Here is a 143656-nt window from a genome sequence, read left to right as displayed (position 1 = left end):
AGGTTTTTCATGTTTATAAATTATTTTGATTGAAAATATTTTTTTTATGTTTATAAATTATTTTAATATATCAATGTTAAAAATAAATTTTAAAAAATAAAAAAACATTATTTTTTTAAAAATATTTTAAAAACTAATCACCGTACTAAACTCTCACATACTACTACTAGAATGAATAGATATATTCAATTATTCATCAATTTTTTTTTTTTATTTAGGTTATCTATAAATTGCGCCACTGGGAGCTGCGTAATCTCTAAAATTGTTTCATTTTCCAAATTGTTTTTAAACATAATATTTACTTTTTGTTTTCTTTTTTACAAATGTGCTGCTTTGAAAAAATTCATTTTCATGCATCGCAATCAAATCACCGCGTCATGATACATTCATAGCCTTTTTGACCGAAATAGATGCCAAAATGATTATTATGTATGGTTTCTCTCTTCCTCAAATTTTCAGTATTAATTATTTTTTAAAATAATATATATTTTTTATTTTTTAAAATTTATTTTTAATATCAATACATCAAAATAAACAAAAATAAAAAAAAATTTTAATTTTTATAAAACATCATTTAAACTATTCCTAAACAATACCTTAATCTAGATAAAAAAAAAACTCAACACCAGATAAACTATGAGCTAATATATTGAAATGGAAAAGAAAATAAAAGCAATTAAAAACTATGAAGAATGTCTAAAACGCTCTTAAGTTGCAAAAACTTCGAATTTTTTTTTTAATATTATTGTGGTAATTGTTATAGCTTTTATATTAATATATATTATCTCGATTATTATTTAAAAAAAAATGTACTTGAAAGAATGACCCTTAATTAAAGCCGACAACATTTCCTAAATTTAAAGATTGATTGATGGAGGGCTACTTTTGTGCAACTCAAGATTGAAATTATATAGAAGAAGAAGAGGATAGCTTCGTTATAAGTATTTTTGGTATTGCGGTAGCTTTTGTGATTGTAATTTAAAAAAAATAATTTTATAAAAAATATTTTTCATTGAGGTTGGTTTGGTATTTATATATATTTGGTTAATACTATGATTAAAATTGAGGTCAAATAAAAAGTAGTTTAATGTGTTTGGTAAAAAATACTTTTCAAATTGAGGTTATAAAATAACTAAAAAAAGATATATATTAATATTGATGATTTTTTAATTTAAATATTGTAGAGTTAACTGCTATTATTACATCATTAAATAAATAATATTTTCATATCAAATATTTTTTATTGTTCCATTAACCTATCTAAAATTTCATCACGTACGAAATTCATCAGATATGGACTACAGTTTCCATGGTTTTTTGAGCGTGCAATAAAATCAGATAAAATATCATCAGGAACAAAATTAAAATTACGATCAAATTTTATAAATACTACGTCATCATGCGATCTCCTTCTAATTTATATAGTGTTATTGAATAATATTAAACATCAATTTTTCAATTAAAATATAATTAAAAAAAATTAGATTTTTTTATCAAATCTGATCTGACCGAAATAGTATAAAACAAAATTTAAACCGGATTCGGTCCGGTTGGTCTCCACTGTCTCCACACAGTGGAGAGTGAATTAAATTCACTCTCCACTGTTTATATTTACGAAAGTAAACAGCTACACATGGAAGCAGAGAGAAGCAGCATAAATCTGCTCTTTGCTGACGTGCGTTCAAAACGCAAAACATGGTGGGACCCTCATGAAATAAATTACATTTTTTCGGTTACCAAACACTTATTTTATGTGATTTGCTTCAAAAGCAGAAGCAACCACAGAAACAAATACCTTAAGAAAAAGCATAAAATTAACTTTTTGTTTGTATTTGTATTTTCAAAATATTTTTTAAAAAAATTAAGTTTTTTATTTATTTTTTATTTTAAATTAATAATTTCTTAGTATTTTTAAATATTTTGTTATATTGATGTAAAAATAATTTATAAAAAATAAAAAATATTATTTTAATATATTTTTTAAAAAATACATTTAAAAATAATAATTGCTATAATATTTCCAAACACCGCTAAAACAAAGCTCGACATTGGAAAATTAAAGAAGAAGAAGAAGAATAAGTACTAAAAGTAGAGTGCTAGTGTGTATAGTATAAAAGTTCAAATACTGTAATACTTTATATATTACCATGGTATATATCTTGCACAGAACACGAAAATACTCAGGCGAAGTAGCCTGAAAAAGGTATATAATGAAAGACAAGATTGATTTTAAACTCTCTTAACTAAGAAGTTTTAAGCAGCAGTTGGTGCAGGGACGTAGGATATGGCAGGCTCAGGCATGGAAGACAAGATGGATGACCTCGAGAATATTGTTTCTTCTTCTGGAACTGAGTTTTCGCCATTGAAATCGAGGGACTCATCATTATATATATCCCACCATTTTGCCACTAACATCTTGATGTCCTCTCTATCCATGTTAGCTTCCTCGCCAGTATATCTCCAAGGTTTTGAACCCTATTTTTATTTTTTCAAGAATGGAAGAGAAAATTGAACCCAAATTAAGTATATATGTGCATAATACATTAAAAATCTAAGATAGTATTTGATGTTATTCAAAGAAGAAGACTACTTACAGCAGCACAGTAGTGAACCACTTTAACCTTCTCGACCTCCACGTTCTCAGGATGTCGCCATAACATGGCTAAAACCAGGTTGTAAAGCAGAGGGATTGGCTTGTATGTTTTTTGGAAAAACATATTCAAGAAATCCTGCCATATGATCCCCAAGCAAATCGGAAAAACATTAGAAATTAACAATTGTTTCCTGCTTCTCCCGAGTGTCAATCGATTAATCCATTTTTACTTTATTTTCATACGTGTGTGGTTAAATGCAGGTATGACTTACTTGCTCGGCAAAGGGGGTTGGTGGGGTGATCTGCAGCCTCTCAAGAAGGCTCTCATAAGTCAAACGACTAGGCTCAAATACAAACATCCCAGCATTGAAGTACAGGGGAGGAGGAGAGCCCATCTCAGCAGGCCATGTTATCTTTTCCGGGCACTGCTGGCAGTAGCCGACGGAGTATTGAGGGGAGTGGCTCCATGTTTTCTCACAGAAGCAGTCCATCACGGCGTAGAAGTAGCCATCTTGGGTGTCAAATAGATGGTCTATATTCTCGAACACTTGGATATCAGCATCCAAATATATCATCTTGCTGTACTCCTCAAACTGTGCATACAAGAAAATCGAGCGAGCATGTAATTTTATACGACGATTGGCTACATAAACAACCATCTTTTGGCAACCGAACTTGTGTCGCAATAAAATAAAATAAAAAATAAAAAATTCATGCTTAGGTGACAAGATATTTGTCGCCTGAAATCATCTTAATGGATACAACCAATCAATATAATGCACTTTCTTAAAACTTTATTAGCAGGTAATTAAGTCACGAATTAGTTTTAAATCTAGCTAGTCCATGTATGATTAAGCATAGATACTTGTGGGGTACGTGCATACAACCTGTATTGCTTCGTTATATGAAGAGACATTGATTATAAAAGCTTATAGAATTATGTTGATGCATGTTTAACTTACATTCCAAATTCGGAGCTTGGAGTAGTTGATCACGTAGTAGGCCATGGCAAACTGAATCTGGTTCTCAGGTGGATAAATAGGCTCGATCTCACGAACAATGCAACCTTGAGACCTCAAAATGTCACGGTGTTCCTCGGGCACATCCGGCAAGATTGCTACGACAAGAGGGTATGCACTCTTCACCTTGCGCAAACCCTTAGCCAACCCAACTACCCCTTTAACATAATCCCCGTTGCCGGCTAAAAATGTCACGTAGGCCCTCTTAGAATAGCCAGTGTTAACTGTGGAAACCTTCCCGGTACCCAAAATATTCCCATCTATAGGCACTCCTGGGGCCATGTTAATGAGGATTTATTTAAGCTTGACGTAGACTATATATCTATACAGTACAAATTTGGTTATTTGGAATGTATAGAGAGTCTAAGAAGAATGGTTTTGAGGATTGTTAGGAAAGTAAACCAGCAACGCTAAGGATGCTACTCTACCATCCTTTTTAGTCCTGAGTTCTTCAAGAGTGCTCGTGCCTCCTTAAATAGATCTAAAATGTGGTCTAAATTCATGCCAAATGAACTCCAAATGCAACTCCATAAGTCATTTTCATGTTTACGAACTAGTATTGTTTTGTGCAATAGTATATATATGGTGGTATACAATTTTTCATGAATTGAAAAATGAATGAACACCGTTTTTTGTAAAGTTCACGATCATAGCCTTATCATCACTAGCCTTATCATCAAAATGAACGGTTGAGTTCACACAATATATACTTGGTTGGGGTCGTCATCATGATCAATTGGGTGATCGATGCCATTAAAGTATATCTTCCGATGTTGTAAAGACACCAATTTATACAAGTGGGAGTCATTTCCCACATGAAAAATTAATTAATGGAGATCAATGGAAATGGAGTAGGTTAATTACGTGGGCCTTTTAGAGGGGAAGTTCAGCATGCAATGCCAAATTTTGGATGGTTCTACTATATATATGTCAAATGGCGATCGAATTCCCTTGTTGAGTCCCAGATAAGATACCTGGAATTAATTGGCTCAAATTGAGTCATTTTGTATTTCCATCATAGTTATTAAATTTAGCTTGGGGTTTACTCAGGTTAACTAGAAAAAATATATAAAAAAATATTTAAAATTTTAATATTCTACATGAAATAGTTAAGAAACATTTTATGGGTATATAGTTTATATATATAATTATTTCATACAAAAAAATTAATAATTAAATAATTCATGTGAATAGAGGAGGCTATATATATATATTTCACATAGAAAAATTAAGAAACTTTACATATGAATAGAGGCTATATATCTAGTTGTCTCATATGAAAAAGTTAAGAAACATTTTATAAGAATATAAGTTATAAAAAATATATATGAGATCAGATATTCACAAATTAAGTTTATATGTTTTTGGTTTTTTTTTTATATATATATATAAAGTTGAGTCTCATTCAAATAAATATTAGGTCACCCGGGTTTTGAGTTGACCTAATAGGTTATTTGGGTTTTAACCATTTGAAACTTAACTAGAAGCTTTGGATCTCAAGTTAACCGGTTAAACAAGATCGAGTTTTATATCTATGTTTTTCATCGTTGCATGCAAATGACTTAAATTAAGTATAGTTACGCGTAAATAAAAATAAAAATAAAAATAGAACTCAATTTTCACCCGAGCCCCAAAGATAGGAAAAGAGATTTCCATTGGACTAATCCACACCTGTTTGCGTCATGCTATTAAGATTTAGGGCTCATGTATACCTTCACAATGAATGTAGCAAATTTTTCAGTAAGATCATGTAATTTTACTAAGGAATTAATTAGTGTGATTGGGTCATATCCTTTTTTTGGTAGAATAAAAATAATTCCATTTCCTTTTCTTTTTCTTTGATAAAGAGAAAGAGAAATATATTCCTTTCATCATGCTTATATGTTAGTAAAGAAAGAAAAGACTAAAGTGATGGAAGTCTTGCTTGAACAAGACAGACCAGAAAAGTTCGAAGAACCGTCGGGAGCAAGTTTGCCGGAGACATTTTTCCGTTGGCTAATTTGGAGCATTAGCAACGACGACAACAATGTCGATGAGATTCTGAACATGTCTTTTTATCTCTCTAGAAAGAGATTCCCAACATCTTCGAAAGCTGATCATATGAGCAAAAGTGGTAGTTTTTATAATATTTGTCATTTCTTTTTCATATTTTCATAAAAATGTACTTGTCTGCTGGTGTGTGCTTTATAGATATATTATCCAACTATTTTATTTTATTTTCCTAATTTTTAACATATTTTATGAAACTGTTTATTAAAAAAACAAATTTTAATGTTTATTAATTTAGTTTTTTAAGGTTTTTTTTTTTAATCTCAATTTAAACTTAAAAAAATCTTTTCATATCTAATAATATTTTGAGCTACCCACGATAAACAATTTACACTTTAAAGGTATAATGTGAATAGTACTATGGGATTGTCATCTTCTTTCGAAGGTTTGGATCGTTAAAACATAAAGATTTGTAAGTTTAGATGTAAGGGTTGTTTGAGAGTGTAGTAGTAGTTATTGTTTTAAATTTTTTTTTTAAATGTATTAAAATAATATTTTTTTATACTAATACATCAAAATGATCTAAAAACATAAAAAAATATTAATTTTAAGTAAAAAATATTTAATTTTTTTAAAAAATACAATTTCAACCAAGTTACTAAAAACTATCCAAATCTTTTCAAGTTTTGACACGTTAAATTAGATGTTTGAATTTGAATTTCATCTATAAATCTAAACTTTGTGATGGATGATTTATATATTAATCTTTTATTATTTATTTATTCCACCTAAGATTTTGATAGTACAAACAAACATGATCGGAAATGAATTTTTTTTTTTTTTTTACAAAGAAGAGATTTGAACTTTAGACCTTTTAAAAAGAGGGGTTATTAATGCTTAGATTTCAAAGAATGATTATTTCTCTCTAATATTATAGCATAAAAAATTAATTAATTGGACTATTATATAGGCTCTGGTCAAGAAGGCATAAGAGGGAAATGGATCAATGTTGAAATTGAACATTGATAACTTGCTCAAGCAAAGTACAGATTTGATTTAAAACGAATCTCTTATATTTTCTAACATGTTTAAGATTTGTTTTTTAAAATATTTTTTATTTAAAAATATATTAAAATAGTATTTTTATTTTTAAAAATTTATTTTTAATATTAACACATAAAAATAATTTATAAATTTAAAAAATTAAAAAACTTTTAAAAATATACTCAGATCATAATGCCAAGGAAGGCGGAAAAGGAAGCATCAATCACGTTGCTGTTCTTCTTTGATTTTTCTTTTCTCTTTGTGCTTCTGACAACATTATCTTCCATTGTACTCCTTGGGATGGATTTTAATTGTGGGGGCTCCACACTTACGAGTTTTTTTTTAAAATTATTTTAATATGTTCATATTAAAAAATAAATATTTTTAAAAAATATTATTTTAATATATTTTTAAATAAAAAATATTTTAAAAAAAATTACTATTATAATCTCTAAATGCATGGATTAGATTAGGAATATTTCGTGCCTGTTTGTTCTTTGATCAGCGTTTAGAATAATAATACGAAAAATAGTGGCCAAATTAAACGAGTACATATGGTTTGTAAGGAAAAAAAATGACTAACACTTCCCACGGTCTATGCTGGAAAAATTAAATTTTTTTTAATTTTTACTAAATTGACTGGAATAAAAAATTTTAATAGCCTCGCCAATATAAAAAATTATCTAAATTATATATATATATATATATATATGTCACAAATCAATTGATTTTATTCAATTTCTTCTAACAACTTAGCATAATTTAATTGCGCAGAATATTTTTATTTTTTAAGTGATAATATTTTTAATTTTAATTTTACAAAAAATAAAATTAATCTGACATATTTAATTGAAACTAAACAACAAAATTGAAAAAAAAAACACACAACTAAAATTATACAAAATAATGCAAGAATTATTACAATAACAACTAAAATTCAACACAATTATTTCTAAGTGATGATATTTGTAATCCTAAATTTACAAACAATTATTCTAAATGGAAAAAATACAAAATAATAATTAAAATTAAGCATACACATTTAATTGAAATTCAACAACAAATTTGAAAAAAAATAACTAAAGTTCAACAAAATAATGCAAATATTATTTCAATAACTAAAATTCAACACAATTATTAATTCCTAAAATTACTAAGATCACAAAAATGAAAAAAATAATGCAGAAAAAAAAAACATAAAAAAAGAAGAAAATGGAATGAAAAATTCTTACCTTAATGATGCACTTAATTTTGGTTCAAAATTAAAAAAAAAACAAAAGAAAAGAAAAGAGATTGTTAATAAACCAAAAAAATATATGAAGAAAAATGAAAAAAAAAAAAAACAACATACTTGGGGATGAGAAGAGAAGGGAATGATTGATTTTGACCCAGAAGGAAAAAGAGAAGAGAAGAGAAAGAGAAAAGAAAAGAAAAGAAAGAAAGAGAAACGTGACTATAAGAGAAGAAGAAAGAAGAAGATGAATCCCTATCTATTCTGATTCTGATATTTTAATTTAGTTTTACCAATGAAATTACCGACGGAATATTAAATATTAATATTTTTAATATTTTTGTTGGTGACTTTGTTTGTAAAGTCAAATTGAATTTTTAACTTGCACGAAAATTTTCAGAAAGCCCTCCAAATATTACTGACTACTTTTTATTCCGTCGGTGATTACATTGAGAAAAAAGTAAATAATCAAAAGATCATTAATTATCAGCGCATTGAGAAGTTAACAATTCTCATAGTCACTGAAATATATTAACGGACACATTTTGTTAGTATTGTTGTATGTAATCAACACCATGAACAATGTTAGGAAGAATGAGAACAGTTTCCATAGTCACTGGAATATACCGACTGACACATTCCATCGGTATACCTATATTTAATGTACAGTCTATTGGTATTTCAATCGGTATAAAATGGTTTATCATTACAATCTCTAGATCAATGAACTTTTAATTTTTACATCTTTTGTATGGACATCTAATATAACATTTCGTAATATGTCTCGAATTAAATAGTGCAGAATTAATAAAATTTTGAATTTCTTTATAATAATTCATCATTTGCAACCCTTGGGGTGAATTTCGATACATCCATAAATGATAATCTATTACTTATATCAAACCTATATAAAATAATGATGACAACATGTATTAATTAACCACGTTAATTAAATAAATTTGTAAAAATATTGGTTTAGCTCAAACTTATTCAATTTATTTTAATAGTACTCTTAATTCATTATTAATTATCTATATAAATTTAATTTTCTACGTATTTACCAAAAATTTCAACTCAACAATAAAATTGACAAAATATAAAATATACTCGTTAAATAAGCCATTATTTATTTCATTCTAGAACTAACATCATCCAAATTCCTAGTAGTTTTTAATCCAACTCAAACCCAATCCTAGTTCGTCCTTGATGTTCAGAGTCAATCCCCACCAATCATCAGGTTAATCTTGGTTTGACCCTTTTAGCTCTCAAAACTTGGTTTTGACCCAAGCCTTGTTTTGGCTTGATTCTCAGGATGCTCTGAACCCAGTCATTGCCCATCCTCAACATTCTAGATACTATCCTAAAAGAGAGTGTTTGTTTTTGCTGTAGTTGTTATGGTTGGGGTTGGAAAAAAATGATTTTTAAAAAAGTACTTTTTCTGTGGTTTGTGTATATATTTTGTGTGTTTGGTTAAAAGTGTGGTTTGCCTTTATTGTGGTAAAAACATTTTTGGTTAAAACTGTGGTTGCGGTTGATATCGTACCTAAAATGACTAAAAAGGACATAAATGAAATAATTCTTTGTGTTAAGAGGAAATAAAACATTTTGTCCAAATACATACCGGCAAAAAAATAAAATCGTTATTTGTTATTACAAAATAAAATGACTAAAAAGGACATAAATGAAATAATTCTTTGTGTTAAGAGGAAATAAAACATTTTGTCCAAATACATATCGGCAAAAAAATAAAATCGTTATTTGTTATTACAAAATAAACATTATTGCCCCATCAAACTATTTGCAATGCCATCACGAATATAATCCATACGCGACGCCCTCTGGTGCCCTCGTGGTTGTGATTGTGTAACGACATCGGGAAAAGTATCAGGAGGAACAAAATCAGGATGACTATCAAACTCGTTGAATGCAACATCTTGGCCCGACTTCCGCCGAATGTAGTTATGCAATGCCATTGATGCGACAACAATTTTAACCTGTGATTCGTAAGGAAACTCAGGCATGTTTTGCAAGATTCGCCATCTTTTCTTCCAAACTCCAAATGTACGTTCGATTACACATCGTAAGGATGAATGAACTCGGTTGAATAGTTCCTCCCGACTTCGTAGATGTCCTCGTCGATGAAATTCTGAAAGATGATATCTCTCCCCTCTATATGGACCCAAGTAACCGTACTCATTCGGATATCCCAAATCAACGAGATAATACTTCCCTGCATAAAATTAATTATTGTTTAACGCTTACTTCCTATTTCATAGAAAAAAAATTAGACTAGCTGAACAACAACCCTATTTTTTGTGGGTGAATACCTTCTGGTGGCCTCGAAAATTGTATGTTTGTATTTCCAATCGCCTCATAAAATATTCTTGTATCGTGTGCACTACCTTCCCACCCAGCCCAAACATATGTAAATTGCATGTCAAAGCTACATGTTGTTATTATATTTTGCGTCAGTACACCTTTTCTACCAATAAATAGGATTTGATTTTCTTGTGAAACACATGCACGTACATGTGTTCCATCAATCGCTCCAATACAATTCTACAAAAACAAAAAAATTGTTGTCGAATCAATTTAATTGTACTTAAATATTTGATTGTAACCTTTTGAAATGTTTAACAACTTCTAAAAAGTATTTTTTACCTTGAAATGGGGCATATATCTCCGATTCATTGCAATTTCCAGTAGTGTTGTTGTGAATTCTAGATTTACTGGTCTGATTAAATCAGCAGCTAGCACGCACACAGAACGAAGAACTTCGTTGAAATTTCTGGACACGGTTTCACCTGAATGTTGAAATCTCTCTTGAACTTCCCTGTTTGAAGCGCCTAGAGCTAAAGTGTAGAGAAACATGCATACCTTCTCAATAACACTCATCCGTTTAGACGGTTTCAACCCGTACATCGTTTCCAACTCAAAAGACAAACTCTTCAATGTGTCTGTATCCATCCGAAACATGTTCATATAACACACCCAATGCCCATTTAAAATTTCAATCAACCATCGCATTCTAGTGTTGTATGAAACCATACATGGTTCTTTATAAATATACGTATTGTGATACAAAGCCAGTGCTCCAGTAGTGCATATGACTAATTTAGTGTGATCACACTCTCTATGCCAAAATTAATCGCCACTGTCATCGTCATCCTGTTGATTTTGGTCATCGTCCTGCACCTCATTGTTATTGTTCCCATAACCAGCACCGAAACTACCTCCAAAACCACTTCCAGAACTTGTACCAGCAAACCCATCAGACACATACCGACCAACATTATTCATAATATTTTCATAATGGTCATCAAAAAGCGCATTAAACCAATTCGCATCCATATCTACAAACACAACTTAATATCAATTTTGAACCTGCAGAGTACCGATAAAAATACATGTTCATGGAATAATATGTTTTGAATATTTTTGACGTTAATGGCGGCCTTAACACAAAACATTTACGTTTGAGCAAACGCTAATTATCGAACACATTTTACTTATACGTAACTCATTCAATATTTTAAACACAACGATAATAGCAATTTTCAACTTGCAATGTAACGGTAACAAAACATTGTTCATTGCGGAATTTGTTTAGAATATTTTCAACGTTAATGGCGACAGTAACTTAACCCAAAACATCTACATTGCAGCAATCCCTAATAATCGAACATATTAATGGCGACATTAACTTAAGCCAAAACATTTAAATTGGAGCAATCCCTAATAATCGAACATATTTTACTTATAAATAACTCATTCAATATTTTACAGCACAACCATAATTTCAATTCTCAAAACATTATTCATACACGTGGAAATGCTTGAAATATTTGTTGGCAGCCAATTAAGGTTTCATGAGAATAAAAACTAAGGAAAAGGGACTGTTGTGTACACACTTTTGTCTAGTTGCGTGTTTGTTGTCCATCTCAGAAAAGTATAAAAACTTTAGCAAACTTATCATTCAACTTATAAATTGAAAAACACATAAATGCACTTGCTTTATTGACTATAAACAGCAGCCCTATCAGATTTACCCTCTTAATTTGTTTACAAAACATAAAGATCAAGCTTTATTAACTAAACAACAGCCCTCAAATCAACAACTAACCTTCTAAATTCAATGAACTTGACGTGGCAGTGTAAAACAGCAACAAAACCTTCTCAAAACAGCTTGCAATACACGTGGGAATGCTTGCAATATTTGTGGGCAGCCAATGAAAATGTTTTGGAATGATAATGCAGCTTAAATAAAAACACACACACAACACAAACCACTACTCTTGACTGCCATACCCATCAGCAACTCGAACTTGTACCATGAACAACCATTCAACCTAGCAACTCCCATTCAAACCATTATCAGCCATTCAAGTCAGCAACAATAATTCACAGCAGTATCAGCCATTCAAGTAAGCAACAAGCATGCACAACAGTTTCAGCCATTCAAGTCAACAACAATCATGCACAACAGTAACTAACATTCAATAAATTAGCAGCCATTCAACTAAAAAACAACCATCAAAGTCGTTAAATTACAATATCCAATTCAAGGCTGAAAAAGTAAACTCAACACAAAGTTTTTCAGCCATTCAAACAAGTCTATAGAAGTTAACATGAAACCTAAAATTACAGCTTGTAACAGGTACAATAACAGCTGTTACAGACATCTCAAACATAACCAATTAGCCTACAGCTACAAATACAAAGGAAGTGCTCAACATATCATACGTTACAAATTAGAAACCTGGGAAAAATTAGCAACGGCAGAACCATTTGCATCAACCATTTGGCAACAACACAGCCGCAACAACACCTCATGCAGTGCACCTCACTATAAGGATTGGTATTGTAATCTTTTAAGTGCGAAAAACACATAACCATACAATATGTTAACGGCTCATTGACATAAAAACCGAACATGATAGGTGTGCTAAACATTGAAACAACATTTCAAATATGAAATGCATGCAATACTTACCAAAACATATAACACACAACAAAATTTACTTGCTGCTACATATAACACACAATAATATACATAACTGTAAGTGTTCCCTATATCAAATGTAAACTTACATCAAGGTCTGTAGCTTGCCCTTCGATCGAACATTAATTTCAACCACTGAAATTTTCGGTCCATATCACCAATTGCTGCCCACATTTCCCTCCTACTTCTAACCATAAAAAACTCAGTTGCAAAATAATACAGCTCACTGCCGAACACCACTTCCTCAATGGAGTGAAACTCCTTCATCACCTTTTCTATGCTACATCATTTTTTATCCAAACCACTTGACGTGCATTCATTCTTGGTAGACACATTATCAACCAACTTATCTAAACGCGAAAACAATTACGATCCCTTTCCGACACCCCTTTTTTTTCTTATTTTTTTGGGAGCTTTGTTGCACACCTTTTCTCTTCCCACTACTACCAGTGAGATTGCTTGTGTTGTTGGCAAAAGTGACATCAATAACCATATTACTGACATCGACAATAAAATTTGGTAGACTATCCTCCTCAGAATCTCCACTACCTTCCTCAATATAAGGGTCCTCATTAACTGCGTTAGTTTGCCTTTCACCGACACCATCTTCATCAGAATTCAGACCCTGTGATGGAGCCCAAGCATACTGACCGGTAGCAACAGTGTTTGTAAACATGATATCATATTTACAACACAATGTGGGATCGATTCCAGCATGCCTAAACTTTCTTGCTCTGTGTATCTCCTATAACAAGGGACAACCAAGATAAAAATGCTTCAAAAAATAATGTACCAGCACTCAATTAAACAGTTTATTACAGCTTTAAACATACTGAAAAAAATAGACCTGGTTTTTAGCTTTCCACCATTCATCAGGTGCCGAAATTGTTCCAAGTTCAGCACTCCAGCCTACTCCTGTTTCAGAAATCAACCTTTTCCATATTCTCCAATCTTTTTTAATTCTGTCCCACTTATTCTTTAATTGTGCTTTCGTTAATGCATGGCCAGTTTGATCCTTAAAGCCATTCATAACATATTTCCACCCAGCTTTGTCGAAATGTGTGTTGGGTCGCATACCTTGCTCAATTGCTTTAATACATATGTCACAAAAAGCGTGCAACATCTCTCTAGTCCAACCATAGTTATTAAACCCGGCCCGGGAGTTGACCCGGCAAGGGGTCGGGTCCCGGGTTTTAGGGGTCAACCTGGGTCAACTCGAGTCAACCCGGAAAAATTAAAAAAAAAATAAAGTTTTAATATTTCATATGAAAAAATCCATGTAAATATAGATTATACATATTATGAAGTTTAAAAGAATATTTTAAAAAGTTTTTTATCCCACATTAAAAAGATATTATGTTAAGTTTTTAAGTTAAAGTATTTAAACTAAAAACGTTTTTTATCCCACATTGAAAAAACATAACTTTTTTCTTGGAAACATAGAGTATATATACTAATGGGTTTCGAATCCCACATTGAAAAAACATAACTTTTTTCATGGGAACATGGAGTATATATATGAAAGGGCTTCAAATCCCACATTGAAAAGATACTATGTTATCCTTTTAAGTTGAAGTATTTAAACCAAAAGGTTTTTTATCCCACATTGAAAAAACATGGTTTTTTTCATGGGAACATAGTGTATATATGAAAGGGCTTCAAACCCCACATTGAAAAGATACTATGTTATCCTTTTAAGTTGAAGTATTTAAACCAAAAGGTTTTTTATCCCACATTGAAAAAACATGGTTTTTTTCATGGGAACATAGTGTATATATATGAAAGGGCTTCAAACCCCACATTGAAAAGATACTATGTTATCCTTTTAAGTTGAAGTATTTAAACCAAAAGGTTTTTTATCCCACATTGAAAAAACATGACTTTTTTCTTGGGAACATAGAGTATATATACTAATGTGTTTCAAATCCCACATTTGAAGAAAAAAAAAAAAAACCGGGTCTCGCCCGGGTTCGCCCGGGTCCCGGGTCAACCCACCGAGTCGCCCGGGTTTGGCCAGGCTGTTGCCACAGCCGGTCTTTTGTTAAACCCGGACCGGTCCAGCCACCGGGTCGACCCACCGGGCCGGGCCGGGTTTAATAACAGTGAGTCCAACAAGCCTTATCTTGTGATTGAGAATCGTCCATGTTCTCGGTTAAAATGTTTTGTCTAATATACAATTAACATGTTAATTTCCTAGAGGCATTGTAAAGGACATAGAATGCACAATCTATCTTAATTAAATTGCCAACTTAAATAAAACATGCAATTTAAGAACATAGACTTAACATAATCAGCTTAACACTTTAATTGCTAGGTTAATTTACATTTATGTTTCTACAAGCCAATGTTTTCATTTCCTAAGCATAATCTGTCAATTATGTAATATTACATTAGATGCTGAGATTTCTTAGATATAATTTTCTCATGTGTTTAATTACATAATCAGACGTTGTATAGAGCAGATAACTGGCTTCAGTTCCATTTTCAGCAACTTGACATTCACACGGGTTTTATGTTTATACCCATTCAACTGAGATAATAAAACTAACAATTAAACACATGTAAAGCACAACAATTGACATTGATGGTAATTGTTGAACCGAAACAGAGATTAAAAATCTAACAATAACACAAATGTAAAACCTGGAAATTCTCAGAAAATGTTCAATTAAGCACAAAAATGTTCAACCGAAACAGACATAATAAAATGTAACAATTACAGATATGTTAATTATCAGAAAACACACAGCAATTGAAAATTAAAGATTAAGTACTTATGCAACCGAAACAGAGCAACTGACCTTGAATTTACTTGTGCAACCGCCACAGAGATTGGTAAGATGCTCGTGCTTGAGCTTTTCCAGGAGACTGATTTCGATGCCCTCTTTGGTTCTAGCAAAGAAAACAGTGTGAAGAGGAAATTATAGTTAGAGAAAGCTATTTTGTATGTTTGTGGCAGCAGATTTGGCATGATATATACAGTTGTTTGGGTACAATGACAAGATAATTACCTTGATGAGTGCGTGTCTTCTTCAACCGCGAAAGGAGTTCATCAGGGCAGCAGATCGGTGGCAGATGGGCTTGATCTACACTCGGCTACAAACACTGGTGACTGGGTTCAGTCTTTGTGAGAGCATGGAAGAGTGTGTGTAGGTGTGTTTGACACAGCGAAGCTGCGAAGAGGAGGATGAATTTTAGGAGGCGGGGGAAGTTGTGGTGGAGGAGAGCTCAACTGCTTGGGAGACGAATGTGGAGGAGGAGAGACAACAGTTGAGGAGGATAGATAGGGCTAATTAATTTTTTTTGGTAAAGGAAAGTTATTTGCAGCATTTTCTGAACAACAGCCACGGTAAAAGCAAGGCAGAGTTGCTTTTACTAATCCTGTGTTTGGAACGCAACTTTGTGTGGACCCTAGGTGCTTGAAACCGTGGGCAGCTATTAATCAAACAACTTGCAAAATGAAACCGCAGGAAACGTGGACGCTCCCACGTAACCAAACGGGTTCTAAATATCTAGGTGCTCTAAACTTGGTTTCGATATGATTAAGATCTAAGTCCAAAATCATAGATTATTGGTGTAGAATAAGTTTTGAAAACTATTTAATTTTTTTTTAAGCTTTTGAAAACTTATTGTAAGTTTTTATTTATTAAAAAAAAAATAAAAACAAACAAGTTTTCTTATATTGTCTTATATCTAAAAAACAAAAACAAAAAACGAAACGATATTAAACGGTGCCTAGCATTTTCAGCTTTTCCTCCCAGATGGTCCCAAATCACACGGATTGAAGATTGGAAGGAAATCAAGAGAGTGACTCGCACATAGATGCTTGATAATGAAGTTGCTGCCCTTCTATTCCATGTAATTCGAATGCGGTTCCCAGTTGATTGGCTCTGTTCGAAGAAAACAAGAAATCAAGATGATTCCGAAACCAAAAAGAAAAGTCGACGCTCAGCCTCTCATCAAAAGTGGTGAAATATCATCCATGCAGTGCTGTTGAGCCTCTACACCATAAGATATCCGGCAACTTCGTGTTCCAGACATTTTTCAATAATTATTATACAAATTGTTGAAAAGGGCACTTTCCTGTGTTTTTGAATGCCATTTCCATTTTTTTTTTTAATAATATAGGTGTTTGAACCAACTTGCACGTATCGCGACTAATCCACAGGCCCTGAAATTAACAATCATGCAAGTCTCAAGTGGCTCTGAGGTTTGTGGGACTCGAACTGGTGACCTTTAGAGAGCAAACTCAGGACCTGACCAGTTGACCTACACTCTACAGGGTTAAACGCTAATATGATTTTGATGATTTTTTTTTTCTGAAATTCTGTTCTCTTTTAAAATATAATTCAAGAGAGTTCCATTACGGGTCATTTTCAACATCAACAAACTTTTGAATCCAAATAATATATTGTAACCATAACGGAGAAGGGTTTTCGTGAACAATTATACATATAAATAGATCATTTAATCAATAAAAGACAAGCAGGGAATCTTAAATCAAAATCCTTGAAGTAAAAAAGGATTTTGACAGAGAGTTCAAGTGTTATAATTCATGAGATGAAGGGGGGGAAGGAGCAAGAAAGGGAAATTATAATATGTTAATAACTCATTCCTTTTATCAATTTCATGCTTGTTTTTAATTTATATTGCTTTTTTTAAATAAAAAGAAATAGAGAAGAGAAGTGGGTCAAATAGAAAACTTTGGTTAGAAAAGGATGTATTTTGGGAATAAAAACTATTAAAATAAAGATTTTCAACGTTGATCAAGGAGTTTTTTCTTTTTAAGTAAGGATTGTTGATTTACTTTTTGATTTTAGAATAATTATTTAAAATAAAATACAAGGACTAAGTAAATAACTAAGACTTGATTGGCAAATATTTGTTGCGACTGGTCCAATAAAGGGGAAATCGTGGGGGATTTTTTCTCCAAGGAAGAAGAAAACAAAAAGGCCCAACAACCAAAGGCCTGAATCATTCTAGGCCCAAACGCAAATCGCGTGCTTACCCAAAAATCAAGTACGCTAAAAGCCCTAAAACCAAAGGCCTGAATCCCTTTATGCCCAACACAATGGCCCGAAGCCCTTCTTCTTCTTCTCTCATCTTTGTAGCATTCAGTACGCTGTGTCTACTCTCTTTCTTCTGAGTTCTGCCACAAGAAGAAAAGTCTTTTGCAAACCATGCTAGACGAGACCACCCCGGGATCCCACGCCAAAATTATAACCCACGCCACTCCCTTCCAATCCTGCCTGACACAATAGTGTGTCAGCGTGCCCTCTTTTCTTGATCCAACGGGCTGCATTGAGAAGAGAAATGAAGGGCAAGGATGTTGCGATAGGTAAGGTCTTTAGGGTTTCTGTCCACTGCCCACTTGTTATCAGCGTCGAAAGATAGAGAAGGAAGGGTTTTTGAGTAAAAGAAAATTGGTGGCTTAGAGAGAGGGGGGGTTTCAAGGATTATTCGCAAGGGTTTAAGAGAAATGGATGCTGGAGTGAGGTTTCAAAGGAGGAAATCAGAAGTTATGGCAGAACAAAGACAAGCCTTGGGTTTAGCAAGCAGATGCTGCCAGTTGCAAAGCAGGAGGATTTTAGCAGATCTTGTTTAGGTATAATTTCTAAAACCATGAGATTGATTCGGGTTCAAAGCTAGATTACATTTTAGTTTCTGGCTTTGTTTTGGATTAATGGGAACTGTTAGTACGAATTATTTAAAAGCCGGACTCACTAGCTGCCTGTACTGTAGCTAGTTGTGCCTTGATTTCTTGTGCTTTGCATGTAACTTCTGTATGCTTGTGTAATCATCTAAATTGCTTCATCACTTTACCCTTATACGTGACTTCACTTGTTAAGTTTTTTATATGTTTCAAGTTAAATGCAGAAACCTGTTGACACCTCCTTTTTGAATTTTGTGACTTGTTCGTAATTTTAGTGTTAAGTTTTGACCGAAGTCAACTTAAATGAATTACAAACACTTTATGATTGATATACAATGGATATTCTGATGACTCTTGAGTGGTATCAGTATGCATCGAATGAATTCGCTGTCCTGTTGTTTTCTGTGTACTGATTTCTCGAGCTGAGCCTGTTAGTAATAAAATGCTTGTGTAGTTAGCCCTGAAGCATAGGAACCAAGAATGACAACCTTTCTTGGAAAGGATGTTTAAGGGTGACATTAGATCTTTTCTTCACATAATCAAAATCCATGGACCATAGAAATTCTTAGTTGACCACTTAATTAGGTTTTACCTACGCTACCTTAAATTAGGGCGACCAACTCTACTTTATTTTGTTGAGTGAGTCCCAGGTTGCCATATTGAAATGCGTCAACCTTCCCTTTCCATGTGGATTTAGTTATCATCACAATTGCTACTCGGAAGGATTAAATCCCATCTGTCTTTCCTTCTTCCATGGTTTTTTGAAATTATTAAGATTTATGTTCCAGGCCAGTAATTATTTACTCTTACAGTACCCCATTCAGGCTTTCCATCATCGCACAGAAAGTTGATCTTAGGTGCCCCCACTTTATTATTTTCTTTGGTTAATATTAAGAATAGAAGGAATGCTTTTTTTAGTAGCAGCAACCTTCTTATCAGATTGAAGTAAATCTTTTAAGAAATTAATAGTAGGAACTGTGCTGTAGGTGTTTCAAGTTTCTCTGCAAGAAAGAGTTTTTTTTTTCCTGGACTGTGCAGAATTAATTTTGGGCTTGTTTAGTGAGGTTTGAGATTCGAATTCCAGAGAAGCTGTAATTCTTTAATAAGGAAATAACAGATTCAGGTTTGCCTGGGGTTTCAAAAATGGACAGGCCTGGAAACTGATATTACAGTAAATGAGACTATTTGTACTTTTATTATTTGATGAGGTGTCTGGGAGATGGCTATATTGATTCCTTTATTGAGAGGGATTGTTTTAGTAATTTATATAGCAATTTTAGGACTTTAGTGCAAGCTGAACCCACAGAAGTAAAACCTTTAGTTTGTGTTGTGGGGTTTTAACCTTCAAGAGAACTAATAAGCCTGAAATTGAGTAAGTACTTACTGATTTAGGAAGTTAGGGTTTCTCCAATTGAGAAGGAGAGCGTTTAGGAAGGGAAGAAGAGCTACAAGCTTTGTTTGTGAAGGATCCTTGTCAAGCTATTCCAATGATCGAAGTCCTTTGTATACGGTCACCTTGAAAATTTGAATATCCATTGAATATTTTATTATTAAACATATATTAATCAAGCACTAAATTTTACAGTTTAAAACAATCCATTATATATAGTAGCAAACCAGACATCCTCACACTCTAATATCTTACTATAGTAAATGCTTGTATACACTCTCACATAAAATAATTCTGCTAATTGCTAAAGGAGGATTCCTTAAAAACTCAGTTGCCTAAATATAACTTTACCTAATAAGCTAATGGCGTGACAGGGGTTGGGAAATCATACCAACCACACAATTCAATACACCAATGGTTGACTGGTTGAGATCAACATGCATCATAATCTCTCTGAGGGCGGTTGCCTGATGGCTTGCCAATCTGTAGGCAGCTAATTGGAGGCATGGTAGGAGTTTTCAACTCTCCAAAAGTCTGCCAGCAGAACGGATCGTAGAGGTGATACTGTTCTTGTAGTGGCTTTAGCTCTATGGTAGTTAGACTGACATCCATGCATGGTAGGGCATCACTGCAGGCAAAGTGTACAGGCTTTACCGTGTATGTCCCTCTTATGTTTTCATAGGTGATTCCTGATAGAGCTACTGCTGACGTTTGGTTTTTGCATTTGCGTTTGTCGCAATAGAATTGATCAATCACAATTGGAAGTTGAACCTCAGAGACTTGAATGTTTGAGAACAGTACTCCCTGTACAGAGCCTGATCCACCCTGCAGATATTATAGTTGAAATTGTATGTGAGTCACACCTTGAGCAACTTGGTTGAATTGGAAATACTGCAATCTAGTTTATGGAAACCTTGTAAGCTAAATACAAAATGGCTCCAGCAGTTGCTTGAACCATTGAACTTGGTAATATCATGTATACGAAAAGACAGAACATTATGTTTAGATGTTGAAGAAACTCTTTCCGAGTTTTAAGTTTCAGTTAGAATGTTCATTCTAGTTTCAAAAGAGAGAAGGTGTCTCAGAATGTTCTCATTCTGAAGCTTTTAATAGACAAGGGTGTGTGCAAGAATATTTAAAATATCGTGGACCTTTCGAAGCTGAAAGCTTCATTTTGATTGAAATCTTTGTTAATTATATAATGTACTATCAGTCTGTGTGGCTTAAAATGTGTTTTGGTTTGTAAAACCCCTACAAATCAAACTAGATTTCTGGTTGCAGTTAGCAAATTTTGAATAATATGGCATTGCAGATATTAAGAATACCTGCCATGTCTTAACTCTGACACCTGTCATTGTGCCATGCATAACAACATCTCGTACAGTGATATTTGAGACACAGGCTTTTGTATTATCTTTTCCCAGACCTCCGATGCTGATTCCATGTCCTGGTCCACAATTAACATTGTGTATGTATACATTCGTGCATCCAGTTTGTATAGAAACACAGTCATCTCCTGCATGACATTTAAACATTTCATTTTGTAATGATTATGACATAGGGACCTCTTAGGTCGGCTATCTAGTTCAAATTAATTGTCTTTGAGTGCGAAACTCCATTGCCTACTTGGATTCCAAATCGTTTACCTATATTTGAGGTGTTGTCATCTTGTACTAATGCTGTCATTTCTGGTACATTATGCTATATATTGTGAGGCTTTTCTAGAAAGCAGAGTAGTAGAAAAAGGATGGAAGCAGAAGTTCTGATCACTGATAAAGACAAGAAAAATTGGAGGCGTGCAACAAAAGGTGTGTTCTTGTGCCTTTGGGGGCAAACCTAATCCTATATTGGACTGATAATGATTTAGGGTATGATATGTGTCAAATGAATTGCAGCCAAAATACTCAAAAGTGTGGAGGCTGTTGGTTGCCATGTGTCAAATAAACTGTGGCCGTTGAATGTCTGTATGAGAAGTTCACGAAAAGGATAAGGTGGTACCAATTTTTATCCCAGTTATCTAAATTATGTGGCGTTCTTTTGTCTTTGATTTCAACAGTAGCATCAAGTGTTAAAAAATTCCTTTTGTAGTGGCTGTGCCTCTAACCTTCTATTTGACTCTTCAGCTCCTATGTTTGTTTGTCAAGTTCACCCTACAGCCCCACACTGTCTAGTTAAATATATGATATGACTATTATTTATCTTCAATCAATGTAATTACCGCAAGCAAGATCTGTGCTACGAATTAACACGTCTTTGGAGTTCTGCAGGTGGATTCCATCTGTATTTGGGCTGTTTCCGGGAGATGAGACTCTCATATCATGCACAACAACTCCTACGCAGTTGTCAAACTTGAGGTGGCATTGTGGGCTGTTTTGAATTGTTATGCCTGTGACTGTCACATTGAAACTTCCATAAAATCTTAGTGCCTGCAAAAAGAAAGGATGTCAATCATGTTATAAAGTGCGTGCGTGCTCATGAATTGCGATAGAAATCTTCATGAAGTCCATACTGTGGGCTTGATGCTTGGCATTTTCCCGTTGAGCTCGTTTCTTATCTGCAACACAATTCAGAAAAGAGGCATGATCAGATTCAGATAGATACTGCAGATAATAATTGCAGTGGAAGGTACAAATTGAAGCCAATTACCGGCATTGGTGGGTGTTGTTGTACTGTGTTGTTCAGTGGAATAATGAGTTCCGATTCACTGTCTATAGGATCTTCAAATGGGTAGTCTTGCCACCATACTGAGCCACTCCCATCTATGGTGCCTTTTCCCTGAATTGTGATTCCGACAAGCTTGGTGAATTCAAGCCACTGCAAGAGACCTCTACCCCAAGCATTGGCGTTTGATGGGGCAATAATTGTGCCATCCAACTGAGAAAAAAAATTCATCGTATCATCATTCGTTAACATGAATTGCTGTCGTTTTCTCTGCTAACAAATTCTGTATTTGACACTTACTTGAAATACAATGTTTGCTTGGCAGTACGGACCAGAGAAAGAAATAGGTCCCACGAGGAATACATATTCTGCTGGAACAATCAACGTTGATGCTTCCACCTTACAAGCTGCTGCCCATGCAGCTTGGAATGCCTGCGTAGCACCGTAACACCATGTCAACCAACTGTATACTAACTGTATACAATTATTGTTCATTTTTAAGGAATGGACCCCACCTTGGGGTGGTTCTGCTGTCTTTTCCTTTGTATTATTTGTCGGTGTTTTGGAGCTGTTTCAATGTGTAATTCTGTAATTTTGGTGAAATCAATTTGGTGCACAGCATTGCTGCAAGAACCGTGGAGTGCGGAGCAAATAACTCACGAGTCATGGCTGGTGGGGACGGATGGGGATTTAAGGTAAGGAGAGAATTAGTCCTGTTATGTAATTTTGAAAATTTAATTGACCTTTGGACTTGTATGAACCAAAGAAAAAAAAAATACTCTATTGAATGCAGCTGTAATGTACTCTTGGAATCATGGAGAAATTTTTTTTTTTTGATATATTTATCCATTTTCGATCAAAAAATACTTTGAAAATCAATCATTACTACAATACCAAACACTCTTAAAATGTGTTAGAAATTGTTGTTAATACTCTCCCTGGAATGCATGAACATTTTTACAGTGCCAAATCATGTTTCGTGGACTATATATACATGTGAAATTTCGTGGACTAAAAAGAGATTCCATATTGTTGCCCCTTAATTTTCTATGATCTTGTTAGCCAACGAAATCTCTTGTTCTTATATATATATATATATAAAATAAGATAAAATTGAAACCTGTTTTGTACCAACTTAATATTATGTAACAAGCAACTTAATACCTTTGTATCGTCGCTCTTGCCATTACCCTTGGCCCCAAAATCAAGCACATTAAAGGTTGTGGAACCTTTCTGTGGTGGACTTGGTTTTGGTGCCTTTTCTTTTGGTGCAGGAGGAGGTAATGCTGGAGCTTTATGTGGAGGAGCTTTTGGTTTTGATACTCCAGAATGGTGTTGGTGATGGCTGTTGCCATGGCTTTTCCCTTTCTTCTTGGCTAGAGAAGCTGGGTTTGATCTGCTCTGCCTCCAATGCTTGCCTCTCCTAGCAATGCAGGTATCAAAACTTGCAGACCAAACTAGAAAAACAATGAAGAGCATGAACGCGAGGCTTCTAAAGCTAAACCCTCTCATGTTTACCATAGAAGTGGCTCAGTGTAGGACAGAGAGAGAGAGAGAGAGAGTGTATTTGAGAACAACAGAGCTCTTGAGAATGCCAAATAATAAATGATGGTAGGGTTTATATAGGGGGAGCAGTCCAAAGCTCATGAAACTGTATGTTGCACTCATAAGCAAAGATTATTCCGAATCTTCTGAAAATTATAGGTTTCAAAATTATGCATCCTTTTTCTCTCCTTTTCCCCTTTAATTAATAATCTTCTTTTCCTCTCTGTGAATTTTGGTTGGGCAACAGAGTTTTCCTCTGCCAAGCGTCAAAGTTTGTTGCATGTGACTCGTCGGCCACTTGTGTTTGTGTGCTTACACATTCTTCATAGATTGTCTTTCCAAGTTATAAGAAAGAAATGACAGCAAATACAAATTAAAGCGAGCTATTTTAAATCTTGTTGTCCTGATTTGAAGATTTTTTTTTTCTCCCGATTTGACTACCACTTGATATTTCCAAGCCTTTATCAAATTATAAGAAAGAAATGCCAGCAAAGATAAATTTTATATATATTTTTTTTAATTAAACATTCTTTTATCTTTTTTATATCTATCATTTCTATCCTATCTTCAAAAAAATTAATAAGAAAATTAATGTTTTTTGCCAATTCAAAAGCACTTCCAACAACACTCACTGATAAGACATTTTTTTTCATGTAAAAGCCAAAAAGAGACATGTCAGTGGGTCTACAAGGGCACTGATTATAACAAGTCTTTTATGGCCACATGCACGTTCACGGGCTAGAGTTTTGCTCTGTCCTCAGCATCACCACTCAGCCATGGCTACAATCTTCAAGCTAGCTTCCATTTTATTCTCTTAAAATTCTGTTTCTTTTCCCTTTAAGCTAGGGCAGAGAGAGAGAGAGAGAGAGAGGGAGAGAGAGAGAGCTAGAAGCATTTTTTTTTAACGTAAGGAAATAGAACTACCTTATGTCTTAAAAGACAACAGATGACCTCACTTGACGGCCACATCTTTTTTTTATTCTCCTCCTGCCTTAATTCTCCGTCTTGAAAAGAAAAGGAAAGCAGGGATTCCACAACCCATATAGCTCAAATGCATCACGTACCTGGCAGAAACTGTAAGAAGGAAACATCCAATACGCCCATGGTTTTGCCTTCTCCCTTGGATGATTAGATATAAGTTTGAATTGGGGCTGGGTGCATGGAATAACAGTGTCCAACTACCAATAATGCAGCACAGCAGCAACCCAGAAGATGAAAAAAATGTTTTTCTTGAGGTCATGTTTAATCTCACCTTGGAAAGTAAGCAGGATTTAATGAAATTAATTCAGATTTGTGATCAATATGCCATCCATAATTTTAATTATCAATATGCTTTTGTAACATATGCTCTCATAATCACACCATTGTATAAAAAATCCATCAATCACAACCTTAGCTAGGTTTAAAATCATGGATTTTGTTGATTTCAGGTAGCATATTAATTAGTATTAGTCTAATGCATGTATTGGTTAATTAATCTTTTCTGTGTTCGACCATTCATTGATCGACTTAGTTTTAAAAAGGGGGTTAGAATCTTATGATCATATGTAGAATTCAACCTTCAATTAGCTGTAAAGAGAAATTAATCTCTTAAGTAATTCAACCTCAAATTATTAGCATTTGAATATCACAAATAGGACGAAATGTCCCTTTTTTCATATACCCTGTGATCTGGCTTCTCCTATGCCGATGGATACATAAAAGCTACAAATTCTAAGAGAGAAAATTACACTACCGAAACTAGAAAAAGAGGCCGAAATTAAATTAATATATATGGGTATAGTAAAGTATAAACACCTGTAATTGGCACCTGTTAATTCGGTCTTTATGACTTGGGAACCATTGAATTATTTATGATTTAGACTCGTCGAGAGAAAGGATTGCTGTGGGGGAAATTATTGGCCGTCTTTTTGTGCATATGTATATATAGGCTCGTGAACTTTGAGTTATCATCTCGTGAACTTGGAGTTCCTTCACCATCTCCATTATCAATTTGGGAAGTTGCTTCGGCCACTAACCGAGGCATGAAACTTCGTACGTTATTCTTAGCCAACATGCATACATATGCTTTTATCCATATATTTCAACACTTCACTTTTGGAAGCTTAGCTAATTTGCCCATTCTTGGTCCAATCATTGTTCGTATTCAGATTTTATTCACATGCAATTGGAAGCTTAATTAGCTTTGTTTATAAATATTAATTAATGTGGTTAATTAAATCACGTATACGTACGATCTTGAACTATATTCGTACGTTTTATATTACATGATTTTTATAAAATAACATTGATAAGTACTATATGTGTACAATTCTATTTTAAAATTATAATTAATCTCTATAGTTATTTTAGATAAACTCAATTATGATGAATAGATAATGATAGGTTTTGTATATATATATATATATATATATATAAACAAATCCCAAATCCTAATCATGCCCTCCTCCTTGTCTAAAGCTATTTCTCGGTTTTAGAACTCCGAGACGGAAAACCATCAAATTAAAGCTAAGTAACTCACCAACTCACCATGATAATACATGAGTACCCTAGGCCTACTATATTAAAAAACTTGAAAAACTAAATAGAGTTTCATTGTTGATATAAAATCGAGGTAGATAAGAAATTAGATTTATAGATTTTTTATATTAATTTTATTATTTTTTAAAAAATTTGCACTCTTTACGTGCATTTTTGTAAAAAACTTCATTGGGCTTGACTCACGTCCAAGAACTATAATACAAGATAAAAATATTGTCAGTTAAATATATTTATAAAAAACAACAAATAAAAAAATAGATGTAATTAAAAAAAATTATCATCTATTTTGCATGCAAAACGAACGAAACGAAGCCGTCAATGTGCGTGGAAACGAAACCGTGAACATGCTAGCTCCGGTTCCTCGCACCACCGTCAGGTGAAATTCTAAATAAGAATAAGAATGAGAAAATCATTTTCACATGATTGAGTATCTAATTTATCATATCAAACTATATTCATTTTATCATTAAAATTTAACAATTAAAAAACAATATTTGATTAATGTGTAAGCTTTGAAAAAGTTTAAAAATACTTGTTTGTTATTGCAGTAGTTTTTATTTTTTTTAATTATTTTTTTATCTGAAAATTATTGAATTAATATTTTTTAAAAATATTTTTCAAAAATTTTTATATATTAAAATTAAAATTAAAAAAATATTATCTTAAAAACATTTTAAACTACAATATTAAACATTGAAAAGAAAATTATATAGCTATCGTGTTCCACAATGACGCAAGAATGTTCTCACTCTTTCGTGTATAATGGATTTCGTTTGGAAAACAAAATGTTTCGTCCTATTAGAAGGTTCAGATCCGGGTTTCAAAAGTCAAGGCACCATATCTTGAGCTCATGTCTATTTTCTATTTTCTTTTTTCTTTTTTTATCAAGATTTATCAAGGCACCATATCCGGGTTTCGTCCTATTAGATTGTTCAAGATTTATCAAGAAACAATGGTTGCATGAACTATGTTTTTTCTTAGTAACTGTTCTACATATAAATATAATTTATGATGTATCAGTCAGGATATTAAATATTGAAAAAAAATATATTAAATATATTCAAAGGTACTAGAAAAATAGGAATTGCAATAATCCTTCATTTTAAGGAAATGGAAGGAATTACCATTTTCAAGTTGGGACAAACTGCATACTGATTCCAAAGTTATTAAGCCCGAATTATCACATTACACAACTGGATTGGCTTAAATCAATAAATAAAAAATACTAATTTTTTTAAAATAAAAAATTAAAATTATGTTGTCTTGAAAAAAATAAAATAAAAGTCAAATCAAGTTTTAACAGAGCTGATTGGATCATGGGTTCACCCATTAGATCATTCAAATCAATTCTGGATTGGACCATTATATTTAGATAATATTTGGTATTTTGATAGCAATTACTTTTCAAATTTTTTTCAAGTTTAATAACTTTGTTGGATTATAGATTGGACCATTATATTTAGATAGTGTTTGATATTATGGTAGCGGTTACTTTTCAAAATAATTTTTGTTTGGAAATACATCAAAATAAATTTTTATTTTTTAAATTAATTTTTAATATCAGCACATTTTCATCAAAATAAAAGCCTTCTGCATAAAGTCTTCATTACTTAATAAATAAAAGAGTTTAGATATCTATACTTTATTTATCATATTTATTTGGATATCTATTACATGACATGAGTATGTATTATTTACTATTAAACATGAAATAAAAAAGTATATATATATGATTTTAAAGAGTATATCTTAATCTACTTTTGAGTCGGGATTAACAATATTTATATATTTTCATTATCTATTCGATAAAATAACTATAAATAAAGATTCACTCATTTATATTAATCGAATTGGAATTAAATTATAATGCCTTGCTATTTGTTATTTGTTGAAGCAATTGAGTATTCAATTAATCTAACCTATCTAAGTCATATATATCATGCAAAGCTCCATTAATCTAACCTATCTAAAGGAACAAATCAATAACTTATTAGGATGGCAATTAGGATCCTATTCATGACAAAGATCAAATTTGCCTGACATTGGAACTCTTTGGCTAGCAATCACCTATTTTTGTTGCGATTTTCCAACTTATCTTCAATAATGAATGCTTGATATTTTGTTTCCTCGTCCTATAGTCATGTTATCTATAAACTATATAATTTATGAGAATTTTATTTCTAATGGTTTTATATATGTAAAATATTAAAATACTTATATTCCTTATTTTTCAACATTGAAAATCTAGTCTAAAAATCTCCCCAAATGAATCCAATTGAAAAAAAAAAAATACACACAATAGCAATTAAAGAAAACAATTTTTTTTTTGCCCTCCATTTGTTTATTTTAGCTCATTCTAAATGTTCAAAAATTGTAAAATAACTATTTAAGGCTCAGCAACCATTGGAAATCCATGAGACTCAAACTTGGTTAGTGGGATTTATTTTTTTTACATAATTAATGAAGAATTTGAGTTTGTTCCGTGAAAGAAACTCACTCATCAACCACCACCAACATCACATTAATTTGCTTGACACCAAAGACGTTATTATTGGGTATTTGTAGTGATGGTGAAGTTTGTATTATATTTATAATTCATCAATTATTTGTCAAGGAAAAAATCTAGATATCTATATTTTATTCATTGAGTTTCAGATATTTATTTAGTGTCTATTATGCAAGTATAATTTATTATTAAACATGAAATAAGAAAATAATATACATAGTTTATACATGTATTATATAACAAAATTATAAATGTTATATATGCATGAGCGAATGCGTGTGTGTATTATATTAATATTGAAGTATATATGTTACATTGAAACTCTAGTTTAATAACTTTACTGGATTCTTGATTGGACCATCATATTTATGTTTAGATAGTATTTGATATTATAATTGCTTTTTAATTATTTTTTATTTAAGTTTAATAACTTTGTTGGATTCTATATTAGACCATTTTATATATATATATATATATATATATATATATATATATATATATATATATATATATATATATATAATATTTGATATTGTGATAGCGGTCGCTTTTTGTTTGAAAACGTATCAAAATAAAAAATATTTTTTAAATTTTTTTTATTTTGACATCAATAAATTCAATACATTAAAATGATAAAAAAAACATAAAAATTTATTTGGACCATCATATATATAATATTTGGTATTGTGATAGTGGTTGTTTTTTGCTTGAAGGCATCAAAATAAAAAATATTTATTTTTTAAAATTTATTTTCACATCAATACATTAAAATGATAAAAAATAAAAATAAAAATATTAATATAATATATATATATATATATTTTAAATACAAGCAGAAACAAACATTCTCGTAATAGCCTCACTGCGGCAGCTCTACCAGTCCCGGGATCAGCGGACATTATCTGGTGGTCAAGAACTTTGGTCTAACAGGCTACCACACTACTAGTTCCTTTTCTAGACAAAATCATTTGATTGTTCCTTCAATTAATATTGAAGTAATTAATAAAACATTATTTTAGATGGGGTCGGGTCACGGATTATTACAGAATTTGAAGACATGACACAATAATTTTTTGTTGCGGTTGCTATAGTTGTTTTATAAACATGACATCAAATATGAATAGTAAAGAAGATGGCATTTTTTTCAAAAAATAATTATTTTAATTTTCCTTATCTTGATTAGTTACTTTATTTGTTTTTCCTTTCATTTTCATCTTTATATTTTATTAATTTTTAATTAGTAGTTATAACTTGTTTTGGTTTGCTTTTTAATATGTTATCAAAATACCAACTAAACATATTAACATTTAATTGGTACTTACGTTTACTAATGTTATCATATTATTAAATAATTTTTTTTAAAAACAAAGTTTAACTCAACGGAGTTCATGATTCGGGATGCGAGTTTGACGAGTTAAGTCATGAAACCGAAGTCGATCAAATATGTCATCGTCTTAATATTAAAAAAATATCATGTTATTTTTTTTAAAAGTCAAACCACGCTTCTACCATCTAGATTACCTTTGAACTCACTGTTAGTTTAATATACTCCGTAGTCAATTGATTGGTTACGTGTGACAATTATTATGTTAATGTAAATATATATTTATAATTAATAAAGACTTAATTTATCTTTAATATTCATATAATATTTGATTAATGAATCTAGAATAAAGATAAAGTCTAGGATAAAAATACTTTGCACGGAAAATTATAAAATTGTTATAATTATGAAATTCATATTGCATCAAAACATCATTTCTAAAATGTTCTTGATCGATGCTCTCTTAAATACTAAACATTCATTAGTGTCGTAGAGACTGTTACATATTATGTTTTTTATTTTTATGAAAGGAAGCATATGTTCTTATAAGCTGAGGTATAAGAGATACTTATAACTAATATGTAGGTGCTTGTCATAAGACATGTACATTGAATTAACCCGTATGAGAATTTTATATGAAGAGATCACTTTTGTTTATGGAAAGACTCATGTGACAGTTGTGTAAGTGATTTTTAGACTTGAAATCACTAAGTTATCTTATATAGAGAATGTTATGCTTTGATCATGTTACATGTTATCTTAATTGATGTAATGAAAAGGCACGCATTGAGTATAATATACGAAATAAAATTTTATGTTATCCATATTAGGAATTAATTCTAGTGTGAAATAATTTTTTTTCCCATAAAACAATTTTGCTCTCACAATTTTTTAAATCAAACAAAAAAAAATTGTTTCAAGCCTTGATTATTGTTCCGGCCATGATTGGCTGGAGCTTGGAAGATCCGACCAAAATCTGGAATTCCAGCTGGATTTCGGTCAATGTATAAAAAAATATGGTTGCGCCTCCATCAGAGGTAGCACTTGCACCTCTAGCGTGACTAGCCTGTGTAGCGTGTATAGGCCAAATCGCTTGAGGTTGGAGAGGCAGCAGCCAAGAGCTGCTTCCACTTGCAATGCAACATCAGTTTGACTAGCGCTGCTCGAGATGTAGCACGAGGCAGTAGCCTCGCGCTGCTACGTGCAACGATAACCTTTGTTGTCGTTGCTCATAGCTGTTGTCGACTTGGGCAGCCCATGCCGATTGCAACAATTGCAAGAAGAAGAAGAGGAGGCAAAATTTACGATTCTATCCTTGCAATTTTTCTAGGGATAGAATTACAATTCTACCCCTGAAACTTATATCTAATCACTTTTAGTATATTTGGGGTTGAAATTATGGTTTTAGCCCTTCAAATATAAAATAATGATTTTATATTAAAATTAAATTAAAATCCTAAATTAAATTAATTATAGAATTAATTATTCTAATTAGATTAGGATTTAATTAAAATGTGCAATTAAATATTGCTTAGAAAAATGGTTTTTCTAAAGTAAAGAGAGTTTTTAAATCAAAATTTTATTTAATTAATCCTAAAATAGTTTAGGATATTAATAAGAATTTTAATGTGATGAATTTTCTTATTAAATTTTGAAAAATGTTTTTCATGGAATTTTTGTTAAATAAAATTTGTTTTGTTTGGGAAATTATCAAATTAGGTTTGATTGAATATTTATAAGTGTTAGAAATAGGATTTTATAGTACCACATAAAGCCAATAATTAAAATTGAAGCATACAATGTAATTTATCATGATATTAAAATATTTTTATGCATGATGGATGATTATGAACATTAAAGACCAATGTGATTGTGTTTTTATTTGATGGTTGAATTGTTGTAATTTTTATTAAATATGGCCTACGTGTCTTGTCTTATTTCTATTTTTCTTCTAGGTTGTAATTTCTTTTCTCATATAATTCTCATAGAATATAACTCGAGATTTCTTAATTAATTATGTAAATGTTATGTAATTTAGAAATGTATGAATTTAGATCGGAAATTATTTTGTAATCCAAGACGAAGAAAGAAATGGCGATGAAGGCTATTACCAAGGTGCTTGCAAAGGACTTGTGGAGATTTACAATAGCTACCTAGAATTTGACCATCTAAGCTCAAGGAGATTAACTTAGATATATATCCTAGCATTGTTGATCCAGTTATCCTGTACTATGATGACAATGGAATACTTAAAAAATTCATTTGATTTGATAATCAATGAAATAAAGTTGTAAAGATAGAGTAAGTACCTACCTAAGAGCATCTAGAAGATCCTCTTACTAAGTCATCATCCATGCAGAAATATTAATGCTACATGGAGCAATATAGTATTAGATATATGAGCGATTGATTTTAGTGCAAGTAGGAGATTGCTAGTTTAATATGCTTTGTACCCAATCAGTTGATTACACATGGTATTATTATATTCATACAAATATATATTATAATTAATAAATATTTAATTTATCTTTAATATTCTATAATATTAGATTAATGAATCTAACATTTGATTAATGAATCTAGAGTAAAAATAAAGTTTATGGAACAAAAATGTATGCAAAGAAAATTATAAAGTTATTATAATTATAGAATTTCTATTGCATTAAAGCATTGTTCCTGTTACTTGTGATCGATCTTGTTTTGAATCCTTTTTTTGTCTATGCAAATAGTAGAAATCTGTTAGGGTTTCTTAACCATCATGTATGTGCTTGCGTGCATGCACTTTTGTATAGTTAAAATAAACCCAGCTCATAATTCATGTTTACAGTGAGTTTAGTAATACTCTAATGGATTGAGATATGACATAACCTCTTAATTATGATAAATATTATTTTGAATTGGAGGGAAGTAATGTTATGATATTGTACCTACTACAAATATAAAAATTATAGTTTTAGTTTTTTTATAAAAAATAGTTATAGTTTTAATATATAGTAAGAAGATATTTTTATTTTTAACAAATAAATAAATACTTAATCTCAATTGAAAAAGAAAACAAATACAAATGAAGATTGAAAATGATGTTTTAGTATTTCTCATTTATTTCGTTATTTATTCCTTAAAAATCATCAGTTCGAGTCCCACAAATTTCAGTGCCACTAGAGACTTATATGGTCGATAGCTTCAGGATCCGTTAGACTAATTGAGATATACGCAAACTGATCCAGACATCCATGTTCATAATAATAATAATAATAAAAATAAAAACTTGAGCCTATAGCACAAGGCACGTATGTCACGGAATAACTGCACTGTTCATGCACATGTAGAAGTAACTTTGCTAGTTGGAATGTTGCTGTTGTCAATGTCATATGAGGCCCCAGTCATCATATTTGCATACGTGCGATACCATATTATTAAAATCAAGCTATATATTATACTTTACAAACTAAAAAACTTGTCGTAATACAAACCTACGGCCAAGTCAGCCGGATAGTTGGCGTAAATCTCGTAAACTTGTACTAGGCTGGGACAAAAATATTCTCTTTAAATTTTGTCTTTAAATTTTTATTTTATTAATTATTTGGGTTATTTTTACATAGATAAGTCGACCAGATAATATTAAAGATAAATTTCACATATTTAATTTTAATTTTAAATTATACAAGGAGTCAAGTCAAGAGATATTATTTATTTTTTTATTCAATTTCATCTCCAGATTTTTTTTAATGATCATCCATATTATTTTTTAATTAACCAAGTTGATCTGATTATGTCGGAACAACTCACTCACGATTTGATTTTAAATTTAAAATGGATCTGCTAGGGTGGATTAAATGATAATGTTAAATAATTCTTTATGGTATGAGCATTTTTTTTCTATATGTAATTTTTTTTTATCTAATTTACAGCATAGTATGAGCTTCTAAACTAGTATTTCAACTAAATTGATGATGAAAGTAAATATAAGACAGAATACTTGACTAAAAATTTGAGTGCATATTTCTTTCTTATTGTTTCTTAACAAAATGAAATAAAAGTTGATGTTATAAACTTTTTTTTAATTTAAGATATGTATTGAAATTTAAATTATTATTTCAAATGAAAACTTGGCTGATTTGTTTAAGCTTTAAAATTTAAATTATTATTTTGAATGAGACTGAATCATTGAACATTAAAAACAAAGCTTCAGATGGTAAAAAAAACCTTTTTATTTATAAACAATAAAATAACTCAAAGAGGAATATCTCGCAATGTAAGTACACACTAATTCCCTCCTCATGCCAAGCAGCTAGGGACAGGGCATAACCACAAGAAGTTGCAAATGAGAGTCTACACTCTACAGAACCTCTTGCCTGCATGCCCTGCTTGGAGTTTTCATTGATCTCTCTCTCAGTCCTTCCAATTATTAATATAATCAGAATTATATTCCAATTAATTACATTGGATCGATTCAGACAGGATCTAGATGACTAGATCCTTGCGATCAGAATAATTTATGAAGCACTCTGTCATCTTTGACATACCCTATACATGTCTATGATTCCACTTCAAGGGACTCCATTTTTCATATAAATATAGAAATTAAAATTTCAAAAGGCAAGCATGGGGATTCTAGGCATAGTTCGTACCTGTTTCTTTTGCCTATTCTAAGGTAGGTTTAGGAGGAAAAAAAGAGAGGTACAAACGCTTTTTGACATAATATCAAACAAAATGAATCTTGTTTGATCCTCATGTGCAATTGTCCCTTCACAGGGCCAAGCTGAATAAACCCTATAATATTATAAGCAATAAGTTAGAGCTAGCTAGGAGAATAAGTTCCGATTCAAACAATTTTACTTTGATTTTGGTTCTCAATAAAGTAATGGACGAGTACAAGTAAACGCTAGCGTATTAGATATGCTTACGGTTGGATTTATTCAGTACTTGAATAATTCGTTAGAGTTGAGTCTAAAATACAAACAACATAGAGTTGATATGATTGACTTGCCATTGATTTTTTTTAAAAAAAAATATTTAAGATGAACTCGTCTAATTTGGGATTCGAGTATATTTTTATTTTTATGAATAATTTATTGATTATTACGTAACACCAAGTTATAGATCATGTTCCTTTATAATTAAAGCAAAGGAGATTTATATGGGAATCCTCAATATTCTGTAAGCATACAGATATGCAGAAAAGAAGAAATGCTTGAGAAATACCAAAATATCAGGTGGGAAGTGGAGATGGGCTTGAATCTTCACACGACACAAGCTGAACCACTGGATCAACTTCTGCTTATAAGACCTTGACTCACAGGTTCAATGATGATAAATGCTGATTTACGGATCAACTAGTCAATTGTGTGGAAGGAAGCATAAGTTCGGCCAGTTTAAAAGGCTTGGATTGGCCCATTTAGATATTGCAAGCACCGTTAAGTTAGTTGTAATGGAGTAAAATATACAACCTTAAAATAATTTTATTAAACCTGGACAACCAGGCAGTTCAGCCCAGTGTGGTGATTTCATGTTTATATCGGATTGAGTTTTAAATTAGATCAAATCAATTTATAATCTGATTGAGATGGTCAAAACCTGATTTGAATTAAAAAAATAAAAAAATCTTGAAACACCTTTCCAGATTATTCAAAATTAACTTGCCCGAGCCTTGCGCCAAGTCAGATCTAAGTTCAAAAACTTTTCTTAAAATAACCAGGAATAAATATATGCAACTTCTGTTTATTACTGAAAGTTTGATTAATCGGATCCTTTATATTAGAAATTCGTTTTTTTTTTATTTTCTCCTTGATGGCCATACAAATTAATCGATAATTTGGAACAACAAAAGGCTGAAAATGAGAGAACATGATAGAGGATAAGAGGAATATGGCTTTGATATGTTATTCACAACAATCAAACTTTCATCGAGATATAATAAAGGGCTCTATGCGAACACAAAGATGCAAAATAGCTATTTTGAAACTGTTTCAAGCAAATTTACATTTTCCATTTTTTCCAGACAAAATATACATTTATTTTTTTTGCTTTTGATACCTCTGAGCTGATGAAAATAATGTTTATAAATTGGATGTTTGATATTTTAATTTTTTTTTTGGAAAACCCCATATTCCCTCTCTCATGTATTTTAGATCTTTCCTCTACCGGACAAAATTTTCCTTGCAAAATGTTTGAATTTCCTCCTAACCTCAAAAACTCTCTCTCTCTGTTACTTTTCCTCCCCCTCTCATCATTAAGAACCCATTATTAGTGAGAACTCATATAAAGGAAAAGTAACAAAGAGGTATTTTTTAGATAGTGACAAACGTAATCACCGCCAAGTATGGAAAGTTTTGCAGCAATCAAACCAAGGAGTTAACAGTGTAAAAAAGATACTTCTACAAAAGCTATGTGGTGACTTTGAAAAGTTACATATATTTGAATCGAGGAATATTTCAAAATACTTTGCAAGAGTATTGGTCATATATAATAAAATGAAGAGATATGGAGAGTAGATGAAAGAGACACGTGTGATAGAAAAGATCATACGCTCGCTGTAAAAGAAGTTACATTATATGGTGGTCGCAATAAAAGAATCGTAAAATATGGATGTTCTTTCAATATAAGATCTCATAGGAAAATCACAAGCTCATGAGGAAAGAGTAATTAAAATTCAAGAAGATGGAAGAAAGCCAAATGCTACTCATTTGAAAGTATTTGGAAGTATTGGCTATGTGCATATAGATGATCAAGTAAGGACCGAACTAGATAACAAGAGAAAAAAATAATCTTTGTGGGCTATGATAAAAAAAATCCAAGGATATAAGCTTTATAACCCCAATGAAGGGAAGATAGTGATTAATAGAGATGTTGAGTTAGATGAAGAATGAACATGATATTAGAAGGCAGATGATGGTGAGAAATATAATTTTCTATAGGCTCTTAATAAAAAGGTGGAGAGCTATAAAGATCATCAAGAACAAGCTACACCTCCATAATCACTAATGGTGTCATCTTCACCTTTATCTTTTTCTTCTAATGGAAGTTTAAGTAGTGGCAGCCCATCAAGTTCACCAAGAAAAATGAGAAGCATTAATGAATTATATGAGGTAACTACTCCTATTGATAATGATGTAACACTATATTATCATCTTGCTGTATATGATCCTATAGTGTTTAAAGAAGCAATAAAGAATGCAAAATAGAGAATTTCTATGGATGAAGAGATTACATCAATTGAGAAGAATGACACATGAAAATTAATTCCCAGACCAAGTGGAAAAAAGCTGGTAGGTGTCAAGTGGACCTACAAATAAAAGAAAAATATCAAAGAAGAGATGGAGAGATACAAGGCAAAGTTAATGGTAAAAGGCTATAGTCAAAAGTATGAGATTGACTATGATGAGATTTTTGCTCTCATTGTTAGATTAGAGACCATTCAATTAATCATTGTCACAACTACTCAATATAGATGGAGAATTTATCAAATGGATGTTAAATCAACCTTTCTTAATGGTTTTCTTGAGTAGGTCTACATTGAGCAACCTATGAGTTATGAAGTGAAGGGACATGAAGACAATGTATTAAAATTGAACAAAATCTTGTATAAATTGAAGCAAGCCCCAAGGGCTTGGTATAGTTGTATTGATGGCTACTTCTTAAATTTGTAAAATGCCCCCATGAATATACTATCTATGTAAAGATAAAAGAGAGTAATGATACTCTTATTGTATATTTATATGTTGATGACTTGATCTTTATAGGAAATAATCCAAAGATGTTTGGAGACTTCAAACAAGTAATAATCAAGAAGTTTGAGATGACAGACATTGGTCTTATGACATACTTATTACATAGGGATTCAGATCAAATAAGAAGAGGATGGAATCTTTGTAAGCCAAGAGAAGTTTGTAAAAGAAATTCTCCAAAAGTTGAAGATGGAGGATTGTGAAAAAGTTAATACTCAAGTTAAGTGTAGAGTGAAAATGTCAAAGAATAATAAAGGGAAGAAGATAAACTCATCAACATTCAAAAGCCTAGTTGGGAGTTTGAGATATTTGACATGCATTCATCTTGATATTTTTTTTGGAGTAAGGCTTTTGAATAGGTTTTTATAAAGACACCAATTATAACACATTTTAAAACTTTGAAGTGAATTTTTTGATATATCAAAGGTACTGTTAATTTTGGCTTGTTCTATAGATATTCTAATCATTTTGACCTTGTAGGTTATAGTGATAGTAATTGGGCTGGAGATATGAATAATAGAAAAAACACTACTAGTTTTGTTTTTTACATAGGAGCCACAACATTCACATGAAGTTCATAAAAGAAATATATAGTAATTTATCAACATATGAAGCTGAATATGTAGCTACTACGACATGTGTTTATCATTTCATATGGCTAAAAAGATTATTGAAAGAATTGTGAATGTCATAAGAGAAGCCTAAAGAGATTTATGTAGACAACTTATCAGTCATTGCCTTAACTAAAAAACTAGTTTTTCATGATAGAATTAAGCATATTGACATAAAATTTCATTACCTAAAAGATTGCATTACAAATAAAAAAGTTGAAGTCAAGTATATAAAGATACAAGATTAACTTGTGAGTATTTTCACAAAGCCACTCAAATATGATGTTTTTACCAAGATAAGAGATTTGTTGGCAGTTATGAAGAAATCAAGTTTAAGAGGGGGTGTTGAAAATTAAACTTAAAGTCTGGTTTTTCTAAAGAACAAAAGAATAGATCCATTGGTTGGGAACCGGTTGACTAGTTGGATTAAATGAATCGGTCGACCGGTTCAGTCAGTAGAATACAATTTCTATTAATTCTTATTAGAATTTCCTTGTATTAGTTTAATTCATTGATTGTCTTGGATTTTATACCTATAAAAAATATTGTAATTCAGCACTATTAAAAAGCACAAAAAAAAAAAAAAATAACTAAGAGAGCTTAGAAAGAAACACTTAATAAAAATATACATTCCTCTTAATCTTCTTCTTATTTTTTAGTTTTAACTTTGCATTCTATTTTTAATTTTATACCACACCTATTTTTCTTTCAATAATCAATAAATTGGTAATGTATTAGTGTATGCTATATGAATTGTATATAACATTTTTTAAATCTCTTAAAATATTACAATTTTCTGGTGTGGCCTTGGATCGGTGAAGGTAGCGTCATAACTTCACATCAACAAACTTTTCACCTAAATCCAAACATGGTGATGGAATGACAAAATGGGTGGACTGGTGTGGCCTTGGATCGGTGAAGGTAGTGGTAGCTCTGCATGTGGTGGGTGGGTGGGTTTGTTTACCGGCTAGTTTGACTCGGTCCTTTGTTAATGGAAGTGGATTGCTTGGTTAAGCTTTTGTTGAAATGGGTTCTACGGAACTAATATATCAGAGCTTGGATCTAATGGAAAATGGTTAGGGTTTTGCTTAATATTTATAGTTTTGAAATGGCTATTGGCCTGTTGGAACAGCAAACGATCAGGATGAGAATTCGGTTAATGGAGAGGTTGGATGCTGTAAATGGATTATTTTGACAAAGATGGACAGATTAACAGGGTGGCAATGATCCATTGATGTGAAATTCATTTCAAAACTACATATCAAAATTAGTATATTGGTTAGTTTTGATCGAACGCGAAGCCTTTAAACGACAAAAGCCCACTCCCAGCATGATAACAGGCGCAATAATTAATGCACCTGTTATTGTGTGTAATAAAGCCTTGCCCTTTTACTAGCCTGCCACGTTTGTCACTTGAAGAATGTAGGACAAAGAATAGGCAGCCAGGGAATGGTATTGGTGCAAAGAGGTGCTTGAATTCTCTAACATCAAGTGGCTACGAGCTAGGCCACGAAACTTGCATCATCAAAACACGTTTCAAGTCTTCAAAAACAATCAATTCTCTCGTCTTCTGAATATGAGGTTAGCAGAGGGACAGCTGAGGATGAGGTGAATCTATCGTTTGGATTTCTTGTGCTTTTTTGGCCCTTCATTTAGATATCTATGGATAACAGTCACTCTCTTTATTTGGTACAAGTACTTTATGTGATATAGAAACCTCTAAATATCATCCTTTCTTTCCCTTGCACTTTTTGCATATTGTTTGTTGTCCTATATTTCTTTATCTTCCTAGTCTTTGTTTTCTTCTTTTGTTTCCTTTCTGTCAAGTCTAGCTAGGAGAACATGTATCATGAAGGCCACCAGCATCTGCTTCCCTGTTTGCGTTGCCACCCACATAGCTACATTAGGATGGTAAGTCGGCCATGCGATCGATCCCCTCACCCCGGCTAGCTCCCATGTATATATATATATTATGCTGGCATGGTGAAAGCTTCCAAGTTCTAGTTTTTATATGTACATTCTCACACGCTTTTTTTTCCCTCAAGAATATTCTTACGAGCTATATTTTGTACTATTTAGAGCTAGTATCTTAATTCTTGATTACAAGGACTCAGATTTATTGTGCTTTTGCTTTCGACTGACATGTATATAACAGGTTCAACATCTTATAGAGAGATGTTTGCTCCTTCAAATGAGTAGAGATCAATGCATAAAGGCACTATATAAGCATGCTAACATTCGGCCAATTGTTACACTTACAGGTCACTTGATCTCACTGATTTTTACGAGTAAGGGACGATAGTGTGGACTTCTTTAGCTCCTAATATAGTGGACTTGTTGCTTGCAGTGTGGAGAGAACTACAGAAGGAGAATAGGGACTTCTTTCAAGCATATTTCCATTCAGTTTATCCGAGGCCTTTCACAAGTAAGAGCAAACCCCAAGATTTACAAGTCACTTTAAGAAATGCACTGATTCCACAAAATGATAAATATGGACGAGAATTAAGGACTCATGTATTCTAGCTAGCTAGATGTCATGGGTTTATATAAATATACGGAGCTAGTATGAAATGCACGAAACCATAAACCCCATTTTTTGATAAACAAGCTAGCTATAGAAACCATAAAACTTCCATCTGCAAGTGTATGGTGCTAATAAGATTGCTGATTATTATCAACTCGTATTTATGATTTTCAGGCAGGCATATATAATGGTGCTGAGAATGACAAGGAAAATATAAAATTAAAGAAGAAGGTGGTAGTGGACTAGTGGTGGTGGGACGACTTGCAAAAATACTTCATGATCAGGAGGTACACGGGTAGAAAAGCAATATTTATGATGAATTATAACTAGGTTTTGGACAGTACATGCCCTCAGACATAAATGTGATCAAATAGGTACAAGAAAGTCTTGGATATATACTTACAAGGGCAGCTAGCTATTAATGTTTTATCTTCTCTGTTCTTTTTCAAGAAGCCATTAATGTTTCTAATCCCACATTAAACTAGTTGTGCACCCGCGCTTGTGTGGGTATAGTTTCTGTTGAAAACGATATAAGAATTTATTTGAGTTTTTATACATGTAGTATTTGGTATTTAAGTCCTTTTAATCTATTTTATAGAAACTTATTTTTTTCTCTTAACCTTTTACAGGTTCTCATATTATACCAGTTACGTTCTAGTGATAAATTCTCACAATTTGCTCGTCACATATACTTGTTTCTTTATCTTATTACTTAAATGATTTCTCAATACAAAAGATGTCTTAATGATTCTCATGTATGTTATTTATTAATCGCTAATTAATATTGACAATTAGTGAATTAGTTTGATTACATCATTATAATTCTATAATCTTAAATCTTATTTAATATTAAAATTTTAAACATGACTTCTCATGCCAAATCTTTTACCCACTTTTCTAAGATGGAATCCTGTGATGTGCTAAAAGGGATATAATTTTTGGATTCGATACCAAGGGGGTATTATTATTGGAAAAAGCTTTTCACCAGTCCCAACGTGACAAGAGGTAGGTGATGACTGATGAGCATATAGGAGTTATATATACTATATAGAGAGCGAGCTACGTCAAAATTCAACAGAGTTTTTGTCTTTGCGACAGGACATGCATCCATCGTTAAACACCTTGAAAACTTTAAGTTTCCTTGTAGTTAGTCAGTCTTTCACAACTTGCAGTGAATCTCATTCCCGAGAGCATCTACCCTAAATGGACATAAGATTTGAACCCAACCCAAACCCTAAAACAGAAACAATTTTCTTCTTTTGCTAGTTTGTACAAGTCTTGATCACTCAAAGGGAGTCTTTGCCCACATGAAATGCCTTGGAACCTTTCTTTCATGTAAGCCTTTGCTTTCTACGTTGACCTGAAACTTTTCAAAACAGAAAGTCATGCATCCACTTCAGGAGCTCAAATTACTACAAACATCAAGTGTTACAGAAGCCTTTACAGTGCGTTCAAGATTACCCCATAAGGCTATTTCATAAATTTTAGATGTAGTAGTAAGTTGGAGAAATTAACTAGCTAGAAAGTGACTAGATTTGGAATATCAATTGAAGAATTAAAATGTTTTTCTCCACCTGTATTATTTGCTTAACAATCATTCGCAGCCTAATAAAATTTCCCTGAGCCATCCGTATACTGCACAATTTCATTATTAGAATTTAGAAAGAGAAAATATTCCAGGTAGAGTGCTACTCTATAAGCATATATGATGTGCTCACTAGATAGCTCATGACTTACGTACCTGATCAGCTGCATCACAGGACCATGAGCCGTTCTCCTCTTCCAAGCCACTGCTCTCTCCATCAATATCTTTGCAGTACTGAACAAGGGGTGAATGGGCCCACTGAAAAGAGTTAAACATGATCGATTTGAATTAAACTACAATATGTTACATTGAATCGGTTGAGTTGTTTCATTTCCCTCGATATGCTTCTGCGCATGATTGAGTGTCAAAAATCTACCTGTACTCCAGAAAATCAACTTACATTTTTTGCAGCTGTGCTGAAGGCTTCTTTGTGAGCTATTCTTGGATTTTCAGTTTTGATCCTTCTGATCTCTTCTCTGATAAATATATTTCTGTAAGAAAATAGTAATACCAAGGCTAAATCATGTACTAATTAATATTATAAATCTTAACTAGATCTCTTACTTGATGAAGCGGTTATAAGCCGACGGTCCTCTTTGTCTTTTCTCTGGGGCTACAGAGATAAATTGCTAGTTCAGTTAGCTAATAAGTAGATTAGATCTCCAAAAAGAGTTAATTTACATGATTTTGCCCTATCATTGACTATAATCTGGCTAGATAAATTTGATAAACTTACGTTTATTAATGACACGATTCACTTGATTAATTCTGTCATCTTCATCATTGTTAGAAGAGATCGCCATGAACGAATTTTGCATTTCTAAGCCTTTTTGAGCATTGAATTCTGGACGAAGCTGTTCTTTTTGCTGAAGGAAGGGAAGAAAAATTAAGTTCAATGATTTATCTCTACTGAACACCAACAACTTCAAATTAAGCTAGTCAATAATTATGATTTTTCAGGAAAAAGAAAAGAAAAAACAACTGATGTGTGTGTGTGTGTGTGTTAATTGAAACCTCATCCTCATAGCTGAGAGAAGTTGAACGATTGAAAGGGAGAAAAGAGAATTTCTTCATGTTGACAGAGAAGAGGCTGGTGCAGTGTCCACATATCACAGTCACCACCGTGGATAAGCTGCTGCATGGAACGCTTACCTACAACATTCGAGAGAAAAGAAAAAACACAAAATAATTAAAGTTGAACTGCACATTAATCTTGTGAAACTCTACGAAGCTGTAGTGTATTACGAGTAAAATGGTGGTGCAAAAACCACATTGTACGTAGCAAATCTGATCCGGAAGATCAAAGAGATGGTTCAATGTTGACATTTTAATTTATAGGTAACTCGAGAGGTAGCTATAGGTGCTTGTGTTGCGGATGATCTTGTGTGTCTGCTAGCTGCGTCTGTGTCTCTGTGAGAACTGCATGGAGTCTTCTGATAGATGGGAAGAATTTATAGGCTTTAGACAGGTTTATATATAATGTACGTATGACAATGTAAGGAAGTACGTGTATACTCTCAGTATGCGTAAATAATGTATTCTCCCAAGGCAGGCATTTAACACATACTAATAAAACTCGAACTGGTCTGGTTGATTGACTCGAAATCCGTCCCCGACATGGTTATAACCCGAGTTAATTATATATATATATATATAAAACCCGTGATAACTATGTAACCGATACACACACACACACACTGACCACCCAATTAATTATTTAATTTAAAAAATTCCCATCTCATACTTTTATTGACTTCAAACAAGCCTTGAAAACTTCAACGTGATATCTGAATTTCGGACAGTGCCTATTTGTTTCATGTGTTGTTTTCTTTGTTATTTACTCCACCTGCATGCCTGCCTGTCTGAACAACCCTGTCATTCATGAGAGAGAGCGAAAGAGCATCACATCAAGTTTTACCATTAAGGAAGAAGGGTAAATCTCTAGAAGAGCATACGGAGATGGAAAGGAGGCATCTTAGTATTTGTCTTTGCTAAGAGAAGGAAAGGATAATTGACAATGAGAAGGGTTCGCTTCCACTTTCTGCTCTCCCTGTGTTCATGTTACTTCCCACCCCCTTTATTTACCCTTCACCCCTCCCTTAATGCCTCACATCTACTTTGTCAGTTCCCTTTCCTTGTATCTCATTGTATAACTTAAATTCTCCCTTTGTTGTTGACTTCTTCTTTTGTTGACTTGTTCATGTTCTTGCACTTGATCAGTTCTAGCAGATGGAGTCTGAAGTTTTTGAAGCAAAGAAAAGTTTGATTTTTTTAATCGCAGGAACAAAGAAGCTCTTATTATTGTACAACTTGTCATTATTATTAAAAAAAAATAGCAAACACAGTTTATAACATAAAATTATACTGAATAGAGCTACCGCATAAAAATTTTATTTTAGATTTTATTGCTAAATATTTGTGTTTTTTTTTAAGTAGCTTGTCTCTACATTTATAATTCTTTAAATAAATCTAAAAATTAACCTTAAAACCTAGAATACTCGAAAATAAAAAGAAAAACAATAAAATTCTTAACAAACTAGAAAATTAAAGAATAACAAAATTAGTCTAAACATTTTTTAAACTTAATTTGAAAGTCTTCCAGATTATAGCTAGATGTATAGAATTATATCTTGATCAAATTTAAGCACAGTACAAGTACAAGATAATTACAAAATTATGGGTTAATTTAATTTTCCATCATGTTGATCATCATGCGCGACTATATATATATTTTATTAGGCTTGACCCTGTCTTACCTGCCCTTTAACATCCTTGCAAGGCCAACTATGACAAATCCATGAGTGTCTGGCATTCCTAGGCTATGCATATCAAATGTCAATGTTGTCATTGGTAATTCACCCTTACGTTATTTTTATTCATGTTAAATTAGTTCATTTAAAATTATTGCGTGGTTACGCCCATAAGAAAATAGAAATATTATGTGTATAAAACATCATGAACGAACTTAATCAAATGTATAAATCCGATGATGATTGTGATAATTCTATGCCAAAACAGTGAGCTCAAGCCCAGAAATGATGTCTCAGTGGAAGCATACACTTGAGTAAAACAAGGCAATTTTGCTAGATGAGATTGATCTTGGCCCTGATGCTCTTTCGAGAAAAGTAGAGGAGTTCAAGAGCATTTCGCATGCCACAGAACACTCCTACCCTGCTTTAGTTATGTCTGGTGAAGATAGTATAGCAGTAACTCAATCTCAGCATTCTAAGATGATTCTCTTGGTGGAAACTTTGTGAAGATGCGTGTACAGTGATGATGAATATATATTATGATAGCGAATCTATTGAAGAGACAGAAACCTCAGCCCCTCCGGAGTCATCACCCGTTGACCTGATAGCAGAGAAGCTCAATGAGAAATGAAAATGCTTGAGGGATCTGTGTATTGTACTTAATTTACAGTGTTCGTCAACCTTTCTTCCTCGCAGTGCTATCCTATTGCATTGCAAGCGCGGTGCTCGTTACCAGCTGCTGCTGAATGACTCTCTCGTGTTTAGACGCCGTTTGTTTTTAGAAATTTAAATTTTTGTTTTTATTTTATTAAAATTTAATATGTTTTATATGTTTTGAATCGTTTTAATATGCTAATAAAAAATTTAATTTTGGTACGAAAAGTTATTTGAAAAACAACCGCAACCACACTATCAAACAAGCTCGTTACATAGAAGGATTGTTTTACGCTTTATTTTTTGTGGTTTTTGTTGGAAGATTAGGAAGTATTGACTGTTTTTTAAAATATTTTTTTATTTTAAAAGATATTAAAATAATGTTTTTTATTTTTAAAAAATTATTTTTTATATTAATACATTAAAACAATCTGAATAAAAAAATTGAAGTGAAAAAATTAAAAAAAAATTAATTTTTTTTAAAACAAATAATATCTTACTTCTTAATAAATGTTGGTTTAGTCTATAAATTTCATAGAAATTAAATGTGGGATTTTTCAACTTAAGGGACTTATTCGGTAGTTTCTTAAGAATATAGGGATTAAGTTAGAGACTACTGTTTTTATTGATTTTTTAGTGTATTTATCGCTTGCTCATGTGTTCTTGGAAAGAAAATAAATTGATAAGATATAGTCCTCTTAATATTTTATTAAACGCTAGACTCAGTCCGTGTATTTCTTTGAAATGTAATTTTCTACGCATCTTGCAAACTTGTAGTCCAAATTTTATTAATTTTGAATAAATGGGTAATTAATTCATGGTTGTTCAAGGTCCTGCTTAATAATAATAGCTTGAATATATATATATATATATATATATATAACATCAAGAGTTTGGTCTAGTGAAATTTGGTGAACTCCTTGCTTGTTCAACCGCTTGAGTTCAGATATTAGATTATATTTATATTGCGAAGAGTAAAGAGTTTCTAAATTCTCTTATTTTAAAGTAAATATCCTATAATTAACAAATCAAACGTTTTGGTCTTAGACAGTGTTTGTTTTTTTTTGTTTTTTTTTTTTTTGTGGCATTGTATTTTAGAAAAAAATTGATTTTTTTTAAATTAATATTTTTTAGTGTTTTGGATTGTTTTAATATGCTGATGTCAAAAATATAATTTAAAAAATAAAAAATATATTATTTTAATATATTTTCATGCAAAAAATACTTTAAAAAATAATCATTATTACAATATTAAACATTACCGTAATTGGAAAAAGTCATAAGTAAAATACCGTAGATTCCAAAACCCAACAACATTATAAAAATTCTCGTGAGTTAGTAACTTTTTGCTTTTGAATACGTTTTAAAAATATATTTCACGTCAAATTAATATTTTTAAATATTTTAATATACTTATATAAAAAAAATCTAAGATAAAATAATTATTTTAATATATTTTTAAATAAAATCATTTTAAACAACACTTTCACCATCACATTAATCACACCAGCTTTGATATCATCACACCCCCATTAACGAGAAATTAATAAATAATCGGCTGCATATGCAGTGGACCAAATAACTTGCAAGAAAAAAATAAGGGTAGTTGAATCTTGAAGGGTTGAAACGTTGGTCCAAGATGGTAGGTGCCGCGTGTGGCCAGGCGTTCATTCATTCAAACATTTGATTCGAAAAGCTAAAGAAATAATATAGAAATTCATTTAAAAAATAAGTTAATTTTATATTTTCAGTTTTGTATTTGTCCTTTTCTCTTACGAGACTAACAAAAATCTTCTGTTTTTCACAACTAAATGATATGCATGTGTGTGTGTGTGTGTAAAAATGAAACAGCAACCTTCCTTGGAATATATTCACAGCGTTGATTTCTGAACTACAAAATGAAAAACGGAAACCTCGTTTTACCTTGGAGTTACTGTTAGAATAGAAATAAAAGAAACTGAGATTTGCAACTATAAATAGCAGCTTGTGCTTATTACCAAAGGCGCACTTGGCAGAGATTCAAAGCCTTGGCTACTGTTGTTTCTGTCTTCTCTCCAGTTCCTTCCTACCCCATTGAGTCGCTTTGAAGGGTAGCTAAGAATCTTGTTTATTGTTTCTTAATCATCAGTACTTGCTATGTGTTTGTGATTGGGGTGGTAGTATTTTATGTTAGCAGATCTGTATTTAATTTTATTTATTTTATTTTCAGGTAAGGAAAAGAAAAGAGATTTTGAATGGCGCGCAAGAAGATCAGAGAGTACGACTCCAAGAGATTGTTGAAGGAGCATTTCAAGAGGCTTTCTGGACGCGATTTGCCCATCAAATCTGCTCAAGTAAGTCTCTCACACTCGGCCCCTTAATCTCTTATTTAAATCAATCGATTAATTGCTTAGAAAGATGTTACAAAAGATGATATTCGATGCATGGATGGATGGGTTTTTTATGGCTTGATCAACAATGCTTCTACAAATTATTAAATCCGTTTAAAAACACAAATTCCCATATTAGATATGCTGCAAATGTTACATTTTTTTCCCTTTTTGTTTTGTTATATTTTAGGTGACGGAATCGACTGATTTCAATGAGTTAGCAGAGAAAGAACCGTGGCTGTCATCAGCAAAACTGGTTGTAAAACCTGACATGCTGTTTGGGAAACGTGGGAAGAGTGGCCTTGTTGCTTTAAATCTGGATCTGGATCAAGTTGCTGATTTTGTCCAACAACGTCTTGGCAAAGAGGTCGAAATGGGCGGATGCAAAGGACCTATAACGACATTCATCATTGAACCCTTTATCCCCCACGACCAAGAGTTCTATCTAAACATTGTCTCGGAGAGACTTGGGTGCAGCATCAGCTTTTCCGAATGCGGAGGGATTGAAATTGAAGAGAATTGGGATAAGGTACTGTTGTTACATGGAAATTTTAGATCAACTGTCTTGTTCGAGTTTCTTACTTTACTGCTTCATAACTTACAATGTGAATTGTGGTTGTTGGACAGGTTAAAACTATATTTGTTCCAACAGGGGCAACGTTTACTTCTGAAGTTTGTGCTCCACTTGTTGCGACCATTCCTTTGGAGGTAAACATTTACGTCGAGAAAGTGGTCTTTCTCCCCTGATTTTTCCTACTGCAGTGTAGAAAGGATGCTATTGAAATAGACAATCGTATTTTCTTTCTGTTTATTTTTGTATTTGTCATTTGTGCATATTTGGTTTAGGCTTTTATTCTGGATATGGAATCATTGACTCAGATTTTTTTTCTTCCATCCAGATAAAAGGAGAGATTGAGGAGTTCATTCAATCGGCTTTTGCTCTTTTTCAAGGTATGTCAATGATCTTTGATGAATGCATGTCATATTTAATTCTAATATATCTTTCTTTGGCTATTAGAGTTTTATTTTGACTTCTTAATCTTTTATTGTTAGATCTTGACTTCACTTTCCTAGAGATGAATCCTTTCACCTTGGTTGATGGAAAGCCCTATCCTTTGGATATGAGAGGCGAGCTGGACGACACTGCGGCATTTAAAAACTTCAAAAAGTACTTTCATTTGCTTAACTGAACCCTTAATTGTTTTTTTTTAAATTAATAAGACTTAATAGTGTTTTATGGAAGTATTGGGAATTGGAGTGAATTGATTAATCCACTTCATTCAAAACCTGAAATTGTTGAAAATACAGGCACAAGACAAAGCATAGATAAAAGTGTATAAAACCAAGTGTTTTAGTACTAGTGATTTGATGCTCTAATTTATTGAACACATGCCTTGCCATCTTCATCATCATCATCATCATCTTACCCAGCTTCATTCTTTTGCAGGTGGGGGAACATTGAATTTCCAATGCCATTTGGAAGAGTTATGAGCTCTACAGAAAGCTTTGTTCATGGCCTAGATGAAAAAGTAATGTTCTAGATTGATAGATGCCTTGACCTATACTGTGCTTGAAATCTGTTTTCATCCACTTAATACTGTGCCTTAATTTCTTTTCTCTCTCTCATTGCTCCTGGATCCTCAGTTGTGCATAGACTGAAATAGTTAGGATTCACGAACATATTTCATTGTCAAGATTTTGGTTATTCCTTGGCCTCAGAGATCCAGGAAGGCTTTTTGGTGGTGTTTAAGATTTCCATTTAGAATCTTATGATGTTTATGGTTCTTTTCCTTTAATATTCTTTCAGACAAGTGCATCTTTGAAATTCACGGTATTGAATCCAGAGGGGCGAATTTGGACTATGGTGGCTGGAGGAGGTGCAAGTGTCATCTATGCTGATACGGTATGGCTATAGATGTTTGGGTTGCAGGATTGCTAGAAATCCTGTCAATGTTGTTTTTTTTTTTATGCAATTGCTTCTTATATCAATTAATTGTTGCTGATCAGGTCGGAGATCTTGGCTATGCTTCCGAACTTGGGAACTATGCAGAATATAGTGGAGCCCCCAATGAAGATGAGGTGTTGCAGTATGCCAGAGTTGTAATTGATGTAAGGACTTTTTCTATCCACTCTTTTGCTGTCATCCTTTTAATTTTTTGAAAAGTTAATGCTAACCAATCTTAGAAAAAGATTAGGAGAATATTTTCTGAAGCTCATAAACCCTCAGATCTGTGTTCTGTATTTCATCTTGGCTTCACAAATAATTTCATTACATCTCAACAGTGTGCAACTTCTGATCCTGATGGCCACAAGAGAGCCCTTGTAATTGGAGGAGGAATTGCTAATTTTACTGATGTTGCTGCTACATTTAATGGCATAATTCGAGCCCTGAAGGAGAAGGTGAGTTAGTTTGGCTACCATTTTCTGATGTTCATTCTTCTTTCATTCCCAAGTTTAATGGCAACACAAATGCAATGCCAAATTTCCCTGCATCTACTTAAAAATCCAAAACTTCAGCTGCAATGGGAATTCTAACTCTTCTTCTACAAAGTCGAGACATTTGCCTCTAAAATCTGTCTGTAACTCAAATCTTTTATTGCAAAGAGAAAAGTTTTCACACCAATGAAGAACATAATGAATTTCTAGACTTGTGTTAAACATTAGGATCTTATGTTAAACAGGGTTTGGACTGAACTGCTATGAATCCCTTTAAAATCTCATTTTTTAATTGCACTGGTGATAATTGGGAATTGTATTTTGTTTATCAGGAATCGAAGCTGAAAGCAGCAAGGATGAATATATATGTGAGGAGAGGAGGTCCTAATTACCAGAGGGGCCTTGCGAAAATGAGGGCACTTGGAGAGGAAATTGGAATCCCAATTGAGGTACTGAAGTGTGGAAAATTTCCTTAACCTTTTCCTTCATTGCACTTAAAAAAGTAGAGCAGCATCGCAAGTAGTATCAACTGACATTTATTCTTGTTTCTACGTTATCTCATAGGTCTATGGCCCGGAAGCAACAATGACTGGCATATGCAAACAGGCAATCGAGTGCATCACTGCAGCTGCATAAGTTAATCAACTCTGGGAATCAATTTGTTTTCTGCCGGCAGTTTCTTGCTTCAAGTTTCTAGTTTTCATTAGATCTTAACACTATTTTCTTTCTACTAAATCCCTCTATATAAAGGTAGCTATAGCAGACCAGATAAGGCTTTGCCAAAATGAAAATTTTCATGTAATCTCTGACCTGATGGTGAATGCTGTTTCCATAATAAAGAGCTGCTTATTTCTCTGTTTACTACCGATCTTCTGTTTTTATAGCAGCGTTGGAATAAACTCTTGAACAATGGACTGCACCTCTTTACTATGTTTCTGTAAATGCCAACGAGTTGCATAAAATTCTCTTTCGTTGTTTTGGTGGACGTGTAGTCACGTTCTTTTTTTTTCAATACAACACATGTTGACGGTTTATTGGGAGGTTTCTTGTTGATCGGCCTTTTCTTTTCTTTTTCTCTCTCCTACCTTAAAAATTATGGCTGATCCTTATTGTTCTAAAAGAATAAAAAATCAATTAAAATTTTATTCATAAACATATTTATTTTATATTTGTGTTCATAAATCTTCAATCAAAACTCTACTTCCATCTCCTAATGGTCGAGTAAATCAACATCTCAAATTATTGACTTCTTGAATCTTAAAAAAATTGATTTGAGTTAACTTATAAAAACATAATTATAATTTTAAGTTATTTTAATTTATTTTTATCATAAATTATTTATAAAAAAACAAATTTTGTTATTTTAAAAAAGAATATATATATATATATATATAGAGTCTAAAAAGGTATTATCAAACCCATAATCAATGGACTGTATTCGATGCCCATCAAGTTACAATTGTATTCCGTTGGCCCATGGCATTGGGCTAATGAAGTTGATAATGTGCTTAAACTAGTGGGAAGTTATGCATGAGGCTATTATAATTGTGAGTATTGAGAATGTTATAGTGATTATAATTTAAAATATTTTTTATTTTAAAATATTTTAAAATAGTATTTTAAAAAATATATATATTTTTAACATCAAAATCAAAACAATATGAAAATATTTAAAAATTAATTTTTAATATTTTTTTAATTTTTAATAAATACGGTTTAAACTGCGTTCTCAAACACTGTTTAATAAAATAACGAACATAAACAAATTTTTGAGTGTGCAGAACACATGGAAGAACGCACATGGTATGATTTTTAGATTGTTTTTTTATGTATTAATATAAAAAAATATTTTAAAAAAAAATAAAAAATATTATTTTAATATATTTTTAAATAAAAAATATTTAAAAAAACAATTTTTACTATATTTACAAAGTGAATTTTGAAGTGAATTTTATGGAGAGCAATTTGTTGTTAAATGTTAATTTAGGCATGTCATACACAGAAATGAAAGAAACCATTTGTCATAAACTTGGGTGGAGTTATGATGATATTAATGTTGAAATAACTTTGAGGTGTCAGATTGGTAAACATCAGTATTATCCTGTACTGATTGTGTGTAATGGCAATTTTGAGACGATTGATTCTTTCACCCAAAATGGTTTGAACATGAAGGTATTGTATGTGAGTTGTTGACCAAAATCTATGTGTCTATGTTTCTGCGGGTCCTTTAAATTCAGTTAGTAGAGTTAAAAATACTTTATTTTCAGATGATTTGCTATAAAGGATAGATGATACTATACTTGACAATCCATTTGCTAATCAATATAGATTTGACTATTTTGAGCCTACTGACAATAAGGATAATGATATGTTAGACCCGAATATGATGGTGAATAATGATGATGATGTTGATGATGATGAAATCATACCTCTTGTTCCTAAATTTGGAGATGTTTCTAGGTCTAGTTTTATTATTTCTAATGATCAAACACTTAGCTTTAGATGTATGCCAGAAGGGTCTGAGTTTGGGGTTTGACAAATATTTAATAGTAAAAATAATTGGTTAATATAGTTGAACAATGCCACATTGCACATTCATTTGAATATCGAGTCCAATAGTTGAACTCCACATTTGTTCAATTACTATTGTTACTTTAAATTTTTGTTGTCATCACAAAATAAACAAAAGGTTTTCATTAAATAACAGTTATGTTTGTGGGAACATCTTCATATGGGAAGACCCAGATACCTTGATTATCGTCTATGACTGTCCAGACAATAGGGGTTACATTTTATCTCCCACTCGATTGCAGGTATTACAATGTTATTTTACAATTATATGTATTTATATTGTGTAATTATAACTTTAAAAAATATAATTAAACTAACATATTTTTAATGTTAGGTGGTGTGCTGATAGAGTGTTTGAAAATAATCCAACACATGTATTGGTATTTTATCGGAGCGAGCTAGACAAATAATATTCTATTCGAGTATTTTTTGAATTATTTGTATAATAAAAATCATTACACTTTACCGAATTATTGTTGTTTAATATTTAAAAAACTAATATTCTACAGGTCATGTGAACACCTTACTTGGAGGAAAGATTGGCAGTTGCTCCACCTCTTTGCACTAGCAGGATGAACATATAGACATCAGTGGTCCTACTTATTTTTTTTAGATGGTTGAGCTTCATTGTTCAGACCAGGTAATGTGATAGTTCAACTACATACAACACATTCCAATCGATATTGACAAGAGTGATGCATTGCTTGCCATAACTTGTCAGGGTAAAAATAATGATTACGACTGATTAAGGCGATATGGAGCATATGTTGCATAGTGGGATGCACAGAGGAATGGAATATTTGCATCATGTAATTACAAATAAGAAGTATATGATTTGGTACATGAGTATTACACTTTGGATCATTACTCTGAATCTCATCCAGGTTCCTCCACCTGGATACATGCAGTACGAGCAACATGCCCATCGAATTGGATGGCCATGTTGCAAAGGACAAGGCCATTGAAGTAAGTGCAGGAGTTGGATCCAATCATGATATTGATGACCTCAAATCATCCAGTAGATAACGTGGACGTAGATAGATAGATAGATAGATAGATAAGTTATATTTATATATTTTAGGATTACTTGAATATTGTATTATTTCATTATTTTTTATTTATTTAAAATGTACATATATTTTTTCCCATTCCTGGAGCTACTTTGTGATTATGAAATGTCAAAATTTATTGAGTTTAATTAGAATTTTTTGATTATGGTTATTATGTTTTTTTGCAAGGTTTTTTAAAGCGGAACAAAATTTTAGGTATAGTTCATAACAGGGTAAACTTTGTCCAAATTTTATAAAAATTATAAATTTCTTAACTCTCTAATAATCATAAAGTAAATTAAATTTTAGAATAACAAAAACTATTATTTTATATTTTTTTTCAGTCTTAAAATACCAAAAATTTACAAAACTAGACAATAGCTAAAATGGTCAATCCGTTTTGGCTACTGTATGACCATTTTCTGAAATGTCTAGTCGTTTCTCAAAACGGTCTGCTAATTGATGTCGCGATTCAGAACCGCGGTAAAATTATAATTGATGTCATTGTTTACAACCATGACATTTAGTCAAATGTTGCTCGTTTAAACCGCGACATCCTCAAATTATGCTATTTCACCAAAAAAAATTCATCATGTGTTATTTCACCATTTATTTTTATTTTTTCTGCTAATTACTCAATTTATCCCATATTATAAGGAATATTTTATTGGAAGGATAGTTGACTAGAAATAAAACTAGTAGTTTAATTAGAGTCCGTTTAATATTGTAGTAGCAACTATTTTTCAAAATATTTTTCACTTTAAAATACATTAAAATAATATTTTTTATTTTTTAAAATTTATTTTTAATATCAACACATCAAAATAATCTAAAAACATTAAAAAAATAATTTGAAGCAAAAAAATATGAGTTTTCCAAAAGCACAGCCACATCGTGTTGCCAAACAGGTTATTAATATGGTATATACCTTTTTTGTATACCTATTTAGAGTATGTAAAACTATAAGATTGTATTTATTTAGTTTTTTTTTTATAGTAAGAGAATAGATACAAGAGACAAAAATATATTTAATTGAAAAAAAAAGGAAAACTTAAAATAAATATATCTATAAAACAATTTTTTAGATAATTTTTATAATTTCAAAACATGAAATATAGTGAAACATGTTTAATTTATCTCTATTGTTTTTGTCTTTTCTATCCTGAAACAATAATCAAAATCTACTTAAATAAAATAAAAAAAAGTTTATTTTCAAAAAATAAATAACTAATAAGTTTTGTTTTATTTTTGTAAACCTGAACAAAATGGGTTAAAGAACAAATATCACGACCCGATTCCCGGACCCATGACCGACACATATGTAAGGTCCCCTTTTAGGGTTCCATACCTATACAAACTCAAACTTACATGCAAACTTTTTCATTTTATAAACAAAAATAGAGTTCCACAAAACATGATAACATAATTAGCTCCTTAATATAAATTATCTTAATATAAGAGTTAATTCAAATATCGTGATTGTGGAACACTAACTAAACATAAAAAAAAAAAACTATTAATTACAATCAAAAGAGTAGGTTCTGAAGATCCAACAAAAATGACCTGCTAAAAGCTATAAGCTTAAAAAAGATAAATAATGAGATGGTGAGTTCAACAACTCAGTAAGTAGATAACATTTAATATACATACATGAGGTAATACAATAATAAGGAACACACACACACACACACACACACAAATATGGCTTTAAGTTCTCACGGGAAAGTTTCTCAAATAGACTATAATAAGAATACCATAAAGTAAGGCTCGTTAGAAAATTAAAATGCAATAAGCATAATGCTCTGCATTATAGGATGATCAATCACCATAGGTTGGTGATTCCTCCGATCAAATAGGGTTAAGATACGATATACATAAAAACTAACACTAACTTGTTAGCATGAGTATTCTGATTGGCATACCATATGTTCATAACATAGTCATACAGACAAATTCATATTTCAATGCTCAACTCATGACATTAATCAAATGAGTAGTTATCAATTCAGAAGTACATAATGGTTTATATCAAAGATTCAGTTATAATATGTGATCATGTTTAATCATAAGCAATGAATAAATAACAATATAAGAATTACTAAGAAGCACCATTAATTTCATATTAACAATTTAAGTATTTATACTAATCTTCTAGCATATAAAAATTATCCACTTACCTGACTCAAAAGGTACAACTAACACGGAAGCAGATATTGAAAGCAATCCTATTGATGTCTTGCATGTAGAATATCAAAATTATCCGAATACAAAAGAAGACATACTAAAAAACAACTCGAAAAGAATGTACAATCTATTTAATACACTTAATTCAGTGTCTAAATCATAGCCCTATATATTTATGAACCAAACTGATTTTTTTTTCTCAAAAACCAAAAAATCAAATGATTTCCCTAAATTTAATTCAAAATGAAACAAATCATAAAACTTGATAATTATTCACCAATAAATCTCAATTATTAGTCAAACCAATATGAAGAACTAAAATTACCATACTGTTCAAATTTCTAAATTTATAAGGGTTAAAATTATAATTTTGTTAAATTTAAAGATCAAACTGAAATTTTAGCATTTTTAACCTCAATACCATACTGTCCAAATTTCCAGCAAGGGTTTTTCACAATTTCTCAATATCTTTACACCCAACACATCAATTAAACTAATTAATCTCAAAATCATTATTCCTAACAAAATCATCTAAAATTAAACTAATTAAATCATTATCCGTAACAATTAATCCAAAACATTTCAATCAACTCATCAATTAAATCCAAAACATAATCTTCAACAAATTCAAAATCATATTCAAATTTATAGTTGGATTCTTGATAGAAAATTAAACTTGTGCTGACTTTTTTCCTGCACTCCAAGCCTATTCGCTGCTCAAATTCATCAAATCCCACTCTGAAGACACTCAAAATTGCGTTCGAAGTTTTGGATTATATTTTATATTTTTTTCTTATTAATTTAGGATTTTACCTTTATTGTGTTTTATGATTGATTGTTTTCTAGTTATTTAAGGATGAGAAATGTATTTAAACCTATATTTTCATCTTTTTAAGAGACTTTGATTGGATAAAAACTGTAGATTTTTACAACGTTGGTTGTGTTTTTATTTGGTCCAAGGGTTTAGACTTGTGTTAAACTCAAATCCATAGCTTTATTTGCGTCATATTTTTTAATTTTTGACTATAAATAAATTGTTGACTATAATTCACTAATTTAGTGTTCAATTCTAATTGAATGTTATTTTTAATTAATTTAAAAATTAATTTAATTAAAATCTGTTGGTTTAGATGACTTGTTTAAACTTTGACGAGATCTGTCAAGTAAATATCAATGTTTTTTTTTAAATTATTTTATAAAACCACATCATGTTATTTTTAGAAACCAAGTTTTGGATGGATTTGAATTCACCGATGTTGAACATCAGGTAAATCCGTGACCTCGGGACCGAATTTGTACATGTTCCTTTAACTATGGCGCGAACAAGAGTAACCATCACTAGCGACAACGTAATCCTGTCCTTGGGTTGGTTAGGAGACTGGCACAGGAAAGAAAACAAATCACGAAGGTACAGTTTGTCGGTCAGGGAGGTTGGTCCACCATGGCTATTATGACCTGGAAAGGACCCACAAGCCCATCAAAACAGCCCGTGTCATCAATCACTGGCCCATGGGAAATTATCTCACCGTCAAAAATTCCCACCGCCAAAAAGTTCTTTTCAACTATTTGTTTGCTCCTCCTGAAATAGTAAATATAAAGTATTTTTTTTTAAATTTTTTTTATTTTAAAATATATTAAAATAATATTTTTTATTTTTTAAAAATTATTTTTGATATCAGCATATTAAAATAATTAAAATATATATTAATTTTAAAAAAAACACTTCCCAAATGCAATGTGTACACTGCCATAATCTTGTATTTTTGGTAATTTGATATGAGATATTTTTTTAAAATATTTTTTTATAATTTTTAAACTGGCACATTTAAATTATTAAAAAAATATTAATTTGATTTTTTTTTGAATAAAATGTAATTTTAAAATGCAAAAGGTAAAAGTGAATCGTGCTTTTCAATATTGTTAATTACCTGATGCATTTTTCTCTCAAGTAAACTTTTTTTTTTCTTTTTCCCCATTTGGAAGATTTAGTTAGATGTAATTCATGTCACAGTGTGCTATATCCTCCTTATCCTTTAGGCCTGAAAAGGCAAGCCCCAGATTATTCCAGGGACAAAAAAATGTCATTCAGATAGGATGCATGTTGGACTAGCGAATCAGTCCCGACTTGACAATTTGGATAGAGGAGTTCGAAATTGTGTCTTAAATAGTGTTTTTTTATAAATATTTTATTTTTATTTAAATTTATTTTTTTATTTTTTAAAATTATTTTAATATAATAATATTAAAATAACTAGGGGAGCATAACTTTTTAATTTTATGGAATAAAATAGTTTTGAAAAATTCCATAACCACAACAAGCAATAATGAATATATAATAATGGCCAAGGTTCCTTTTCCCAAGCCATCCAAATATTTTCTTGGGTTAATGTTGTTTTTTAAAATATTTTTTTATTTAAAAATATATATAAAAGTATTAGTTTGAAAAAAAAATTTAAAATTTAAAGAAAAAAAATAAATTTTTTTAAAAGACACGGATGCAATAACAAAACGTATCTGAAGAGCCTCGAGTATAGTTCTTGGAATTCCCTACCATTTATTTATTTGAGTGGAGATCAGTATCAGTGCATAAAATAATGATGGAATAGAGAATATTGAGTTTTTCCCAATGCGACAAAAATACTCTCGGGCTCGGGGTTCTCCTTTTAGCTATTGCTTCTCTTTTTTAAAAGATGCTCTCTCTTTTAAAAGATGCGGTTTGATATTACAGCAGTAATTGTATTTTAGAATATATTTTAATTAAAATAATATTTTTTTTTTCAAATATAAAAACAATCATGCACAAATCCCAAATAACAACTTTGCTAGTAAGCATGCTTTCATTTGCTAGTTTTGTTCCTCTCTAATCTCCATATTATGCTTATTTGTTGCACTAAATATCTATACATAAAAAAAAAATGATTCAAGTATATGATTATTTTCAAGCAATTAAAAGTTTTTTTGTTACACATTATGCTTGAATTTTAGAAAGAAAATTGTTTATTGTAAGCGTACTAGTTTAGACGAGTATAACTTATTTAAATTTGGATTAGAGAAAATAGTTAATTTTATTATAAAAAAACGAATATAATATTTCTATTATGATAAAAGAAAACAAAAATTCACTATATTATTGGTAATTCTCGAAGAAAAGCTGTTAAAAAAGAAAAAAAGAAAAAAAAACATTCGATTAAAGGAGATGCCTTCTGTTAGAACATGAACATCAAGTTCGAGTATGGGGGTGTCTTTTTGAGAGGTGGGCCCACCTGCCGCATGAACTTTTAACATAAATATGATTATTAAAAATTATTTTTGAAAGGCAAAAAAAGCCAACAAAGGGCAGGGCAGCAGGGCAATCCAAGCACGTGACCGCCCGATTACTTTCCTGCTAAACACTTCGCTTTTTCGGGAACCAGACATCCTCTTGTTCTCTGATCAATCCCTTCAGTCTAATCACCGATTTTTTAACCAAGACTTCTCCCTCCTTGGAAAACCGGTCTAACATGCTTTTCAAATTTTTTTATTTTATTTTAGTATTTTTTATTGTGTTCGTTTATTATTGTTAAAAATAAAAAAATATTATTTTAATATATATTTTAGTTAATTTTTTTTTTTAAAATAACCTTTCCTGCATTTAATTACCACATTTTCAAATAGAATTTTAACAGTTAAAACTATTATAGTTTTTGTTTGAATCATTGAATTTTGAAGCATGCTATTAAGATTATTATAAAACAAATACAAAAATTTAATCTTATATTTATTAAATAAACTTTAAAATATCTTGATTATTGTCTTGAATGAAAAAAATATAGATAGTAGAAAATTAGGATGGGAAGGATATTTTTATTTTTTAAAGATAAAAAATCATTTTAAAATTTTATCAGAGACAAATTTATTTATATATATATTCTTAAAATAAATACATTTTTGTTTCCTTTTACAACTAGATACTAAAATTATAAATAAATTATTTATTAAAAAAGTTAAATATCTTAAATTATTTATTATAGTTTTTAAATACAGCACATACTTGACAAATCTCAAAATAGCCAAATTAAATATAAATATAAGTGTTTTTTTTCTTGTTGTTTGGGAGTGTGGTTGTGGATGTTTTTTAAAATTTTTTTCACTCAGAAAAATATGTTAATAATTTTTTTTTTTTTTTAAAAAATTATTTTTAAAATTAGTATATCAAAATAATTTAAAAACATTAAAAATATTTTAATTTAAAATAAAAAAAATTTAATTTTTTTTTAAAAATGTATTTGGTCCCATTACCAAACAGTCACTCTGAACTGGGGGATAAAATTAATCTTGATGTGCATAATTAATTAAAAATACTATTACGTTGAAAGGAATAAAAATCCAGCAAGAAATATTTTAGTTGCTGCAGTACAAGCAATGTTTCCCTTTTTATAGGACAAATTAAGAGCAGTTTTTTTCTTACATCTGCATGTGTGTCCACTTTTTGGCAATTAGCTTTGGCCCTCGGTTTCTTGGCTGCATCTCTCTTTCACTGACAGTCGGTCACTGTAATTTATATGACTAATATTTCTTTTCATTATAAAAAATTATACCAGTACAGATAGATTGCTTGCTTGTGTAGTTGTTTTGTGTCAAAAAGAAGAAGAGGAAGAAGAGGATAATAATGGTAGTGGAATTACAGAGCAGTAGTGGAACAGAACAGGGCAAGGGTAGAAGAAACCAAACATATGCCAACGTGGAATTTGTGGGGATCAACCAAAACTTAAAACCCACATTCTCAGATCTCTAGGATTTCAGAATTTCAGGTTCCACTATCATGTTTGCTTGTTTCTCGAGAAAATTCTTTTTTTCTGAGGTGGGCGTTGTTATGTAAGAAAGAAAGTGATTTTGGTTTCTTTTGGAGATTTGCTCAAAGTGAGAGTTGCAAAAGGGACCATTTTCTTGTTCTGGAAGTGTATTAGGTTTTGCCTTTTTTTTTATGTGCTTCTTCTGATTCTTATAGGTAAGAAAAGGGGTTATCTTTTTATGTTATTTGCATTACAGAACAAGTTCATATAGCAGAACGTGGCTTTTGGGGTTGGTGGACAAGCTTTGATAAAAGAAGAGTAGTTGGAGTTTTGCAAAGTGAATGAAGTGAGGGTCAAAAAGTATCCATGGAAAGTAGGCGGAGTTTTGGGTTCTGCACAGTGGTATTTCTGGTTTTGGCATTGATGGAGATTTCTTCTGCCACTCTTTCTCCTACTGGTATAAACTTTGAAGGTCAGTCAACCTTTCTCACGGGATCTTCTCCATCTCACTTTCTCTTGCTCATTACAGCTTCTGTCCACAGAAAAAGTATGTTATTTTGCAATTTTTCTGTAGTAATATTATTCATTTTTGGAGAAAGTTAATCTTATCCTCTACTAAATGCTTTTATGGCCTACAAGGGATTTCTGAACTACCCTCATTATCCCATCCTCGTACTTTAAAATTTATTTTACTTGTTACCATTAATTTTCGTGATATAAAAGCACCGTAGCTTTAAAATATCTTCTTGGATAATTGATGGTACTTCATTTATGGAGAAGCTCATAGTGTTGATTTTTGCTACTTGTTTCAATTGAAAATTGAGCAGTGGTAGCTTTGGTGGCCATAAAAACTGCTCTACTCGACCCATATAATGTTCTGGAGAATTGGGATATCAATTCTGTTGATCCTTGTAGCTGGAGGATGGTTACTTGCTCCCCAGATGGATATGTTTCTGCTTTGTAAGTTGCTTCTTTTGTTCTTACGTACATATATATTTTCATTTATATGTACTTCCTATATATCTTTTTTTTGCAGACCATGCCACTAAGTGAATGTTTTTATTTTTTTCCTTGCAATTTTAAATAGGGGACTTCCTAGTCAGAGCTTATCTGGGACTTTATCTCCGTCTATCGGCAATCTCACTAACCTGCAATCAGTGTAAGTCATAACCTTTTGTTTTTGCTGAGCAGTGATGGCATAATTCTTGAGTAGTATCGCTGAAATGCGATTCATACTTGCATAAATATGTAGGTTGCTGCAGAATAATGCCATTTCAGGTCCTATACCTGTTGCAATTGGCAAGCTGGAGAAGCTTCAGACACTTGATCTCTCGAACAATACATTTAGTGGAGATATGCCCACTTCTTTGGGGGACCTCAAGAACCTGAATTACCTGTGAGTTTCAAAATTTTTGTTATTTACTCCGGTTTCTTCAGAAGATGCTGCATGACTTGGAATATTTCTTATTTAGATTAACGCACATTCTTACCCTTATGTTGTCTTCTGAGAAATTCAGGCGATTAAATAACAATAGCCTTACTGGACCCTGCCCCGAGTCTCTGTCCAATCTCAAAGGTCTCACACTTGTGTATGTCCTCCTTGCACCTATGCAACCCACTGATTGCTTTTTTAATAGTTATTGTTAGTTTTGTGAACATACCTATTCACCATTGTAAGTGATGCTATGCTTTTAGGGATCTTTCATTTAACAATCTGAGCGGTTCCTTGCCAAAAATATCAGCAAGAACTTTCAAGTGAGATGCTGTTTCTGTGTCTTTGAAAAATGCTTGCTCCTCATACTAGTTACATTTTTTATTACTTAATTGGAAATCTCTTTTCATTTCAGAGTTACGGGTAATCCTTTAATATGTGGACCTAAGGCCAGTAACAGCTGTTCTGCTGTCTTTCCAGAGCCTCTTTCTCTCCCACCAGATGGTCTGAATGGTGCTTATCATATGTTTAATTTATTTTTTCTGTTTGTTTTTATCTCCATAAGGATAGATCATATATGTTTCTTTGCTTCTCTGTGGATTCATAGGTCAATCCAGCTCTGGAACAAATGGTCACCGTGTGGCTATTGCTTTTGGTGCAAGCTTTGGTGCTGCCTTTTCCACCATAATAGTTATTGGGTTACTTGTTTGGTGGCGATATAGACACAACCAGCAAATTTTCTTTGATGTCAATGGTTAGTTTTATACTCCATTTTTCATTTCTTCATTTTTCCTATGGTTGTTCTATAAATGCAAGGAACCAAGGCACCAACTATAGTTCGTATTATGCTCACATCTGTCATCATGGAAAGTGAGTTGTCGAAAAAGCCATACAGTTGGTTGCTTTTGACTCATTATAATGGCTCCAGCTATGAATTTTAGTGTTAATTGTCTGAGAAAAAAGAACAATAAATATAATCCCTTAAAAAATTAGACTGTAACACACTGTTTGCAGCATTATTTCCACACCAAGTGAAACTATGCGTGAACTCATAGGACAATGTGATGGTCATACATTATATATAATGTTTCTTTCACCCCAAAATTATACCTGAACTCATAGGATAACCTGCCCTTTGTATTTGTTATGTCGTACTGCATTTTCGGAAAATGCAGCTTTAATATAGTCATGGCTACAGAAAAGGAGGGTGAGTGGAAGAGAATTTGAATACTCTAGTGGTTTCAAGTCCAGGAATTTTACCATCGCACCAGTAACAACTCTTTTATATCTGCTGTTTCAAATAATTGTAAAATGTGTTTTGTTTAGATATTCAATCTGCATATAGTATTCTCAAAGTTTGAATTTGTATCCTCATGGTTGCACCTCAGAAACCTTACAACCACTGTGCCAAGCAAAGGACCTTTCTTAGCTACATTTTTTTAATTCTTCTAAATTTATTTAATTTTGATTATTCTTGATTCACTTCATTCATTCTGTTTATGATTTTACTCTTTTTCCTGCATTTTCCATTAAACCTGGATTCTCAACTATGTGTTGCTTGTCAGAGCAATATGACCCAGAGGTATGCTTGGGCCATGTAAGAAGGTATACATTTAAGGAGCTGCGTACTGCAACTGATCATTTCAGTTCAAAGAATATTCTCGGGACAGGTGGATTTGGCATTGTGTACAAGGGATGGTTGAATGATGGAACTGTGGTGGCTGTCAAAAGGCTGAAGGACTTTAATGTTGCTGGTGGTGAAATCCAATTCCAGACAGAAGTAGAAACCATAAGTTTGGCTGTCCATCGAAATCTTCTAAGGCTCTCCGGGTTCTGCACAACTGAGAATGAAAGGCTTCTTGTTTACCCCTATATGCCGAATGGAAGTGTAGCATCTCAATTAAGAGGTCAGTAAAAATGAACTCTCCAGTTTTTAGTAATTGTTGCCCAATTTTTATTGTCTAAAGATTTTAAACTTGCATGTGGCATGCTAATAACCCCAAATGTGGTCATAAACCATATAGCAAGTATACACATAAAGAATCTACTGACAGAAAAGATGCATCCTCACTATTGCCATGCCATTACCTTTGTGACAATCTTTCAAGCATGGACATCATATGACTAATTCATCAGTGGGCACCACCAAAGTAACACCATTGATGCACAAGAGCTTCTGAGGTGACTCGAAGGACCAGTGAAACCTCCGCCACCATTTCAGTACCTATCTACTGCCACTGCCACAATTAAGTGAATGCTCTTCCCCTGGTGCCAAGTGTCTGTTTGTTGTAATTTGGCAGCTTACCTTTTCTGACCGAATCTCAAGCATCCACCCCCTAATAGCCACAAGATTCTACATAAAAATACGAAACTTGGTATATCAGAATTAACTTCCAATTTTGTTGTTCATAATTAAATTTAAATCCAGTCTTAGCTAATATTGCTGTGTTTCATCTCCATTCTTCCGAGTACGTCCTTTAAGAAAACATTTATTGGAAATGATATCTTTGCAAGTTTAGCTTTAAGTTTACATTCTTAAATGAACTCATCTAGAGCTCATTGTTTGCTTTACAGTTGAGTTTCTCATCCTATATGGTAATTTAGCGTATCATCCCACTTGACTGTTTTGGCCAATTGAAATTTTCATGTAATGAGATATGGCACTTCTGTTTGTTGGAAAATTAACCACATCATTGTTTTGGCAAACTGGCACATCAGCTCACCTGTTTCAGCCACCATGGTTAAGCCCCCTTTCCTTTATTTCTAATTGCCTGCTCGAGTTTAATCTCATTGTTTGTGGGTTCCATCTTCAGATCATATTCATGATCGACCAGCTTTGGACTGGGCAAGAAGAAAGAGGATAGCTCTAGGTACAGCTAGGGGGCTCCTATATTTGCATGAGCAATGTGACCCCAAAATTATTCATCGTGATGTCAAAGCGGCCAACATTTTATTGGATGAGGACTTTGAGGCAGTTGTTGGAGATTTTGGGTTGGCAAAGCTTTTGGATCACAGAGATTCCCATGTGACCACAGCTGTTCGTGGCACCGTCGGTCATATTTCTCCGGAGTATTTATCAACAGGTCAGTCATCGGAAAAGACTGATGTGTTTGGGTTTGGGATCTTGCTTCTTGAGCTAATCACAGGTCAGAAGGCATTAGATTTTGGAAGGGCAGCAAACCAGAAAGGCGTCATGCTTGATTGGGTACACACTCTCTCTGTCTTTCCACTCTCTCTCGCTGTCTATCCTCCCCTGCTTCACCCCTCCATCACCTTGTAGCTTTTTTTAACCATGAATATATAATTGAAAGATAACATGATGAACTCAGCACTTAAATTGTGGACTTCTGGCATTTAGGACATTTGAGGTGGACTGTCTTGAGATTGTGCAACGACTTGTTAGCATTCTCAATATCTGCTCCTAACGGTGCATTAGATGTTTCCAACAACATTAACAGGAAAAGAAAAGAAAAAAGCATGATCAACTTCAATTGTTGACTTTTCAGTTAAGATAGAATTCTTCAATGACAGAAATTCCAAGAATTCCACTAAGTATTGTTGAGTCTGAACAAACTGATCCGGGATCATTCTGCATTCAGATAATCAACACCACCTCATCTTTGCTCTTTTTTTCAGGTGAAGAAGCTCCATCAGGACAGAAAGCTAAATCTCATGGTGGATAAGGATCTTAGAGGCAAGTTTGACAGAATTGAATTAGAAGAAATGGTTCAGGTTGCTCTTTTATGTACTCAATTTAATCCTTCTCACCGGCCAAAGATGTCTGAAGTACTAAAGATGTTAGAAGGTGATGGTTTAGCTGAGAAATGGGAAGCCTCACAAAAAGTGGAGACCCCAAGGTTCCGATCATGTGAAAACCCTCCTCAAAAATATTCTGATTTTATAGAAGAATCCTCCCTTGTGGTAGAAGCAATGGAGCTTTCTGGTCCTCGGTGACTATCATTTCTTCCTCAACACCTCCTTGCGTGATCAAACATGAAGTTGCAAAACTTTGAAAATGAAAAATATGTAATATTGTTGATAGTTGTTGAGTGCATGTATTCATCTGTAAAAAGCGAAAGGAAAGCCATGTATAAAACAAACATCTCGGTTCTTTCTTGGAAGATGAGTTTGAGCTGATTGCTCCCAGCTGAGATCTCTGGAAAATTTTGGAAATGTGTTTGTGATTATAGAGACCTGAAATTTAATTTAGTCGATGCTGACATTTTGCCTTGGTAGCCAAAAATGTGTTGATGCAAGTGTTTCGAATCTGTATGATTGTATATATGCTCGTTTGACCGCTCGGGCTGCGACCTGCAATGACCATTGCTTCCACCCTAAAAACATAAAATAAACGACGGGAACTCGGTTGTGCTTCCCATACCATATATTATATCTCTAAGGTAGATTGTAGATTATCTAGACTTGGAGATGGATCCCATTGAAGGAGGGTGGCTGCAGTCATGCTGATCGTTTCCTTTCTCTTTCATTTATTTTGGGTTTTGGCAAACAAGGCAATCGTGTTTCATTATTGCTCAAAAAGGAACCAAGGCCCAAGTACTAAGAGGCCAACCGAGACCAAACCAAAAAACCCAGAAATAAAATCAATTCTAAGCAAGATGATCTGACAATATGTCGGATGATAAGTGTATTAACTTGTATTCTTTAGATCATTCCGTCTTGATAAACCTCTGCTGTAAGTTTTTCAATTAGGGTTAGAATAGCTTGTTGATGTGGAGCGGGAAATAGTCATCATCGTTATGTACGTTTGTCACCTTACAAGCAATGAAGATGCAAGTTCTCTTTAGTTGCAATTGTGATGGGAAATTATCAAATATTGTTCTGAGGGGATTTGATCGTTTGCAAGTAATTTATGACCGTGCTGAACGCATGAAGTTGGAAGGATGTCGATGAGTAACAATTAGCCCTGGATTTTATGGATTAGATTGATAAAAAAATAGTTCAAGATATTGAAATAAACAGTTTAATTCAAAATAATTGTAATTTTTAATCCAATTATTGAATCAAACTCAAATTTTACAAATATATTCCTGATAGAAGATTAAACTTTACTCGGTCAGTAGTTCCTTCCCTGGACTCATTTGCTTTCAGATTCGCAAAATTCCACTATGAAGGCCATTGAAATTACCTTTAAAGTTTCAGACTATAATTTAGACTTTTTGCTTGTTGATTTCATATTTTATTTTTATTATTTTTCTTACTTGGTTGTTTCCTAGTTATTCACGGATGTTTTAAACCAGATTTTATAAGTTTTTTGCTGAATAAAACCACATATATTTGCAACTTTAATGGTGTTTTATCCAGAGTTCAGACACATGTTAAACTCGAATCTACAACTTTTTTTTCCTCGTTAGATGTACAATAGTCATGCATACTCTGTTATGTGGTTTTGCATTCATTTTCTAGGAATTGATTCATATTAATTGGAAAGTTCCAATCAGGTTCAAAAAAACAAAACAAAACAGAAAAAGTAACCGGATTAATGCATTCAGAGACGGGGAGAGATGTTCACATTAGCATATAATCAGGTGAACTGGTGCTTCATTTCATGATGGAACTGACACACACACTTGGTAATCAACAGCAGAAAAAAGAACACTCACCACAAGGTCTTGCTGAGGTACTTCTGCTTAGAACACAAACCTTTTTATTATCAACATAATACAGAAAGGAAAAACCAGAAAAGAGTCGTGACCGTGCCGTTTCTGTGACTTGCCGGTTTGCCAGATATGCATTGGCCAAAGACTTTGCTGGCTTTCAGAGCAAAAGCTTCATGTTGTAGCCAGCATAGACAATGACCAAGCACAAGCAAACTGTTAAATTCTGGAGGAGGGTGTGAGGAACCCCTCGGCCCTCGCTTTTAAAGGCCCTTGGATGAATGAATATTCTTGACAAGAGACTTCCATGCCTATCAGATTCAAGTAGCTGACAGGTAGGTTTTAACGATGATCCAATGAGCTCTTATAATAAAAGCTAGAGGTGAAGTTACTCCATTGCTGTAGGCTTTAAATAGGTTGATGTGCTCAGAGGCATAGGATTCATTTCTTGATAAAAATCATGATCTGTTCTTTATTTTCTAAAACAATTCTTGCTTTTCCTAAAAATGGTCCACCATTACAAGTTATGGATGAAAAAGTTCCTAATAATTAATTACATGTCTTGATTATCTAGATGACTTTCATACCCTTCACCTTTTAATTCGTCTGTCCCTAATATTTATATATACTAATCTAAAATCCATAAATACATAATACTTGGTATTGGTACAGCGGTGGAAAATATTTTTAATTAAAAATGCTATTTATTTTAAAATATATTAAAATATTTTTTTTAATTTTTATATCAACATATTAAAATTATCAAAAAACATTATTTTCAAGTGATAAGTACTAATTTATCATGAAATTAATAAGATTGATAATTTTTAGATTAATTAATACTAGAGCTAGCAATATCACTATCATCCATAAACAAGGATCAACCTCTCAATCTCTTGAAAATTTAGCAATTGATTATAAAAGGTGTTAAAAAATCATCTTAATCCAATAATTTAAATTGTTAAGTGAGGTTCTAACATATGATTTATATTATTCTCTAACACATCCCTTCAATTGAAAGCTCATTTAAGCTAAAAACTTACAAAAATTTACACTACCTTATGCTTAATTTTTATCAAATAAATAGGAATGATGAGATTTAAACTCGTAACCACTTGATCATTAAAGCTTTAATATCATATTAAAAAATCATCTCAATTCAATAGCTTATACCAATAAATAAGATCCAAACAAATGATGTATATTATAATATTACATAAGGATACTAATGTCAATGTAATAAAAGATGGGCAGCCCGGCTACTTTTCTTGGTTGCATGCATTACTTTTCATTATTGGACTCTGTAACTTTCCGTGTTGTCTGAGTGGATCCACTAACTCGTGCCTATCTACATCCTTTCCCATCTCCAAATCCTCCTAACATGTCCACTAATCCCATCTTTTGTGGCAGTCGTTAGCCATTGATAGCTTGTTCAATCACAGCAAAGAAAACCAACCAGCCAGTCAGCTGCCAGCAATGTCGGCTTTTCTTAGAATTAACTAAGGGCACTAGCTAGCAAACCTACATGCCAAGGCAAGTCGTAGCTAGCTAGCCAAGTCCAGAAAGGTCCATTGTTGCTTCCTTATCTTTCTCACCCTTCCCTTCATGATCTCCAGCGGATTTTCACCTTGTTCCCGTAATCTACTAGAAGTGAGGCGTGTCATCACCCTTATTACGGCCATATACATAGTTTATGATATGGAAAACTGCAGTATTACTTCATGGTTTGAAGTTACAAATATTATAATACGAAGGTGATATTTAAAACTCCAGTCTAATCTAGTGAATATATGCCAAAATGAGATAATTAAACGGTCATTCTACTCTCTACTTTTTCCAAATTATTATTTCTTATTTTATACTTCTTCATCAACTTAATACCCTATAATGGGTCTCGTGCTGTGAAAAAAGCAGCAATATCCTTCCTTTTGTTATTAATAGTGTAGTATAAGGTGTTTTTTAAAAATAATTTTGCTTAAAAATACACCAGTATGATTTTGTTTCAGATTTTTTAAAATATTAGTGCATTAAAATCACCTAAAAACAAAACTACCATACTCCATAACACTCATGCACAAAAAAGCAATCATAGTTAGACGACCCATCTGTACTTGTTATTTAATGCAAACAAATAAACTAGTACTATATTTGATAAAAGTTATTAGATCCACCTTAGTCCATGACCTATTCAAAACTTCGGTCATGGAATGAGCGAATAAATTCGGGTCAATTCAAAACAACATCATAACAATGTGTTTTGAAAGTCAAATAAAGTTTTGATTGAATCGTGTATTAACTTGTGAAGTTGTCTGAATTTAATTGAGTCAACTACCATTATTTTTTTAATTTAATCTCGAATTAACCCCATGAGACTAATTCGAGTTTAATAACATTATTTTTTATTTATGTTTAATTAGAGGTTTTCACTTTGCCCATTTCATTGATTCTTTATCTTTTATATTATGTGATATCAATATTACAAGTTAAATGTCTTATAAGTCATGACATTATAGTCTATTATCTTTAGGTCTAATAATATTACACACTGATTTTGTTAAATCGGGTAACAACTAATTAGGTGAGATGGTGTAAAATTCATATGAGGTCGTGAAACGGCTAGGAAGGCCAAAATAATTTAAGCTTATTGCTGAGCGACTCTAGTAATTTGGATATGGATGGTTATATCATATTATATATGTAGTTCGATCGGTTTTAAAATTATGACCATGAATTGTAATTGTCATAAACATAAACATTGTTATCATCATCTATTTTCAGTTGATCATATGATAATCTCATATAGTTAATATCCACTTTGAATTTAGCATCACTTATGAACCAAGTTGCATGTTATACCAAAGAAAAGTATTGATCACTTTGAATTTGACATAACTTATAAACCAAGTTGCATGTTATACCAAAGAAAAGTATTGATTGGTAAAGAGTTTTGGGCGATTGTTGTACAAAAAAAAATCTTCAAATTAGAGATTATAAGAATGTTAACAATAGATAGGGATAATGGATGTTGAAAGATAAGAGATGAGAAATACTGGAAAATAACTTATTAAAAAAAATAGAAGATATAAACTAATTTATTTAAATTGAAAAGTTGAGAATTACAATAGATAAATAATATTTAATACATTTTTTTTTCTAATCATTTCTTGAGTTTACATCCTTCTTGTCGATAAAAAAAACATCTCATACATGATATATATCATCTTCCATCCATCCTTTCTAACAAAATAGTCTTCATCTGCATGTATATAAATTTATCCTTAAGATAAAAATATATATTAATAAAGTATTATAGGACTCATCACGAGCATTTATCACTTAAAAGAGAGAGAAAAAGAAAGAGAGAGAGAGAGAGAGTTTGTTTTTATATTGCAATAAACCAAAAATTGATAACTTGTTTTGATTTATAAAAGCAAAGGTAAAGTTACAGTTATACCAAATGAATCCTGATTATAGTAACTACATTCTCTGCTTGCTCAAGATATGTTCGACCTTTAGGGTCTAAAAGTACCTTTGTTAGACTGCATGTATTGTGATTTGGTTATAAAGAGTGGTAAAGATTTTCTGATGAGGAAGAGGATGAAGTCCCTTATATTAGAGTTCAAGATTGTTTATATAATCTTAAATTCACATGGATTTGTTGTATATAAGGGCAAAATAATTTATACGTTTGCGATTTATTTTTTATTATTTAGTGACAATGTTATAAAGCAACAATGAACCACTGTAAAAATTGATCACCACTCTAAGATTTATGGGCTAAGTTTTGTTTATGCTAACTTATATATCAATTTCCTTTATGATGTGTGGGTGAGAAGTGTGTTTGCATTTAATAAATGTACATTTTGTCTCTTTGATTAGTGACAAATTGACAAGTTTAACCAAGACTGGCTTATTCGGGTCAAGTTTTGTACTCGAGGGCGACTATCCTTTAGGAGGTTATGACTCTTAGCCAATAAAAAATGAGCTCACTTTCATTAAGTGAAGAGTTGATCTAGACCCATTTATAGGCCTATTAGTGCCCAATTGCATCTTGGGTTGGTGGATACTTAAGGTGTATGTTTGGGCCCATTGTGACTCTAGGTTTGTAATCACCTCGCCCCGAGGGGGTGTGAAAAGCGCTATAAACTTAGGTATATAGCCTTAAACCTGGGTCTATTAATAGCTTTCACTAATGTTTTTGTTTTTTATTCACAGGAGGTAGATAGATAAGAATTCTACACTGTTATTGGGAGGAACAATTAGAGCATATCGTGGAAGAAAATGGAAAAGAAAATCAGTGAAAAGAAAGTTTGCTACAACAATTGGATTTCTTTTTATCAAATTAGCACAATAGCCAAAAGTATTTTTCAAACTAGCGTAGTTGGGAAAAATATTTCCCAATCTAGCATAGCAATGAAAATTATGCATGTAGTACTTGCACAACCTATTAAGACGTGCATATACTACATGCATGTATATTAGTCGCACATATACTATATATGTAACCATTTAGTCATAAATGTAGTATATACGTAATTGCCTGATTTCAAAATTCATAACCCTTTTCCCTCATTTTATTTTTTTTCCCTTTTCTTTTACCTCCTTCCAGCACCACTTAAAGCTCAGCCCTTTGATTTCTTTCTCTACAGTGAAAAAACTTTTTTTTTTCAGTGCGACAAACCTTATATTTCTCATTCTCTATTATTAGTTCTCTCTCTATCTCTCCACCCATGACAATCTCTCTTCCTCGCCACTACCACCTCTTACAATAGCTCTTTTTAAACCAATTTAAGCTAAAATTCACTTCCCCCTATATTAATTTGATGTTTTTCTTGGTTAATTTATGGGTTTTTTAGTGTTAGAGTTTTAGTATTTTTGTTAATTTTTCCTAAATTAACTATAATTTATGTTGATTATATATAAAGTAGTCAATTAATAGTATAAATTACATTATTAGTGAGAAAACCCAATGAATTATATTGCGTTTATTATGTTAGGGTTTTAGGGTTTAGTTTAAGGGTTTTTTAATTTATCACTAGCATTGTAACTTGATTAATTAGCTATATTGATAAATTAATATTGTATTTTGTTGTGCTTTTTTATATATATAAAAGGTCTTCTATAGTGGGAGTATTATGTTATTATAGTGGTAACATTATTGATAATGTTAATGGTATCACTTAACATGTCGAGTTCTGTGGTTTAAAATTAGACAATTCATTTACCAAACTTAAAAACTTAGTATGTTAAGGGATTGGGTGGAATTTGTTCGAAATTGACGTTGACATTACTCGAAGGATGCTAGGTGGGGGTCATCCAAATTGTTATGGCGATGTGTCCATTGCTAGTGATATGAGTTTTAATACAATGATTGAGTTGGTCACTGTAAATGGTTTGCAAATGTTAGAGCTCTACTTGAATAGTACCTAAACAAGAAAACTTCTCAAGTTTGGAGTTTACTCGAGTCCTAAGTTATGGTCAAAAGACCACACAAGCATAACAAATAACAGGTTCGTTTAGGACATGTGGTGATGTAATGAACCTAATATAAACTCAAAAAATTATGTATATTAAAAGCTTGGTTGGGTATTGTAACTACTCCTTACTATTATGATGAGTTTAAACTGAGTGACAAGGAAGGTAACATTTATGTCGATGATGTAGTTGAGGAATATGAGCAAGCTGAGCTAATAAATCAAATACTAGAACTTTTCATTCCTGAATTTAAAGATGTTAATGGGTCTACTCGTATGAAAAGCTTTGATTGAGCTTTGAGTCTTAGGAACTCTAGCTTAACTACTAAGTTGAAGGTTGGACAAATATTTTGAACTAAAGCTATTTTGATTAATACACTTAAACTGTGGCATGTAAAAAGTTCACTACAATACAATGTGCAACATATAACCACAACCTATGTTCAATTACAATATAAGCATGAACTAGCATGTCAATGATATTTGCGTGGAGGATATAACAAGAATTCCAATTTATTTGAGATTTTAAAATTAAAAGAGTCTTATACATGTCACGGCCTAATGGTTATGCAAGCCCACTGTTAGATTATGATTTTATTGTTAATGTGATGTTGACTATTGTCAAAATTGAAATAAGTAATAAAATTGAAACCATTCAAGCTATTATTCACCACATTCGAGCTAGAGAGGGAAGAAGTGATGGCGAGCTTGGAAGGTGGCTAGGGAATTGAGGTTGAAGATGAGTTGATGTATCAGGGCTTGTTTTTGTTTTGGGTTCAGTTTGGGGCTGGCGTTTGGTTTAAGAATAATAAGTTTAGGTTTTTTTTTTTTTTTTTTTTGTGGGGGAGAGAATATGAGAAACATAGTTTTTTGGTTATTTTTTTAAAAAAATTTCTAGTCTCACCCTTTTTTTTTGTGTAAGATTACCACCTAATTATAGGTGAAAATGTTTGTCTTCTCCCTTAATTGCTTGGTTCCCAAGCAACTAAAAAATTATTTTGGTCCTTCATTTTCTTCCTTTACATTTTGATCTCTTTTTCCAAATATTTTTTATCTTTGATTTTTTTTATTTTTTGAGAAAAACAACGTCGACTCAGTGAGAAAATTAATGATTTTGAAAACAGCGCATTAAAAGTTGAACTCGAAGAAATTTAAAATTTAAATTCTTTTAAGATAACATTAAAAATACTAAAAATATTACAAATATATTAAGAATATATTTTTATTTTTTATATTTAAAAAATATTTAAAAGAACAGGGATGGAAATAGTACAAGCACGAGAAGTATACATGCATGTCATGATAGGTTTTGTATGTCCTGTATACTAGTCTTCCTTGACTATGCTAGATTAATAAATAAATATTTTTTTAAAAATAAATAAAATTAGCTGCTATCCTATGCTAGGGTTAAAAAAACAGCTACAACGTTAGTATATAGGGGTAGGAAGGGCGGATTTGAGTTTGTCACGATTTGCCCTCTCGAAAGAACCAAAATGTTGGTAAGTCAATAAATCAATCAGTTACTGAATTTGACAAGTATCAAACTTTGCGTCGGCTTGCTCGAAGAAAAGAAGAAAGAGACACGTTGAGGCCACGCCACCACACTTATTTCACTATTCGGCCGAACCCATACGATTTTTGGTTCCCATAAAGTTCCCTTCCTTGGTCATCTGTCCTTCGGGATGTCAAGGGGCCGCATGCCAAGTCCACTATACAAATCTAGTAAAAAAGTAAAAAGAGAATATTTTACAATTTTTTAATATTAATAATATTAAATCGAGCTGGCCGGATATCGGATATATATCGAATTCATTTGCATTCCTATTTATCCTCGGAAGAAATATGACAAGTTAAAACCCAAATTGTAAGTCTAGCTCGATACTAGGGGCTACTACTGAACTTGTTTATATTGATTTGTACCTCTATAAAATATTCAAATATTGAATCTTACTGTAGAAAGAGTTGATTGGATCCTTATCTAGATTTGTTCGGAACACACACCATCAACAGTTAACATTGTAATTTCTCTTGATTATATAATTTTGATAATGCTGAAACTAATTAATATTTAAAATTGCAAAAAAAAAAAAAAATAGTGAAATCTATTTCTTTATTTTTTGAATCGATAAAAATAGAAATTTTATTAGATAAAATTGATGGATGCAAGAGCCATTCATTCAAAGAGAATAATGCAATCTCGATGGCAAGAAGATCGAGAGTATGATAGCAATTGTTTTTAAAATAATTTTTACTCAGAAATATATTAAAATATTATATTTAAAAAAAATTATTTTGATAAAACAATTTAAAAATATAAAACATCAATTTAAAATAATTTTTTTAATGACACCGTTTAAAACACGATTCAAAAGGGGATTTAAGGAATTTTTCTTTTCCAACTTACGGGCAACCTAATTACAATTCCTTGTAGTAAGAAATAAATTTTGGTGGAGTTAAAAGGAATGGCTAAGACGAAAGACATCTAGGAGGATCGTATGACAGTCTGAGACATTAAAAATCATTATCGATCATTGCAAGAGAAACAGCAGCTTGGAGAGCCAGAGTTTCAAGTGTGGCAGAATCAGTTGTATGATGGAAATGGACGCCTTGAGCATGAATAACCGAACCCAAACTACTTCGAACGACAATGCCAGCTCCTCCAATATGGCTTTAAAGAATTGACAGCAGCATCAGAGTTATACTTCAAGAAACCCGGCGGCGGAGGAGACCAACTAGGAGCATTAGCCTGTTTAATTCTCACAGAGGCCGAGAAGATAAGAAACTTCCCTCATCAGATTCAACTTTCAAGCTCTTGGGAAAATGCTTTTTGTAAAATTTGATCAGTAGGCCAGTCTAAGCTAGGGATTGAAAGACTAGATCATTTCTGGCCTTCCAAAGACGCCAGCATACGCAGCATGCAGGCTAATTCCAACTTAGCCAAACCATCGGTCTTATTCCGAGAAATCATCATTGGGAGAAAATCAACAAAGCGAGCTAGGGGGAGAGACGAGACTACTGACAAGCCTCATGACATTAATTTGCTAAAAATATGAAATTCAGATGCAGATATAAGACCACAACAATGTCAAGTGTGGGGAAAAAATAATTCTTGGATGGTTTATTTGTTCATGTGCGTAAAAATAATCATTTCAGATTTTTTTACTTAATTTTTTTTCTTAATCATAACAAGTTTTTATTTATTAAACAATGTCTCAAATTAAGAAAATTACGTTTTTTTAAAATAAAAAAAGAAATACATGGCCATGAAAAATATTTTTTTAAAAAATTAATTTTTTTCTTTTTTTTAATTCAAGTTATTAGAATTTTCATGAATATATTTTAATTATCATTAATTCTTATTTAATAAATCATATTACTGATAAAAAAAATATTATTATAAAAAAGTTATATTTTTATTAAAAAATATATATTTTTTAAGATTTTAATCATTATTTTTATCTCGAATATCAATTTTAATTTTTATATAATTAAATAAAAATAAAATTTAAAAAATAATATTATCATCATAAAGTCATTGTGCTAATAATTAAAAGAAAAGTTAAGACAAGTGGAGAAAGCATTGTAGCTTTTTTTTATAAAATATCGTGACTTGCTACAATATCTTCTCATATTGGTTTTTTTATTGAACACCTGGCTTTTTTTCCTTTTCCTTTTGTTTTTGTTTTTTTTTGTGATTTTTTTCAAAATTATTTTTGTTAATTTTATTTTTTAATATTGAGATGGTTGAGAATTTAACTTTGTAATTTTTTTTTATTTTGCCATTCTATGATGGTAGTGTGGTTTGCAGGTTTGTCAATGTAACTCAGGATGCCCCAGTTTATAGGTTTAGTGGAGTTTTTTTTTTTTTAATTGAACTTGACTTTTTTATAGTCTATTTTTTTTTCATATAGTTAAAAAATAGTTTTGGAGAAAAAATCATTTATTAAACTTTATAAAGTAACAAAAATTAAAGGATGTAGGGAAACCATTGTTCACCCAATACTCATTGCACTTTAGATTGCTACAGTGTCTCCCTGTATTGGTTTTTTTTTTCTTGAACACATGTTTTTTTTCCTTTCCTTTTGGTTTTTTTTTGTTATGATCTTTTTCAAAATTATTTTGTTGATTTTAATTTTTAATATTGAGATAATTGAGAATTTAGCTTTGTAATTATTTTTTATCTTTTATGACGTTAGCGTGGTATTGAACTTGACTTTTTATGGGTTAACATGGTTTGTCAAGGTAACTCAAGATGCCCCTGACTTTGGTGGGGTTTCTTTCTCTTTTTTTTTTTTAATTGAACTTTACTTTTTTATAGTTTATGTTTTTTCTCATATAGTTAAAAAAATGGTTCTGGAGAAAAATCATTTATTAAATTTTATAAAGTAACAAAAATTAAATGATACGGAGAAACCATTGTTTACCCAACACCCATTGCACTATGGGTTATAATAGTAATCCATAGTGTTTTTTTTTTTTTCCTTTTTTTTATTTTTTTGTTTTTGAATTTTTGTTATGATTTTTTTTTCAAATATATTTTTGTTGATTTCATCTTTTGAAATTGAGATTGTTGAGAATTTAACTTTGTAATTTACTTTTTTTTATTTTGTCTTTATATAAGATTAACGTGGTTTACGGGTTTACCAAAGTAACCCAGATTGCCCCAATTTACGAGTTTGGTGGGTTGTCTTTTTTTTTTAAATTGAACTTGATTTTTTTATAGTCTATTATTTTTTTCTCATATAGTTAAAAACATAGTTTTAGAGAAAAGTCATGTTATTAAAAATTATAAAGTAACAATAATTAAATGGTGTGAGGAAACCATTCTTCACCCACACACATTACACTGTCAATGATAATAATAATCCACATTATTTTGCTTTCTTTCTTTTTCTTTTTGAATTTTTGTTATGACTTTTTTTTAAAATTTGATTTTGTCGATTTTATCTTTTAATATTGAGATGATTAAGAATTTAACTTCATAATTTGTTTCTTTTTATTTTATATTTTTATAGGTTAACATGGTTTGCGGGTTTACCAGAGTAATCTGGGGTGCCCTGGTTTACGAGTTTGATAGGGTGTTTTTTTTTTTTGAGATACTTTGATTTATTATGAATTTGAATAGTAAAATTATTATTTTTGCCATTCTCACAACAAAAAACTAAGCTGTTTATTTGGGATGATTGAGTTTTTTCACATAGTTATTTTGGAATTAATTAAAGACAGGTTGATCTTTTCATATTTCTTGCACAATATAATTATTTAATTGTCCTTGAAAGTAAAAAAAAAATTAACTCAGATGTAGGAGCTTTTTTGATATTTTACTTTTAACAACACATTAAAAAAACTCTATTGCCCTTAAAATTTCCAGGGGCTTATTCATATTTTTATTTAGATTTTTTTTTTTATCATCATGTGGTTTTAGAGACAACTTGATATACACACACGCGCGTTGAATACACTATATATCGAGTAAACCTCTTTACTCTATTTAAACGGTAGATGTAGTTGCAAAAAAAAAAAAACCTTTCTTGGTGTTTTTTGATTCTTCATGGCAGGGTCTACCTCCCTAGACAACACGTGCAGTGTAATTCCCTCTGATTTGGTATTGATTTTTTTTTCTCCTTTTCCTTCCTTGATTTTCATGCATGAACTTCCAATATTTCACAGCAACACTTTAATTTATTTTTTGTTTGAATTTAGTTCTTATTCTTTCAATTAATATTTTTATTTGAATTATTTTATAGAATTAAAATTTGTTTGATTTCCCTCCTATAATTAATCTTACAGATTTGGTCCTTACTTTTTTATTTATTTATTTTATTTGAGATCATTTTTAATTTTTTTTAAATTTCATCATTCATTATTTTTATTGCTATTTTTTTTTACAATGGTAAATTTTTAAATTGATACTATTTTTTCTGATTTTATCCTTCAATATTGGATTAAGCTTCTTGATTGAGCCCAAATCTATGATTTAATGAGTTGTAAATTTGGGAGATTGACACAGGTTTAGAAGATTTGTACGAGTTTATTTATTTTCCCTTTTCTTAAGCTCATGATTTTTCAATTTTATCCTTTAGTATTTGATTTAATTGAAGATCGGGCTCCATTATTTTTTTTTTTGCTTTCTATAGAATTTTTCACTAATTTTCAAAATAATTTGGGTTATGTCGAGTCTTTTTATTTGTTGTTCTTTGTTAAATTTTACTTTTTAATTAAATTAAACTAATTGCTTAAATACAAGCATGTTATGCTCACTTCATAATATTTTTGTTCACTTAAATATTTTTTTTGTTTTTTTAATTGATTTTTTTTTTGTTTTTAGCCTTTAATAAGTTGATTAGAATTGAGCTCCCTATTTTGTTTCGATTTGGATTCCATGGGATTTTCATGGTCTCATGCCTTAGATCGTGGATTTTCCTTGGATCGTAGATTTCACGGGTTAATCATGGTTGGTCCGAGTCAAGCCAATGGGTCCTGTCTCAATATTTTTTTTAAAAAATAGATCGTTCAACATGTCATCATCTCAATGTTTTTAAAGTTTTTCATTAGATATGTATCAGATTTTTTACTTCTTAACATCAATATAATTTTTTTAAGGTTAGAAAAAAAAATAATTTGTAATGTAGTGCAAGTCAAGAATTTAGTTACATACTAAGAACATGTTTAGGAATGCGATTAGTAGCGCGTTTCAAGAAAAAACAAATAATATTTTTTATTTAAAATTAATTTTTTATGTTTTTTTAATCATTTTATAGTGTTGATATTAAAAATATTTTTTTAAAAAAATAAAATTATTTAAATAAATTTTTAAATAAAAAATATTTAAAAAAACAAAAATCACAACGCTACCAAATATGCTCAAAGCTATGTACCAGAGAAGCAGCCTTTGGTTTTTTTTATGGACACAAAAGAGTGTTAGAAAATATTGAACCTAACACCGTATAAATGAAACTAAAATGCACCAAAAAAGTTTGGTTTGGTTCATCTTATTAGGAAAACCTAAAGCAGCATGTCTACCTCTAATTAGAAGACACGATATTCTTTATTGGCTTATTTGTATATCCATTTTCTAAAATAATAATAATAAAAAAAACCAATCCTATACAAATTATGCAAAAAATCCATTATAGGAAGGTAAAAATAATAGGTTCGTGAAAATATTTTTTTTTTTAGCTTTTGATTACTATTTTAGAATATAAAAAATAAAATAATAGAGATAAAAATTTATTTGATTTAAAAAAATATTTATAAATAATTTTAAATTAATTTTTGTACTTTTAAACTTTAAAATATCAAAGTATAAACTAATCACTATCATTTTCGTCTCTTAACCAAATTTAGCTTTACTTATTTGTTTGTTTGCATTTTTTTTTATATATATAAATGGCGTTCTCCGTTCTCAGCTGCATAAACGTCTCTCCATTGCTTGTCTGTTGGCCATAAAAACACACACTCTCCAAGACCACTTCCAGTTTCTCTTTGCTTCTCCAATTCCAGCAAATTTAAGCTTTCAGTAATTAATAATGGAATTCCAATACCAAAAGCACAAAAAATCAACACTATAGAGAAATTAAGAACAAAACGCAAAGAAAACAAATATTTAAGAAAGACCAAGCTGCGTGCGGCTTCTTCTGCAAATAGTAATTACAACTAGCATATAGCATGGAAGGAACTTACGGTCTACACTCAACGGTGGCGGATTACTCAGATAAGGCGTTGATGTCGCCGGAGAACCTGATTTTAACAACGGAATACCAGAGCTTGCTGTCTTCAGAAACATTTCGGCAGCGGATTCCGATTCAAGGATCCCAAGAGCTACTTTCAGAAGCTGCTTCAATCACAACAGAAATTCAAAGAGAAGGAGATATGTCCAGTTTGGTCAAAGCTAAAATTGCCTCGCATCCTTCCTATCCTCGTTTACTTGAGGCTTATATTGATTGCCAGAAGGTGATCATCAAAAGCTAGCCTATCCTTGTTTTTCACAAAGGACTGAATGCAATAGCATTAGCAGCTGTTGAATTACAGTTTTATTATGTAGATATGGAAGCTATAAGACCTAGCTAGGGAAAGAAAAAGCTGTTCAGATGATGAGCTTTTGGGACTTCGAGCTTTATTTTTATATATATATATATTTTTTGTAGTTGAGCTAAAGCCAAATATTTGTTTTGTTTTGGCAGGTTGGGGCGCCTCCGCAGATTGCACGTTTCTTAGATGAAATCCGGCGAGAAAACGACCTTTTCAAGCACGACGCTGTCTCCACGTACTGGGGAGCTGATCCCGAGCTAGACGAGTTCATGGTCCCCTACCCTACTGCCTTCTCTCTCCCCCCCCCCCCCCCCCTCTCTCTCCCCTTATGTATTCTTTTATGGGGTTTGGATTTTTCTGATCTGCCTTGTGTTTCTTTGTAGGAAACCTACTGTGATTTGTTGGTGAAGTATAAATCCGATCTTGAAAGGCCTTTTGACGAAGCAACCACCTTCTTGAACAAGATTGAAATGCAGTTTCGTAATATCTGCACCGCTGCCTCCATCAGAAGCGTCTCTGGTCAGTCTCTCTCTCTCTCTCTCTTTCCAGGGAAAGATCCTTTGTTTTTTGTGCTATAAGTTTGTTTTTCTTCTCTGTGGTTGCATTAACGTGCAAATTATAAGCTTGTTATGTTATTGATGCGTTTCAATGGGAAAATTCATGTGTTTTTACTCACAGTGTCATCAATTCATGGTGTCTAGCTAGTTATGCTTTCCTAGTCCTAACTAGTCACTGGCCTTTTTCTTTTTCTTTTTCTTTATTAACTGCAACGACTGCTTTATCGATGTGAGAACTTCTATAATGCTTAAAGAATAAGCAAGAAATTCGGCTGTAGCAATAGCATCACAAACAAACAAAAGAAACAGCATAAAACCCTAGCTAACTAGACACTCGTGGCTTGTCTTGCGTTGGCAATCGTTGCTCATTCCAGTAAATACTTTTTGAATTTATAATCCGAAATTGCTTTCACTCTCTTTGATAATTTGGATTTGGTATGATCTTATGTCATATTTCTATGCCTTGTTTTGTAAAAGATGGACTAAGAAGGTTAATGGTTCTGCTGTGATGGACTTTGATACAGTTTCTGAACCTTTTCCCCTTTCTGTTCATTGTTGCATGGGCTTGAATTTACTTGGATTCTCCCACTCATCCTTCTATTGTGTTCCTTTCAATTTCCTTTCCCCTTTCCTGTTCTTCTTTTTCATCGTTTGTGTCAGAAAAATGAGGGTTCAAAGTAAGACCTTTTGTTTTAGAGATTCTGGATTTGACATTTCATAGCCAGCGTGTGTACAGTGACGTGTGTCTTCCCAACCAAAAGACCATTGATTATGGAGAACCAAGTTAATGCTTCTCGGCAGAAGCACAAGTCCTAACTAAAGGAAGCATAAGTTATTGCTTCTGTGCGATTTGTTTGTAAAAACGTTTGATTATCTCGATCCTCGTTGACAACAAATTATTGCACTGCATATGAATCTAAATAATCACACCGGCATAGATGATCATATGTTAATGAACATATTTCACGTTGAACGAATGGATTTTATCACAGAATTGAAATATTTTGAATGAAACTTAAACTCAAACTTTGAGGTTGAATAATGTGCAAACTGCCATTTTGCTTCCATAATGACATCAAGTTGTTTTGATACATGAGCCCTCCAAACTCTCTTCATGGCCGTGTGTAACCTAATTAGTTTGAATCCTAATTTTGAATGGCAGAAAAGTAGTAAAGCTCTATGTGGCATGTATTTACAAGTAAAATCATTTTAAAAAACAATCCATGTTACACTCACAAACAGCCTTAAACCCAGAATATTTGCGTTTGCTGATTGCATTAGTACTTCCCTCGCTCGTTTTAAAAAACAAATCCCTTAATACAGTACGGAATAGCACTTTTTAAAGCATGTATGGCCACAGAAAAGCTGCTGTTGTTTGCATTTGAAAGGGTGGAGGTCGTGCATATGAGATGAGTATGGCAGCCTTAGATCCCAAAGAAGATTATCAATTTAAATGGGATAAAGGTTGTAAAATCACCCTATAGTTTTTATTCGAAAGTACACATTACCTTTTTCTAGATGTTCGTACCATTTCTCATCTCCTTCTCCTCTCCCCGTGTTTCCATGTTCTCTTCTGCTATGGTGGATTCTCAAATCTTTTAAATTTTCAGAAGACTAACGTTTGCTAAGATTCCGTAGACATGACATCGGATGTCCAATTGGACGTTATATATATTGGCATACATTCACATGCGCTCCCATTGTGTCAAGGTACTTGTCTGCTTGGCTAGGCTGCTATTAATTACTTTTGTGTGAGCTGTGAGCCTTTCTGGTCTGTGGTGCAAAGTTTCTCTCTATCGTTGCATGTTTATTTATCGATTTAATACATTTTTATTATGTATTTATCATCTTACATTAATGATGCCGGTGTCTAGCTATTAATTATGTCAATGCTTTCAATACAATACAAAGTTTATCTCAGATGGATATGTCCCCCATGCATTTGGCATATACCATTTGTTTGATACAACTTGGTAGATAGCTTTGCTAATAAAAAAACCTAGAGTCTACTGTGTTTTTCTGAACTTTAGAAATTTGATACCCATGTTAAGCCTTCCGATATGACTTTTCCTCAGAAAATTTATTTGGCTTGCATCCTTGTCAAGTTATCATGGCCATGGACTTCTATCTGATCTGTTACTGCAATGAACTCTTAAGTTGGAATTCGCAGTAAATAAACATTCAAGAAATAAACATTTTTCTACTGCTAAATGTTGATGTTCTTATACCCGCATCAATGCACATTATGACGAGGATATGCTTTTCCGTCATTTTTTGTGTTGACATGGAAGCTTGAAAGGTTAAAACCTCCTTGAATTATCATCTTCTTTGCCTTAACACTTGACTCGCTTGCTTAGCAGCCGTTTTGAAGTGATGCTAGTACAGTATTTCTGGATAATCAGACAGAATGTTTGTGCATCTCCTTTCTTTGTTTTAAAAAGGTTCCGCTTGAGCAATGTACATGCATGGAGTGCGTGTATATATATAAATATATGATAATTAAATTGTTTAAATTAAGTCTATGCATGCTTCTATCCATTTATGAGTCTTGAATTTTCTACCAAGCTAGCCAGTATATCTATTGTACCTGCTTAATAAATATACACAAGTACACGCTGTTGGTAGCAGGGTGAGTGAATACATAGGGTGGTGCATGCAGGTGCTCCCTCAAAAAAACCTTCTGTTCCTTCCAAAGACCAATTTGTAACACGGATGTTTTCTCACAATGGCACGAACGAGGGGGTCTGAACTCTTGAATAACATCAGCAGAAATCACAATGGGAGTGACAGTGGGTTTGGAATAGCATAGCCTAACATAGCTATAGGCCATAGCCATAGCCATAGCCATAGACTTAGCCTGCATGAAATTCTCGAGAAAGAGATAAAAAAGGAGAGTGATTGTTCGCTGTTTTCTGGTATGCAATGCAATGTGGGGCAGTGACTCCTACTTACCAGTAGGTGAATAAATGCGAGTTTAGGCTAATGGAGACTACTTTATGGGTCTTCTTGCCCGGGTAGAGCGGGTGGTCGGGGTTCACATGGGACTCCCGCAGATTTCGCTGTTATCCCCACCAGCTTTTTTTCTTGGGTGTAAGCCTCTAGAGAGAGAGAGAGAGAGAGAGAGAGTTCATCATTCAATGCCATCTCTGCTTGTCTTGCTTCTACTCTAGCACTGAGCAGCTCCTGCTCCTCCTGCCCATGCTGTAGCTATTGCTTGTGAATGGATAGTATAAGTGGTGGTCATCTCCGTAGACATTTGTTTCTTTGTGGTGTTGTGGGTCTCTGTGCTTCCTAATGCGCTTACTCGTGTTTCGGGAGTTGTTTGCTATTCTTTCAACATGTTTTTTATTCAAAAAACAAATATTAAAAAAAATTATTTTTTTATTTTTTAAAAATTATTTTTGATATTATTATATCAAAATATTTTAAAAATATAAAAAATAATTTTAAATAAAAAATTTTCATTTCTTAAAAAAAAAAAAGAGAGAGGTTGAAACAGGCCTTACTCTTTAGGCTTGGAACCTGGGTTTGCCCTCCCACAAATACTATTTTACTCTCAAGTTGGTCCTCTTAGAATTTGCTAGCTTAGCCACCAACACCATCATTATATCTTATGATTTCAGTAAGTATACGAACTACAAAGATCTCGAGTTGTTCGGGAAAAGCTAGCAATTACTGCTAGTTTCGGGAAGTTTAGATACGATTTAGGTGTTAATTAATTGCTTGATGATCATAAGACTGTCCTTTATCTGGGTAGGCTATTCTTTGGCTAAAATAGAAAACCTATCAGTAGGCTATTCGCCTTGGATTTTAGCTCTTCCTAGTGTTGTCTTGTTTTGTTAGGTTTTCGCCTTTCTGATCTCAATAATTGGAGACGAGAGACGAGAGACGAGAGTGAGTATTTAAATACTATTTATTAAATAAAGAATTTAAATATTTATATCATATTTATTAAATCTTAGATATTCATTCTTGTTATCTATTATTCATCGAGTACGATTCATTATTAAACATAAAATATTAAAATAATATTTACTCTTCATTATTATTCACCATATAAAGTAAATATTTTTAAAAAAACCCACCGTTGAGATGGTTTCATCGGGTAATGTTAAATTGCGATGTGAAAGCAACCCTCTCTCTGTAGAGTCTAGTCTAGTCTAGTCTGCAAGCTTGATTTGATGGGCGTACAAACATGTCTGCTGTGACTCCTGACTCTCTCGCTCTCTGCCTCTCCCTGACAAACGATATAACCAAACGAAGCCACACCAGCCTAGTGAATGGGCTACCTTCAAGCAATGGCCATTGCCACCGCTGCAACTTTTTTGAAGGAAAATCGTCCCTCGCTGTCTCAGCCCGTTTCCCAAGTTCCTTCCTCCTCCTCCTATTTCTTCCTCTTCTTGCTGCATATAAAATAAATATCTACTGATTATTTCTCAAGTCAAAGAATTAATAAGAGTAAATATTGCCATAACGTTTTCATTGCAAGTTAAAACAACCATTAATATACCGTGTCTTGAAATAATAATCCTATCATCTCACACAAACACGTATTTTAGATTTTACTATATCGGGAAATGATAATCAAATCACATTACTAGGGTAAGTCGTCGAAATGATAAAAATACTTTCTAATCATAAAAATAAACAAATGGGGTATCATCTCTTTCTCGGGTATTTTTCCTCTCTTTCTCGGTGGTCAAATCTCTCATGTCTGTTGTCAGAGTGACTGGCGAAAGAAAAAAAAATGTAAATTATTTACGTCTCACCGTCTTTTTTTCTCGACACCAATGTATTACGATGCCTTGAGTGCCATTGCTGCTTCTTGTTGTATTTAAAACACCATTTGTCCCTTGATAGGTCACAAAGATTTACTTTCTGTCTTGTCTTTCTAACTTGAACCTTAGGTAGCTTCAAATTTTAAGATTATTATTTTAAGGAAATTACTTTCATGAATGCATATCATAATACAAGTGTTCTTTTAAAATCGTTTAAAGATTAAAGTATGAGTAGCTAGATTCAATAATATCTTTTATCATCAAATCAATAGAAAATAAATCTTATTGTGTGTTGATACGTCTTATTGGATTTCAATCGCTTAAAATAGTTTTTCAATCAATTGTTAATTATGAACGTCCATGCATACGTTGTTCTTTTTTTTTGCCTTTTACTTTGTTAACATTGTTAATGTTGTTAATTATTTGAGAATAATATATATAATAATCAGTAATTTAATTTAATAGTTTAAATTTATTTAATATAATATTAATTTTATTAACCAAATAATCATGAATTCAAACCTCAATAACATATTTTATTTGATAAAATTAAACAAAAGATTCGAACACAAAACTGAATTCCCATGTTCCTCTTGATCAGCAATGACTGCGTCTGTTAAACAAGTACGGTAGAAGCCTGCATTGTTTACTGTGATCGGATGGTATAATGGGATTATACTTCAGTTTTTCTTCTCTAGAACTAGAAGGCTAGTTTTGACGACAGAAATGAAGAATCTCTGGTAATTTTTCTCAGGTTCTAGAGGGATGCGTCAGTTTTAGTGATGTTAAACTTGAATGTCGTGAACTTAATTCGATTAAGTCTCAGTTATATACTAATCTAATTTGAAAATTTAGATTTGCTTTTTCTAGTTATTATTAAAATGGATTGAACTGTTAGATAATAATATAAATCATATCTTGAGACTTCACCTAACAGCTTAAATTTTTTGGTAGAATTAGTTCTTTAACATGAACTTACTACACGTCTTGGATTCCTGAATGTTATTGTCTTCTTCAAATAACACTATAAACTGCATGTCTTGGGAATTCGTTGTTTTAACCATAATTTCAATATATGCCGATAGTGGTTTAGGAATTAGAAGTTATGCTGTTGAGGTTTAAAATTTACGCAGTGGTTTCCTATCGAAGATTAGATGCATTGCCATTACCTTGTGAAAAAATTAACTCGGTCCACAGTAATATTGTTGCAGCAGAAAATAGTTTTACAAGTAGCTGCTGTGAAATTCGATTTTTGTTCAATTATATAGGTTGTTTGCATTATAATTCGACAAGAAGGACACGAATGTATATTTTTGCAATTTATTTTGTGCAGGTGACGGTGCGCCATCATCAGATGATGAGTTAAGTGGAGGGGAGATGGATATGCATGAAGCCCAACCAAGTGGTGAAGACCGAGAGCTTAAAGATAAACTTCTCCGTAGGTTTGGAGGTCATATTGGTACTCTGAAGCGTGAGTTCTCAAAGAAAAAAAAGAAAGGAAAGCTACCGAAGGAAGCTAGGCAAACCCTACTTGGATGGTGGAATGTTCACTATAAATGGCCATATCCAACTGTGCGTATCTCCCTTCTTGGCTGCTTATGTTTTAGTTTTGTTTTAAAATATGCCAGTGGTGTAATTCTTCTTGTTTCTGATGCATATATATATATATATTGAACTCACGAAATTATTTTCTAGGAGTGAAACTAAGAAGGGTAGCATTATATATGTTTTGTCCTAGAACTGCTAGTTGTTTGGTGACTAGACCATGGGTGATTGCTCTAAAGGTCTAAGGGGTCATTCATTAGGACTGGGAAACACTATATCAGGGAAGTTCCGTAATCATCTAAGGAGAAAAAACTATACTGTTGAAGTTGAAAGATGAGTTTTGGTTCTTATAAACTAGATACAGATTGGAAGGATTTTGCACTTGGATTTACCTAGATGATTCATTCAATGTTGGTAGCTATTTAAGCTATGAATTTGTGTAGGCAGGATTTTAATTCGTATACAAAGTTAAACACTGGTATGATGATGATTTGCTTGCTTAATCGTCCAGGAAGCTGATAAGATAGCATTGGCCGAATCAACGGGACTAGATCAGAAGCAAATCAATAATTGGTTTATAAATCAACGTAAGCGCCACTGGAAACCATCCGAGAACCTGCAATTTGCTGTCATGAATAATCTTTCTGGACAGTTCCTTGCGGAAGACTGAGTTCCATGTACATTCTAGAATATATTCTGTTATTGCTTTTGGATTCATGTACATTATGCTGTGCAACATTGCTGGCATTGAAAATCTTATATTTAATTAGAAACAAAAAAAATGGGAAGATTGCTGTATCTTGGATCGTGTTTATTTGCGATTTGGCAACATAGATAATGACGATAAATGCTTAAATAGTTGGGATGAATAGTCTACTCATTATTCGTGGCTTCATATTTTTTTTTCCATAGATGTGTAATCTTCGAGGTCTATATTGGTTGTTTTGACTAGTGAGATGCAGATGTGCTAATACAAATGGAAGCTTGATAGATACACAGTTTGCCTATTTCTTATGCTAGGTGAAAAACTTGCAGCAGCTTGTCATGAGGAGAGACTGTTCTTCCTGCCAACATCATATGACAAATTCTGTTTGAATTATATTAAACCCCTCTTTAGGGTAAACCCCTCTTTAGGGTTTACCAGCAACAAAGATTAGCGGGTTAACTCAAAAAAAAATATTTAATATCAAAACGATGTTATTTTTAAAAATATTAATGTGTTTTTCTACTGGGTTTTGAGTGAATCACAGGTTAAATTGAGATTTTTATTGGATTATATCAAGTTGATCAGGTATTTGGTTTCCTTGCTGCCGGGTTAACCTACTGGACTGCTGACTATCATAACCATGTATGAAGTCGAAACCTCTGAAGCATTTGGTATGAAATAAATGCAGTGGCAATCTTTCTGCTTGAACAAAGCATGCCATTATTTGATTTTTTTTATATGCAATATTCCTATTATAAGGCAACTATCTCCTAGGTTTTCACCAGACAAACTATGAGTGTATGATCATCCATGAGAATATATAGATACGAATCTTGTTTCTAATCCCAATCAAAGCAATGCTGTGTGGCTGATACATTCGAGTTTGTCTCATCCTGCGAACTCTTGGAACGTGGTGGCCGTGGCTTTTAGGTTAGGATTGCTTGCTGATAATTTTCTTTAATTTATGTGGATATTCAAAGCACACTAGTTAAGAATTTTATTTAACTCACAAATACCTTACGAACAATACACTCGTCAAACTTGATCATCCCTAAAACCTCCAAGAATATGGCTTTTTTTTTAGGGAAAAAAATCAGTTTCTGAAAAATAGAAAACCGTAAAAAGAGGCCTAAAGCTTCATCATCGCGAGGTGAAAGAGTGCATCTTTCTTGGGTATGTTCATGGTAAGTTTGGTTAAAGGTTTTGGGATCCAAAGCACAGGAAAGGTGCTGAAGCTTTTCGTTCAAGAGCTCGTCTTATCATGCACACCTTTATGTACTTTTTTTTTTTGTTAAGGAACATGGATATCGGGTATCTTTGCTCTCAACCTTTCGTCTTCGGAAGGATTTTTCATCAGCAAGTTAGGGTGCGTTTATTTATTTATTTTTGTTAAAAATTATTATTTTATGTTTTCACAATCGTTGTAATGTGTTAATTTTAAAAATAATATTTAAAAATTAAAAAAATATTATTTTAAAACAAAAAAATTACAAATCGCAACATCTCTTATAATTTCAAATAAACTCCAGAACCATTGGGACAGTTGGAGCCTGAACAGTCCTTGGTTTTTTCTTTCTTCGTGGCTGAGTTATAAGGCTGCCTTCTGTAGTTAGTTCACGGTCAGATTTCATAACATTTATATCTTATTTATTATTTATCTTTATATTGTATTAAAAAAAATCTAAATATCCTACATATATTTATATAATATAAATATATATTTCATATTATAGATTTCAGCAGATTTCAAGTGAAATTTAATAATATACATATCCTACCTATTATTTATTAAATTTAAAAGCCACTCATCTATTTATATCAAGTCAACATGTGTTGGTTTCGAATTAAATTTTCATCCTTATCTTTGTTCTCCTTGAGAGTCCTGCTACTGTTAATAGAGAAAGCATGTTAAAAGTTAATCTATATATAGCATATTTTACTGTTTGATTTTATATTTTAAAAGTATTTTTGAAAAAAATTAATTTATTTTTATTTTTTTCTTTGTTTTAAATTAATATTTTTTTTTATGTTTTCAGATAATTTTAATATATTTTTAAATAAAAAATACTTAAAAAAATAATCATAATCATACTTTTAAACACCTCGTAACCTGTTTCACTCGAGAATTGCAACTTTCATAACAATGTATCATATCAAATGTATAATTGTAATATCACATTGTAACTGTGAGGTTTAGGGTTTAGTTTTTCTACGTAGGAAAAATTATTGTGTTTTGAAAAACGAGTATATCGAACAATAAAAATAGAAGTTTAGTAACACTAGTTACATGTTAACTTCTCAAACAATTAAAAATAAAAAACCTTGTAATGATATTAATATTTTAGTAATTAAATAGTAACAGTGTTAATTAAAAAAATTAATATAAAACATTGGTTTGTTTATATTAGTGTAAAGTTTAAAGGAATTTTATTTGAAAGAATAGAGTTAATATCAAACTATTCAAGAGTATTCACTCAGTACACAATTATTTAGATCCATATTATTTTTTGATATAATATATACCGAATTTTAGTGATAAGGATTTTTGTTTCACTATATTTTTAGAGTTATTTGTAAGTAGTATAATTGTAAAAACTAAACTTGTCTTTGCAGATTAATTCAAAACCTAGACCAGTTTAGATTTCAAAAAAAAAAAACTTGATTAGTTCAATAAAAAATCCTGAATTCACTTAATCAAATTAATCTCCACACTTAACCAATTAATGTTTTTTTAAAAAATAATTAGAGTAAAAATTATATCATTTTGATTTCTTTTTAAAATTTACTTTTAGAGTATTAGTTATTTTCATATCCATAATATATGTCTTGTATCAAGTTTTACAATCATGAAAATTAGAGCCAAAATTGATTGATTTTGAGTTGTTTGGAATTGAGATAACGATTATGGTTTAGAATAATTTTTATTTAAAAATATATTAAAATAATATTTATTTTTATTTTTTAAAAATTATTTTTAATATTAACATATTAAATCGATCTAAAAATATAGAAAAAATATTTTTAATAAAAAAATTTAAAATTTTTAATAACACTGTTTACATTGCGTTTTAGTATGTTAAGCAATATGATTATGGTTGCTTTTTAAATAATTTTTCGTGCCGAAATATATATTAATGATACTTTTTATTTTTTAAAATTTATTTTTAATATTAATATATTAAATTAAATTAGCATTTTCATCTGATGTGACGTAGCATTTACTTTACTGACATGACAACTTTTTAACCATAGGATGATTTGGGATGATTTAATTAATCTGGAGTTACTTGATATCCATGTAAGACGTTAACACTGAATATCATGTATGATGAAATTTCATCCATCGAAACGAATATCAGACTAAATCCCAACCGTCCATCAATCAGAAAAAAAAAACACGATTTAATTTTTTTTTGATAGAAGGTTGTTGCTCGAGTTTGATAATCCTTCGACAGTGTTAATGTATTTGTATAGACATTAAATAACGGCAAAGAAACCTGAATTGGTGTGTTAGGTTGACTCCAAAGATGTTAACTCAAAACCTGATTTATCTAAGATTTAGTTCGTGACAAGTTTTGTTCAAAGTAAACAAAGTTGATTTTATATCATCAAGTTAAAAACTCAAATTTAGTCTTGATATAGTTAATCGGTCAAAATCTTTATTTTTTAAAATATTTTTTATCATAAGAACATCAACCTTTCTCTAAACAAATTTTGGGTTTATTTACCCCACCCATGATTCATCCCGAGTTATTTTTTTTAGTTGGGTTTAATAACTATGTATTAAATTACATTATCCTGTCTGTACGTCAAGATTTCATCTATTGGTTACAAAGCTGCCATGTCAGTGGATGAAGCGCTGTTCTGCTGAGACTTGTCTTAAAGTCATCATTTCGACGAGAAAGTTTTGAGAAGATCGAAACGGAGCTGGTGCCATGGCATCACTTCAGCTTCAGCTAAGTTTTGGTTACCAATCTTCATCCTGTCGACACCTTCCCATTTCCACCTTCTCATACCCATCCATTCGTTGCGCTAATGATCGCCAGCTGCTTTTTAACCGCATTGCTCCTGTCTATGATAACGTACGTTCGTGAGTGCCCCTCGCAATTTTTTCGATTGTTTCTTTTTGGTTTTCCTAATTTGTAATTTTGGTTTGGACAGTTGAATGATTTGTTGAGTTTGGGTCAGCATCGTATCTGGAAACGCATGGCCGTATCCTGGACTGGGTAATCAATGCTGTTTTTGCTCTGTCACTGTAATTTTTTTATTCATTTTTTCTTGTAAGAAAGAACTTGCATGATATTGGGACAGAGCGAAATTGGGAGACTGCGTGTTGGATCTGTGTTGTGGAAGTGGGGATTTAGCATTTCTCTTGTCTGAAAAAGTTGGCTCCAATGGCAAGGTTTCTTTCTTTTTTTAAATCCTGTCTTGTGCTAGCTTGACTTATCACATTGTGTATGTGTGCATTTATTTATCCATAGAGATGTGGAAAAATTTCTTGTCGAGATTTGCAGGTGAGTGGTCTCGATTTCTCAAAGGAGCAGCTATTGATGGCTTCATCACGGCAACATTTGCTTTCAAAGGCCTGCTACAAGAACATCGAGTGAGCATTGGTATAAATACACCCATCACGAGTGTGAAAAGATTTTCACACCCAGGGATTTTAACATTTTGGGTAACCTGCTTTACATTCCATCGATTGATCACAGGTGGATTGAGGGTGATGCTACAGAATTGCCCTTTCCGGATTGCTACTTTGATGCTATTACCATGGGTTATGGGCTACGAAATGTGGTGGATAAGCGGAAGGCCGTGCAGGAGATGTTTCGAGTACTGAAACCAGGTCCTATCTTTTTCTCTCTTGTCTGAAAAATAACAAAGTGTGGCATTTCTCATCCTTGAGTTGATATACAGGTTCTAAAGCATCAGTGCTTGATTTTAATAAAAGCACTCAACCATTTGTTGCTTCATTTCAGGTATTCATTTGCAAAATGGAATAAATGCTTTTCTTTTAGATATTGAATGTTTGTTGATGTTATGTGCCTGTTGGACTCTGAGGAATGAAATTCGATACTTAACAACAAATGCTTTTGCATCATATAATCGTCCTTTTATCTATGATAATTGATATCTATATGCTTTGAAATAACAGTTTTCCCATTGCTTTTCAACCTTTTTTCCAAGAATGTTTGTTAGAACTTATTATCAGGCAGGTGTAGTGTTTACTACTAATCAGTATCTGATGAAATCAATTCTTTTGTATGTTTCTTGTCACAAGGAGTGGATGATTGACAATGCTGTTGTCCCTGTGGCAACTGCATATGGTCTTGCGAAGGAGTATGAATATTTGAAGGGCTCAATCAGAGAATTTTTAACAGGTTTTTCTTCCTCTGTTACTAGTAATCATTATCTTTTTTGTTGGATTAGAAGAACGTTGATTGCAGAATAGACAAATCTTAAAATCTGATGAAAGCACAATCCTCCAAACATTGTATTTTATTTTTTTTGTCTGTATCAATGATAAGGTCCTCTGGTTGATCCCTTTGTCTGGAAACTTTCTCCAGACCACTTTTCATGGTTGATAAGAGTCTGTGGTCCATTAATCTACTCCTTAAAACTTCATGAAGTTCTATTGTCAAGCTGGGCTACAAGAAGTTCAATCATTACGAAGACCAAGACCATTAAGTTCAATCTTTTTTTTTTTTAATTATAATGTTTTGAAAGGCGCATGCCTCCCCTCTGTAGTTTGTTTTATTTTCCTAGTTGGGTGACATGGTGTGTATTTTTTATACAGGGAATGAGTTGGAAGAACTTGCTCTGGAAGCAGGATTTTCTACTGCTAAACATTATGAGATTAGTGGAGGCCTAATGGGGAATCTAGTAGCCACACGTTAGATAAGGTTGGTTCTCAGTTTAAACAGCATGTTTCATAGTTTTTGCGGGGAAAGGACATATTATACGGGGTTTGGTAATTTTTGTGTTTAGAATGTTGACTGCAACTTAGGCATGTCAAATGATGAACTCAAAGCCACAAAAAACTTGGCTACATAAATAATAAATCCATTACAATCATTTTGAAAGGAGCTTCGTACCTAGATGCTCTGCTTTTGCTATCCTGTCTGTTTTATAATGTTAATCCTAGACAGAAGAGGAAATGCTTGTCAACCCGTCAATCAAGATGTTTGTATTCTTAAATTATTTCAAAAAAATATATATATATCTTAAAACTTATAATTCTAGTTTTCCTGGAGCTGGATTTGTTGATTTAAACCTAAAAAATTATCTAAATCTGTCTCTAAAACTTCACACTGCCATGCACTTTTGTCCAACTCCACGATGAACATAGGAATTTTGGCATTACTGCCCTAAACCTCATCTCTGCAGCTTTGTAATTTAACGACAACTTCTCATATGCCGATCATCATATTGTTTTGCAAATGCTTCCTGCATGGTGCTTGAGTGAGCCAACTGTAGCCTGAGATGTTTGGCCAGTTCCACTAAATATAATTAGTCTGAGCTCACTGTTCCTTTGTAAAATCTACCTCTCATCCATCCTGAGGTCATCTTGGGTAGAAGGGACTATTGTCAGTGGAAGCGATTGATGCTGAAATACCAAAATTAAGGGGGTGACATGGTTCCTCACATGTGTCATTGAGTTCCATGGTCCTTTCGTCTATGAATGGGGGATTAGTGGGCTAAGGGATGTGTTCCTCAGTTGTTAGCATTTGTAGAGCTTTTGACATTGTTGGTCGAAGTGATGAGATTTCTTGTGTGCATAGAAGGCCCACATGCTCTACCCTCGTAACATCATTCTGAACATTGTTATCATGGTGATTGCGAAACATCAGATTTGGGTCATAAAGCTCCTCCATAGTTCCTGCCTGGAATTTTTTCCATGTCTGTTTTCTCCCACAGAAGAAGTGGATTTATAGAAGACGAGTTCTACCTTTCTTAAATACTTCATAAATTGAAGAGAATAAAGTAGTTTTATGGAAAGCAGTGGTTCTGAAACTTACTAATGTGATTAGGCCGTCTGTGTAATCTTGAGGTTTTGCTCCTGTTGTTATACCTTACTGTAACAATCTCCAACAAAAGCACCCCAAAGCTGTAGACATCTGCCTTTTCTGTTAACTGACCATGGGTTAGGTACTGTGGAGCCATGTGTCCTCTGCAAATTATTTGAATTCATTGCTTGTTCGAAGATTCAAGGACTTTACTATCTGACCATGGGTTAGGTACTCTGGAGCCATGTATTGTTGGTGTAATTTGTAAATGAATGAAGGAAAGATGTTTATCCCACATTGGAAAGAAACACTCCCTCCTAATGTTTCTAAGTGTGGGTTTCTATTGTGTAGTAAATTAAGCCATGATGGACAAACTCTCATATTTGGCTTCCTAATGTTATTATATGGATATTTATAATATCATTTGGAACTTGGAACTTGGAACTTAATATGAATAGTCATACTATTTGATGAACAATCATATTATTTCATCAACAATCATATTGTTTGATGAACAACCATAGTGTTTCATCAACAATCATATTGTTTGATGAACAGTCATACTGTTTCATCGTTATGTTTCAAGTCTATAAAAGCATGTTACTATACAGAAAAGAAATAACAACAAAAAGACATATTCTTTTCTTGGTCTTATCTTCTCATTCTTTTAGAGGTTTAGAGGGCTTAGTTGTATTCTGAAGGTGTTGTCTCTGTGTGGGACAAATAAACACCTTAAAGATAGTGTTTTCACGCCTCTAAGCCAACTCCATATTTGTTTCCATCCTAAATTTTCCTAACAATTTTAAGGTGTTTATTTTGATGGAGACAAATATGAATTCTAGCGTCAAAGTTGCTAAGGATGTCAAAATTCAACTAGATCGGTTTGATGGTACGAATTACACAAGATGGATGGATAAGATGATATTCCTGCTTACTTCATTAAAGATCTATACATTCTTGATCCGAATCTATCTGCATTACCTGAACCACAAGAAGATGAATCTAGCACTATTAAGACTGCAAGAGTAAAACATGAAGAAGATGAAGTGCTTTGTCGAGGGCATATACTGAATACTCTGACCAGTCGACTCTATGACATCTCCAAATTAAAGTCGCCAAAAGAAATTGAGGCTGCCTTAGAGACACACTACAAGCAGGAAAAATCAGGTTCTGATCGTTTTCTTGCTTTAAAATTTTTTGAGTATGAAATTACTGATAATAAGCCAATCATGGATCAAGTCCATGAAATTCAAATGCTGATATCAGAACTTAGTGATTTGGATATCAAAGTTCCTGATTCACTTCAAGTGGGGGCTGTTTTATCAAAACTTCCTCCATCCTGGAATGAATATAGGAAGAAGATGTTGCATTCTACAGACAATTATACCTTTGAACAGTTTCAAACACACTTGCAAATTGAGATTCAATCTCGTATGCGTGAATTGCAAGCAACAAATTCTAAAGTGAATTTGGTTACTGAAACTGGTTTGACAATGACTTAAAACAATCTGAAAGTGCAAAAGAAAGGAAACAAATTCAAGAAGAAACAATATGCTAATAAGAAGCATAAAGTTTGTTTCCATTGTGGTAATAAAAGGCACTATATAAAAGAGTGCAGGTTCAAGAATTTCAACAAGAAAGGTGGTTCTTTCAAAGTGAATATGGTTGAAAAAGATGAAGTCAGGGAGTTAGTTGCCACGGTTTCAAACATTCAAATTGGAATGATTACCGAATTAAATATGGCAACTAATGTTGTAAAGACTTCAGATTGGTGGCTGGATTCTGGTGCAACAGTTCATGTTTGCAACAACAAAGCATGGTTCAAGACTTATGAAGAATTGAAAAAACCTGAAGAGGTCTTGATGGGCAACCATAATTCTGCCAAAGTTTTGGGAAAAGGAACTATTGAGTTGTACTTTACTTCTGGACAAAAATTATCTTTACTCAATGTGTTTCATGTTCCTGAAATTAGGAAAAACCTTGTATCTGCTAGTCTCTTGAGCAAGAAAGGGTTCAAGATTGTTTTGGAGTCTGATAAGGTTATTGTAACTAAGAGTGGGATGTTTGTGGGAAAGGGTTATTCCTGTGATGGCATGTTTAAGTTTAGTATTAATGAAATCAATGTTATTTCTGCTTATATGGTTGAATCTACTTCTCTTCTTTGGCATGCAAGATTAGGACATCTAAATTATAGATATTTGAAATATATGTGTAAGCATGGTTATATTTCATATCAACACAATAATAAAGACAAATGTGAAGTATGTATTCAAGCAAAGATGACAAAGAAGTCTTTTCCTAAAGTAGAAAGGAATTCTCAATTACTTGAGTTGGTCTATTCTTATATATGTGAAATAAATGGTATGTTAACAAGGGGTGGGAAAATATATTTCATAACTTTCATTGATGATTATTCTCGTTTTACCTATGTTTACTTGTTAAGAACTAAAGATGAAGCCTTTGGAAAATTCAATGAATTCAAGAAAATGGTAGAAAATCAAAAGGAAATGCAAATTAAAGTTCTTAGAAGTGATAGAGGTGGAGAATACTTTTCTAAGGAGTTTTCTACATTTTGTGAGGAAAACGGAATAATCCATCAAATGTCAGCACCCTATACACCACAACATAATGGACTTGCTGAAAGGAAAAATAAGACCTTAGTGGATATGGTCAATGCCATGCTTTTGAATACTAAATTACCAAATAATTTATGGGGTGAAGCCTTACTTACTGCATGTCACATTCATAATATAGTACTATCTAAAAAATCAAATGTTTCTTCCTATGAAGTATGGAATGGTAGAAAACCAAATCAGAATTATTTTAAAGTGTGGGGGTGTGTAGCTTTTTATAAAAGTTTTGATCCTCAAAGAACAAAATTAGGACCTAGAGGTCTTAAGAGTGTTTTTGTTGGTTATGCACAAAATTCAAAGGCTTATAGACTTTTGAATTTAGAAACTAATGTAATTGTTGAATCTATACATGTTGAATTTATCGAATATAAATTCATAAGTGATTCAAATGTGCAAGAACCAAATCTAAAAGTAATGACTCCTAGCTCAACGTTAAGTGAAAAACGTAAAAACTTAGAAGTAATAGGTTCCAGTGAACCTAGAAGAAGTCAAAGAGTTAGAAAGGAAAAACATATAGATACATATTTTATTTCTACTGATTCAATTGTATTTTTAGTGGAAGGTGATAGAAATACAATATTAAAAAAGACACCTATGATCCTAAATATAGAAGATGATCCAAAGACATTTGGTCAAACTATGTCTTCTAGGGATGTTGCTTTTTGAAAAGAAGCAGTAAATGATGAAATGGATTCAATATTGTCTAACAATACTTGGATCCTAGTAGATTTACCTCCAGGTTCTAAGCAAATAGGATGTAAGTGGGTGTTTAAAAGAAAATACAATACTGATGGTTCTATACAAACCTTCAACGCAAGATTGGTTGCCAAAGGTTTTACTCAAAAGGAGGGTGTTGATTATTTTGACACTTATTCTCTAGTGGCAAGAATTACATCAATTAGAGTGTTATTTGCATTAGCATCAATTTATAAATTGCATGTTCATCAAATGGATGTAAAGACGGCTTTTCTAAATGGAGATTTAAAGGAAGAAGTGTATATGGAGCAACCTGAGGGTTTTATACTTTCTGGAAATGAAGAAAAAGTCTGTAAATTGGTAAAGTCCTTATATGGTTTAAAACAAGCTCCGAAACAATGGCATGAAAAGTTTGACAAAGCAATTTTGTTGAATGGTTTTCATCACAATGGTGCTGATAAGTGTATGTATTCTAAATTTACAAAAGATTTTGGTGTGATTATTTGTCTCTATGTAGATGACATGTTAATATTTAGCACCAATATTATTGGAATAGTTGAAACCAAAAGGTATCTCACTTCTATCTTTAAAATGAAAGATCTTGGTGAAATAGATACAATTTTAGGTATCAAAGTTAAGAAACATAGTAATGACTATGCTCTTAATCAGTTACATTATATTGAGAAAATGCTCGATAAGTTTAAGCATCTCAATATAAAGGAGGCTAATACCCCATTTGACTCTAGCATGAAGTTAAATGATTATTGTGATAAAGCGGTAGCACAACTAGAATATGCTAGTGCCATTGGAAGTCTTATGTATGCTATGCATTGTACAAGACCAGATATAGCTTTTGCTTTATGCAAGTTATTAAGATATACAAGCAAGCCGAATACAGATCATTGGAAGGCTATTGCATGAGTCTTTGGTTACCTAAAAAGAACGATCAATTTAGGCTTGTTTTATTCTGATTTTTCAGTTGTGATGGAAGGATATAGTGATGCAAGTTAGATGACTAGTTCAAGTGATAATAAGTCCACGTCAGGATGGATTTTCTCACTTGGAGGAGGTGCAATATCTTGGGCATCTAAGAAACAAACATGCATATCTCATTCTACCATGGAATCAGAATTTATTGTTATAACTGCTGCAGGTAAAGAAGCAGAATGGCTAAGAAATATGTTGTTTGATATTAAGTTGTGGCCACAACCTATATCAGCTATTTCTTTATACTGCGATAGTGAAGCAACTATGTCTCGAGCTTATAGTAACATTTACAATGGTAAGTCAAGACATATAAGCATTCGACATGGATATATTCGAGAGTTGATTACAAATGGTGTAATCACCATTGTCTATGTGAAGTCTGTGAATAATTTAGCGGATCCGCTCACAAAAGGACTATCTAGAGACATGGTACGAAAAACAACTAATGGAATGAGGTTGAAACCCGTTATTAAAGATATCAGTAATAGGAACCCAATTTCGGATTAGCAAAAAGCTTATCTCTTAGTTTAATGGGTAATAACAAGTTACTGTTTTGTATCTGTTGGACACTGATAATTAATTTGAGTCCCTATTCTGATAGTATTCAGTGTGTTCTATTACGAAAAGTAGGATGAGCGTGGGCTCTTAATGGAATTTAAAGTTCGTGTCTAATGTAATAGAGACATGTATAATTTCACCTATATGAATATAAAAGTGGTGCTGCTTTTGACAAGAGTTAGGGTTTTCTCTTGTAAATATTCAAGAAAAAAAATTATGATTTTAGCACATGGCCATAATAGTGCTAAACAGTTGTAAACCTCTTTAAGAGTTTGGATAGTATTATGTATGTAGTATATTTTATTCTACAACAAAAGTTTTGGTTTAATCTGCGGACACCAATAACTTTAGTAGGATTCAAGTTCTAACACTAATTGAAGGTTTAAATTGCAAAATACCTTCTTGTAAGCATAATTCTATCAAGTGAAAAGACATTCATTACAAACTAGTGGGGGATTGTTGGTGTAGTTTGTAAATGAATAAAGGAAAGATGTTTATCCCACATTGGAAAGAAACACTCCCTCCTAATGTTTCTAAGTGTGGGTTTCTATTGTGTAGTAAATTAAGTCATGATGGACAAACTCTCATATTTGGCTTCCTAATGTTATTATATGGATATTTATAATATCATTTGGAACTTGGAACTTAATATGAAGTCATACTATTTGATGAACAATCATATTATTTCATCAACAATCATATTGTTTGATGAACAGTCATACTGTTTCATCGTTATGTTTCAAGTCTATAAAAGCATGTTACTATACAGAAAAGAAATAACAACAAAAAGACATATTCTTTTCTTGGTCTTATCTTCTCATTCTTTTAGAGGTTTAGAGGGCTTAGTTGTATCCTGAAGGTGTTGTCTCTGTATGGGACAAATAAACACCTTAATGATAGTGTTTTCACGCCTCTAAGCCAACTTCATATTTGTTTCCGTCCTAAATTTTCCTAACATGTATCCTCTGCAATTTTAGCACGAAGCCTTGAATCTAACAGATATTACTGGCCTTTGTATCTCTGTGAATGATTCTGATTTTGGAGTTCATATGAAAGTAGACTAAACCTTCTGCAGTACCAATAATTATCTTGTATCTATTCTCCCAGTTCAGCGTCTGGCCTTTATTTTGATCTGCCACGTTTAGATATGCAAAACACCATCAAGTTCCATTTCACTCAGCATTCAGACGAACACAGACAAAAACTGGTAACAATCAGAAATGAAGAAGGTAAGTATTCTTCGTTGTTACTGTATTGATAGCTGTTGGATTTGGACATGAATTGGGGCTCTCATGATGGGCAATCCGAAGTCTAAAATCAATATAACAGAAGCGAACTCCCTGTGAAAACTGTCTGAGACAGTGTATGTGTAAATTAGCAAGATCCCGAAGCTTATTTTAACTCTACAATTTGGAGTAGAGATACATCCTCTAATTGCTTCACTGATAGTGGAGCAATTAGGTTTTATGCTCGTTTAACAATAGGGTTTTTGCAATATCAAAATTAAGGTGTAAATATAGATTTATAGGTGCCAAAAATGAAACGATCGAGACTCTTGTTAGGCAGGAATTCATATGCGAGAAGGCTTTCAGGTCCACGCCACTTATTATGTAATTTTCATCGTAGAAATCCGCTGCTTTATGTCTTTATTAAAAACTGATTATTAAATTAATAGGCTTTGATTACAAACAACATACGCCCAACTTCACAACAGGAGAGTCCAACGTACATTGCAGCAGCTAGATTCTCACATATTGATATTGGTTGCATAGTATCAAAATTAATATTTTAAAAATACCTGGAATTGATTTCTCTGGAAAAGTATAAAACATAAGCAGAATTCAACGCAAAATTTTCACTTAAAAGTTTTGTGCATAGCCTGAACTGCAACTATAACGCATAGTGCAGAACGACAAGAGCAACAGCGACACCAGTAGTGAGGAGTTTTGTAAAGGAGAAATCTTGTTTGTGGAGGCTCAATCAACACGTCCGAGCGCAGATGGCGTGGAAAGGCACCGGCCGGACCCATGTGTGGCCCACGGCGTGCCAGAAGAAGACAGTCATCCAAAATTGCTCAAACACTCCTTCGCTGTCCATATAGCATGGCCGCTACTGATTCTGCAGCTACTTAATTTCTTTTTATCCCCACTTCTCATATGAACGTGGAAGCCACCTCTCCCATGCCATGCCTTAAAAGACTAGCAAAGGAGGTCCTAACCTACTAACCATGAATGTCCACCACTCCTGCACCACCACCAAAGTGGTCTCTTACTCTTTATTCTTCATGTCTTCAACAGTGACAGGCTAGGTCTCCTTGTTCCTTTTGTCTCGCAAGGATTAGCTGCAGGAAGAAAAAGTTTATTCAATTTGACTTCTATAAATAAAAATCTCAAGTTGAAAACAACCCAGCACTCTTTTATCCATCAAATAAATATTTTGTATAGGAATATATGATATTCAAGTATAAATTATATTAGTTATTCGTATAGTGCTTTCATCGGTTCATAAAAAACCATAGTTAAGAAAATTGTTTTATTTTATTTTATTTTATTTAACTTATATTGTTAAATGATACAAAATATTATCAAATCAATTTATACATCAATTAAAAATTAAGTCTTTTTGTAAATGATTTTAATCACTTGATAACTTCAGTGGAAAGAACACATAGATTGAGAATTCAATAGACACTAAGGGGTATATATGGTAGATAATGACCTCAAACTTCGAGTTTTTTTTTTTTTTTTACTAAAGAAGATCATTCAAATAAGGGGCCGCTAATAATTCATAAATTTGTTATAAAAAAACAAATAATTCATAGTTTTTTAAGTTATTAACTACTTCTTGTATCACTATATCCATTTTAGAGAGTTTTTTTCCTTTTATTTTTAATAAACATAAGAGAGTTTATTAGATAAATTTATTCTTACACAACAGAGTTCTCTTGCTTTTTTTTTTTATATATATATAATGTGTTCCCTTGCTAATTTTAATATTATTCTTCACCATGTTTTGTATAAAAATATGTACAAATAATATTTTAATATTATTCTTTTCACTGTGGAACATGGAACTCAGGACCACCTGCGCCAATGGATTTTTTTAAAAAATTAGCATAGTTTGAAAAAAAAAAGCATATTTTGACTAAAGTTGTTATAAAGAATAATGATATTTAAAAAAAATATAGTAAAATGGATTGCATAAATTCCAGAAAGGATAAAAAGAAAGAAAATAAACAAAAAAAAAATATGATGTTAGAAGTGCACTAAAGCTTCATTAACAATATTATTAGAAAGATCTTGTAAAATGAATTTAACAATACTAAAAAAAACATTAATGTTGGTTGCAATGGACCACATGCACAGCCCAAAACAAAATGAGTAATTTGTTGTCTTTGGACAAGCGTATATGACTCATTCTGATTATTATTGGTAATGTTTTTTCATATTATTAGATTCATTTTATTAAAATATTTTTTATATTATTGAAAATACACACACTGTACAGTCACACACACACCCCAGATGCATCGTCGTCTCAACAGAGATGCGCCATTAATTACCTGGATCTTGTCGGCGCAAGGACGAGTATGAGGCACTGCATATGAAATAGAGGAGTACTCTCAATTAGCCAGATATATGTTAGTTGCAAAAGATGGTTTAGTGAAACTGTAGTTTTGGTTTTTTAAATTGATTTTTATTTAAAAATATATTAAATTAATATTTTTAGATATTTTTATGGTTTTGATATGCTGCTATAATATATATATATATATATATATATATATAATTAAAAAATATTTTTAAAAAGTACCATGCATTATATTTATCAATTATTTTTTATGAAATGAAAATTGAGTGCACTTGACCAAAAAAAACTCAAATACAAAATGAAAATGATTCAAGGCTTTCACTTGTGAAACATATATGAAAAATAATAAAAAATATTTCATAAATATTTTAAAATTTTTCATTTATAATTTTATCTAATATCTCTATTCACCTTATGCCGACTCTGGGTGTCACCATCATATTTTCGTAGTTGTTTTTTTTTGGGAAAACCTCTTATTCTACCCTTTTTCTATTGTAATTATTCATTTTCATTAATTTATTTGACTACTATCTTTGGTTATTGGATTTCATCTAATATATAAATTCATTGAAAAAATAAATAATGAGTATGTTGGAAGAAATTGTGGTTTTTGCTATTTGCTCTGATAATGAATTGTTGATTTAACTAAATAACGAAATAAATAACTAAATAAAATAAATAGATATTTCTCTTCCGTCACAGGTTAATTAAATCTTCGCAATTAAAAAGATCCCATGTATAGATAATTAATATACACTTTTCAATTGACGAGCCTAATTTAAATTTTCTTGTTTACAAAAATATTCATAAAACAGTTGGCTTTTATGATGTGTATATTAATTAATCACCCTTCAAACCCTAAACTTTGAGATGTGTAATACTTTGGCGCTCCGTGCATCAAAAAAGCTGTTCTTGGACTTTTATTTATACTGCCATAAGAAGTGCTTAAACCTCGGACTTCTTGATAAATTAGAATAAGGTTTGTCCTGCTGCGCTAGCTACTGATAAAGCTTTCAGACCGAAATGGAAATTGTTCCGATTAAGTCCCCTGACAGATCAGTTGCTTTTGTTTTTGGTCATTAAATGTTTTTTTTTTATTGGAGGATTTAAAATTATAATTGTAAGAAAAGTGCAAAAGAGAGGCTATAATAAGGCTGTAAACATAAACTGCCTCTAACGGTCTCATTGCCCTGTTCCAAGCAGAGTAATACCTGCAACTTATTAGTAGCTGAAGCTAGAGCTCTTTGTTCTCCCGGAGATTATATCCAAGAAACGTAAGAAAAGGGAAAGCTACGAGATGAAGAGCATCAGGAACTCATCTGTTCGATTTTTTCTTTTTGTTGTAGTAGCTGTCTTCATTACATTTGCCATGATTTCTGTAGAGGCAAGAAAGCATCACAGCAACAGAAATAAACCTCACAAGCACCTTAAAGACAAGGGCAGCAATGGCCACAATGCTCCAGACCCAGCTACAAATATTCCAGGCCCTGCCCCAGCCCCTCTTCCTTACTATGGTTCTTATCCTACACATTCCATCATTTTTGACGTTTTGTCATTTGGAGCCAAGGGTGATGGAGTCTCAGATGATTCAAAGGTACGTAATAGCCAAAAGGAACTGTGAAAGAACATGTTCTTATTGGCACAAATTCCTCCATATGTTTCCGCATTTTCTTTGGACTTAGCAACAGATGGAGCAAGTATTTACTAGCTAGATTTTTATTTTTTAATAATTACTAGAAACTGAATGGTGAGCTAAACAGGCACTTTTAGCAGCATGGAAAGCTGCGTGCAAGGTATCTGGGGCTGTAGTGGAAATCCCGGCGGAATTCAAGTTCCTCATCAAGCCCATAACTCTCCAAGGTCCATGCATGCCTCACCTTGTACTTGAGGTTCGCTTTCTCTTCTTTTCAACTGATCTGATGAGTGACTCTACTCTCGAGTAGTAGTTATGAATAAAGAAATCTAAAAGGCAGGAGGTATATTCCTAGCAGTCAATTTTTTTATGGATAATGTCTGTCTTGTTTTAATATTAGTACAGTTCCTTATTGTTTAGTGCTCTACACATAAAGCTGATGCAATGTAAGTGGAATTCCAACAGGTAGATGGCATTCTCTTAGCTCCACCTCAAGTAGGTGCCTGGCCTAAATCCGGCTTGTTTCAGTGGCTAAACTTCAAATGGGTTCATGACTTCACCATTCAAGGCACTGGAAAACTTGATGGTCAAGGATCTGCCTGGTGGAGTCCCTCTGGAGTCTACTATATTCAGGTTTGTCAATATAGGGTCTCAATTATCTTCTCCAGAACAAAAACGAAAAAAGGGCATGCAAAATTGAAAGCTTTAACTTTCCTTTCTTTGATGTAAATTATGCAGAAGAGGTCCAAACACAATCCAGATATGAAAGTACCAACCGTAAGATCATAACCCTTGATAATTACAATTAATTTTATTAAGTTGTTATAGGGGCCGGCCTCAGGATTAAAATAATTAAATTCTTGATCATGTTCTTAACACAGGCTTTGAGATTCTATGACAGCCATAATGTTACAGTTCGCGACATCAAAATCATGAACAGCCCTCAATGCCATCTCAAATTTGACAGCTCGAGTGGGATCAAAGTCAATAATATCACGATTGATTCACCAGAGAATAGTCCAAATACTGACGGCATTCACCTGCAGAATACAAAAGATGTAGAAATTCAGCACTCTAATATTGGATGCGGTAAGAACCGATAGATAAGTGCATTAATCTCTAAGCTCTCCATCATTTCATATAGAATTTCATTTCTTTCATGAAACATACGTACTGGCAAGATTGGAAGACCATACACTGCACGTCTCTTGTTAATCATGGTTAATTTTGTCAAGCAATGACCCAACAGTCGGTCATGTTCCATATTGTATTTTTAGTGTAGTTTTTAGTTGGCGATGAGTTGGTGCATGGCACGCTAGAATTCCAGGGAAAAGCGATACCTTTTGTGTAGGAAAAAGAAAGAGAATAGTACCAAAAAGCTATCCGTTTGTGCACAAATTGGTTCAAAAACTTTTTAAACGGCATAACTGTCACTAAATTAACTAACTTTCGACACAAGCATGCATGAATAAAAGGTGCAAACAGATGATCATACATAATTTTCATATTCAACCACTATGTGGGCCTGGTTTGTGAGTAGTGCTGATATAGTAAATAAAAAACTAGCCCGCACTTTCTGGCATATAAAACTCTGCCAGTGACCCGTCAGGTGGAGCTGCCCGGGGCGGGTTTTCTACCAAGCCAGTTTTTTTAAAAAAAAATTCTTAAATTTCAAGGGTTTTGTTTTTTTTATATTCAAAACTTGGATCAACTAGCCACCACGCGAGTTGACTTGCTCAACCCGTGACCTTCAGGGTCTAAGGCCGGGTTGGATCTTATAACTGTTATTAGTGAAATCAATACATACATTTGTTTATTGGGTACTAATCCTGGGCTCTCACTTTCTAACAGGGGATGACTGTGTATCAATACAAACTGGTTGCTCTAATATCCATGTCCATCACATTAACTGTGGACCTGGACATGGTATAAGGTAAAGTCATAAATTATTGTAAGAAAATGATTACATTTCAGAGAAATCTATATGGAATATATGCACTAACCAAGTTGATGTACTGACATAGTTCATCAACTGATCAAAATTTCCCATTTTCCTGAAATTTATGAATATTTGCAGGATTTCATGGTTAGAAAACTGTTCTGAATAATTAATTTACTTCATATTATTTTTGGTTTTCTTAATTATAACTGCAGTCTAGGAGGACTTGGAAAGGATAAAAGTGTTGCCTGTGTCTCGGATATTGTTGTCGAGAAAATCTCACTACAAAATACTTTGTCCGGAGTTAGAATAAAGACATGGCAGGTACGTAGCTAATTGATTTTAAAGCACAGATATTAGTGTAAGAAAAGTTGTTGAAATTATTTGTTTTAAATTCTAAACCACACCTTTTTTTTATTAAATCTCTATCTTGGGAAATTGTTTGCAATTATATCACTGCAGGGAGGTGTTGGATCGGTAAAGAACGTGACATTTTCCAGTATTGAAGTATCAGATGTGAAGTATCCTGTAATAATTGACCAGTTCTATTGTGACAAGAAAATCTGCAAGAATCAAACAGAAGCTGTGGCAATATCTGGTGTTAAATATGACAGAATCATAGGGAGTTACTCAGTGCAACCCCTTCATCTTGCATGTAGCAATGACGTGCCTTGCACCGATGTTGATCTGATTGATATTCAGTTGAAGCCCAGCTCCAATGGCTTTCGAGGTTTTCGGCAGGCTCTGTGCTGGAACTCCTATGGGAAATCACAAGCACCCCTTCTTCCTTCAAGCATAGACTATTGCTTGAGAACCGAGAGTAGGTCTGTTAAGAGAATAGCAAGGTCGCATACTGAACATATTTGTCCGCCATGAGCACTGATAATTATCACATTTGTTAGCCTTTTTTTTTTTTCTTGCTTTTTGTGTAGGAATAATTAAAAGTATGGTAATGAGTATTTTTTAAAATGTTTTTTTTTTAATATATCAAAATTATTTTTATTTTATTTTTTTAAATTAATTTTTACATTAACATATCAAAATAATACAAAAATATAAAAAAAAAATCAAAACTTACGGAAACGAGTTCCAAACATCATGTTGGTCTCGAAGCTTCCCTTCCCGCAGGTTTTTATTTTGGGAAGGAGATGATTTTCCACTGTTTTCTCCTTTTCCTTTTCTTTTCAATGATGGATGGAATTAATCAGAGTAAAACTTTGAAAGCACAATGTAGCTGGGTAGCTTGCATTTAACTTATGAGAGATTATATATATATATATATATATATATATATATATATATATATATATATAAGGAAAAATACTAAGCTTCTTACTATATATCATAAATATAATATTTAATTACTACTAATGCTTTCTTTTTATAAATGTCTTTAAACTCTATTGTATTGGAAAGTATTTTTGTTTAAGATCATGATATATAGTTATATTGTTTTGGTAATAATAATATTTTATATTTTTAGAAATAATAAATAATCTCAAATTATACTAACATCAGTCTCATTATTGCTTTGGTCATTAATTAGTATAGACTCTAATATACAATTTTGATGGATTTAAATATTTAAATTTAAAGTCAAAATTCAAATTAATACACACAGTACTTCAAATATTAGCTTTTATCCTCTAGTATATATGAATCCAAATTTTATATAAAAATATCTTCATTATCAACTATTATACGTTGATTTTCTTGCATCCTATTCAATTTATCACTAGTGGCGAGGCATAATGGAATTTTTTTTTTAATATTTTTTGGTTATTCGATACCATAGCTTCTAATTACTTTCATAATTTAACTTTTATATAAATATTTTATTAATGTTTAAGATCACTCGTCCTAATAATAGTCACTTTAGTTACGAGCCAGCCATTTGTTTTTAGAAATTCAAAATCTGGTAAGAAAGAAAAGTGAAAGTCACTAAAAACAGACAAGGAGTTTGTCATTGTTGCCTCTTCATGCGCTAGCATACATAAAATACCAATACTTCGAATGAAGAAGAAAAGAGACAAACTGGTTTCCTAAGTGCAGAGAGATCCTGAGGAGGAAACAGATGAAATATGGGTGCCATAAACAACTATATATATATATAATGTGCAATACGGAAATTATTTCATATATTGCTCGAGTTAATTTGAAGGTGGAAATTGTCTTCCATCCTTGTAGTGATAGTATTTGTTCTATGAATTAGGAATCTCATCTCGTTTTTCTCTCTCTTGATAATAGAAAACATGAACTGCATGTTTTGTAAAACTCAATTTAATGGAGCATTTTTTTTGTATAAATATTTTATATATTAATTGTTAAGTAATGATGTGAAATATAGAAGGTTGATGGAATGAAATGATACATGGGGAGATGAAGCAATAAGGTGATGGCGATAATACAACAATAACACAGAGATGGTGTTAAAAAAAAGATGGTAATTATATATTATTTCTGATAATGATAATAATACTAATTATAATAGTGATGGTTGGAATAATTGGTTGATTATTATCATGATATTATGATATAATATGAGGTAAAAATATTTTTAAATAAATTAATTAATTTTATAAAATATTATTAAAACTATTTTTTAAGTATTTCACACGAAATAAATAATAATATTAATAAATACTTTCTTGCAAAATATTTAATGCAAAACAAACACACCCTACAAAAATTTAACATATACATTATTCATAGAAATTTAACATATACATTATTCATAGCGAGATGAATAAATAAGATTATTAATAGAGAAATGGATTACAAACAAAAGCATATTTTAAGAAATGTGGCAAATTGATATTTCGTGGCACCAAAATACATGTCATACAATTACGTGGATACTTTACAAAAGCAGTGAATACTTAGGTATTAGAGTCTATTTGGAAGCGTGATTGTGATTGTTTTTTAAAGTGTTTTTCATTCTGAAATGCATAAAAATGATGTTTTTTTATTTTTTCAAAATTATTTATGAGATAAGCACATCAAAACGATCCAAAACATACAAAAAAATTAATTTTTAACAAAAAAAAATCATTTTGAATTTTTTAAAAACGTGGGTTGGCCCGAGTTTCCAAACGCTCTCCTAATGGTTATTTTTAAAAATATACTAAATTTTTTTAAATTTTTTTTAAATGTATTAAAATAATATATTTTTTATTTTTTAAAATTTAGTTTTAACAATAACACATCAAAATAATTTAAAAAAATAAAAAAATAATTTAAAACTAAAAATAAATAAAAAATTTAAGTTGCATTAGATTGAGTTAAAAATTAAAGATAAAATATTATTATTATAGAACTTAAACATGTGTTAAGGGAATGATAAATATAAAAGAAAAATATGATATCACTCTATCAATATGATTGGGTCGGGTTTTTATTTGGTTTAATAAGGGTCAAAATTTTTACCTGATCAAATTTCAATTAGGTCATACATAGAGTTCATTCATTTCATTACCCAACCTGTACCTGAACTGTTATTTACCAACTTTTTTTTTCTAATATATACATAGTTATTACAAACAGTATAAAGAGAACCTAATTTTATAATTTTTAATTTTTAATTAAAATTTAGTGTATAAGTAACAGAGATATTTTCTCTGATTTTTTAAATATATAATTATTATTAAAATATCATAGTGAAAACCCTATAAAAATCAATCTAAGTTTCTAACAATATTTTATTATTGGAGTTTATTTTATAATTATAAATGATAATTAATTATTATTAAGTAAGACTATGCAAAATTTTTGTGTTGGTGTCACTGGTTAATGCACTCAAAACAATGCACTTTTTAGGCAGTCTTCCTAGGCGAGGGAGAAGAATTTTATGTCTGTTTATTTGCTAAATTTTTTTTTTTAGAAAGTGATTTTTTAAAAAATAAATTTTTTTTTGATGTTTGGTAGTGTCATGAAAAATAAGTTGGAAAACACTTTCAAGTGTTTAGTTATATCATGAAAAATAAGTTGAAAAATAACTTATTAATATTTTAGTTTTTTTGAAGTTTATTAAAATAATGAGGAACAAATCTTACAAATTAAAAAGTTAAATGAGAATGAAATTGAAAAAAAATATAATTTCATAAATTATCTCAAATAAAATAAAAAATAATAGAGATTAAATTTAACAGATAAAAAAAATTGAAAGATGATGAAATTAAAATAATAATAACTATAATTTCACAAATTATTTCAAATAAAATAAGTAACAATAAAAAGAATGAGGACTAAATTTGATAGATAAAAAATTTCAATTAAAAAATAATAAGAGAAAAGCAAATAACAATCATAAAAATGAGGATAAAAGTTAATATAAAAATTAAATTCTAAAGGATGAAATTGAAAAAAAAATATTTTTTGAAAAATATATAGAGCAATCAAGTTTGAGGACCAAATTTGATATAATCAATAAATAATATGACATTTTAAAATTTTTCACAACTTCTAGAATTTGTTTTCCATCCAAAATAAAAGGAAAACACTTTTCTGGAAACCAAGCTAAATTTTCTTTTGACTGAAAAATGTTTTTCGTTGACCAACTTTTCTAATGACAAATAAATATATGAAAATTTAAAAAATAATTTTTTAATAAAACTTAAAACTTTAATAATCTTTCAAGTAACCTCTATGATCATTCTAAATGCTAAAGTTTATTAATATATATATATATATATATATATATATATATATATATATATATATATATAGTAATGATTAATGATTAATGATATAATTCTAAATTCCTAAATCACATCTACTATTAATATTTTAAATACAATTTAGAAAAATAAGTTTATCCAGTATATGATATTGTTTGCATTAATTTACGAGAATGTGATTTTGTGATGTGCTGTAAAAAATAAAATAAAATGAAATTTGACGATACCTGAATATTTGTGGAACCAAAAAGAATGGATACCACAGCAGCATATAGCCAAGCTGAAAGAAGAAGTGAAGAATTGCTTGCGTGGATGGGCAACTCTCTTGCCCAATTATATTCAAGGCATTTATTCATGTTGTCCATCTTATCAACTTTCCTTAAGAAAAATAAAATCATTTTTCATTATTTCCAGTTATTTAAAATTTACTAGACTTACACTTTTTTATTTATAAATTCACACTTCAGTCTGCATGGTAATTTATTAAAAAAATTATTTTTATGTAAATTATTTTTTTATAATTAAATAAATGAGAACTAGAAAATTAAAAAATCTTAATATTGGGAATATAAAATGGTAAATATTGAAAATGGCAATGTAAACAAGGGGCAGTCAAATTTTGTTTTTTTTTTTAAAAGTAGAAATATCAAAAGTCAGCAGTGGTAACGGACCCCACGCTTCCCTCCTCCTATCTCGAGCTTTTAAGAAACGTGGACGCACAAGAAATGGCCACGCAATCAATGATGTGATGAAATCGCCATATCGTTCGCATGGTCTGCAATGCACTGAATCACTGGAAGGATCTTAAACGCTCGCTGCTCTCTCTTTGCCTCCAAAAAAATTTCCTTACAAAAGCACAGTCTGAATTCTCTCCTCCTTTCCTCTAATTCAGTTAATTCAAGGTAATTTCATCTCTGCATCTCTTCGTTTTCGAATTTGTTTGAGAAAATTGGAAATGTGCTCAACTGTTTGCATATAAATGATGAATCTAATTTTGAATTCTACTGCTTTAGCTTAAAGCAATCTCTTTTCGTCTTAATCTTTTGATTTTTCATTTACATTTAGGGTTTAGTAGAATCCTTGAAGGTTAATAAGAGGATCAAATTTGAAGGAATAATCGTAAGAGTATGAGTAATAGCAACATATGGCATCATAAATTATTCCACTACCAGAGTTTGCTTCGTCCAGCTAGTTTAGAGCATCGAAGCAAGCTCGATTCTTCTGGAATTGTTGCAAAATATTTGTTTAAAGCTGCTCGTAGGTCGTCCAGCTTTTCTGGAAACGATTTGAAACTGAGGAGATCAGAATCAGGCATCGGAGGATCACGCCGCTCTGTTATTTTCACTCCGCGAGCTGTCTTAGCCATGGAGCCCTCTTCTGAGGTAATTTCTTTTAATAATAATAAAACTTAACAGCTATTTTGCATTTCTAAATTCAAATTGATTTCGCGTAGGATGAATCTTATGTTATGCACATCAGTTTTTGGTCCTCCGAGTATTGGGAGGTTTTAACAAACCCTTTCCGTGCAGCAGCTTGCAGGAAAATTCAACCTTGATGGAAATATTGAAATGCAGGTATTTATAGTCAACTATGTATGACTGGAGCAAGTTATGGTATTTTTGTTGGTTATTGTAGATGTGATACAGATTCCTTTCTTCTAACTGAGCAGGTTTTTGTCAGCAATTCCTCGGCTGCATCCATCGCACAAATAAATATTCAAATCACTTATAGTAGTGATTCATTGCTCCTACACTGGGGTGCAATACTTGATAGAAAGGAGTGAGTCCTGTGTACCCGCACTAGGCTATATTTGGGCTATGCTTTGTTTTCAATTCGGTTTATGTCATTGTAGTTTCAGATATCTTTCTTTCTTTTGTTGGTTTTCTTTTGTGTCAGAAAGTGGGTGCTTCCTTCTCGTCAACCAAATGGAACAACAAATTATAAGAACAGAGCCCTCCGATCTCCTTTTATAAAGGTAAGAGTGAAAAAGAAAAAAACGAGATTCTTTGCCTATCATTTGGCCAAAAAAAGTTTTGCTGATCTAAATGATTAATTTTAGCTTGTTTATATTTTGTTTTTTTTCCTAGTCTGGTTCCAATTCTTACATCAGCATAGCGATTGATGATCCTGCAACGCAAGCTATAGAGTTTCTTGTAGTTGATGAAGCAAAGAATAAGTGGTGAGCTTGTATAATATTGCTTTTTCTAGCTCCCTGTGTGTTTTATGAGCTCATTACAATGGGATGATTCTTTTTGTTATTTTATCATAATTTGGCAGGTTTAAGGATAATGGCCAGAACTTTCATATCAAGTTACCCATGAGAGAGAAGTTGATAATTCCTAATGTCTCAGTTCCTGAAGAACTTGTACAGATTCAAGCATATCTAAGGTGGGAAAGAAAGGGTAAACAAATGTATACCCCTGAGCAAGAGAAGGCAAGTATTAAGCAGCTGTTTAATTATAAAGACAAACTATCTGTACGGTCAAGCTAAAGTATTTCAATTTTGCATTTTTTCTTCCCTGTTTGTTTTCTCTTTTGTCAGCAAGGAAACACTAGTGTCATGGTTTTTTTCTTTGCACATGCAATTCTCCTAAACCCTTTTGATAAGCCCTTTTCAGACAATATTCTTTGGGTTCTCTATTTCTCTCTCCCTCACTTATTTATGTTTTCTCGTCTCAATTCCTTGTTTCATTGTCAGAAATCCATCCGATCCATCACAATGATCTCCCTCTCTTCCTAGCATTGTATGACATACCTTTAGTAAGAGATCAGGGTGATAATAACTGGCTAGAAACCAAAATTTATATGCTTGAACAGTGTATGACTTCGAGAGGAACAATTCGTTACAAACTATTAAATAATGAAATGGTGTATGGAATTATTCCGATCATGTATTTGGTACATTGAAAAAGGTCACTATCCCTTGAAGTGAGGTCTCTGGCTTGAGAAATTAGAGGTTGTCCTGCCTTTAGTGTTTTTTCATAAAGTGTTGGCTGACAAGAGTTGAACTTTTAGCTAATGCTTGCCATCCCAAGACTTCTACCAATGCTCCAAGGAATAGCCTTTTCTTGGTTAAAGTTATAATTCTATGGTTTTAAGGTTTCAAGTATTTTGTTGTACTTTTAGTGGATAATTTTTCTTGTGATAGGAGGAATATGAATCTGCTCGCTTTGAGCTATTGGAGGAAGTAGCCAGAGGTACTTCCATTGAGGATCTCCGAGCAAAACTAACAAACAAAAATGATAGATGTGAAATTAAGGAGCCATCTGTCTCTAAAATAAAAAACAGAATACCGGATGATCTTGTGCAAATACAAGCTTATATCAGATGGGAAAAGGCAGGGAAACCCAATTATTCTCCGGAGCAGCAACTGGTAAATTTCCTTACTTTTCTTGGTTGGTTAGTTTCTGTAATGTTTTGTTTTTTGTTTTAGTTGCTTCTGCTAAAGTAAACTGACACATGTCAGTTTCCATTTACAATTTAATGAGACTTCCCCTGATTACTTGTATGTGGCATTTGCTGGATAATGTTTGCATGCATATAGAGGGAATTTGAAAAGGCAAGAGAGGAGTTGCAAACTGAACTGTACAAAGGTGTCTCTATCGATGAGATTCAGAAGAAGATTACTAAAGGAGAAATCAAGACTGAGGAGTCAAAGCAACTTCAAAACAAAAGGTATTTTAGCAATGAAAGAATTCAGCGCAAAAAGTGGGACATAATGCAGCTTGTCAACAAACATGCTGCTAAATCTGTAGAGGACAAGGTTTCTAAATCTGCAGAGGGAAAAGCTTCAGTGGAATCAAAAGTCTTGAAGGCTGTTGAGCTTTTTGCTAAGAAGAAGGAAGAACATGATGGTGGTGCTGTGCTGAACAAGAAAATCTTTAAGCTTGCTGATAAGGAACTTTTGGTACAGGATGAGCTAATTATCTTTGTCCCTCTGCTCCATCAATTACAGTTTTTCACTTGATGAAACTTTTCTTAACTTTAAATCTCCTCACACATTGTCAAGGTACTTGTAACCAAGCCTGGTGGTAAGGTGAAGGTTCATTTGGCCACTGATTTGGAACAGCCAGTTACTCTTCACTGGGCTTTATCTAAAAAGGCTGGAGAATGGTTGGTAAGATTCTTTAAACATTAACTTTAGACACATCACTCAAGATGATATAGCCCTTTAGAATCGATATCACTGTCTTCATCTTCTATAATCCGTAGCCAGTTTTTCCATTACATTTTCAGATGTAATGAATGCATGCATGATTTTGCAGGAGCCACCTCCAAATGTGTTGCCTCCTGGTTCGATTTCTCTTCAGGTGGCTGCTGAAACACAGCTTAAAAATGAGTCCTCTACTGAATTTTCATACCAGGTGGGATGTTAGATGTTTTGCGTCCTCCTGTGTCCCAAAGGGCTTTGAAATCTAACAATACCTTTCAATTCTACAATGTACCTATTAACAGGTGCAATCTTTTGAAATGGAGATTGAAAAAGATACTTTCATAGGGATGCCATTTGTCCTTTTGTCTAATGGAAGATGGATAAAGAATAATGGCTCAGACTTTTATATTGAATTTGGCAGAGGATCTAAGCATGTCCAAAAGGTTGCAACAAATATTTCTTTTACTCTGCTTTTCATCATTTTTTTTTTATATTTACTAATTGGATTTTCTCGACAAAGGATGCTGGTGATGGCATAGGTACTGCCAGGGCGTTGTTGGATAAAATTGCAAAAATGGAGAGTGAGGCACAGAAGTCTTTCATGCACAGGTCAGTAAAATGTTTATGTATACATATTTTTTCTTGTTAACTGCAAAAGCACACCTCACCTATATGGCTGTTATCAATATTACCCTTCATCAATCACTTTCATCAATTTTACCCTTAATATTAGTGAATTCTTTCAATTGTACCCTTCCATCCACGTTGCATCCATATTAGTTGACATATTCCGTTAAACATCTATGCGGTAAATCTAGAATTGTTAAACTCATTAAATCTTGAATGAAATGAGTAAAATTGATAGTAAAAAATTGAAATAAATTAAATTAAAACCTGAAAATTTAATGTTTTTTAAAATAACAAAAAAAAAAAAAACTAATATAGAAGGCAAAAACTCTGTGCCCATAGGCTTAGTTTACTATTCACCACTACAGTGTAATTATTTTTTTCTCCTTCCCAAAAAAAATTAATGAACTTGCCTTTGGAGGTAATTCTGTCTTTACACATAGTTTATCGGTTATTACCTCAGTCTTTTTACTTTTTTAGTATAGTAAAATTACTTAAATTACCCTTAAAAATAAAAAAATAATTAATTGCCTTCCACATTCATTTTCGTCTTTTCATTCTTATTAGTACATCAAAATGGCATTAGTACCCTTTAAAAGAAAAAATTCATGAATTATTAACCAAAGGCTATTTTGTCTTTTTTGCTTTGGTTTTTTTTTTTTTTTTTGGTTGTAATATATATGTTGTCTTAGGGACAATTTAGTCTTTTGATATATATAATATTAAAAAAAAAGTTGTTTATGTATGCTATGCACACGCCAGCGCCTCGATCTTTCCGCTATTTTTGGGCGGCGTGTGCGAGGCTTCTAGTGGTCAAGGACAACCTTTCTTGGCGTGATTGGAGTTTTCTTGGTAGCCCCTCCATTCCATGGCAATGTATGTGTCGTTCTGACTTCTGGTTTGACGCTAATGAACTTTTCTTGTTTTTTTTCTTCTTTACTTTCTCCACCTTAGTTTTTGCACGTGGCACTTTAGAATTCGAAATCAACCCCTCAATTTTTTTTCCTTCAAATTTAATCCATTTTCTTTTGATTATTATTTTTATTATTTGAGATGGTTTATAGAATTTGATTATTTTTTCAGTTTCATCATCTTTTAATTTTTTATCTATTAAATTTGGTCCTCATTCTTTTGATTGATGTTTATTTTGTTTTAGATAGTTTTTAGAATTAAATTGTTTTTACGATTTCATCCTCCAATTTTTTTCCCATGTGATGTCCTCATTTTTTTTTCAATTCTTTTTTGCTTTGACAATTTTTTTTTCTTACGATTTCATTCTCAAACATTAAATTGGTTTGAAATTGAACTTTTTGATTAAATCTAGATTTAGGATTTCACGGGTTGCGAGTTTAAATGATTAACCCCGATTTAGGAAATTCGCACGGGTTTGCTTGATTTTTTCTTTTAAGCTAATGTTTTTTTAGTTTCATCCTTCAATATTTATTTATATTTAAAATTTCATCTTCATTCTTTAATCGAATCCAGGGTCAGTTGTGACTTGGTCAAAGCCAAGCCGGAAAGAGAATAAGGGAAGGAAAAAGAAAGAGGCAGATTGTCCAATCGGTTTAATTCGTTATGGTTGTCCATTACCCAAGTCGTTGATTTCGCAAGTTAGCGCGAGTCAATAAAATGTGTTGCCATCTTTTTATTTCACTCTCTAGATTTTTTTGCGATTTAATCCTTCAACAGTCTGTGTCATATTTGATCTAGGTTCAGGTAGGAGTTAAAATGACGACGACATTAATTTTGTTTTATAACCAGATCGCCATTTGAACAAGGCGACCAGTTTGCTTTTGACCTGTTAGGTTGAACAAACCACACCAACATTTTTTCCATTTATTAACGCATATGATGCTCGATTAATTTTATTTGATACATTGATCAAGCTTTTAATCTTCATTTCAAATATTTTATTGCATGCAGAAAAAAATTGTGACACTCTTTTTTAATACAGTCGTTGGATATTGATCTGGCTCGCAGTGAAACGGCCCCGGTCCTAGTTTTTTTCTAAATAAGAATCAATTATTCTTTCTTTTTTATGTTAATTTTCTTAGCTTCTAACTTTAAATTTGTATTATTTTTAAAATTTTGGGTCTACAAAATCAGTTTTTCCAAAGTTTTTAGTTTAAATTGAATATTTGTATCTTTACTTTTTTTTTTTCTATTCTTAAACAGTAATAGTCTTTAAATTCTAGAGTTTCCACATGAGTGTTTAATGGATTTTGTTAATAAAATTGGATGAAAAGAGGACGAAAGTGTAGAATTGAAAACTTGAGATAACAGTAAGGGTAAAATAGATGAATGCAAAAAGTGAAGGGCAACGTTGGTAACAAGTCTTTCCGGGGTATTTTTGTAGTTAATCCTTTTCTTTTTTGTGTTTTATCTTGAGAAAATTTTGCTGTTCTTGTTGCAACAAATTATATGAAATGTGCTAGTTATTGTCAGCATAAAGCACTACACCTTTCTAAATGCTCATCTTGTTTTGTTATATTGCTTGCATGTGTTGAAAGAACACGTAGTCTAGATCAGCGTTCTCTATTTAGACGTGGTGGTGAGTCATTGGTTCATTTTCTTTGTTAAACTCGTAGCTAGAGATTAGCAGTCTTTGTTTCTTTAAGATCAAGTGAAGATGCCAATAATTGTTGCTCAGATTCTTTACAACTGGGAAGCCAATTGAAATTGTAGGAATAAGTAGCATAGAGAGTGTTCCCATCCTGTATTATTACCTTCTTAGTGTCAAAGAAACAGCCATAAATTTCAGGACATAGAACTTTCCAAGCTTGTTTAGTCTGATCTGTGGTTAGTGGGATGTTTCCTCTGTGTCTGTGCTTCTATTTAATTTTCTAGAGTTTTTTTATTTGTTTCTCTAGTATCTAAGCCTTTTATTTTCTTTAAATTTTAGTGTAAACCATATTGTTTCCCTACAGTTTCCAAAATGTTCCAGCTCGGTCCCTATAAAGTCACAATGTCAGCATTTTGTTTCAATCCTAACCCAGCTGTCCTGGTCCTGTTTGCTAATGGAAACACACAGATTTCTGATTTTATTTCTTAAACGAGACCCTCATTATTTCAATTTTTTCCTGCCCTTTTCTAGTTTACATAATAATTGAACTCCACTAAATTGTGTTCTTTGAACATAAGTAAACATATTTTACTGAAGTAAAAGGAATGGTACCAAATTGGATGGAAGGGTTAGGATTGAAATATTAGACATTGAAGCTTTTTAATGGAGAGCGCCAGGAGGGGGGGTTTCCAAAATTCATTAGTGTCAAAAAAAAAAAAAAAAAAATTGATGGGGGAGCTTCAAAGAGATTGCAGTTCCTCTGAGCTAAAAAATTGCAGTGTTGAGTGTGAGTAACTAGGCAGAAGAGACCTGGTAGTGTTATCAATCTTACCTATAAAGTGCTCAAGTGGAAGTGAAATTAATTAGAATCTATAAGCTTGCCAATCATTAGCCTGCATCAAAGCATTCAAAGTGACTAAAAGAGTGATGAATATCTTAGAGATATAAGTTGTTGTTATTCATTTTGGGGCCCCACATAAATATATAAAAAAATCAGAAAAAAGAGAAAAAAAAAAAAAGAAACACAAAATACAAGAAAAAAGTGAAAAAAGTTGGAAAAAAAATATCAGTGGGAAGAACATGAAGAATGTCTAGAAAATTGCCGAAGACTGGTTAAGAAGGATCAAAATATCCAAAGTTAAAAAATTTACAATTCAATTTTGACTGGTGAAGGCCTTATTGACAAGAAAAAATCAATTTGGAAAGAAAATTCAAAATTGGATGTTTAAGAACTCAAATGTTTAAGAACTCAATTGAAATTTTTCAGGGTTTAATTGAATTTATTGAGGGTTTAATTGCAAGGAAAATTGGTTTTTGAGTTCAATTTAGGCTTTAATTGAAAGGAATTGAAGTCTAGGGGTTGAATTTCAATTTTGAAAAGCTAATTTGTTCAAATCAGGGACTTAATTGCATAAATATTAAAGTTTGATTGGCAATTCAGGACTTAATTGAAGAAACTCAAAACCAAGGACTAAACTATAAAAGGTGCAAGACTTCAAAGACTAAAATAGGAAAAATCAGGGGGGCAAATTGAAAAAAATTAAAAGTTTGATGATCAATTGAAGGTTAATTTTCATAAATCGGGAACCAAGGACCGAATTGGAAAAGACACTGAACTTTAGGGCTGCCAATTGAGTTTGGCAGGGGTTACATTGCATGAAAAAGTTGGGAGGCAATTACGGGTGCAATTAAAAGAAATTGGAAGAATAAAGACTAAATTGAAATTTGTCAAATCTCAAATTGAAAACCCTAATTTTTAGGGTTTAACTTAAACAACTTGTCACTCATATTTAATGAAAGGATTAAATGAATGATAACTGTTTTGACTGATAGCTATCAACCCCCGAAGGTTGTAAAAGAAATATTTTTTTTGGTTCAGTGGTGGTTTTTGGTATGTTTTAACTGATAGCTGTGGCTGTGGTTGTAAAACGTGCTTCAACATATATGCTTTAAAGTGCCTTTTATTTCAAATGATGCTAAACAGCCCCCGAAGCTTCATTTTATACCTTCTACCTTAGGTATAAGGCTTCGAAAACTCTGATGAGGCTTTATCCAATACTTGTAAAAAAGATTGCAGTGAAAGGATTACAGATGCTTACAATTTTTAGTTATGAAATAATAAATCTGTTTGCTATAATTATTATCAAAGTGATTATGTGAAGACGCTGCATGCACTACTGGCATATTAAAAAAAAACAATATTGTCTCTAACAATAGATTTTTTTATATAATATTTAGAACTGCTGTCATTTTTTTTTCAATTTTGATTATTAGCAACTCTTACGGGAATTTATTTGGTCTCTCCGTACTATTATGGAATGGGATTAACACATAAAGGAGTAGGAATAAAGCTGGGCTATATGCACTTCGAATTTTTTAAAGTAAAAAAAATAATTATAATGTTATTTCGTCTTTCAAAGCAATAAAGGGCTTCCATCCCATAAAGCATGGCACCCTTGCCCTTTTTAGTGATATTTAATGTCTTATAAGTTGAATCACATTCCACGCCATAAAGTTAAGCAATGGAACACAATGCTCCTTTCACCTTGTTGACCTTTGAAATTAACTTGCTTTGCTAAATGCTCAGTCTATGGCGTGCAACAGCTACCCCTATAGATTATAGAATGAAAACTTGTAGAAGAAATGTGAATGATCTCTAAACTTTTGCTTCTTAGAGCTTAGCTTGCATCATATTAATATCAAAGATCACAGAGGAAAAGAAAGTGATAATGCCTCATTGTTTTTGTTTTTCAAAAATTTGTAGTTCCGTGAAACTTAATGTGTCTTTTTTTTCTCGTAATTTCTTTTGTGATGGTGCCTTGCTAATTAGGTGATAATGAAGAAACAGCCATGAAACCCTGTTTGTTCCCACCTTCCCTGTTTTTCTCCTTATTTACACAATAAGTGAACACTGGGTTAGTGGACTTAAGCATCCATAAGAAAGTCTCTTATTTAGCTTTTTATTCATGGTGGTATTGAAATTTTGATATATTTGATTAATGCACTAGGAGTTCTGAATCCAGTTTGTTGCTGCATAACTTCACTGATTTGACATGTGAGCTCATATCTACCCTTCTAAGATAATTTTGTTTGTTGTTCTGGTAGTAATAAGTTATACTTCTCCTTCATTTTGTTAGATTCAATATTGCGGCAGACTTGATGGATCAAGCCAAGGATGCTGGGGAATTGGGTCTTGCTGGGATCTTTGTCTGGATGCGCTTTATGGCCACAAGGCAGCTCATATGGAATAAAAACTACAACGTCAAACCACGGTAAAACATTTGATTAAATGAGTACTATGATAAACTATTTTATCTAATGAGCGTCAGACCTTTGTGATATGAAAATTTTCACGTTCATTCCTCTCGAAAATTGACTTCAAAAGCGACTGACCCAACCCAGCTACGCTTTTCACTGCTCTCTGAAAGGAATGACAAATTATTTCTTATTAGTCACTTACCTGTGCAGTGAAATCAGTAAAGCTCAGGATAGGCTTACAAACTTGGTTCAGGATATTTATGCAAACAATCCACAGCATCGGGAGCTCTTGAGAATGATTATGTCCACTGTTGGTCGAGGAGGTGAAGGGGATGTGGGACAACGTATTCGGGATGAAATCCTAGTGATACAGGTCTATAGTGGATCTTTCTCTCTTTGCTTTCTCTATATATTTCCTTAGCATGTGAGTTCATTGTAAGACTGATTAGCTAACTATTTGTTGATTCTAGAGAAACAATGATTGCAAAGGTGGAATGATGGAGGAATGGCATCAGAAGTTGCATAATAACACCAGTCCTGATGATGTCATAATCTGCCAGGTGGTGCAAATGTGAATTTGATCATACACTTTTAGTGATTTCAAAATGTTTTTTTTTTATATATATATATATAAATTACTTCTTCTTTCAGGCATTAATTGATTGCATTAAAAGCGACTTTGACATCAGTGTGTACTGGAAAACTTTGAATGATAATGGAATAACAAAAGAGAGACTTTTAAGTTATGATCGTGCCATCCATTCCGAACCAAATTTCAGGAGAGATCAAAGGGATGGTCTCTTGCGTGATCTTGGAAACTATATGAGGACTTTGAAGGTTAGTTGTCCAAGTCATTAATATCAAAGCTTCATGTGTAGTTCAGTTTGAACATAAAGACTGCACTTGATTTGTTATCAATGTCTCATTGTTTGCTACATATTTTTCTTGGTTGGGTGCTTCTTACAGATAATGGTTTTCAATCAAGTGCTAAACATGAAATGATTTATGTCCTGGTCAATTTAAGAATTTTTAAGCATGTGGGATAATCAAATGGTGTGGATTGTATGAGCCTATGTATGTATGGAAGCTGTATATATTGTTTGAGATCACCTAGGAGGTGTTGGTCGGCTAGCCATACTCTATGGTAGTTGATGTTGGTTAATAAAGAAGCAGCATCTTGATAAGGTTAGCATGAGATAAGGTATTTAAAACTTTATGTTGTTTGTGATCGTCTGCGAAGTGTTGGTGGGCCAGCCATGATCTACAGCAGTCATAGTTGGGTGGTGAAGAAGCAACATCTTGGTAAGATTAGCATGAGACAAAGGATGTTGAGATATATCTATACTAACATAATAAAGAACCATATATGAAATGTATACATCCTTTGGAAAGGCAGAAGGTGGCACCAATTCAAGACAGGTGGAGGGGAGCTCCATGGTTTAAATAATGCCTGTTACCTATTGTAAACCCATTACACTATGGCAATGCACCCTATCTTGTTGCTTCTGTTTTGACTTGCTAAATAATGACCATTTTCTCTTTCAAACCCTCGGCACCTGCTATGGAAGAATTGCACCCTGTTTAGTTTTTGGTTCTCATATCTCTATGAATTTGACTGTTAATGCATGACACGTGCGCATGCGCAACCAGTTGTTGGTTGAGATTAGAAGCCAGATTGTAGAGGGACGAATTGGTGGCTGCTTCACTTAATTGAGATGGGAAATTTGTCGAGGAAGGCACTAGAAATGCAGAAACAAATGAAACAAGCTGAAGTAATACTAGATGATCATTTCAAAGAATTGTTATGCTGGTTTTAAAGCAGTGTACAGGAAGTTTAGATAATAAGAAACTAAATGGAGGATATGGATCTAAGTAGCCAACACCAAGTTGATTGTAGCTGATCATATAGGTGTTAGTGATAAGAATTCTCTATTTTGTTTATGAGTCCATTAAGTTGTAAACTATTTGCTTTTGATGTTAAGTGAACTTCCTTTGACTCCCACCCTTGGCTTCAATATTTTGATACGATATAATTTTTTTATTTTGAATTTAGGCAGTTCATTCAGGTGCAGATCTTGACTCTGCTATTGGAAATTGTATGGGCTACAGATCTGAGGTAATGCCACTTGCTGAAGTTGCTGCACAAAGTTTTCTTTCCTTAGGTTTGATAATACTTTTCTCTTCCCTCCTCAGGGTCAAGGCTTCATGGTTGGAGTGCAAACAAATCCCGTTCCAGGCTTGCCATCTGGTTTCCCAGTAATGTTTTCAACTTCATTTTGAATTTTCAATCTAGATGTCATCTATACATGATAGAATGCTAAAATCAGCTGTGTATGTTCTGTATCTTTCAAACAGGAATTGCTTAAATTTCTACTAGAACACGTTGAAGATAAGAATGTAGAAGCACTTCTTGAGGTAATAGAAAATTAGATGCCAGAAGTTGTAATTACCATTTGCGCTTGTACTTCAACCATGGCCCTTTTGTTTATTTTAATACAGGGTTTGCTAGAGGCTCGTCAGGAGCTTAGAACTCTTCTATTTAAGTCCAAGGATCGTCTTAAGGATCTTTTATTTTTGGATATTGCACTTGACTCCACTGTTAGGACAGTTATTGAACGGGGTTATGAGGAATTAAACAATGCTAGACCAGAGGTAAATCTTACTTGTCAACAATTACTTTTTGCTATATGCTATGTTCAGTTTGTGTTATTCTTAACAAACTTTTATCCAATTTTTTCTCTACATACGTGCTGCTTTTAATTTCATTCTGTAATTTATATATCTTCTTGATTACTTCCTTGATAGCAGAAAATTATGTACTTCATCACTTTGGTTCTTGAAAATCTCGCACTTTCATCAGATGATAATGAAGATCTTATTTACTGCTTGAAGGTAAAATTTGACTTTGGTACTCTTAAATACGTGTTTTGACTTGCCTGTAAGAAAAAAATATGGTATTGCAATTATTTAGATAAATGGAAACTTTCCACTATCATTTGAACTTGCTTTTATTGCATATGCAGGGATGGAAACTTGCACTAAGTATGTCAAATAGCAAAAGTGACCACTGGGCGTTATTTTCAAAATCAGTCCTTGACAGAACTCGCCTTGCCCTTGCTTGCAAAGCAGAATGGTACCAGAATGTTTTGCAACCATCAGCGGAGTATCTTGGATCATTGCTTGGAGTGGACCAGTGGGCTGTATGTTTCAATTGTCTGAAAGTGAAAACCTTTTTCCTCGATATTCTAGATTATTTGTTTACCCACTCTCATTATGACTCATTTCAGCTGAACATATTCACTGAAGAAATCATCCGTGCTGGATCAGCTGCAGCATTATCTACACTTCTTAATCGACTTGATCCAATTCTTCGGCAGACTGCTCATCTAGGAAGGTCAGCATGTTATTCGTGCTAGTGTCTATGCAACTGGCTCCTATTTGATCACTAGGAAATTAGGGATTTTAATATTAATGACTGGTAAAGGAAATTTCCGATGCATTCAAGTATCGTACGTCTGAACAGTAAACATAGGAAAATAAATATGTAGCAGTACCAGACTGTAGCTCTGAAATGCTATTGTGGTTGTCCTGGAACAGCTGGCAGGTTATTAGCCCAGTTGAAGCTGTTGGATATGTTGTTGCTGTGGATGAGTTGCTCACTGTGCAGAATAAAACTTACAAGTTCCCAACAATCTTAGTTGCAAAACGAGTAAAAGGAGAAGAAGAAATTCCGGATGGTACAGTTGCTGTGCTGACACCCGATATGCCTGATGTGCTATCTCATGTTTCTGTGCGAGCAAGAAACAGCAAGGCAAGCATCTGTTAGTTTGAATTTATGTCCAATTCTTTGCTGGGTAATGTTAAGAGGAGAACATTGTCAATGGCAGGTTTGCTTTGCTACATGCTTTGATCCTGATATTCTGGCCGACCTTAAAGCATATGAAGGGAAATTGTTGCATCTGAAACCAACTTCGGCAGATATAGCATATAGGTTATCCTATCGTCCCATGGCTTGCTTACCCATTGTTGCTCACAATCTGCACTGTTTCACAACTATTGTACTGAACTTCGTTTTTACCAATGATGAATCACAGTGAACTAAAGGAGGGCAAGCTAGCAGATTCAAGTTCAACTAACTTGAAAGAAGTCAGTCCTTCACCTATAAAGTTGGTCAGAAAGCAGTTCAGAGGCAGATATGCCATATCTTCTGAGGAGTTTAGCAGTGAAATGGTTAGGCTTACAAAATGGGATATAATCTATGTTTAATGAACTGCTTTATTTTTCTCATTCTAGAAATCAATACCATGTCCCAATGGTCGTTTGAACTGTACATTTATAGGTTAGTGAAATATTTATGAGGATTCTTGTATAGGTTGGTGCCAAATCACGCAACATCTCATATTTGAAAGGAAAAGTGCCGTCTTGGATCGGGATTCCTACATCAGTTGCTTTACCATTTGGAGTTTTTGAGAAGGTTCTAAACGAGGATTTGAATTGGGTAATTGCAATTTCTAAATTTCATTGTCTTTTGCTAGCAGTTTTCTATGTCTAAATCGACATGACTAGCTGGCTCAGTTCAGATATTGATTGCAAGATGGGGTGAACACCGTTTCTGTTGTTTAATGGATGCATGCCAGATAATGTAGAAATTCAATAGGAGGGCTTAAAATTTTAAAAACCAACTTGCAAATGAATTATTTTTTGACAAAATGGAATTTGAACAAGGCAAATGCCTGACCTGAGAGTAATGAGAGGACATTTGTATGATGCACATCCACAAACCATCCACCAGTTAATGTTGTGCTAGGTGTCAAGATTGGTTATTGTGAAACTTCTTGATGATCAGGTGATGCTACTGTATTTTTCTTGAAAGTCGTGATGTGGAAGAAAACAGTTATTTCTTCTGTCCTTCGTTGATATCTTTGGCAAATAGTAAGATATTGTTGGATGTGCAATATGAACTCATTACTAAAATTAATTATTATCAATATCTAAATGAGGATGACTTGAAGTTACACAATGGTCAGCAGCAATTTAGTTTTTGTCAGCTTCAGAACGTATCTGATTTCTGGCATGCACTCCTGAGTCCTGGGATCTAGCACTTGCCCTGGTAAATGTCATTGTTCAGAAATTTTCCGCCTGACTCTCTCTGTCTCCCCCTCCCGTTAACTTGCAGGAAGTGGCCAATAAGTTGCAACTGTTGAAGAAAAACTTGGCAGAAGAGTCTAGTGCTCTTGGACAGATTCGCCATACAGTTTTACAGCTGGCTGCACCACCACAGTTGGTATGCTCTTTGTACTAATGATGCCCAAAATTTATTTCAGTCAACATAAATAGATATGTTTATATCTCCAGCAGAGGATATCAATCATAAACGAATATATATCCCCCTTGTTTCTATCCCCCCTTGACTATCAATCAATCACAAGTTAGGCAACATACATGCAGGCATTTTCAGATCTATATATGGGTCTTAAATCCTTAACTTTGGTTGTAAAATCCTGGCGATGGGAATATCCTTTTACTAAACCTCCCAATAAAACAGATTTTTGCCTCGGCTTTTCATTATTTGGTACACTTTACATTTGTTTATGGCAAATCAATTGTTTTATTAGAAGCAAAGAGGTACATATACATGGAAGTGACATGATTGGCCACGACTTTTTGGTGAACCAGTAAATTTAAATGTTGTATCAATGATCGTTACTTAAATTTAAATGTCATCATTAAGGCTAGAGTAAATTTTAGGTCCAAGAGCTGAAGACCAAGATGCAAAGTTCTGGGATGCCATGGCCTGGTGACGAAGGTGAACGAAGATGGGAGCAAGCATGGATGGCTATAAAGAAGGTAGACTGCTTTCCTTTGCTGGAAAAGACCATTTTGATCTCCAGATAATTTTGTCAATTTCTTGCTCTGTTCTTCCTAGAAGAACTCTCACATCCTTATGATGGTTTGTGGTTGACTCATATAATTCTGGTCCATCAACTCTATTCGTGATTTTATGACAAGTGGGCATATTGTGATTTCTTATGAGTCTACCTTGGAGAGAACTAAGTCTTTGATTGTATAACTGGAATAGTATCTCCTGCTTGCTTGTTGTAGATGTCGACAGGTACCCCTTTCCTAAATGTTTGATGGTCCCCTAATTTTATCCATGTTCAAACATGGCATGCGTGTGCTATATTTTGATCACTGGGAATGCTTGCCTGTAACTGTGCCTTGCAGTGTTTCTTCCAATTCTTGTCAAGCCTGTTTAATTATGTTGACTATTTTATTTCTCTGTTCATGGCATTGATCTGTTACATAATTCCTTGTCAGGTCTGGGCTTCAAAATGGAATGAAAGGGCATACTTCAGCACAAGAAAAGTAAAGTTAGACCATGATTATCTCTGCATGGCTGTCCTAGTTCAGGAAGTAATAAATGCTGATTATGCATTTGTTATTCATACAACCAATCCATCTTCGGGGGATTCATCTGAGATATATGCTGAGGTATTGTATTTTTGGTTCACTGTTTGCTTTTTCCCACTGGAAATTCTTTCACTTTAGGTGGAAGAAGCAAAAGGCATTGATTTAGTGCTCCCTCTTGATATAGGTGGTGAAGGGTCTTGGAGAAACTCTAGTTGGAGCTTATCCTGGCCGTGCATTGAGTTTTATCTGCAAGAAAAATGATTTAAACACTCCTCTGGTAAGCACCTTTCATATATTTTCTTTAGGTTGTTTGAACTTTAAAGTGGACATGGAGGACTAGCAAATTCAAGTAAACTAATTGCTTGTATTGTTGCTTCTAGAACTGGATCTATGCAATAGATGATGATATCCACAGTGCTAATAAATCACCCTAGTTTTTCTTGTTATGTTTACCGTTTGCACTTACAACTTTGACATGCTGCAGGTGTTGGGTTACCCGAGCAAACCCATTGGGCTTTTTATAAAACGTTCTATTATCTTCCGATCTGACTCCAATGGTGAAGATCTAGAAGGTTATGCCGGTGCAGGCCTTTATGATAGGTATAATAATCAGAAAACTCTGACAGGGTGGATATCCAATGAGTTTAACAGGGAAGAAGGGACGGTGGATAGCAGGAGGAGATTGATAATATCAAATCAGCACTTGAAATTTCTGCAGAATCAGCTTAATCTGTTTCAGCAATTGTCATGCCCATTACAAAACATGAGTGGCAGGAAGTCTGGTAGAATTTAGCTGCAATCATATGAACCGGATACCCGTGATGGGCTTAAAACCTTTTGATAGGCTAGATGCTCAATGTAGCCCAGAAATAAATAAACCTACGTGAAAACTAAATCATACTGAAAGGATTGCATTATTATTATCATTATCATTATTATTTGCTCATCAGTAGTTAACTATTTTGCAGTGTGCCAATGGATGAAGAAGAGAAGGTTGTGCTCGACTATTCATCTGATCCATTGATCACTGATGATAACTTTCGACGAACAATCCTCTCTAGCATCGCTCGTGCAGGAAGTGCAATTGAAGAGCTGTATGGATCTCCTCAAGACATTGAAGGTGTAATACGTGATGGTAAGGTCTATGTAGTTCAGACAAGACCCCAGATGTGATCTTCTCTTTCTTTTTTCAGAATTGCACTAGTCAGAATTGTATAAAATAGAAAAATCACAGGGAAATGAAGAAAGGGGAAAATATATGAATAATCAAGAAATGAAAAGAACAATAAATTCAAACTACAGCATTGATTATAGTCAAGCATCTGTTGATTGCAATGATGTACACTGCCATTTACGTGCTTGATAATACCGCTGTTGTATTTATTAGAAGTGTTTTGGTTCCCAGTTGAAACATCATGCTACTGCAGTTCTGCATCATGCGGAATGCGACTGCAATGTAAAGAAACGCTATGTGCCAGAAATCCCAGAAATCAGTGTTATTCAACCTGGCCTAGTTCACCAGATCAATAAGTGCTGGATAGATTGACACAATAAGCTCTTGCTTCTTAAAATTGCAATGTGTGGATTATTTGTTACTCGTCAAACGAAAATTTTAGAACGTACAGTACTGCTGATTGATTGGCTTGCTTGGGTATAAAATCTTAGATTGAAGGGGGTGGAAAGAAAGTACTAAATGAGTGCGTGTTAGATACATTTAAATTTTAATAAGCATGAGCAATTTTAATAAGCATGAGCAATTATAAACAATGAGTTAATTCAAATTGACAACTTGTTTTAAGTTTTTTTTTTAAAAAAATAAAACAATATAGTTTTTTAAAAAAACATTAATTTATTTAAAGTTAAACTTGAGTGAAACAAGATTTTAATAAGATAACTTGAATTTTACAGGTTTTACTTTTTTTTAACCTAGCCTTGATCAAATCCCAAATTAACCGGGTTTATGAGTCGAGACCAAGATTCAAAAACAATGGTTTAAATGGATGCCTAAACATGGAGCAGGAAACTATTGTTCAAATATTAATGGGCTTTTAATGGACTGGATTCTGGCAATCGGCAAGTGGTAATTACAGCATTATCTTTAGTGGGTTTAATCTGGATCCCGTGGTTATAAAAGGCTTCTTGTCTGTGCATGGCTCTGATCTGTTCATGAGCTGCTTTATTCAAATGGTATTATAATGTCTAATCATTCAACCCTGCAATGCTTATGGCTGGACCATTGCAAGCAACTGTGGCATCACCCATTTATGCATGCAGGATCTGAGAAGAATGGCCATCAATATAATTAAGAAGTAATGATGCAAGCTAGATTCTGTTTTCACGTCACAAATGACTGGCCTGGAATGATAAAACTACATGTGCATAGCACGCAAGGTGGAAATCAATCAAAACACATGAATACGAATAATCATCATGTGTCTTCCCGGTAGCAAGCAGTTCCCCTTCAGCTGTACTTTGTTCGAGCAACATCATCATGCTGCACATGGCCATTTAATAAGGATCGAGAAATGGACCATGAAAATGATGCCGTAAGCATGCTACACATCAACAGAGCACGAGTTGGTAGCAAATTTAAACATGCTAGCTACCCACCCTCCCAAATCATAGTTTAGGCATATATATAGCAATTTGGAGCAAAAGGGAGAGGTCAGCGACGTATGTATTTCAATGGCTGCCTGCCTCTTTGCAAACCCTATTGTGATTTTAGCTAGGAAAGCTGACCATGCCCCTGGGACAAAATTAATGATCGCTTGGCATTGCTGTTCCATGCTTGGAAACTTTTGCTATCTTCTTTTTTCACCTTTCAAGAACCTTTAGTGTTTAAATATTCGACGTCCACCCACATTTAGAGAAAATATCATTAAAGGAATCATATCTTATAGCCCTGGTGTGTCTAAAAATTACAGTCGCAGGGGGGGAGGATGCTGGGAGTTTTGACGTTTAAAAAAGGATAATGTCCAGTGGCTCTGAATTCATCATTACCATAACCATTCTTTAGCATGATTCTATTCCATCTCTTCTTTACATATGGGTCCAGGTGGAATTCTCTTTATTTTCTTTGACCTTTTAACACTATTCAAAAGCTAGATGCTTTGATGCTATTCTTCTGTAAAAGATACTGCAACATGCTACATGAATGTCTTATCAATTTTTTTTTGCTGTTTTGAACACAGCTTTCTCTTTGCAAGATCATGCACGACAATTTGTGTTGTTCTTGCTTTCTAAAGTTTTAGTAATCAAGTAAAGCATTGTATACAGTAGTTATCATTTTAATTTAATTTTTTTAATAAAAAAAACACGTTAAAAGACAACATTTTTATATGATATTTTGAATATTGAAACCGGCCAAAGTGGCTGACCAAAATTAGCGGCCAGTCTGATTAAGTCAATGAACTACAACAACGTTAATGATTACAAAGAACAGACTTGTCTTCCTTTGAGAGAGAATTGAATGTGAAGACCAGCAGAGCCCACTCGATGTGGTATTACATTTCATATCAGCTCATCTTTTTCGAGGTTTCTAGAGAGAATAAATCCACTATCCAGTTCCAAAAAGCTCGCCTTTGTTTCTTTGTGGGGTTTATCGTTCCATCACATGAATTGGTCTTAGCCAGGCATTCTCTAAGCCATTATCTAATGATGCCATGTCTTGGTCAACCTGTTTTGAAAAAGAAACAATTTAGTGTAATGGAAATTTTAAAATATAATTTATATTAATTTTTAATATATTTTTTTCAATGAAATTTTTTTTAATTTAAAATTTACACATGTTCTTATTACTTTGTGTTATATTAATTAGATTTTAATTAAAAAAAAGAACGAGAATTCATTTGATTAACAAGATTTTGATATCATGTCAAAGAACAAATTCAATCAAATAGCTTAAGCTATTAGGTGAGGTCCCAATATATGATTTGTATAATTATCGAGCATATCCTTTAAGTGAAAGACCTTTGAACTTGAAACTTAGATAGGTTATTAAAATTTAAACTCGTGAGCATTTGATCATCAAGACTCTGATACCAAGTCAAAGAACAATCTTAACTCAATAGTTTAAATTGTTAGGAGAAATCTTAATATATAATTTTTATTATTTTTTAACACACTACTTCAAGTGAAAGCCCTTTAAGTTTGAAACTTGAATAAATCCACGTTACATTGTATTTATTTTTTATAAAATAAATAGAGATAGTAAGATTTAAACTCATAACCGCTTGGTTATCAAGACTCTGATACTATATTAAAGAACTGATTCAACTTAAAAATTTAAATTTAAATTTTTAGATGAAATTTCAAAATATAATTTTTATTATTTTTTAATAAATCAGATTTTAAAAATCATCATAGTGGCTAGTTAGCTAGCTTGATTGACAAAGCCACCAAATGACATTCAACATTTTCTACCTAGGCTTCGGAACTGATATTATAGTGCGTTTCATACAGTACATTCAAGATTATTTAGGAAAACAATTTTAATTACCAAACATTTTTCTTGATATGCCAAAAATTCTTGAATTTCTAAATATTTTGAATATCTTAAAATATTAGATTGCTCATGAAGTTGGGAATGTGATTTATGATCTTCTGAATCGAGAGTAATTTAAAATGTCAAGACATTCAGTATATTCTTCACTCGAATACCCTATATTTTATATTAGATGGACTAAAATAACCTAGATTTTACTAGTAATTAACAACACACATACTTTAGGTAATTAGTTTATGCGTATTTTCCTGGGTATTAATTTGGATGTTTAATTATATAAACTTCGATGAGTTTAATCTAATAATATCAAAAGTATTAAACCAATATGTATGTTATTTAACTTTGTTTACTAGATATATTAATTTGATAGTTATAACTTCATAAATTTAAATTTATTTCAATCTTTTAGTTTTAAACACGTGTACATATGTTAATATTATACAAGACATTAATTATCTTATAGTTAAATTAGATACTTTAATACTTAAGGGTAGAGTAGTTAAATACTTAAATTTCTCGTGAATTTCCGATAATAAACGAACACACAATAAAGACATAATATTATAAATTTTTATTTTCAACGAAAAATAAATATTACATTTTCAATAACCATATAAATCCAGCAAGACATCTAAAAATCCTAATACCAAATATTATATTGTTTTTTCAAAATAATATTTTTTATTTTTATACATCGCAAGGGAAAACCTCCAAAAGAGTGTTAATAATTACTTATATAAAGATTGGTTATTTAAAATCATTTGATAAAAATGAAGATATTTCATAATATCACATGAATACTCAGGAAAACGTTTAACAAATAGTGTATGTGATCATAGTAATTAGTAATTTCTAAATATAATAATCTGGTTTTGTTAACGACGTGGCATCATGCTTAACAGTGAAGCATTCTATTAACTTTATTTTAAATGATAATGTTCTTGAAGAATCACAAGCTCCTTTTTATGATATAATGATTTTAAAAACTTTTAAAAATTATTATTAATAATATTATCACGTTTCCACTAGAATCTTAAGAATTTTATGCTTGGTCTTGAAAATTATTTAAGATATGTTTTGAAATTTTTATATCACATACAAAAAAATTTATATGTATATGTGAATAGGTTCTAGGTAACCAAGAAATCGAATCTAAACTATTTAATTTTTAAATTTAAATTTAGGTTATTAGATAATGATATTGATATAGAATATATACTCCGCCATAGATCATATCTCTAAATTGAAAGCCTTGAAATCATAAAACAAGTATAAGAGGGGATTTTATCTTTCTAATACAATTTGTCAAATGTTTTGATAAACTAGCTCAAATCAAAAAATTGTATAAAACATAATACAGTTTTAACAAAGATACGATAAAAAATAACGATTTAAATAAAAAAAATTAAACTGTATATTAAATCTAATTTCAACCATAAAATAACCCAAATACGAATCTTAAATATAAATTATAAATCAGATCTCAATCTAATCTTGCTAGTTAGGGTTTGTTTTTAGGGTTATTGATTAATGTTTGTTTTTAGAATTAGTAATTAGTGTTAGTATTCAAGATTTATTATTTAGATTTAAGATTATGGTTTGGGATTAAATAATTGTTTACTGTTTGTAATTGGGATTATTTGATTATTTTTTTTATCAAAATTAAGGATTTCAATTGTATTTTTATTAAAATTATATTATTTTTCAAGTATTTTTTCAAGCTATGCTAATTTTTTTTAAAAAAATCGCACAACAGATAAGAAAGATTATTTAGGAGTCATATTTAACTCATTATAGGATACTGAGAATTACCGAGAAGGAGGGCGCCATTGGCGAGGAGAAAAGGAAACGTTTCTTTTAATCCAACAATTTCTTCTTTTGATACCATGAATGAATCTTGGATTGGATTGAATCTCATTCTCCTTCCATGGAAGGACACCACCTGCCTAGGGCTGATCGTCAAGGGATGCACACGTGTGTAGTGTAGGGGACCGGTTCTGCCGACAAAAAAACTCCGGTGACAACCACATTATATCAAGGACAATGAAATATGACCGACTACGAATACTTTGATGTGACCTTTCATGGCATTCGACTCATCGTTTTAGAAAAAAAAATTAGTTATTTTTATTTTTGAATTAGTTTTATGTTTTAATAGTAAAAATAAATTTAAAAAATATATTATTTTAATATATTTTGAAATAAAATTTTTAAAAAAAACAAATACTACCACAATATTAAATCATATTCACCCAAGAACCTTCTTTTCCACTCTCAAGTGTTAAATTAATATTTATAATAAAAAAAAGGGAAAATGTCAATTATCGACATCTTACTTGCGATTTTCTTTTTTCTTTATGCTACAAGTGTGGCCCTTTCTGGAATATTAGGGATTGTTCGGCAGAGTAATATTCTAATTGTTTTTTAGAAAAAAAAAAACAAAGGAAAAACCAGAACTTTATTTTATTCAAATATAATTAATAACACTCATTCTTATTTCCTTTTTCCAGCAACCTCGAGCCAAATTAATGGCTTCGAGTAGGAGACACGAGACAGAACCATGATTGCAGATAAGTATGGATCCAGTCACAATTGAACGGTGAGGAGGACGCAAGGTTAGTGCAGGTTGGCCCATCCATCTAACTAAAAATAATTAATCTCTACGTAATCTATGATGGAAAGGTTAATTAATTACTAATTGCATGCTTAAATACACAAGAAATTAACTTTGGCTCTACGTATACCACAATAACCTTATACTTTGAACCTTTCTTTCCTGGCTCGACATTTAGCTAAAGAAACTCACAGGTGAGTGACCTAAAGGAGGCAACAAACGACTGGCTTCTATAAATTTCAGGTCGATGAACAGTCAAAGTAGCAACTCTTCCTAAATTTCCTCAATCTGGTGTTGTTTATTTTCATCTTTTTGGCATAACAACTCCAGCCTTTTCTTCTCTCAGGATGATGAAAGAAGGAAAACACTGAATTCCCTGGCTACTTGTAGATTCTATCAGAAAGCAGCTCGTCTCTCTCTATTATCCACGCAGGCTATATAGACAGTAAAATGAAAGGAAAGTGGATTGTGAATTCGGGACAGGAGCAAATGTCAAGGCAGAAAAAAGAAAAAGGTGACAAGAGCAGTACTGGCATGTGCAATTCTTCGTTGGCTGGACTTTTTAGCAGTCTTTTCTATTATATTACAAAATCACTCGCATTAAAATTGCGTTGCCATGAAAATTAACATCATGCCTGGATTGAAATAAAAAAAAAAAGTTAAATGTTGATTAAGGGATAAAGTATTAATTAGAGGACGTTTATTCTGTCCACGACCATGACTGAACGTTTTAAAATTAAAGTGTCAATTCTTCTCTCTTTATTTATTTATTATTATTTTTTTTGGCATTGAAAAAAGTTTAAGGTCTCCGCTTACGAACATAATTGAGTGTTTTTTTTTTTTAAATGCCTTTCCATGTCTTCTATTATGTATTTCTACTAGATAGTTAAATTATATTTATTATCAAATTTAACAGTTTTATTAATTAAAATTTTTTATTGGTATTTACAATAACAATCTATCTATAATTATTTTATCAACAGGGTCACGGATGGAAAACGTCCATTGAAAAATATTTGTCGGTAATTTCTGGTCCGTCGATAAGTTCTTCATTAATAGAAAAATTGACCTAAAAAGTCAAATATGACCTTAAGAATGAGATATTACTGCCTCTGGTGAGGAGTCCAGGTTCCAATATAAAGCTGAAGGAAGTAGCCAGGGATAAGGGTCTATCAGACTAGGCCTCAAAACTAGAGGGTGAAACCCAGTATCTATCTCTAGGAGAGGGGAAAGTAAGTATCCCCGTTAGAGAAGTTCGTATCCTATTATTACTAAGGAACCTTAAAGGGAAGAAATGTTGTCTTAGGCCCTTTAGGATGATGCCCCTGGCATGTTAGGTACAGAGGACATGGAGTTTGTTAATGGTTGGCAACCAGGAAAGTTCGTGGCTCAAATTCCTGCTAAGGCTAAGCATATAAGCTAACCTATCTTGGGCTTTGCCCAAGATCTATTTAAAATTGTAGTCCTTTTTTGCATGCATGCACTGAGTATTCCTTCCCTCTCTAAGGATTTGTGCCAAAAGTTTTTAGATATTATAAGTTGGGTCTAAGCCAGCTACACCCTAATAGGCAGATAATCTTATCTGTTTTTTTATAAGTTTTTTAGGCTCATTAGAATCGAGCCTACAGATAATGTATTTAGGACTTGTTATCATCTGTTCGCTGGCACCGATGGTGACAATGATATGCGTAAGCTCTTTACCTTTTTCAAGAGACCCACAAGAGTTATGAAATGAACCTTATAGGAAAAGCCTATGCATGTCAAGAAATAGAGGGGAGGTGACTGCTAATAAGCTATAATGGGTCAGTCAGCCCTAGAGATAAGATGCAACAAATCTAAGGTTATTTCTATTTTTAAAGGGTGTCTCCCCTTGATATGAACAGTAGGTCTTGTCTAAGCTCAAATAAAAAAAAAAACATGTGTTGTATTAGCATCGACCTCAACCAAGTATAACGTCAATATGATGACCAAAGGGTGTTATCAGGCCATGTTAAAAAGTATGCAACCTTTTTATCCCTATATTTGTTCATCTAAGTTTATTGCTAACTTTTTTTTTATACAGTATTAATAGCTAAAGGAGAAGGAGAAACTTTAACAAGGTCTAAAGAGAAGAGTTTAAGAAGAGGGTCTTCATCTCTTAACTTGAGTAAAGGCAGGACTAGAAAAGATATGGAGGAAAACCTTATCATTGTAGATAAACTCTATATTTTTAAGGAAGTAGTGGTAGGAGCCAGGACTCCCGCTGGAAATGAAGCTTGGAGTCAAGCAGATCTGACTCCCCCAAAAGTAATTGTGGGCGTTGTTGCTTGCCACTACTTAGGTATATATTTATTTCCCTCTAAGGTATAGTCAACTCGATAACTTAGGTATCCAATTTCTGTTGAAATCATGGTCTTAGTTTTATAAGTGAGGAGAAAATAGAGTTTCTCAAGTAGATATCTTATGGGTAATTGACTCATTTTTTCTTGGATAGTTGCCAAAGAAACTTCATATGTTTTATGGTTTGAACCAACATTCTATTTGTACCATTGTTGAAAGCTTTTAATCTCTCAAGGTTCCGATGACATTCGTGAAGTTGACAAAAAGTATAGCCCAGAAATCATGTTCTGACTTAGAGAAAAAGTTTGTCTCATTAAGTCCCTAGGTAAATAAGGGAAATCATGTTCTGACTTAGAGAAAAAAAAATATTGTCTAATCTTTTAACTCTCATACAAATAATGTACATCCATTATTCTCAATATATCATGTCTTTCAAGTTAATTTAGAGCATTCTTGATCATTAAAGTAGTCTTTCTTATTAAAGAAACTTTATTGGTATCATCAAAAGGATCATAAGAATGCACACCATCCTCCCAGTTGAGTGATGTTTTTTCTTTACGGAGCTTCTCTTGAATGATATACTGGTGTTCAATAAAGAGTCGGACCTGATTGAAGAGTTGTTGATGCTTTGATAGAGTAGCTATGCCAACAGCTATAGGGAGGTCCGTGAAACATTTCATCTCAAGAGTATCGTGATCGTCTATCATTGATATTGATTATGGATGTCAAAGACCAGTTCTAAATGAACAATTGATGGCTTTTTTATTAGTTTCCCATAAACAACGCCAATAATGAGACCCTAAAAAATTCAAGTAACTTAGGAGCAAGCATAGTTTTGAAACCCAACCCAGTGGTCGGCCTGGTCTAATGATCAGGTCACAGGTCAAATAGGTTGACCCGGGTAAACCCGGGTCAACCCAAAAAAATTAATAAAAAAAAATTAATCACATACAGGGGCCGGTTAAGGAGGAGGAACTCATGTGGGCTCCATTACCAAATTAACCTAATGAGGTGAGATTTGTCTTCCACTCGGATTTGAAATATTTTTGATTGAGTTCAAGGCACAGAGCCCTATACAATGGAGAGTAGTTGAGAAGAATCTAGAAGTCTACTCTCTCTCCTGCATTCCAAAAGCTAGAAGTCTGCTCTCTTCATATTCGAGCATTTATCCACTTTCCTTTTCTTTTTATTTGTTGAGATGTTACCCTCCTATCAAAATTATTAATCACAAATGGGTTCAAAGTTTGCCACAATGGGGAAAGAATCAGTTGATGAGGTTTTTTAAGCTGGTGCAAGGGCACTTGGTTGCCACAGTGGGGGCGGGTACTTCTGGTAATGATGGGAACGAGAATGATGAAGAGGAAGAGAAGACGAAGATTTCAGATGAGAATTTGGAGAGGCTATTTGTTGAGTACTTGTAAAAAATACGGTTGCCTCCAAAAATTAGATCTTACAGACTGCTGTTGCCAATATGGGGCCTACAAAGATTGTTAGTTTTATATCCATATGGTATTGGCATGATGTTAGGTCCGGAGAAGTTGGGTTTAGCAGTTCCCTACACCTACGTGTTCTTGGGCTCAGCATGTAGTTGAGCCTAAGAAAGTTGGGTCTCATAGCTCGTCAGACCCATATATACCGGGGATTAGCGCATAGTTGAGTCTGATGACGTTAGGTCTCACAGCCCGCCAGACTCACATGTACTGGGGCTCAGCTCATAGATAAGCTCGAGGACATTGGGTCTAGTAGCTTGTCAAACTCACATGTACATGGGCTCGACTAGGAGCTGAGTCCGATGATGTTGGGTCTGACAGCTTGTCAGACCCATATCTAATTGGTCTCAGCGCGTAGCTGAGCCTAAAGGATGTTGAGTCTGGTAGCTCGTCAGACCCACATGTACATGGACTCAGCATGTACCTGAGCCCAAGAACACTGGATCTGGTAGCTCGTCATACTCATATACATATTTGAACTCGACGCATAGCTGAATCTAAAAATATTAAGTTATCCCACTACCTTTAGCCCTTTTAATCTCGAGCTTTTAAACGAACATACCAAAGATATATTATGAATTCCACTTTCAACTTACCAACTAGTTGTTTGAAGATGAAAATCTCCGTTGCAGGGGAGAAGAGAAGTGTGTATGATGTCTATTCCACTAATTCATTTCTTTTATTCGATGGATGAAACCATTCAATCAATGGTTTTGGAAAGCCGATTCCTACTGCTCCGAAGGAAATAATTTATTCTAATTGAAAATTATATTAAAATAATATTTTTTTATTTTTAATATTAATACATTAAAACTATCAAAACAATATTTAAAAAATATTAATTTAAATATTATTTAGCATTCCGATCCAATTGTGGTTTTGTAAATTTTTTATTTTTTTAACTTCAAATTAATATTTTTTTAGTGTTTTTTTTTATCATTTTAATATACTAATGTTAAAAATAATATGTTAATTTTAAAAATAAAAAATATATATTTCTAAACAAAAAAATACTTTAAAAAACAACTTTCAAACACCATCTTAATGTTATTTTAAAAAAAAAAAATTTCCAATGTAGATATTTCATTCTTCTTGAGGTGTGTTTAAAACTGTGATAATTGTTATTTTTTAAAGTAATTTTTACTCAAAAATACATCGAAATAATATTTATTATTATTTTTAAAAATTATTTTTAACATGAATACATCAAAATAATTTAAAGACATTAAAAATATATTAATTTAAAATAAAAAAAATATTTTAAAAAACATTTTTAACCGAAAAAAAAAACATTCGTACTGACGAACCCTCATTCTCACCCTGTGATCGCTGGGAAAGAAAAATCAATTAGGAAGACCCAATAATTAAATTTACAGGAAAAGAGAGATCGGTGGGACAACCACCCGATAGGTCTCAAAGATTCAGTTTCAGTCTTAAAACCAGTCATTTCATGTAGGGACTATAAATATGCACCACTATCCATTTTTTTGCCAGAGGGAGTAAGTATGGACATTTTTTATTTCTTGAAATATATATACTCCTAGAATATATATTGGTGTGTCACAAAACTGGTCAAGAATATTCTAATTTTTTTTTTAATTAATATGGAATAACTAATCTTATAGATCCTAAAATTAACGATTATGTAAACCTCTCCAGTTGCCCTGAGAAAACTCGAATTCGTAACTATTAGAAAATAAATTCATAGCCTGACCAGTTGAACAAACCCTCAAGATTTCTAATTATTCATTCTTGATTTAATTATTATGTTCATCCACAAAGCATTATTATCAAACCGGATCCAATCTAATATTATAGTTTAACTTGGTAACCTACTTTACTAGTCTAATTTTATATCAAACCAGGTTACGAGTTAACTCAATAATTCAATAAATTAATCTATATTCCAGTCTAGATGTAACCTAATTTAACAAAAAAACACCCAAAACAATATAATTTTAACCTTAAAAGAAATCTTGAAATGAAAATGTTTTGGATTAACCTTGATAAATATATATATTGATCCATAAACGAGGCCGGGTTTATTATTATGCCCCCAAGGCCTAGCAACAAGGCACGGCTCCACTGGTAAATTTGAATTACCTTTGCTAATTGATTTGGAATGAGAGTGA

At 32.3% G+C, this 143656-nt stretch overlaps 11 protein-coding genes and 1 long non-coding RNA gene across 24 annotated transcripts; 8 read left to right on the top strand and 4 right to left on the bottom strand.

The window, feature by feature from the left end:
• Window positions 1-2106: 2106 nt before the first annotated feature.
• Window positions 2107-4067, bottom strand: LOC7473221 (galactinol synthase 1). The gene is made up of 4 exons (XM_002311738.4): window positions 3556-4067; window positions 2866-3186; window positions 2595-2729; window positions 2107-2475 (listed from the first exon to the last, which is right to left on the bottom strand). Exons 1-4 carry the CDS (start codon window positions 3892-3894, stop codon window positions 2254-2256), a joined length of 1017 nt encoding a protein of 338 aa, XP_002311774.1. The 5' UTR covers window positions 3895-4067; the 3' UTR covers window positions 2107-2253.
• An 8921-nt stretch (window positions 4068-12988) lies between these two features.
• On the bottom strand, window positions 12989-13996 carry LOC127905702 (L10-interacting MYB domain-containing protein-like). Its single transcript, XM_052455519.1, has 2 exons — window positions 13726-13996; window positions 12989-13623 (listed from the first exon to the last, which is right to left on the bottom strand). Exons 1-2 carry the CDS (start codon window positions 13951-13953, stop codon window positions 13225-13227), a joined length of 627 nt encoding a protein of 208 aa, XP_052311479.1. The 5' UTR covers window positions 13954-13996; the 3' UTR covers window positions 12989-13224.
• Window positions 13997-17967: 3971 nt separating this feature from the next.
• LOC112328509 (uncharacterized) lies at window positions 17968-24302 on the top strand. Of its 5 annotated transcripts, XR_008059940.1 has the most exons (5): window positions 17968-18483; window positions 21647-21729; window positions 21817-21912; window positions 22189-23277; window positions 23792-24302. It is a non-coding gene; the product is annotated as an uncharacterized LOC112328509 (long non-coding RNA). The 5 variants fall into 5 exon arrangements; XR_008059941.1 differs by lacking the exons at window positions 21647-21729; window positions 21817-21912 and having other exon boundaries at window positions 17971-18483; window positions 22189-23047; window positions 23202-23277; XR_008059942.1 differs by lacking the exon at window positions 17968-18483 and having other exon boundaries at window positions 21434-21729.
• Window positions 20109-24103, bottom strand: LOC7469060 (polygalacturonase At1g48100). The gene is made up of 7 exons (XM_002311737.4): window positions 23747-24103; window positions 22883-23014; window positions 22568-22795; window positions 22431-22475; window positions 22140-22347; window positions 21247-21437; window positions 20109-20746 (listed from the first exon to the last, which is right to left on the bottom strand). Exons 1-7 carry the CDS (start codon window positions 24101-24103, stop codon window positions 20354-20356), a joined length of 1554 nt encoding a protein of 517 aa, XP_002311773.1. The 3' UTR covers window positions 20109-20353.
• A 16256-nt stretch (window positions 24303-40558) lies between the features above and the next one.
• On the top strand, window positions 40559-41979 carry LOC7473220 (uncharacterized). Its single transcript, XM_002312651.3, has 4 exons — window positions 40559-40747; window positions 40992-41097; window positions 41184-41261; window positions 41535-41979. The coding sequence occupies exons 1-4, from the start codon at window positions 40679-40681 to the stop codon at window positions 41546-41548; spliced, it is 267 nt and encodes an 88-aa protein (XP_002312687.2). The 5' UTR covers window positions 40559-40678; the 3' UTR covers window positions 41549-41979.
• Window positions 41980-42965: 986 nt separating this feature from the next.
• On the bottom strand, window positions 42966-44271 carry LOC7469059 (axial regulator YABBY 4). The gene is made up of 7 exons (XM_052455164.1): window positions 44191-44271; window positions 43960-44097; window positions 43682-43811; window positions 43510-43558; window positions 43346-43421; window positions 43102-43203; window positions 42966-42995 (listed from the first exon to the last, which is right to left on the bottom strand). Exons 1-7 carry the CDS (start codon window positions 44269-44271, stop codon window positions 42966-42968), a joined length of 606 nt encoding a protein of 201 aa, XP_052311124.1.
• Window positions 44272-48211: 3940 nt separating this feature from the next.
• LOC7469058 (ATP-citrate synthase alpha chain protein 2) lies at window positions 48212-52015 on the top strand. The gene is made up of 12 exons (XM_002312650.4): window positions 48212-48439; window positions 48559-48682; window positions 48909-49247; window positions 49346-49426; window positions 49618-49669; window positions 49772-49886; window positions 50166-50247; window positions 50526-50621; window positions 50726-50827; window positions 51002-51118; window positions 51487-51603; window positions 51719-52015. Exons 2-12 carry the CDS (start codon window positions 48584-48586, stop codon window positions 51788-51790), a joined length of 1272 nt encoding a protein of 423 aa, XP_002312686.1. The 5' UTR covers window positions 48212-48439; window positions 48559-48583; the 3' UTR covers window positions 51791-52015.
• Window positions 52016-61302: 9287 nt separating this feature from the next.
• LOC7469057 (protein NSP-INTERACTING KINASE 3) lies at window positions 61303-67371 on the top strand. Of its 4 annotated transcripts, none has more exons than XM_024607107.2 (12): window positions 61305-61748; window positions 61987-62202; window positions 62558-62690; window positions 62818-62889; window positions 62983-63126; window positions 63248-63319; window positions 63426-63485; window positions 63578-63675; window positions 63770-63916; window positions 64728-65069; window positions 65976-66367; window positions 66799-67371. In XM_024607107.2, the coding sequence occupies exons 2-12, from the start codon at window positions 62097-62099 to the stop codon at window positions 67114-67116; spliced, it is 1884 nt and encodes a 627-aa protein (XP_024462875.1). In that variant the 5' UTR covers window positions 61305-61748; window positions 61987-62096; the 3' UTR covers window positions 67117-67371. The 4 variants fall into 4 exon arrangements, with proteins under 4 accessions (XP_024462876.1, XP_024462875.1, XP_052311276.1 ...); XM_052455316.1 differs by having other exon boundaries at window positions 61305-61945; XM_024607108.2 differs by having other exon boundaries at window positions 61303-62202; window positions 63578-63666.
• A 14276-nt stretch (window positions 67372-81647) lies between these two features.
• LOC7469056 (homeobox protein knotted-1-like 6) lies at window positions 81648-90031 on the top strand. Its single transcript, XM_024606741.2, has 5 exons — window positions 81648-82204; window positions 82435-82554; window positions 82666-82801; window positions 88951-89189; window positions 89674-90031. Exons 1-5 carry the CDS (start codon window positions 81920-81922, stop codon window positions 89830-89832), a joined length of 939 nt encoding a protein of 312 aa, XP_024462509.2. The 5' UTR covers window positions 81648-81919; the 3' UTR covers window positions 89833-90031.
• A 3692-nt stretch (window positions 90032-93723) lies between these two features.
• LOC7473219 (2-phytyl-1,4-beta-naphthoquinone methyltransferase, chloroplastic) lies at window positions 93724-95948 on the top strand. The gene is made up of 8 exons (XM_002312647.4): window positions 93724-93950; window positions 94030-94094; window positions 94180-94270; window positions 94383-94471; window positions 94578-94711; window positions 94783-94844; window positions 95147-95246; window positions 95663-95948. Exons 1-8 carry the CDS (start codon window positions 93804-93806, stop codon window positions 95761-95763), a joined length of 789 nt encoding a protein of 262 aa, XP_002312683.2. The 5' UTR covers window positions 93724-93803; the 3' UTR covers window positions 95764-95948.
• A 10373-nt stretch (window positions 95949-106321) lies between these two features.
• On the top strand, window positions 106322-109878 carry LOC7469054 (polygalacturonase At1g48100). Its single transcript, XM_024605979.2, has 8 exons — window positions 106322-106931; window positions 107098-107226; window positions 107436-107603; window positions 107709-107747; window positions 107852-108059; window positions 108822-108903; window positions 109125-109233; window positions 109372-109878. Exons 1-8 carry the CDS (start codon window positions 106635-106637, stop codon window positions 109783-109785), a joined length of 1446 nt encoding a protein of 481 aa, XP_024461747.2. The 5' UTR covers window positions 106322-106634; the 3' UTR covers window positions 109786-109878.
• Window positions 109879-114379: 4501 nt separating this feature from the next.
• LOC18101689 (alpha-glucan water dikinase, chloroplastic) lies at window positions 114380-131935 on the top strand. Of its 6 annotated transcripts, none has more exons than XM_024607797.2 (34): window positions 114380-114487; window positions 114651-114967; window positions 115118-115159; window positions 115255-115364; window positions 115482-115560; window positions 115673-115764; window positions 115863-116019; window positions 116734-116958; window positions 117130-117492; window positions 117595-117702; window positions 117851-117949; window positions 118041-118181; window positions 118259-118347; window positions 124066-124200; window positions 124397-124559; window positions 124657-124746; window positions 124838-125023; window positions 126240-126302; window positions 126380-126442; window positions 126542-126601; window positions 126686-126838; window positions 126995-127078; window positions 127210-127386; window positions 127474-127580; window positions 127784-127997; window positions 128074-128177; window positions 128281-128416; window positions 128559-128684; window positions 129363-129470; window positions 129935-130033; window positions 130505-130678; window positions 130782-130874; window positions 131082-131197; window positions 131566-131935. In XM_024607797.2, the coding sequence occupies exons 2-34, from the start codon at window positions 114713-114715 to the stop codon at window positions 131768-131770; spliced, it is 4416 nt and encodes a 1471-aa protein (XP_024463565.1). In that variant the 5' UTR covers window positions 114380-114487; window positions 114651-114712; the 3' UTR covers window positions 131771-131935. The 6 variants fall into 6 exon arrangements, with proteins under 6 accessions (XP_024463565.1, XP_052311442.1, XP_052311445.1 ...); XM_052455482.1 differs by having other exon boundaries at window positions 115115-115159; window positions 126992-127078; XM_052455485.1 differs by having other exon boundaries at window positions 114389-114487; window positions 114847-114967; window positions 115115-115159; window positions 126992-127078.
• Window positions 131936-143656: the final 11721 nt, after the last annotated feature.

The sequence above is a fragment of the Populus trichocarpa genome, chromosome 8, assembly GCF_000002775.5.
Source record: "Populus trichocarpa isolate Nisqually-1 chromosome 8, P.trichocarpa_v4.1, whole genome shotgun sequence".
Taxonomy (NCBI): Eukaryota; Viridiplantae; Streptophyta; class Magnoliopsida; order Malpighiales; family Salicaceae; genus Populus; species Populus trichocarpa.
This window is presented reverse-complemented; position numbering and strand designations above follow the sequence as displayed.

Coding starts and splice junctions, on each gene's coding strand:
- LOC7473221 (XM_002311738.4), bottom strand. CDS start 3,894: ATGGCCCCAGGAGTGCCTATAGATGGGAATATTTTGGGTACCGGGAAG. Junction 3,187..3,555: donor CCAAGCTCCGAATTTGGAAT/GTAAGTTAAACA, acceptor TTGTATGCACAG/TTTGAGGAGTACAGCAAGAT. Junction 2,730..2,865: donor CAACCCCCTTTGCCGAGCAA/GTAAGTCATACC, acceptor ATCATATGGCAG/GATTTCTTGAATATGTTTTT.
- LOC7469056 (XM_024606741.2), top strand. CDS start 81,920: ATGGAAGGAACTTACGGTCTACACTCAACGGTGGCGGATTACTCAGAT. Junction 82,802..88,950: donor CTCCATCAGAAGCGTCTCTG/GTCAGTCTCTCT, acceptor TATTTTGTGCAG/GTGACGGTGCGCCATCATCA. Junction 89,190..89,673: donor ATAAATGGCCATATCCAACT/GTGCGTATCTCC, acceptor TTAATCGTCCAG/GAAGCTGATAAGATAGCATT.
- LOC7469057 (XM_024607107.2), top strand. CDS start 62,097: ATGGAAAGTAGGCGGAGTTTTGGGTTCTGCACAGTGGTATTTCTGGTT. Junction 62,691..62,817: donor GATGGATATGTTTCTGCTTT/GTAAGTTGCTTC, acceptor AATTTTAAATAG/GGGACTTCCTAGTCAGAGCT. Junction 65,070..65,975: donor TGTAGCATCTCAATTAAGAG/GTCAGTAAAAAT, acceptor TTCCATCTTCAG/ATCATATTCATGATCGACCA.
- LOC7469054 (XM_024605979.2), top strand. CDS start 106,635: ATGAAGAGCATCAGGAACTCATCTGTTCGATTTTTTCTTTTTGTTGTA. Junction 107,748..107,851: donor CAGATATGAAAGTACCAACC/GTAAGATCATAA, acceptor TTCTTAACACAG/GCTTTGAGATTCTATGACAG. Junction 109,234..109,371: donor TTAGAATAAAGACATGGCAG/GTACGTAGCTAA, acceptor ATATCACTGCAG/GGAGGTGTTGGATCGGTAAA.
- LOC7469058 (XM_002312650.4), top strand. CDS start 48,584: ATGGCGCGCAAGAAGATCAGAGAGTACGACTCCAAGAGATTGTTGAAG. Junction 48,683..48,908: donor TGCCCATCAAATCTGCTCAA/GTAAGTCTCTCA, acceptor GTTATATTTTAG/GTGACGGAATCGACTGATTT. Junction 50,248..50,525: donor TTCATGGCCTAGATGAAAAA/GTAATGTTCTAG, acceptor ATATTCTTTCAG/ACAAGTGCATCTTTGAAATT.
- LOC127905702 (XM_052455519.1), bottom strand. CDS start 13,953: ATGCGACCCAACACACATTTCGACAAAGCTGGGTGGAAATATGTTATG. Junction 13,624..13,725: donor GGTGGAAAGCTAAAAACCAG/GTCTATTTTTTT, acceptor CCCTTGTTATAG/GAGATACACAGAGCAAGAAA.
- LOC7473219 (XM_002312647.4), top strand. CDS start 93,804: ATGGCATCACTTCAGCTTCAGCTAAGTTTTGGTTACCAATCTTCATCC. Junction 93,951..94,029: donor TTGCTCCTGTCTATGATAAC/GTACGTTCGTGA, acceptor TGGTTTGGACAG/TTGAATGATTTGTTGAGTTT. Junction 94,845..95,146: donor CATTTGTTGCTTCATTTCAG/GTATTCATTTGC, acceptor TCTTGTCACAAG/GAGTGGATGATTGACAATGC.
- LOC7469059 (XM_052455164.1), bottom strand. CDS start 44,271: ATGTCAACATTGAACCATCTCTTTGATCTTCCGGATCAGATTTGCTAC. Junction 44,098..44,190: donor TTTGCACCACCATTTTACTC/GTAATACACTAC, acceptor CGAATGTTGTAG/GTAAGCGTTCCATGCAGCAG. Junction 42,996..43,101: donor CCTGTGATGCAGCTGATCAG/GTACGTAAGTCA, acceptor GAAATTGTGCAG/TATACGGATGGCTCAGGGAA.
- LOC18101689 (XM_052455482.1), top strand. CDS start 114,713: ATGAGTAATAGCAACATATGGCATCATAAATTATTCCACTACCAGAGT. Junction 130,034..130,504: donor CATGGATGGCTATAAAGAAG/GTAGACTGCTTT, acceptor ATTCCTTGTCAG/GTCTGGGCTTCAAAATGGAA. Junction 130,679..130,781: donor CATCTGAGATATATGCTGAG/GTATTGTATTTT, acceptor CTCTTGATATAG/GTGGTGAAGGGTCTTGGAGA.
- LOC7473220 (XM_002312651.3), top strand. CDS start 40,679: ATGTATCATGAAGGCCACCAGCATCTGCTTCCCTGTTTGCGTTGCCAC. Junction 40,748..40,991: donor CACATAGCTACATTAGGATG/GTAAGTCGGCCA, acceptor TGTATATAACAG/GTTCAACATCTTATAGAGAG. Junction 41,098..41,183: donor GCCAATTGTTACACTTACAG/GTCACTTGATCT, acceptor TGTTGCTTGCAG/TGTGGAGAGAACTACAGAAG.
- LOC7469060 (XM_002311737.4), bottom strand. CDS start 24,103: ATGGTAAACATGAGAGGGTTTAGCTTTAGAAGCCTCGCGTTCATGCTC. Junction 22,796..22,882: donor AAGCAAACATTGTATTTCAA/GTAAGTGTCAAA, acceptor TTTTTTTCTCAG/TTGGATGGCACAATTATTGC. Junction 22,476..22,567: donor AACAACACCCACCAATGCCG/GTAATTGGCTTC, acceptor ATTGTGTTGCAG/ATAAGAAACGAGCTCAACGG.